The sequence below is a fragment of the Vidua macroura genome, chromosome 14, assembly GCF_024509145.1.
Source record: "Vidua macroura isolate BioBank_ID:100142 chromosome 14, ASM2450914v1, whole genome shotgun sequence".
Taxonomy (NCBI): Eukaryota; Metazoa; Chordata; class Aves; order Passeriformes; family Viduidae; genus Vidua; species Vidua macroura.
The window spans coordinates 10,088,705-10,232,485 of NC_071584.1; the positions used below are offsets into that span (position 1 = coordinate 10,088,705).

General features: G+C 42.6%; 2 protein-coding genes and 1 long non-coding RNA gene across 6 annotated transcripts; 2 read left to right on the plus strand and 1 right to left on the minus strand.

Moving 5' to 3' along the window:
• Positions 1–2,569: 2,569 nt before the first annotated feature.
• GAB3 (GRB2 associated binding protein 3) lies at positions 2,570–68,226 on the minus strand. 2 transcript variants are annotated; one of them, XM_053990369.1, is made up of 10 exons: positions 68,014–68,226; positions 23,274–23,577; positions 17,072–17,285; positions 16,177–16,655; positions 13,614–13,666; positions 12,273–12,528; positions 11,056–11,137; positions 9,357–9,459; positions 7,984–8,097; positions 2,570–6,985 (listed from the first exon to the last, which is right to left on the minus strand). In XM_053990369.1, the coding sequence occupies exons 1-10, from the start codon at positions 68,083–68,085 to the stop codon at positions 6,869–6,871; spliced, it is 1,794 nt and encodes a 597-aa protein (XP_053846344.1). In that variant the 5' UTR covers positions 68,086–68,226; the 3' UTR covers positions 2,570–6,868. The 2 variants fall into 2 exon arrangements, with proteins under 2 accessions (XP_053846344.1, XP_053846343.1); XM_053990368.1 differs by having other exon boundaries at positions 13,614–13,669.
• Positions 68,227–80,023: 11,797 nt separating this feature from the next.
• On the plus strand, positions 80,024–114,360 carry LOC128814359 (probable global transcription activator SNF2L1). Of its 3 annotated transcripts, none has more exons than XM_053990131.1 (24): positions 80,024–80,119; positions 83,930–84,016; positions 86,281–86,447; positions 87,406–87,506; positions 87,628–87,728; positions 88,017–88,196; positions 89,482–89,637; positions 89,883–90,014; positions 90,760–90,828; positions 91,557–91,666; positions 92,362–92,588; positions 93,139–93,260; positions 93,640–93,792; positions 95,141–95,273; positions 96,231–96,379; positions 96,923–97,042; positions 99,288–99,398; positions 99,584–99,697; positions 101,559–101,681; positions 103,215–103,347; positions 104,121–104,239; positions 104,444–104,656; positions 109,386–109,496; positions 110,184–114,360. In XM_053990131.1, the coding sequence occupies exons 1-24, from the start codon at positions 80,039–80,041 to the stop codon at positions 110,253–110,255; spliced, it is 3,084 nt and encodes a 1,027-aa protein (XP_053846106.1). In that variant the 5' UTR covers positions 80,024–80,038; the 3' UTR covers positions 110,256–114,360. The 3 variants fall into 3 exon arrangements, with proteins under 3 accessions (XP_053846106.1, XP_053846107.1, XP_053846108.1); XM_053990132.1 differs by lacking the exon at positions 80,024–80,119 and adding an exon at positions 80,433–80,675; XM_053990133.1 differs by lacking the exon at positions 80,024–80,119 and adding an exon at positions 83,279–83,296.
• Positions 114,361–123,525: 9,165 nt separating this feature from the next.
• On the plus strand, positions 123,526–133,886 carry LOC128814468 (uncharacterized). The gene is made up of 6 exons (XR_008439388.1): positions 123,526–123,853; positions 123,944–124,202; positions 127,430–127,568; positions 128,474–128,588; positions 129,210–129,306; positions 133,673–133,886. It is a non-coding gene; the product is annotated as an uncharacterized LOC128814468 (long non-coding RNA).
• The last annotated feature ends 9,895 nt before the right edge of the window (positions 133,887–143,781 follow it).

Here is a 143,781-nt window from a genome sequence, read left to right on the forward strand (position 1 = left end):
TAAATCGTTCATAGCCTAAATGAACATACCCTAAGATGTGACTGAGTCACCTGCTCCTATGGCCAAGGGCAAATCTCTCAGCCTCTGGCTTTCTGGGGCCCCAAGGGGCCTGGGCACAGCCCTGTGGGTGTGAGGCTGCTGGTCAGGGGAGGCAGCAGCAGCGGGAGGCAGGAGAGCATCAGTCTGTCCCTGTAGCCCTCCTGGGGCTGCCTGCACCTGGGCACAGCCCCTGCTCGGGCATGTCCTCAGGCACTTCAGGTGTGAAGGGGAACAGCTCAGTGTCTCATACTGGGGCTGTTGGCAGGGATCTCAGCTGGATGGATGCCACTGCAGTAGGGGCACCCAAGCCCCGCCAGGAGTCCTTCTGGAAACTTTGTCTCCCTTTGCCTGACGAGCCTGGCTGCTTCCTGAAAGCCATGTTAATGCTAAACAGAGACATGGAGGAGTTATGGTGACCTCAGGGATTTTATGAATTCCTGTGTTGCTCAATCCTCCATGTGTTTCTGTAGAGGAATTCTCACTTTCAGGCTGTATAAAAGGTTGCACTTAAAGCTTGTCCTGAATTTTGATCTGGAAATTTAAAGGAAAAGGCTGTATTTGCCTTCTGGCACCTTCTCAAGTGCTTGCAGTCACCTGCCAGCGCTGCCTCTATTTGATGTCTTGTCCTTTTCACTGTTGTGTAACTCTACAAAACACCCTGTGCCTTCCCAGAGAAAACCAAGATGCTGTCAGAGTGGCAGCCTCCTGGAGCAGGTGGCAGAAAGGATGCTTCATGGGAGGAGTCTGTGGTTTTTCCCTTCTGGGGGAAGATACAGAGCAGGTCTCCCCCATGCTGCTTGTGTGGGGAAGGATGCTAAGAAATGACAGCAGCAGTGGCAAACCAGCCATGTGAAGATAGAGGCAATTCCAAGAAGCTGAGCTCCTGGACAAAGAATGGAATTTTTCAACGAAGGAGCAAACTGAACTGCCACCACCACCACAAACACATGCCACAAAAACACCCCCTCATATGTCTCAAAGCTTTAAGGGCCCCAGTGTGAGCCCACCAGAGAGCAAGGCTTTTCAGACTCTTACACAGTGATGCCAATGCCAAGATCCCAAAGCTGTCAGAGCAGGATGTTGGGGCTGTTTAACAATGAGCTTATGCTAAAATTGGATGTGAAAGGAAAATCAAAGTAGAATAAAACAGGACAGTGAATGAAAGGTTGGGTGGCTCCCTGCTCACTCCTGCATTACAACAGGGGCTGGGATCAGCTCCCCAGGTGGGAATGCCAGTACATCCTTTGTTTGCAGGATGTGGTACCCCTGGCTCTCAGTGTGCTCCCATAAATATGTATAACCAGATAGCCGAGTCCCGAAGTATTTGATGTGGTTTGAAATTGCAGATGTAACTAGAGAGGCCAGCCTCTATAGAGCTAAGTGCTTACATAGCCAGACATTTTGCTGTCAGTTTTTTCACATTATTATTATTGTTGTTGTTATTATTATTATTATCCAATCAGTAAAGTACTTTGCACGGTGGTGTGAGAAATCTGAGAGCTTCCTGGCTCACTCCATGGTGGCAGGGCTGATGCAGCTGTTTCCCTCCGAGGCCGTGGGAGGAGGAGCAGTTGCGGGAGGTCTCTTTTCTGGGAAGTGCTCTCTGGTGAAAGGGCTGTTACCATTTCTGCTGGGCAGAGCACAGGGAAGAGCTGTGAACCACCGGTCAGACTTTATCTGACCTTTTATTTGTCTGACCTGCCCTCCCTTGAAGATCAAACACAAAATGTCACGGAGTTCCCTTCTATCAAGCCTGCAGGCAAAGGCTTATCTAAGTCACACGTGTCTGCGTGTCCCGAGCTGTGCAGCCAAGTTTCCATCAGTGGCTCCCTAAGCACTACACCTCCCTCAATCCACCACGGTGTGTCTCCAGCCAGGATTACAAAGCATGCAGGTCCAAAAGTGGCACTTGCCTGAAGCAATAAATAAACTATTTCCAAACTACCTGGCTTGTTAGCAGCAAGGCTTGCTCAGCTCTGCTCCCATGGACTGTCTTGTTTCATCTTCCAAATCCCAAGATGTGCACATTGAAAGGATCCCACATCCCTAGCTTGCTGCATGTGGAAATTATATTACCAGCAACTACACTCCTCAGCACAGAGCAATTAAAAGACCAGGTTAAATAACAATTAGCCTTTGTATCCAAGCCTGGAGCATGTGCTGAATAAATTTGTGTTTGTGCTTGTGCTCTACATGGTTGGTCAGGAGTTGTGACCCCTTCCTGCCCCTTGGCTGTGGCAGCAGGAGCTGGGACTGGCACTGGGGCACGGCAGCTCACCCTGTCCCAGGAGGACACAGACATGAATCCAAGTCACAACCTCATAGTTCTTTGTTATTCTGCAAATAATCTCCCTGATACACAGGCATATGACATTTGTTTGCAAATTTGTTTGAACTCGCATCCAAATATTTTATGTGAACAAGTCACTGCCTAATAAGAGAATTAAAAAATGGAAAAAGCATTAAATGATAGATGTGGGAGCTTATCCCATGAGCACCTTCACTTACCAAAATAATTAAAGATCACAGCTACCTTTTATATTAATTTATTAGAAAAAAGATACAGTTTAATGTGCAAATATATACACCAAACATTACAATGAAACATGAGGAAGGTGAGCCCCTTCCCTCTAGCAATGACTTGTCCCTTCGTAACAGAGATGACTGTTTAATGCTTCCCCACAGATTTACAAATACAAAAAAATGTATAATGCTTCATTTGCACAAGAAAAAGTTTATTTTTATTTGAAAACAAAACAAAAAAAAAAATATCCTGGCTTTGACATGGCAAATGTCTGCTATTTTGGTGGCTTTCATTTTTTTTTAAACCTGAGCAAGTTTTGTGGAACAGGGGGACAAAGGGAAGGCATTGCCCTGTACTTCATTCTCATCACAGCATCTGATGGTCTTTGAATTACTAAAGTTCTGAATTACTGCAAGTGAATGCAACTCCAAAATCTACATCGAGGATGTAGTTAGTGACAATGAAGAAAGCAAGTGCTACCACTGGCAAAGTGAGCTGGCTGAAAACACCTTGCTCCAGTTACATGGCTGCTGGCATTTCTCAGGTTAAGTGTTCATTTCTGCCAGTAAGGAAATTAATGCTGCCTCCTGTCATAAAGGAATTATAAATGTGAAATGTGGTTTAGTCCAAAAAGCAGATGAGTTGTGGACCTGCTGTGCCTCGGTCAAACGTGCAGTCATTGAAGGAGAGAGTAAGGCCATATTAAATGTTGGGGGAACCAGCTGATGGTCCCAACAATAACCACAGGACTCAAACCATTGAGCTTGGTTGTTTTCCACATCATCCTGCAACCAAGCTTCATCCAGCAACTCCACAAGGTGACATTTCCAATTAAACAAAAACTGTTCTGCTCATTTAGTGCTCTCCCTGTTTTTAACGAGAGGCCCCAGCAGTGCTGGAGAAGGCACTACAATACCTGGGCTGGGCAATGCCAATTCCCTCAGCAGAGTTTGCTAAGGGACCACTGGCCACTCTATGCTCATTTAGGTGCAGAGCATCTCTCTGCACCAGGTCTCACCACACTTCTGGAAAAAACACATGCAAGTGACAGACCCATGGCAAAAAGAGGACACCATCAGGAGTGTGCCTGGCTGGCCCCAGAGCCAGTACTAACCAAGGGCTCTGGCCTCAGCTATATTTTCAGACATGGCACTGTCAAAAGCTGACTCAGTTTTCATGTTTACTTTCCTTCTTGGCCAAGGGATTAGGATTTAAGAACAGACTTAATAAAACAGCAACTCCTTTTTGCTCTGTAACACTTCTCCACTCCCATCAGCTTGCTCTATGGGTACTGGCCCACAGGTTTGCCAGTCGTGGCTGCTGCAGGTCCCCTCACACCCAAATCCTTAGTGGTGAGGTGGCCACAGCAGATTGGCTTTGCAATCCTCCCACCATCCTGCTCCTCTTAACCCTCTTTGAAGCATTGTGGAATTTGACCAAAACAAAAGGGAAAAAAAAGCCTTTGAGAAGGACTGCTCTGCTTTTAATTTTTTTCCCCAGTATTTTTTAATTGCTCCTGTTTCATGTGTTTTACCTGCACAAGAATGTATGTCATGGGCCCTGAGGCAGCTGGTAAAAAAGGACATTACATGAAAAATCATAATAAACCCTCAAATTTAGCTCTAAGTTAAAAGTTAGAAACCAGTGAGCAGCATTTGATCAAGATAAGAGTGTTGTGAGGGCAAGCAGGGGACACAGGAAGTTGAAAGGGGCCATTTTCCTCCAAGGACAGTCCCTGCCAAACTATATGCTTATGTCCTTTTAGGGGAGTAAAAATCCAGATACAGCTCTTTGTTCTCTAAACTTCTGAATGATCCGTTAGCCAGGTTTGTTGAAGTTTAAATATTTTTACAATAAACTAGAATAACAAGTGAGTCAGTTGTCTCCAATAACTTGGTGTTTTTCCACTTCAGAAGATTTTCTGACAGCATGAAAGGAAACACTCCAGTCAAACACGAGCTGATCAGTATGTGATTCTGATCCGCATCAGAGGCTGCTCTGCCATGGCTCCACAATCTGGGATCTGCACTAGCAGAACATAACTTCACTCACCCTTTGTGGAGGTTGTCTGTCTGTAATTTAAAATGCCCTTTAGCTGGTCTTTTAACCCTTTCAGTGCATCAGCACATACCATGAGCTTTCAGCAACATGTATTATTTGCACACTTTGAAAGAAAGGCAATTCTTTTGAGCAGAAAGGCAAAGGTCTCTGTGTCCGTGGCCCTTCCATCTTCCCTCTCTTTGACACCTCTGTGCAGGTGCACATCTCCACTGCCTCTCCCCAAATGCCGTGCCCCTGTAACAGTATCACTCCCAAGGCATAGGTGCTCCCAGCTCTGCTAAGTCAGTTAGAGGACAAAACAGCTTTTTAATGAACTAAATTTCACACCAGACAGACAAGATGTACGTGGAAAAGTTGGAATTATTTTCAAAATTTTTATGAACATCAACTCTCATTTGTGAGCTTTGGTGAGGGAGGAAGGAGCAGGGCAGGAGGGAACAGCAGGTCAGCTATCTGCAGGACTAACCCCGGATTTCCAAGCAGCTCTAGTCCAGGACACTTCATGCCCACAGGCCTGGGTGCCCAGTTTGCCCCAGCCACTGAAGGCGCTGGTGAACCTTGTTCTTGCAGGGTAAACCTAGTGAGAGCCTGGTCATCACAGATCCCCAGGGGCTGGGCTAAAGAAGCAGTGAGACTTGCAAGCCCTTCAGCTCTCTTGAGGTAGGAGGAAAACTCTGTTTCTGTTAGCTATGCTGCCTCTCCCATGGGATGTGCAATGACCTCCCAGAGTGCCTGAACGACCAGAGCACACAGAGTGTAAGGAACAAGTTGAGTTGGAGCCTTGAAATGCCAGTGGTTTCTGCAATGGCATTTCTATGATCTCTGTTTGGTAGATTAGAATTTTTAGGATGTCGGGTTACAGCAATGCAATATGGTAACAACAGGCACATGAAGGGAGGCCAGTGAATTGGCACTGTCAGAGAAGAAATCTTTTGTAAGGGTCCTGTCTGTCCATGTTGACAGGATCAGACCTCTTATGGCTACTGGGACTCATCTACAGGAGCAAAGCCTGTGAGACCAAATCCAGTGTGGGTCACTCAGCATCACTGCCTACTTCCATGAGTCAAGTGGCTGTGTGCCACTGTAAAATAAAGACCACAGCCAAGTGTTTAAAGTTAAATATCTTATAAACTACACACATGTGTCATCCTGAGATAGTGCCTGTAACAAGTCCCAAGGTAGATAAGCTTCCTGAGCCCAGAGGTCCTCATGCTGCGTGAGCACATTGTTGTCCTGTTTTGGCAGGCTCCCGGCCTCTCAGAGCACGCTGCACTTCCTAATGCTCTTTTTTATTTTGGGGTGGGTCTAGGGAAACAATCAGATGGACGACTGCTACCAGCATTCCAATGGCATTCCTTCTGCTGTTCAGATGAAAGCAGTCTTGATCCTTTGCCAGTTCTCTCAAGGCTTGCAGAAACAGGCTCACAGCTTCCCTTTCTATTTTTTGGCCAGCCAAGAGCTGTGTGGCTGCAGCCTCCTACAAGAAGAGCAGCTGTGCTGTGCCAACGACACTTCCCAAGACAGGGGAGAAAGCATCAGTAGGAATCAGACAAAAAAAGTGACACGTATGAGCCACAATGGAGGGAAGAAGCTTAATACAATGACCATCATCCAGAGGGTCAGACCATGCATTCCAATTGCATGGGCACGTAGTCCTGTTTTGAGTTCTGACAGCATCAGCTCACAGCCAGACCTTTTAAACCCGGGGGAAAAATATTTTTCAAAATTTTCTTTGCTTAAGCACTGTATATTCAAAAAGTTTTATTATTGTTTCAGTATTTTAGCCCTTAGTTGGTTAGTCACCAAAACCTGTCAGATGCCTGTTGCCATAAAAGCACTCCAAGCACCTGCAGCATTTGTAGGAATATCAAAAAATAGCTTTAGCAACTAGGAATTATGCAACAGAAGGAGAAGGCAGGATGAACTAGATTAATACAACTTGTAGTGGATTTGTTAACGTTAAGTGTATGACTCGTTGCAGAATCATGCCAGAAAATGGTACCATGGAGCATACTGGTAAGGGCAGTAAAAAGGCTAATGCATTACTTCAGTCATCAGTGAACCAGTCTCAACATACTTTTTCCAGCTGAAATCAAAGGTTTCCAGTAAAAATGCCTCTAGAGACTGTAAGCATCTTACAACTCTTTCTGCCTTTGAGCTCTACTGTGATAGCTGCTTCATAACATTGTGGTTCCAGTGCAAAAAAAAAAAAAAAAAACCCTCCAGATTCCAAATCTTCTTCCTTTATACTTTTGATTGTCTTTCATCTGTCCATTCTTGCTTAGTGTTCTGTAAAGCTTGAGTCTTCTGTTCATCTACCTGGACATAGTCCACTCTCTGTTCCTCAGACAGAAAAGGTTTCTATAGGACAGAGAGGAAAAAAACAATGTTTTAATTCTCAGGTTGAAAAGGGGTGCTAGTGAAATTTAGCTTGATTTTCTGTTTTCCCTTTCCCTCATTCCTTGATTGCTTCACTTCACCTTGAAGCTCACAGTGACATCAGCTGACAAAAGCATTGCTTTACAGCCTGCTTTAGCTACAATTTTCCATCTGCCACCCTGTCACTCAGCCCAGCACAGCAAGTGAGGGAAACATGCTGTACTGGCTATTTCCATGCAGATAACCATTCTCTCCTCATCTGAGTGATCCTGCTGCAGGGATAACCTGATTTTAGGTATAGGGAGGGTTTAAATAAGAAAGCTTAGACTCTTGAGTTTTTTGCATCTGGGAGTGTTGACTGACGGGGAAAATGATACACAGGACATAAAATGATCCAAACTGACAAGAGTTCATTGCTTTGCAGTGGTACCTACCCACCACTTGGGCAGCTTAGAAGTTCTTTGGAACAAGGAATGTCTTTTCTCAGCATTGCGAAAGAAATTGAAATGGTTTTGGTGATGCAAGAATAAAGATGCACACTTTGCCAGATTATAAGAGATGGGACAGTTTTACCCCATGAATTTATCATGGGCTGCAAACTTGTTACTGCAAAGAGATTTTTGGGAAAACTAGCAGGAAAGGCTTTGTGGAGACTTGATGAAAATGAAGGAGCATGCAGAGATCCTGCAAGCATCAACCTGCTTGCCCACAAGCCCCCATGGCTGCACTTCCCCGCGCAGTCTCATACCCTGTGCTGAGCTCGTGTTAGCAGCAGCCCTATGAGTCACTAAGGACACCTTGTCAGCACCCTCATCATGCTTTTATCATATTAATCTTGGGCCTGGCACAAATACAGTCAGCTGGAAACACGACTGGCTTCATCATGGCACTTAGGGCACCTAGCAGAGTCCCTGGGTCTGGATTTCCTCCCAGCAGACAAAAAGGCAGGAGGCTTGCGGGGTTTTTCAGATGACTCGTACCTTCTGCACAGGGGATGGGGAAGCAGAGTTAAAATCCAGTGCTAAGTAATCAAGGTTAGATTTCCTTGTCCATGGAAAAGCACCACTGTATGGAGAGGTGGCCTGTCTGTGTTCCTGTCAGGAAAGAAGAAAAACTTTTAATGCTCTAAAAAACATGATCCTAGAAGGAAACAGGATCACAACTGGGAGCAGGGAGATTCACCTGGCAGAAAATGAATGAGAACAGTCAGGGCCCACATAATTTTCTAAGCCAAGGGTGCATTTGGTTACTAACCACAGCATAACACTGATAATTGTGGGACAGCATAAAGAAATCATGAGAACATTTTTCTTCTGATAATTCTGGAAAAACAAACAAAACAGGCTGATTTCCACTCAATTTTATCAAGAAGGACTTGTGCCCAGCTTCTCAATCCAAGCCCTTGGAACACTCAGATTTGCAGGGGTGCCCACTTAAACATCATCATTCAATGAATTTGAAGAAATGGTGAAAACTCAGTTCAAATCTAGAAACTGAAAATTATTCTCATAAAATCACAAATAACCAAATATATGTCAGGTTTTCCTAGACTAGAAAAACCAAATAGGGAATGGTTACAACTGGAACTGCCCTCTTGGGCAGATTTCAGTCTGGTAGAGATGTGGGTTAAAATTTGAAACTATGGTTTATGAAGACTGGGGTCAGTTTTGCAACATATTTTTATAGCTACTGGTATTGGGCTTTGGCTATGGAGCAGATCTGTAGACATTGGCTCAGATGAACAGATTTGAGATCCATTTCCACCTAAAATTCAAAGTAAAACAAGATTCTGGTCTTTTGCAAGATATGGCTAAAGAGTAAATGAAAAAAAGGAAGCCACAAAGCCAGATGTTCTTCTTTCATGGGATGGGAAGTGGGGTTAGTGCCACCAGCCAAAGCAGAAGCAATGAGACTCTAATGGGAGTTCTGTTTCTGCACAATATTTGGTGTGTTTCTTTAGGAAGTGCACTAACGGCTTTCTGTTATTTCCTAGGAGATTTTGCAAGGCACACTTTTAAAAGGTGAAAAGATTTAATTTTCTTTTGTCTTAGTGAGTTCTCATGTAAATATGGCTGATCCCTGTGATCTCTTGGAACTGTTCAGCAACATTCGTGGGTGAACAGCTGAGTTCTGCGGAGCAGGAAAAGGGCTCCCCTTATCTCTCTGTAAATTGGTCCCAGTGTCTTTGGTTTAAAACCATTTCATCATTTGGAAAAAAAAAAAAAAAAAAGAAACCAGAAGGCAAAGGACAAACCTCCTCAACGTTTTTTTCTTAGAAAACAAACTTCTGCATTCTCCATCAATGTGACAGAGCAGAATAAAGCAAAGGATGGCTGTGTGAAAATGACATTACCATATGAATGTAACTTTCTTCCTCTTCTCCGGAAACTGAATTGGCAAATATTCTTGCTGAATTAATACCGTCTCTTTCTGGTGAGATAAAGCTCATTCGATTGCTATGAAGAAAAACACAGGAGAGGTTAAGGAAGCATCTTACAGATGCACTGAAATGAAGCCAAAGCCTGACACAGTCCATATGGTGAATAAACTCACACTAAGGCTGTGGCCTTTATGGAGAGGATGTCCAAAGCCACTCCTTAGTTCTAGAAATAGTGTGCTATATTGCTGACTGATTTTGTTGATTTTTCCCTCTGGGATTTATGAAAGTTTGCTATCTGGTACAACAGACACTGTAAAACATTGAAGCAATTCTCTACTAAGGGGCACAGAACTATCATTCATTTGGGTAATAATGGGGGCAGTTACTTGGCTGTGCAGGTATCCACATTTGGGAGACTGATGTGAATTAATCAGCTGCTGGAGGTACATGCAAAGGAACTTGGTCTGGCTTTGCACACAGTGTCAACACCTGCCACCCTGTGCTGTGGAGATGGCTGAGACTCAGCTCTTGCACAAGGAAATCTCTCCCATGAACACAACTCTCAGAGGTGCATGGTGAATAAATTACCACAAGCAAGTGCAATGGGCTTGGTTAATAGGAAATTAGATGGCCTCTCTGTGCATGAACAGCATAATTCCTTTTGTTGTATTAGTTTCGGGCATAACTTTTTAATTTTTGTTAGTGTAAAACATGCAAACTCACTCTAAGCTCATTATCCTTCAGGACTCTGCACTGTGTCAGCACTGATTAACCTTAGTGCACTGGCGGGGGTGCTTGGGAGGCAGGGTATTGGCTTTCCCCAACAGGCAGTGCCAAGGGGCTTAACCAGCCTTGGACTGGATGTGAGAGAGGGCTCTGCAACTGAGAAACTGCTCACCTTGTGTCTCCTTTGCCCTTCACACGACAACCTGAAATGGGGGAGTGGAAATGCCCTGTCTGGCACTCATGCCAGCAAAACCCCACATTTTCTGGAGTGCCCGGGGTGTGCAGAGGAGGTTGATGGGAATATCTGGCTTTTGCACACACACTTCAGCACAGCTGCTTTTTTTTTTTTTTTTGTGCCAACACCCCTCCAGCCAAGGCTGAAGGCTGAAGTCCTCCCCTGCTCACAAGTTTCCTGAAGATGAGTCTTCTGCTGCCCTTGGAGCCCAACAGTATCAACTGCTCATACTACCTGGGCTGTGGGATCAAAAGCATTTGTTTTACCAACAACTAATTTCTACTGACAAAAGGTCATGACAAAAGTTCAAGTCTGGACTGCTGTGTGGCAGTGCAGAATTCTACACCCAGTCTACAATTCAGGCAGATCTTTATCTGCTCTGGTTCTCCTTTGCTATATTAAGGAGCAAAAATGGCTCTATCATAGTTTAGGCATGCCAAGCTTTTAGCCACACCAGACTGCAGACCACCTCCAGGGTGTTTAAAAGGAACCTTCAAATCACGATGCTGAATTCTCTGGAGCTGCCCATCATGAAAGGGAACCCCACTTTTCAGAGACAGCAAAAACCTGGGGGATACTGAAAGGAACCTTAGGGAACTTCTGTTTGTGGACTTTGCCAGGAATATTCTTGTGGGATGGGATAAGTTATTTTTAACTCTATTCCACGCTAATGCTCCGAAGATTGGAACAGCAGGTTTCTTGTTGACTTACTAAGGCACAGTCCACATCCTGGTCACAGCAGCATGCTCCCGGATTGTGGAGAGGTTCCTCAAGTCCAGAGGAGGTGGTCGTGCTGTAAGTAAGTACAAAAGGAACTATGTTTTCAATGAAAAGTACAGACTGTTTAGAAAAAATGCAGTTTTGTATTAACAGAAAGAAACTAACAGAGTATTTCACAGAATATAACCAAGAAGGAAATCAGTAACAAATAACCTCTTCAGTCAGTGCTGGAAAGCAAAGTCCTCCAATCACCCTAAAATAACAGAATAAATATAGTGGGCATAAAGAGACCAAATGGCACACAAGATACATACACTTGCCCCAAATATGCTCTGTATATGCTGCCTTGGAGAGGTTAGTTCAGCCTACTGGTTATAACAGGTTTTGGATTCTGTTCTAAACAAAAAGGTCCTATACATGGGGATCAGGACCATTCCTGTCACCACTCAATGTACATGTGCCCACCATTCTCAAGACACTTTAAGAAAGGATTCGAGTTTGCTTTTCTTCATGGCAATGGTCTAAATGTCTGTCCCCACTTTACAGTAGCACTGCCTGAACCAATTTCTGAGTAACCCTGTGGCTTTGCAACCCTAAGAGCTTTATTATAGGCTAGCTTTAGGCAATTTCTCCACTTCAAAGCTGAATTTTTTCCCCATTATATTCTCTAGAAGTGCAACCCAGATTTTGAACGTGCCATGAAAACCAGGAGTGGAAAATTCCCATCAGCAAAAGCATCTGCAGAAAATTCCTGATTAAACTACGACAGCTGTGCCTACCCAACAGAGGTTTAAGCAACAGCCAACACATCAATTTTGAGTACTTGAGTGTTTGGATGTCCCATTCCTGGCAGGTCAGAGAGCTGGTGAGACAGGAGTACATGTACCTCAGAGTGGCAGGATTTAGTCTGCTGTCTCTCCCAGACTAGGTCCCTTTGGCTGTTTGCAGTCACAGTGAAAGCCAGGCACTGTGCTTATGCAGCCACCTGGGCTTTGACTGCAGAAGCAGCCGTGGAAGCTTTTCCTCCTCTCACAAACCACCCTGCAAGCACATCCTAGGCCACAGTGCTCTAAGTCACCCACGCAGCATTTCAACCCATCCTCTAGAGGGAGAATTGCTTCAAGACATGCCAAGGACACTATCAAAGGAGGTCACCCATGTCCCCACCATCAGGACCCCCAGGCTTTGCACTGTAGGTCTGGGCTTACACTTCCTACGAGGCTTGAGGTCCCGGTTCACTGGAGGGGGCTCCACGTCGGAGGGAAGCTCAGGCAAGGGGCTGGCGAGTTTTTCAGTGCTGACGACGGGGAAGGTGAAGGTGGCCGAGCTGGGGCTCATGGGGATGTATCCGTCGGGGGAGCAGTCGGAGCCGGGCGCGGAGGGAGAGGTGCTGGGGCGCATGGGCACGTAGCTGTCCTCCGCGCTGTCCGCGGCCGGCGAGTACAGCGGGGAGAAGCGGCACGGCTGCACGGGCAGAGCAGGAGCAGAGAGAGAAAGGGCTCCATTAATGCACAGCCAGCCCCTCCCAGCCGGGAGCTGCCGTGAGCTGGGAACACACCTGAGCTGAGCCCAGGCCAGGATTGCTCTGATGGGGCCTCACAGAGGCACAGGATGGAGTGACAAGAGACAAACGCATGAGTTCAGATGAACACTCCAGCTCTGGAGCAGTCCACGCTGAGCTTCACAAGTCACTGCTGGAAACTAGAACCAAACTGACTGGTGACTTTATTGGTTAAATCCTTCAACTTCAGCGAGGCTGCACTGACCTCTCACAGCAGTTAATTCTGACCTCTAAAATGTGGGAAGATCCTGAATACAAAAAAAAGTCTGAAAGGAGAACACCTGATGAACTAGACAAATGTGGCAAATGTGGAACCTCACAACTCACTTCTGATCACTGAGAATTAGCATTAGAAAACCACTTCATGCAGGTTAGTGCTGGCTGAGTGGTGAGAGGGAGTGATTGCAATTCTTGCAAGCTTTCAATAAGGAGAAAAAAAGTTTCCCACCACCAGCAAAGGATCTCCCACAGAAGACAGCATCCAGCCTCAGGCAGAAGACTGGCTATGTGATGTGAGATGGTGCTGCTTAGATCTGTGTCTGTCAAAGGCTGAGGCAGGAAGCTGTGGACTGACAGAGCCTTCAATCACAGGCACTGTCAGAGCAGACATTTTCCAATGTCCTAAAGAAGAGATATCCCTCAGGACCATGAAGTGATAGGCTTCTTTAGACCCCTTTTTCAAGTAGTAAGCCATTTGCTCTGGCGCTCTTGGTCAACAGTTTAATTAGTGAGGTTACTGTAACCTTTTTCATAACAGACCCAGCTTCATCTATTTTAAAACCAGGGTGCTCAGTACTGAAGCCTCTCCCTCCCTCTCCTCTCAAAGGCTGACTGAGGCCACAAAGCAGCCAGCAAAGCAGCCAGCACCAAAGTTGCCCAAAGTTGCCCAAAGCCAAAATGCACCTTTTGCATTTTTAAAATTCTTCTGCTGAACAGAGGAGAAGAATGATTGAATATCAGGATGTGAAATTTTGTGCAGAGTACTTACCAAATTCAAGCTAAGCCTCTTATCTCGACTTCTTAGGGAACTGCCTTCCATGTCTGCTGCAAGGAAAAAAAAGTGATTAAAAATGGGATAAGGCAGTGCAACCGTACAGAGATAATTCTGGAGTAAAACATATGGCTCTAAAATAATGAAAGTTTTATATAGATTCCATAACTCCTAAATGAGGAAATACAATGACACTTAAGACCAGATCCAACTCAGCAGCATTTCCAGAGTGATGACATCTATTTTAAGTATGATGAAACCAAGGAACCTGTTCATGTACAATCCAGCTGCAACTTAGGCTTCCTGTAACACAAGCAGTTGGAGAAAAAGACTGGTGTGGGAGCAAACAAGCAAGCATTTAAATGCAGCTCCTGCTCTAGTTGTTCTCTGTTTTCCCAGCTGTCAAACTGGGGAAATTATATGAAAAGGGGCTATTATAGATAATATTATTTCTTGGATATTTATTTAGGAGCCTTTTAAGGTGCCAGGGAAGCAATTGTTATTGTGCAGAAAGTGGTGCGTGGGGGAACTTATTGGTAGGAGAAAAATTCTTTGCCTTGTCATCCAGAAGTGCTGATGTGGTGCAAGGGGCTCAAGGTGATGGGAAATGAACATCCAAATCATGGAGACAATCACCAGTCTCCTTGTGCAGGTGGGCCTTGGTCTTGGTATAGGTCAATTTTATTTTCCAAGCAAAAGGCAAAAAACCCTAAAATCCAGCATTCAGCACATAGAAGATCAGTTGTGGAAGAGGCTTACAACCACCATCCTTTTCTGAAAAGGGATTTTTTGTGCAGAAAATGACTTTTCTGTGGCAATGCCTCAAATCCCCACAACCATGTTAATCTATTCCCTGCTCTTATGGTAGAGATGTCAGTACTGCAACTGGGGGCTTTTTTGGTGGTACCAACCAAAAAGGTACCACAAAAACAAAGCAATTCTGTTAGTGCAGATACGTATTCAGATAGACACAGTCACTGTCCTGGGACAGCTACATTTATTTATTATGGCAAAAAACATTGAGGTACAAGGCTGTGGCAGGTGCCAGGATACAGGCACCTCACAGCTCATCCTCCTTCATGGCACTTCCACTAGCTCATGCTGCTTTCACCCTGGGCTAATTACATCTGGGCACCTTTTGTAAGTTAGCAGGGCAAAAAAATTAAGTTATTAACTTGAGTGCACTCACTGGGGAAGCTGGTGAGGAACTGCTGCTTTCTCCTTTGTTTTTCTGATCTTTCTTGTTAAACATTTTAATTCAGAGTTTAACCCTTCAAATAGTTTCAGCTACACTTAGGGTAAGAAAAAGTGGCAGTACTTACTAATTCATTGCTGCCCCCATCAGGCAGAGACAACCCTGCAGCACAGCAGCACAACATGACATTTGGCCACTTAATCCTCTTAGAGACATTTTGGTGTAAATTGGGTTGGAAGATCATGAACCAGCTGCGTTGGAGCAGCACACGTGCAGAAGAAGAGTAGCACCTCTCAGGGAGCAACCAAATGTAGCTGATAATTAAGAACACCAATTCCATTGATGGGTGTTTCTCCAGAAACCTTCCAAGAATTGTCTGTACACTGACAAACAGACTGAGCAGAGATCTCCTTGCTTTAGCTTCTGAACTTTAAGAGCAAGATCTAACAGCCCCACACATTGTCTGGTCATTCAAACTGCAGGAGTCTAAAGGATGCTTGCCCTTAAAAACCTGCTCTATTTTCCTCATCAAAAATGAAGGTTTTCACATGACTACAATATACTTAATGATTTCCAGCCAGGTATTCCAGCTGCCTCCCTCTGTTCTGTGGCTCCATGTAATGAAGTTCTCTCATACTCCGTAGGCTGTTTTTGACACCATGATGTTCTGGGTTTTGACTGCTCTTGTTTGTGATGATAGTGTTTCAGGAGCAAGTGGAAAACCAGCTCAGCTTAGAGTAGAGTTTGCTTTGCAGCCTTGCCTTGATCTGTAGCAGCAGGTTTTCAGACTGCCCTGACAGAAGTGCAAGGACAGAGTGGGATTTGTTCAAGGACATGCAGAGTCCCTGGTTCAACCAGGATTACATCCCATCCCCAGTGTCTCCCTTACTTCCTGGTCTTTAAGCTGTGAAAAGACACGCAGCTCTCGCAGAACAGACTGAGTGTAGCAAAGCAGCACAGCTCCAGAGGCATTTCCCACATGCAAGCCGACACTTTGACCTGTATAAACAGAGTTTGGCATTGCCTAATTCAATGGCTGACTTCTCATTTTGGTTTTTCTACTGCTTTCTCTTCTGAGGAGGAAGGGGAAAAATAGCAAGGCATGAGGCACCCTGAAGGGATCAGAGCCAAATTGCTGCCCATCTGTACACATACTGAGAGGCTTCTACACAGCGGGAGCAAACCTAAGGGACTGAATCCTGCTTGCTAATTTGAAAGTAGCACTTGGTGTTACATTGGGTGTTGTAAGATTTCACAGAGGGGAGGACAGAGAGGTACAACAGGAAGTCAAAACTGCTCTCTGAATGTGGCCAGCTCCACACCTCACATTGGTGCTGCTTTGCTGGCTCTTGGAAGTGCACTCACCTTTCCAGTTCCTCATGTTGTCCAGGCTGGACAAGGAGATCCTTCTGGGCACCAGAGCGACCTGAGGCCGGCAGATCCCCGCGTGCCCATTCTGCAGGGCCCCGCTGCCCAGCTCCTCTCCCCTCCTGTCTGAGAAGTGCGTTGGCTTGGGCGGCCGCGGCGGGGGCGTGTTGGACAGCACGTCCAGCTGTGTTACCCCGTAGGGCAGCCCCTTCTGGCTCTTGTCAATCTGGAATGTCGGTGTCAGTGGTGTCCCCAGCAGTGGGGAAGAGGAGGAAAAGTCACTGGATGGCCCACTAATGTCTGTGCTCCTGGACACCATGCTGGGATTTGCCACTGGGGCTCCGACCTGGTGCACAGCGCCAGCGCTGGTTGGCTGTACAAGGTATGAGGAGGGCTGGGATTGCAAGGAGTCAACAAAAACATCGTCTGATGATGTTTGCTCCAGAGATCTGTCTGAATTTGACCAGCTGTCACACCTGCAAGGAGACAGAGGTCAGGACCTGAACTTTCCTCTTCTCCTGGCTGGAAGAACACAGCAAACAGAAAAGCTAACCACACAGTTTGGGACAAGATCTGCCCCTTCCCTCTGAGCTGGACTGGAGGCTGGGGCACTTTATGGAGCACCTTGGGCAAGAGCAGGTGTCTGGAGGGAGGTTGTGTGTCAGATCCTCAGCCACCCACCTTGGAAAGGGACAGGACCAACATATGATGCTTAACCACTAATCTGTGCTATGAAAAGCACCCTGTAAATTGGATTAGGCTGATGGTCCCCTGTTGTGTTTGGGAGCCAGCCCTGAGTGGCAGGGCTTCCTGGGGCTGTGTGCCCCAGTTTCATGCCCAAACAGACAGAGGGGGGCTCCGGTCTGACACATCTGGCAGAGCCCAGACTCACCTGTTGTGGCTGAGCTTGCCCGACTCGCAGTTGGACAGGAAGAGGTAGTCAGGGAGGAAGACTGACCCAGACTCGCTGGGCGTCTCCTCGGCGGCAGCATCAGCAGCAGCGTGCTCGACTGAGAAGGAGGGGTCGGCGATGCGGGAGGCGTGGGTGGAGGCGGCCGGCGAGGGCTGTGGGGACGAGGTCGTGTGAGACAGGCTCTCCACAGAACCTGCAATGGCAACGGATGGCCCGGCTGAGGGACAGCTCTGACTCGCCCTGGCCCGCTGACTGTCCTGGCTGTCACCCCCCTGCTTTTGCACCAGGGATGTGCACCAGAGCAGCAGTGAGTCAAGGCAAACACTGGTTCTGGGTAAAGGGGAGCCTGATTTTGCTACCCCTGCCCGGGCTGTCAAAGTCCTTCAGGCTGTAGGAAGTGCAGACCCCTTGCTCTGGGGTCCCCCTCTCCCTCCTGCAGCCAGCAATGAAGAACAGATTCTGCTGAAGAAAGAGCTGAAGCACAGCAGCCTGTTTTATCAAGTATTTTTTTAGTATCTAATGCAAATAATTAATTATTCATCTCCAACACTTCAAATTAATGGCGATAAGGAAAGGGATTGATTTCTTGCCACTTTTTAGATTTTAGTAGACAAAACTGAGCTTTCCGGCTCATGGAATAGCCAGACAAGCTCTGAACTTGTCTACAAGCTTTTTATGCCTCTCTTAGCTGGACACCAAACCGCAAGAGTAGTGCTGTGGCTGTAACTGCCCAGCTGGAGGCTTCTTGGCTCTGCTGAGAAAAGTGACACTACTTTTCTGGAGGTCACAAGGCACAGGGAGCCTGAGCTCACTGACACTTTCTCTGGGCATAACACTCCAATGTCCCCAGCACATGGTGGTCTGGGCTGCAGGGAGTGGGGCTGGCCCAGAGCTGGCTGCCTGCTCACACCACCAAAGCCACCCTTCAGTGGCAGCCTGTGGCTGAGACACTCAGACCCATCTGGCCTGAGCACTGCCTGGCAACAGAGAAGTCTGGTTCTGTTCCTCTCCCAACCTCTGTCCCTGCTAGAGAGCTGGGCAGAAGGGAAGAAGGAGTGATGGCTGAGCCACACAGAGTCAAGCTTAACAACGCTTTTGGGACATTCCAACTCAAAAAATCAAGTGCAATCCAGACCTTCCACAAGGGGCAGCTGTGGAATGGGAAGGGTGTCTTTACAGAGCAGCTCCCCAAAAGCATCTGCTCCTGGCAGCAAGCTCAAACAGTGGCACCAAGAGCACAAGTCCTCAGTTAGGGAATATGATTTTTCTAAACAAGTTCCAGGATGCTGCATGGCAGTTCCTTCACCAGAGCTGTGCAGGGATGGGGCAGTGCTCACTGGGTCCCTGACACCTGCAGGGCTTTGCAGTGGATGCCCATCTCTCTGGCTCAGACACTGCCTGAGTCAAAGCTGCCAAACTCTTCTCCACAATGAAAAACCCCACAGAAGAAACAAACACAAGAAACCAGCAACTGCTGATAAAACCATACTGAGAATTAACAGGCCTTCAATGTGCAGCAAGATGGCAGATTTCTCTAATGCTGATATCCAGACCTTGATGGAAATTCTGGGAACCAGCCCCTGACCAGCTGCATGAGTCCTCCACCCCACATCCTGCACTGTGTGCTGAGGTCCTGAGACCCTCCAGCAGGTACAATCTAGTCCAAACTTGAACAGAGCCACAAACCTTGGCACTGTACCAGGTAGCTGTAGCCACTTCTCAACCCTGGGAGGTGCTGGGTATACATGCAAGCAGACCAGGAGGGATGGAGAGGACTGCCAAGGCTTCAGTGGTTAGACAGAAACATGATTAAACACAAATGAAACCCTCTCAGACACATAGTGTAACTCTTGGGGCCATCCTGTACAGGGCCAGGAGTTTGGCTTGGTGATCCTTACAGGTCCCTTCCAACTGAGGATAGTCTATGATTCCAGTGATCCAGGATCCCACACCAGCCACAGCAGGCTTCAACCCTCATCTTTCTGATAGCAAAAGAAGAATGAAACAGCTGATCTTCCCTCCCTGCACTATCCTACATCTCATCCCTTTCAACTTGGGAGGGAGCTGCCTCTTTCCTTCCCATCTACCACTGTTGACTCCCTGCTGCTTCCTCCAGTTCGCTTCAGAGATCTGGGCAGTGGTGGGCCTCAGGTCAGCAAAGCATATAAGAACATGCTTAAATTCAAGTGTAAGCAAAGGATTTGCTTTAATTTTGAGCAGGTGCTTATAGCAGCAGGGTTTCATCAGTGATCATCTGGAAGGAATGGCTTTTACAGGGTTTCACATTTGCAAAGCAGAGCTGAGGGCTGCAGCCTTCCCATCTGAAAAATAACTTTTGTTCATCATGCTGGCGCAGACAGTAACTCTGCTTTTAAATCCAGGACTCAGAGCTGTCTTGCAAGCTGACAATGATCAAACATACACTGGGCTAACTCCCATGGGATCTCAGAAAAGCATGTTCACCATCTGACTACATTTAAAAACCTCCAACAAACCAACAACTAAAACTGCCACAATGCATAAGAAAGAAATTAATGACATTCTGAGTTATTAACACAGAACGAACAGGCCTGAACTCCATCTGGTACTCACAGGGTTTAGCCATGGATTATCCCATCAGGAAAGGCTGTGAGCTGCAGACCACATGGCAACGGTTATGAGCAGGAGGGAGGGGTGGGGACAGCACAGACCTGCCCTTTTCTGACCTTCAGGGGCTCAGGGACCTGCAGCCAGCTCCTCACAGACTGTTCCTGTCCCTGCCAGCTCTGCTGGTAACCAAACTGTGTGCATTAAAACTACCATGACAGCAGCTGGGCAGAATAAATTATGCATGGCTACTTTCAACAGTGAGAAGGCAGAGAATAGGTTTGGTGCCTGCCATCTCCTTTGCCAGAGAGACAGCAAGAGGCGCCAGATGCCAAAATAACTGCTATGGTGGGTACTAACACCAAACATTTCTGCCCTGCAATTATGGAGAAAGCCACCACAGAGGTTGCACAGCATCTTCCACAGTGACCTCTCCCATCAATGAAGGGCCATTGCTTGGAGAAACAGAGGGCTTTCCCCTTCTGCTACAGACCCCAGCCCCTCCCCAAGAATTGCTATGGTGCAGGGGCATGGTGGAATAGGGGTGTTCTTCTCACATCAACCACCCCCAAGGCTGCACTGACATACCAAGGAGGTAGAAATAATAACAGTAAGGCCTAATGAAACTGGTTAAACAACCTTCCCACTAGTTTCTCCAGTGAAAAGCTGTTACATTGGATTGTGTCAATTAGTCATGGTTTCAGCTTGCACATGGGATAAACTGTGCCCCTGGTGTCCCACAGCCACTTCATTGCATCCCCTCCCCTGCCCCAGACACTTGGGCCAAGCATCCTCTCAATCCCCTGCATGGCCATGGATCCTGTGGGGCTGGGGAATGATGGCTCTATTGGGAGGTTTCTCCAAAGACAGAAGCAGGATTTTGCTCAGATAGGGCAGGAAAACCAGGAGCAAGGCCTCTTCCTCTCTCCTCCAGCTGACTCCCCAAAGGTGCCAACTCCCCTGTCATTTCCATCACAGCCAGCAGCACTTTCTGGTGGCAGCAGTGTGTGAGTGCTGCTGGCAAGTCCTTCCTGACAGCCGCCCTCCCAGGTGCTTCCTGACATCTGCCTGGAGCTGCCGTGTCATCTCTGCCTCTCAGCTGTCCCCTCTCTTGTTGACTACAGAGCTGTGCTCACAGGAGCCACGGCTTTTGTAACTTTGCTCCGCATCTGGCTGCCAACACCACTGGCGTGGGGACCTGGCTGTCCATCCTTCTTTGCTGCTGGAAGGGACTAACTGGGAACAACAGGACAGCACTTACAGCTGAGTCACTGCATAAACCTGTGGCTACACTTTGGGCATTAAGCAGAGAAAGCAGCAGATTGTATTTTGGCTTCAGTCACAGCAAATTTTCAGCAATGCACAGATTAAGAGTGATATGACTCATAGCAGGGACTAGTATTTTTTTAAAGCAGTAGCATTCAAGTTAAAAAAGCATGTGGCACTTAATAGGGCTTTTCTCTTCTAATGTTAATTTTAAAGGGTAATTTGTTTAAACCTACGGGCTTTTGGAGAATTTAGGAGATCCTGAAAAGCTGAAGCAATTAGCAACTGTTTGAAATGTGATGTGCAACTTGTGGAGCTGTGCAGATTTAAATCAGAGGATCTGGATGTGCTTGGCAGCCTGACCTGGATACACCCCAGACCTGAGCTCACTGGCAGGAGCTGCAGGATAAATAGAAGCTCTTAGAAGCTATTTGGCATTAGAGACAGAGAAGTGCATGTCTGGAGGCTTAGCTCACACCATCCTTGATGAGGGCTGCAAGTTCATGTGCCAGACTTTGTACTGAACCAAGGCAAATGCTCAGCAGTGTTGAACTTCTTGGGGGGTAACATCTGCCTTGGAAAGCTGGAGTGTCAGCTTTCCCAACTGCTGCTGCAAGAGTTGTCATTTCTCATCCATCGGTGCCCATGCTGACCATCTTTGCTCAGAGAGAAACACCAATGTGTAATACTCTCAGTGTTGTCCATGTGCAAGTCTTACAAGCAATAGTGCAGTGCACCAGCAAAACAGAGAAGGCATTTCCCAGTATAAATGCATCTGTCTGGGACTGTCTTAAGCCACTATCTTAGCTCCTCTGCCTCAGATCACATCCCCCATTAACATCCTCACACAGTGCCAGGAGAAAGCTGCCTACACATTTGAGAGACAAAAATTATTTTTCTCTTTTCCATAGAAGGGTTTACCTTAATTTCAGAGTAACTGGTAAAACTAGATCTCAAATAAACCTGCACCAGAAATAACAATCCAAAGACAACAACTCAGCATGAACAAAGGCAGAACAGTAGGAAGGTGGTTACTGAACATCCCTAATTCCATCCAACCTCCAAAGAGCAGCAGACTCCAATCCCTACCAGACCTACTTTGATATTTGTATTCATGGGCAGCTTGTACTGACACATAATCTGTCAGCAAGTTTTCATGGTGGTTTCTGAAGCGAATGGGAAAAGAACATCACATTTGTAACAGGACCACTGCAGTGTTCTTGCCACTCCCATTTTCCTCAGAAGACACTACTCAAAAGGCAGCTAAGCAATGTCAGGAACCATGATAGATTAAAATAAAACCTTTCCCATAGCCTTTTCTTTCTTATCAAGTTGCTTGGTAATGGTGTGGCCATGCAGCACTTGCAGACACCAGCAGCACTCTGAGTGCAGCAGCACAAAGACCACGGGAGGATAAACTGCCTGGCCACACGATACCCCCAAACACATTACTGCCCTAGGGCTTGTGTCTCTTCATGGCCCCCTCCTCTACTCCTGCACTGCCTTTTATCGCATGGAAGGCTTAGTTCTGATTCACTTCCTCTGAAACTCTCAAATTGCTGCTGTATCTGCCCCTTGGAATTGTCAAGGGAAAGACAGATTGCTGTTATCTGAGCCTGATTGTCTCATTTAAAAGGTAAGTTAATGATGGTACAGGTCCCCACTTTAATTACTGGCTACATCCATCTTGGAGTGGTTAATTCTTGGCAGTTTTTCAAGAAATTCACTCTGTTGAGTATGTACAGGTGTAGCCCAGCAAAAGAGTTGCCTTGATGCCTCACTGGCAGGACCATCTCTTAAGTCTATACATACACTTCTAACACTCCTATCCTCTGCCTTTTCTTTGTTTTCTCTTATTAAAAGACTGAGACAGCTTAGTACTTCTGTCATTGATTTATGTACATGCATATATACCCAAGTCCGTGCACATTCCACATTCAGCAAAGCCTGAGAAAATGGGAGTTGTGCAGGATGCTTTCCTGGAACAGGTGTCTTACATTAAGCCTAACTAAATAAATACAGGACATGTAATGAAATAAATGGCCCCACAAGATAACAGTCAGCTTTTCACATAAACAGCACATTTTCTTATTAAGGACCTGCTGTTTGCTCCAGCAGGAATTGCTTCATCAAAGTGTGACCAAGCAGTCAGTGAGTATTGCCACCCAGCAGCAGTGAGGTCCCTGAGAACTTTCAGATCAGGGTTTAGCAGCATCTCAGTCTGTATGGAGCTATAGGAACCACAGTCCTCTTACACTTGCCCAGCCCAGTCCATGCCTCCTGTCACCCCATGGCATTCTCCCAGCCTCCAAGATGAGCGTGATCCTACCTGTGCCATCTTCCAGATGTCCAAAGTTACAGATCTGGCTGATATTGCGCACCCAGATCTGCATCTCCTCCTCAGTCTTGGCTACCAGGTAGAAGGTGCGGTAGGTGGTTCTCACGATGAAGACAAAGTTGTTCTGAAATTCCTTCTTGATGAAGTTGGGCCCCGAGTGCTTCAGCACTTCGCACTCATTGAGGTCTATGATGCGGATGGGCTTTTTGGAGTGGTTGTTCCTGTAGTATTCCAGCACATCGGGGTTCCCGCTCATGCGGCCCCTGCGCAGCACGAACCAGCGCTTCCGCCAGGCCTGCAAGGGACACAAACACCCTTAGTGCCAAACACCCACTGCAGCAACCAGCCCACACACAGCATCAGCAGGGCTTGAAAAGACCCCTCAGCTCACTGAATCCAGTCATCGACCCAGAACTGCCAAGCTCATCACTAAACCATGTCCCTAAACATCACATCTACATGTGTTTTCAGGAATTTCAGGTGACTCTACCAATTCCCTGGGCAGCCTGTTCTAATGCTTAACCACCTTTTCAGTGAGGAAATTTTTCCTAATGTCCAAACTAAACCTCCCCATAACCAATCTGAGGCTGCTTTGTCTTGTCTTGTTGCTCATTACCTGGGAGAAGAGCCTGAGCTCACCTGGGCACAACCTTCTTCCAGGTAGTTATAAAGTAATAAGGTCCTCCCTCAGGCCTCTCTTTACCATGCTGAACAACCCGAGTTCCTTTAGCTGCTCCTCACAGGACTTGTGCTCCATGCTTATTTTCTTTCAGGTTTTATAGTTGTTTTGATAAGCTGGCCAAATGGTGGTTTTTATTTGATGCACTTGCTATCAGCTTGCATTGGAGATTGGAAAGCAGGCAGAGGGTTGTCCCTGGGAGGTCAAGATGAACATTCTCCCTTCCCCTCACCCTGCCAACATGATGCAATCAAAATGATCCAATACACCACCACCTCATCCGTAGAAGAGAAAACTATTTTTTTTTGTAAAACGAAAATACCAAGAACTGCACATACTTGGAAACAAGTGCCTTTTGCCCAGCAAAGCCCAGAGCTCCAGACACCCTGTGCAGCTTCCCTCCTATGGTTTTCAGTGCTATTACAAAGCTGTTTCTGAGCTGCCAATTACTTTTGAAAGCCCAGAACAAACCCCTGAGTTTAGTTTTAGTGCTAAAACTTCAGCATCTTACAAAAGGACAATTGTTTACACAGGCACTGTCAACCTGAAGCAAACCCGGCAAGCACTGATGTTTTCTGACCCTTGTGACTGAAGGTATGGGTCCCATACAGGCTTAAATGAAGTCCTGGCAGCATCACTCTATAAAGTTGCATGCCTGTTTCTAGGCACAAAATAATATACTTCCCCCCCCCCCTTTTTTTTTTCCCAGCAGCTGCTTTTGTTCATCAACAGTATAAGCACCTCTGTGTTGATTATAGCTATCACCAACACCTACTCTGGGCCAGAAGAAATCCATCCTAATCTCTGTCCCACAGAAAAAAGCCAAAATAAGACATCATTTGCCCTTGCCAAACTCCATAAAAACTGTGGGATATGTCATGCCCAAACCAGCCAGGCCAGGGAGCAGCCAAAGCTAAGGCTGCAGCTGCCTCAGCTCTGATGGAAACCTGGGAAAGGTGCAGGGGCTCATACACTGCCCAGGGACCTCCAACAACTGCACAGACAGTGGCTGCTTCACCTGCCTTCACTGGCGTTAAAAGCTCATGGAAAGGAACGTCTGAACAACCACTGCCACAACCTCCCTACCTGAATCTTACCCGAGAACGCTTGGCAAAAGGACTTTGTTGCAATGATGTAAATCTGGGTGGTAGCTTGTGTCTGAGTTAAAAATCACACTTATTTGCAAAGAGTGGATCTGTCAGTTTAAAGACAGGCAACCATTCCATTTTAAGACAAAATAACTGAGTTCAGGCTGCTTTCAGTAAGATGTAAGAGTCCTTACTGGCACAGTTTAAGATAATCTAGGTACTACAGATTTTGCTGATGCTGAGTTCCCATAGGCATGGTGATAGTAAAAATGAGCAACAAAAGAATATTAACAATTGTTATGTCAGAAAAATGCTTTTCTTTTTGTGCTCCAAATAATTTTTTTGGTTTTTTTTTGCAGTGCAGCCAGCTTTTCACAGGCTGTCAATATTCACCCAAAAATTTATCGAAGTAGTAAGTCTGTTCAGCCTGGCAGTACTTCAATCTCTTTTGAAAACAAATGCTTCTTCAAATACAGAGAATGAAATATCATGGAAAAAGCTCTTGCAAGGCTTAGCAAGCCTGTGTACGGGAGGAGCTTACAGACTGGGGCATCACATCAGGAATAAACAGGAAGAAGAGATGAGGTGCAAAGTGTATTACACAAAGAAAATTAAGTCTTGCCCCCACTGACCTATTAAAGTTTGAAAGTGATTTGTTCTCTGCTGGAAGTAGCTAGAGATAACAGATAACTGACATATCTTAGACAAGCATAATTTTGTGGAAGACAGGGAAAAGGAGAAACATGAAACAGAAAGAGAAGAAAAATGTTTAATGGAGAAGGGACTTTCTAGACCAGCCAGATACAACACTGCAACATGGGCCAGCAGGTACCTCATGTATAGTACCAAAAAGAGCCCAAATCTCTGTCACCTGCAATCCAAGTTCTGCACAATGCACTCCCCACAGACAGACAGGACAGAAAGGTCACATCTCCTAATGCATCCTCACCTCTAGACAACCAAAGAGAAATGTTTCAGAAGGTGTGAGACAAGAGCTGCTCCTTTGCCTCCCAGAGAAGAAGGCTGCTAAGGCAGTAAGGTGAAAATCCCCCACCACCAGCTTCACCACAAAACCACCCCATATTTTCCCCTCCTAAAGCTGCCAGCCTTGTGGCTTAAATACACCTGGCTCCTGCTGATGGAAACTGGATAGAAATCCCCTGCATCTAAGCAAGCTGAGGAGGGAGGGGATGGGGGAGCAGCTCTCTGCCTGCCACCCTAGCTGGCAGCTGGGGAAAAGTGGAAGCTCAGGGCTACCTGCTCCTGGTTGCTACAACACCCTGAGGCAGGACAGCCCAGTACCTGGCTTCATTTCCAAGCATTTTGGTTTTCATGATTCTAAAGGAGTGTGTAGGCTGTGTTTAGCACAGCCCAGGCAGCTGGTGAGAGAATAGAGAAAGCTGCTGCTGTGCTTTGGGGAAAAGCCCGTGGTGCCTCCATTAGGAGGCACGGCTGGCTGTGGTGTGTGTGAGGGGCCGTGGCTCGGCTGGCTTGGGTCTGTCCCTGAGAAGCTGCCTGCTAACCTGTGGATACACAGTCTGATCGGCTGGGTCATCGGGCTGGCGCTGCAAGGCTGGACATGGACAGGTGCCCGGTCAGAGGCTCGTGATGGGAGAGGAGAGCAGGGCTGGGTCTTTGGGAGCAAACACCGGCTATCATAGCTGAGCAGCCGTGAGAACAGGGCTGAGGGGAAGCAATGGCAGACAGCTGCCCGAATCTGCACGGCCCTCGGGCAGGGTGGGCCCCGCTCCCTCTCTCCCTCAGCACCTTCCCCAGGCTGGCGGTGGGGCCCAGGCAGCCAGGCCGGCCCGGTCAGCTGAAAAACAAGTAGATTTTTCTTGTGGGGGTTACACAGGGACTACAGAAACATGCAGGAAAGGAGGGGTGGAGTGAGGCAGAGGAACTGCCCTTTGGTGATATCATAAGCTCAGACAAGTCAACAGCCCTTGGCTGCCACCGTGGAGTGTCCCAAACATTAACGTGCTCCCAGCCTCATGGAGCTGCAGATAAATATCTGCAAAAAGCTGTCTGTGCTGCCAACCACTGCTGAGCCTGGAGCACAAGGCAGGGAGAGGCACAGAGGGATGGCAGCCTGAGCCAGCAGCACAGGTGAATCAACATTTGCACACTCAGATCTTCATAGACATTTAAGCACTCAAGCCCTCTTGAAATCAGGTGCCATGGCAGAGTGGCAGTGGCATGGGACAACAGGGAGTCTGCTGGAACCAGCTGGTGAGCTCACCTGCTGCCTTGTGCCAGGGATGTTCTATGCCTGACACCAAAGAGTCACCAGCCGTGGCTGGACACAGACACCCAGCACGAGGGAAGGCATAGAAGGGTGGGAGGAGATGGGACCACCTCTTCCCTGGGTGCTTGCTCTTAACATCAGCTTCACTGTACCATCAAACTGCATCTGCACACACCTCAACTCTCTGGGCTCCTTTTTCTGTCCTCCACTTTCTAAGGAAAAAGTGGCATCATCTGCTGACATGACACAGTTGCCTGCGTGGATGGGGTTGAAGGACCATCTTTTGCATATCCTCTCACACTTGACACATCCAGTCCCATCACTGTCTCCCCAGCCTAATTTCCATTCTGAAACTTTCGCCAATATGTGCCTTTACCCACAAAATGTTGGCTCCAAAACCCTTTTAATTATCCTACTGATAATGCTGAGTGACAATGCACAGAGTTTTTGGACAGGAGCAGGTTTGCCATTGCCAATAACAGGACTCACCCTGTTCCATGGCATAGGCAAAGCAGGGGTTTTGGTTCTGGCACACCTTGCAGCGGGAGGCTCTTATCTCTGAGTCAAATATCCTCTCCTCATTTTCCTGGCATTTGCCCGCAATCTGCTGTACACCTCCTTCCCCCAGGGTAAGGGGATGCAGCACACTGGGGTCGCTGGGAGCCCAGCAGTGACAAGCCCTGGCCAGACGAGTCAGCAGCAGCAGTTTTATCTCTCAGGGCCTCAGCAGCTCACACACCGTGGTGCAGAGGCTGCTTGGTCCCTCACAGTCCCTGTCCACAGGACAGGCACTTGTCCCTCCCTCCAGCGCCTGCCCCAGCCCCAGGGCAGAGCAGGGTGGGTTTTACACAGCTGTACATCCTCGGTAGTTTCTTTTTTACCATTTACCAGTCACAAGGCTGCCTCCTCCTTTCCCTGTTACGTGACCATCCCGGTGTCTGCTGAGGGTGTTGGTACCAGGCTAAGAGAAACCCTGGGAGCCCCTGCAGTGGCTTGAGGCCAGTGGGGACACCCAAGGAGGCAGCAGGGCCAGAGTGGCTGGGTTGTGGTGAGGAGAGATTTATTTCAGCTGGTCAGAGCCAGTAATATCTGCCAATATTTAGTCTAGAACTGCACACGTTGCCAAATTTATGAGAATGTGGATCAATTTAAGGGGGAAAGACTGCACTCCCATGGCTGAGATGAAGTATATACTTCAATAGGTACTAATTCCTGGCATTCAGCTTAGGCTCCTCAATCACACTATGAAAAGGTTCTATGCATCCAGGCTATTACATCCCAACTATTACATTTATTTTGGAGCCTCCTGAAATTATTATTTTTCTTGATGAAGGAGTGATAGGATGATTACAAGTTTATACGTCCTCCAAAGCCTTGTGGGCACTAGAGAGAAGGCTGTATCAGAGAAACAACTACCATCAGACAAGAGCAAACTAGAACAATTTTTATCTGCCCTTTGTAAGTGAAACAGTTCGATGCCAAAAGAAAGAAAGAATTTGCAGCAGCATTGGTTGGCTGCCAGCACGTTCCTCTGTGTAACACAAGCTATCAGTGTTTTCATCTTGCTCCTGAATTTTTGACTTTGGGAATTCCAGAGCCACATCTAAAAGAAAGAGGAACAGCTCTGTTTCCATTTCAGTAGGGTTTCCAAGAAAGACTGCTCCTTCCACAATCTGACGTTTCTGCTTCTGCTGAATGAGTGGTGTGAGGTTTAGAGGGCTGCTCTTACATGTGAGCACATGATCTACCTCGGCACATGAGCAAACTTATTCTGAGCCGAAAAACAGCTGGCTAGTGAACAGGGCAGAATGAAAGCTGAAAAGGTTTAGCCAAGGACCTTCATCACGTACCTTCTGCCCGAGGACCATGCTCTCATTTGTTTGTACAACATATCCAATATTTGAGATCTAAATAATTTATTAGAGCACATACAAGCTCAGTGAGGTAAATTGGCCTGAAATGTAATTTGCCCTGTGGGTTTTGATTTTCTTCTGGTTTTAACAACAAAATACAGAACAACCAATGAACCAACAAACGTGAAATTCTTGACCAGCTATATTAATGCTTACAACTCCCCCATGAGGATAATCTTCATTTTACAGAATGCAGCAAAGGGGATGGCAGGGTGAAGCAGAAAGAAAGGTGGCTGTGTGCTGGTTCCTTGCCTGCCTGGTGGCCTTGCAGCCAGGACAGGCTGCAAGGACGTGGCACAGTTCATGTCCTGGTCTCCAGGCCTGCTGCACGGCCTCTGACACTCAAAGGAGAGTTTGAGAGCTCACTGATAGGGATGACTTCAAAAGGCTTCACTTTTTGGAATTGCTCTCATCCTGCAAAATCCCTTGGAGAGGGGAAAGCAGCAAATCCCACCAGAGAAGGGTTTGCCATGGCTCCTTTCCCACAGCTGGTTGAGGGCTGGGAGCTTCAGTGCACAGTGCTCCTCTTGCCACTCACTGTGGGCCCACAGCTTAAGTCACCACCCTTGGGGCAAGAGAACTAGCAGAGCTGCAGGATGATAGTCCCACGGGAGTGCCAGCACTTGAGACAAATTTTCACAGCTTGTCTTTTTTAAAGAACAGTTTTTAAACATATTCCTGTGGAAAAAAGAAGTTAAACGGAACTTCATAGCATTTCCTATAAAAAGCACGAAAGAGGAAGTTAAAATTCATATGTAGTCAGGTTTGTAAGTAGCTGATTCTAAGCCCACTAAGACCATGTATGTTAACAGAAGTTCCCTGACTGCAGAGTGGGGCTGCAGAGCATGGTCCCTGCAAGAGGAATCTGTGCACTGGCAAGGAGTCAGGACCAGCTCCCAGCAAACATCCTCGTGTTCAAAGAGGAAGTTGGGATGTTGGGAGCTCTTTGTGCCACATTTTCCAGAGCAAAGGGCCAGTTCCATGCAGCACATGCTCATCAGAATGTGAGACCCTTGCAGAAGGGCTCACACCTTGGCAGCCTGCAGTGCTCAGTTGTAACACTTGATTTACTCACTCACAGAAATCAGATGAAAAAGATCTCTTAAACCACCCAGCCTGTCCCCCAGCTGGAGTTATGGTTTTGCTCTTTCAGTTGTGGCTATTGGTCTGCAGCACCTCTCAGCTCTGCATAATTAATCTCTCCCTGATGAGGCTGCCTGCTTGTCCCTTCCAGTTTGTCCCTGTGGAGCACTCCGGGAGCAGATGAGCTCACTGTCCATCACTTACTGGTTTAATGCTTCTCTTGGGTTTTGTCTCCCTTGTTTTCCACTCAGCTCTCACAAATGTCTTCAGTAGTGAGAGGCTGAAACTCATGGTTTATGACTGGGAAAGAAAAATCAATAAATACTCAATTTCAGAGAGGGATACGCTTCCCTTAGGCCCTTCCTTTGCCTCCACAGGCATGCAATTCTATTTAATCTAGAGAATAAAAAAGATTTTTTTGCAGTAATTTTTCTCCCTTTGCTTGGGTGCCTGGAAGTTGAGGGGCATTCTCGATTGTGCTGGAAAGGCATTGGCTCTCCCTCTCCCTGCCTGTTCATGCCCACTGCACCTCTGCTTTCTCAAGGCTGGGGTTCAGCTCTGGTGGGAAAAAGCTCTGAGCTAACCAGTGTTTCCATACAAAACAACTTTCCACACAGACTGGCACAAATGGTCTGGCTCACCCTGTGCAAAGGGCTGTCACACAACGAGCTCAGGACAGGCTACAGCCTCACAATGGATTTCCATCTGCCACGTTCTGACTGGTAGTTTCAGAATGACTCTGAATGAACCCTGTTTCAAGAAAGTCACCACTAAGGTGGTGGAGGAGGAGACGTGATGGGTATGTAGTGCAAGGGGAAATACCTTCTTCCTTTCAAGGTGATACAGCTACGTTAATTGACTAAAAACACCAGTCAGAAAATTTCCTGCACTTTAAGTGCAATGAGAGCTTTGTAATAAAGCACCTCAGAGGACATCCTGTAGAAGCAGAGACATGTCCTTTGTTTCTGTTTCTTTACATGAAGGAATCTGTGGTTTGTGAAGATGACACACATTTAAAAAAAAGTAGAAAAAAATCCCACAGTCATATGTTGCCTGCGAATCTATACACATTCCCATTGGCTGCTCTATGTTGCCTGCTAACCTACACACATTCCCACTGCCTGCTCTACATTCTAATCCACAATATTTATGGTGCTTTACATAAACAAACATCTGCATCTGAGTGAGACACTGCTATTAAATAAACATGAAGATTCTTTACCCTAATGGGTTTGTTTGGGCATGGAGGGTCAAAGTCATAGAGACCCAAAAACTTGAGAATTTTAAGTTCTTAAAATACTTGCAGCAGATAAGAAAACAAATTCTGAAGGTAAAATCAATAATGACACCACTTCATTTTGGGGAGGGAGAAAGGAGCCAGATACATGGATGAACAAATATAATTTCACTCATGTGCTCTGTCCTTTAATAAGAGCACTAAGGAACCGTGCTCCTCACAGTCATTTTGATGAGAGGTTTCCCCTGACGACACTGGCAAGGTGGCACAGCATCCCTTTGCTCCTCAAGCAGGTAGGAATTGCTCGCAGGACTCTGTGGGCTGCAGGGCAGCAGCAGTGCTGTGCCCTCCTCGCTTTCCCCATGGCTCCTGGCAGCTGAGTGTCAATTTCTTCTCCCACAGAAAAGAAATGTGGGTGCTGTGGTCATGCTGCCCAGATGGGACCCTGGAGTTTGCAGGCGAGGATGCTGATGGAGTATCTTATCTCACAAGATCTTCCTGTGGGGGAAAGCTCACTGACTGATCCCAGCTACAACAAACACTGCCACAGCGGAAAACCACCACAGCTCCACCACACCCAGGGGGCTGAAATATGTCAAATGGCTTCACAGGGTCCTGTCCTGAGGTCTGTAGGGCAGGCAGGACTTCACTGTCACCCCATCACTTGACAGAGCTCACTCCTCACCATCGTCCCGAGGCTACGGAGATGGCTCTAGGCTGATAATGCCTTCCCTGTGAAACACACAGCAGCAAAACTTCGAGAAGTGGTGGCAGGACGGCAAGTCCATTTTCAGTGTATTTCTTTAACAGTGACATCCTGCAACAGGCATGGAACCAGTGAGTGCCCTCCCCACTGCCAGCCCAGGGCATCACACCTCTATTCTTCCTCCTGTTTTGACGGTGGTGGTGTTGAAAGCTTGGAGCTTTACCTGTGAACAGCTGCCCTGCAAATATGTGCAGGCCTCTCTAAGCTCATGTACAGAAAGTATAAGGATCAATCAACATGAAATTAGTGCTGAAGCCCAGCTGTGTCCCGAGGGCTGCACCTCCCAGGGAGAGGCTTGTGGCCAAGGGGGGTTTGTCAGGAGCACCGAGGGACCAGGGCCAGCCGACAAACCTGACAGCACCTGTGGGGTGCCAGGAAGAGACACAGTCGGTATTAATAAAAAATGAAGTAACTCCCCAGCTGCACTTGGCTGTGGTTCATTGAGACTAACAAGATGGTAAAGACGATCTCACTCGCTTTCAGGAAACAACTGGAATTTTTGTGACTCAGCATCACTAAAGCTGTGCCCAAAGTGATCTGAGGAACTGATGTAAAATCAGGCTAAGGAAGAGAAAGCCAGCTGTGGTGTGGTATCTGCACAGGTCTGGGAACAGCCTTGGCCCCAGGATGGCCACCTTCCATCTGGGCTGCCAGCTCTTCTAGTGGACCGCCAGCTCTCATCAAGAGGATAACTGCAATGGGTGAGCAAAAGCCCTGGGAGGGAAGCTGATTTTGGCCAGCTGACCTTGCCTAGGCAGACAGGTGGAGCCTGTCCCACCTGTATCCCTGCATGCTGCAGTCTGTGACACCAGGCAGGGGGTACCAAAGTACTGGGCACCAGAGTTGGATTTGACTTACATCAAGAGCACCCTATGAGCATCCTCATACCCTCTGTCTCATTTTGTCTTCCTTTTTTCACTTTTAGTGGGGATGTAAAACAGATCACAGCTCAGAGCAGAGTTCCCAGCAGCAGAAGACAGAACTGCAGTGATTATTGCCATTCAAGGACCTTCTCCCACCCAGAGCCATCCACTCCTCCAGGACAATTTTCCTTCTCAAGTGCAGGCACTGTGAAACACTAATTCCTGTAAGCTGCCACTCAAACGACACCTTCTGACTGCTGCTACAATATTGCAAGCATTTAAGCTCCCCGACAGTAAAGACTTACAGGCAGGACTCTTTACTTGAGGATGTTTACAAACTCACCCGCTAGCCAAGAGTTTTAGTTCCATATTCCCTCACAGCATGTTTGTACGTAGCATTTAAAATGACATTGTTATCATCCCGAATGCAGTTTAAGTTTCTGGAGTGCTTTTTTTCACCTTTGAATCCTAAAGCACTTGACAACTGGTATATCATGGTTACAGCCCCCATATGTTGTGATTTGTTCACCTGTCACAGGCTACACCTGCCTCTGAAGTTATGCTGTGTTCCTGATACTTGGACTGCTCCTCCACACACCCACAGGGATGCAGTCCCATCTGCGTGTTCAGCCTCAGCCAATCTGCAGTGACACTTTTGCATCTGAAACCCTTTATTAGCTGCATAAGGTGGCAGAGGTTGGTGGACAGAGAACTGCTGGTCTGGCTTGGTGCCACTCCTCTTGTCAGTTAAAAACCAAAATTTGGATTTCTCAGGATGCAGGATTGGATGCAGGATCTTTTTACAGACACGATTTGAAAACAGAGAGAAAGGAGAAAATACACTGACAGGTCTTCTTGAATTTAACCATTAACTTTGTTTTCTGTAAGTAGAAAAAATGCTGCTGAAGCTTTAAATTGCCTGATAGGAATTCCTACTTTTACATAAAAAGTACTTGTGTAAAATTGTCTAGAAACTCCTAAGATCCCCCTGACTTCACAAAAAAAAAAAAATTTAATAGTAACTTCAGTAATAAGATGAAATCTTGAATAGAGGTAAATTTTGATTTGTTAGAATGGCTTTAATCCAAAAGTCTTACACAGTCTTAAAGGATTTTTGGAAGACTCTGCATGGATCTTTGAGATCTTAATGAAAAATAGGTTGCTCCCAGGTTGTTTAAGAAACAAGAGTTCTGAAATACAAATACCGGATATAAACATCTGCTGAATAACTGAATCTAGCTAAGTCACAGGAGTCTTCAGTCATTTTTGGAAACAAGTATAGGAAAATGTATATACCAAAGGGACTGAAGTTTGGACAAATTTTGAGCAAATTTGCTAAACTAATAGCTTTTATGGAAGGACTCCAAACCTGCTTCGCTAAGGAAGGGAGTAGGGGCTAATCCCCTTTCTTGTCACTTGCAAGCACAATGTGAATACAGATGTGCAAACCAGTTAAAGACTAGAAAAAACTGCCTGGAGATTGCACCCTGCCTCAGGCTATCGGGAGTCCCTCTCCCTCTGTTTTACTTGGAACTGGCAGTTTTCTCAGTATTCTTTACACAAACAGAGCAAATTTTGCTGTTTCACCTTGTTAACTGAACATGTGGTGTGAGGTCAGCAACAGTCGCCAGCCTATCTACAACTGTCTGTGCTCACATGATGCTGCAGCTCCAGCATAAACAGGAAATTGGGCAAAGTGACTCTTTTAGTAGGGGACTACAACACTACTTTTTTTTTTTTTTTAAGTGTTCAACAACACACTGTCAGACCTAATGAAGAAAAGCAGAGTAGCCAGCAGGAGCAGAATAAAAACTGCAAATGTTTAGGCTGTAGCACTTTTGCCTGATCATAACAATGAGGTTCAGGAAACGCCCCCACGCTCAGTGTCCTGCTCAGCTGATCTGGGTGCACATGGAGTAAAGAGCCGTATCCTCCACATCCCCTTCGGGCCAAATCTGGGCTGTTCTTTTTTACATCCTTATTGACTTCACGGCTACACGTCGCAAAGACTTTGACCTTTGCACTTCATTTCACTCCTGAAATTGCCTGGAGAAAGGAAGTGTGCGGGAGGCAGGCAGAAAAACAGGGAGGAGGTGCACATGTGTGGGAGGACTTGCCGTGGAGAACAGGTCACTTTTGTTGAAAATAAGAATCAACCTTTCTGCACATACGGACAAAGATAGAAAGGAAAATAGAAATAGGTCCAATCTCACAAGAGCAGCTATATAGTATCCAGATGAGCTCAGGTTTTAGGCATGAGGAGGGGGGCACTGATTTAATTGCAAGCTCCAAGGTATACTGACTCAGAGATCTCCTCTGGGATCTACGTATTGGCTTGAAATCAGTCCCATGGGAACCACCCGGCCTTTGTGGTGACATTTAAACTCCACTGATGTAAATGGCAAAGCTCCCATTTGCTCTGAGGGGGCCAGGTCCTCCTCTTGACAGGAAGCTTTGAGAAATTCAGAGATTCCAAAAATGGAAACATGATATGAAAAAAATTATCTGAATAAAGGAAATCTGCCTCTGGACTTAAGAGGAGCATTTCTACCAACCACATCAGAAGATGAACTCTCCCTTCATGGGTCTAGCCTGGGTTTTGCGGGTTGCACACAGGCTGCCCTCAACTGATTTTTCTCCAGCCAAACAGCAAATATCTGCTGGTGACTTCAAGCATGGTAAAAGCCCCTTTTAGGGGGAAGGCAGGCTGCCCCCATAAGTCTTACCCTGGCCATACCTGGTCAGGGCAGGCTTTGTGCAGCACAAACACCCAGCTCTTACGGCTGCATGGGCACAGTGGCAAAGCCAGGTACCACAATGAGCTGCCAGGGCTCCTGTAGGAGCAGAGAGTGTCTGGTGCATGGGGAGAGCTGTTGGAATGCAACCAGAAAACAAACGAATTATGATGAAATAAAGTGAACTTTAGAAAGGTCTGTATTTGTCCCAGAAATGCGGTTTGAGCAATCAGGTCTCTGCAGCCTCCAACTGGAAGCACTGCTGTGTGATTCAGATGCTCAGCCAAAGCCAGTCATCACTGGCCAGATTCCCTTGGTGGATATTTACAGAAAACAAACCAGATTATAAACGAAGAGTTATTTGTCAGACCTATTTAGTAAATATTATTATTGTATTTAAGAGCATACCAAGTGTGTAGGCAAGGCACAAACCAAAACAGACGGTGGAATGTGCTGGATGAAGTCTCTACATTGCATATATGCAAGTACTGATGTTTTTTAAAGGGGGTATATTTAGGTGGCCCATGTTTCCTTTAAAGCGGGTTGAGTTGAACCTCAGCAACACTGAAGGTGGCTGAAAGTGCTCAATAGCTGTTTTTGCACCTATTTGTTCATTTCAAAGTACACTATTAGAAAACCAGCTACGTTATGGAATTTATAATTATGTTTTGATTGCACTTCTGTAGTTTTCACCTGTCTTCTCATCAACTAAATTGTGATGCTTAACCTTTAATTATTCTCTAGGCAGTGTTACATCTCCGGATCTGGATTTACTTCTTTAAAGGCTGTTTTAAAATAGTCTCTGCTTTATACTTGACAGGAGGCAGAGCTAGTTTTAAAATATTTTTAGACTTATTTTTTTGTTCTCCTTAGTTTGTGTAAAAGTGGTCATCACTCACATGGCTCATAATATACAGCATTCACTAGCTGTCATTTTTTATTTTAAAATACATAAATGTTAAGAAACATATAAACAATGCTCCTTTTGCCAGGTTTTCTTTTTTTTGTTTAAGAATTCTCTCTGAGTTGTCAGTACTTCTGTTGATGTTGGACCCCATGTGTCATCCAAGGAAAGAGGGTTTCAGGATGAAGGGTTTGAGGATATAGCACCCTGTGAGCTCCGCTTTCCTTTATGTTTTAGGTGTGTTTCACAAAGTCAGCTGGTTAAAGTCAGCTCGAGCATGCAAACACTGCTTGTGTAAACTTCCCATGCTCAGGAGATAACTGCGTTCCTCGCTCACTCTGGGAAGGCAGTGCTGCCTGTGAAATTCTGCAGGCCTGCGCTGTTTTCCTCAAGGCTCTGCCTTCTTCACAGCAGCCCGTGGAGCAGAGTGCTCCAGTGGAGCTGGGAATGAGCAGCAGGGCACAAACCTGGGGCTGTGCCTGGGTCCTGAGCACAGAACAGAAGCACAGAACACCCTGCGCTGCAGGGGACCCACAAGGATCATCGAGTCTGGCTCCTGGCCCTGCACAGCACCATCCCCAAGAGTCACCGTGTGCCTGAGAGCATTGTCCGAAGATTTCCTGAATTCTGTCAGCCTTGGTGCTGTGACCACTTCCCTAGGGAGCCTGTTACAGTGCCCAGCCACCCTCTGGGTACAGAAGGTTTTCCTGCTATCCAACTTAAACCTACCCTGACACAGCTTCCTGTTGTTCTTCGGTCCTCTTACTGGTCACCAGACAGGAGATCAGTGTCTGCATCTCTTTTTCCCTGCATGAAGAAGCATCCTCCTCATCAGTCCTTTCTCTTCTCACCTCCTGAGACTACTTCTTCCCATTGCAAATCATATGTAGGTTAAGCTTTTTTCAGCCCCCTGTTACTGCTGCAACTTTTGCCTAGATGTGGAGACATGAATGTGGCCAGGGCTGGCATGTGCTGTATAGCACTGCTATTATAAAAACTCAGCATGGCAAATAAGAGCATATGTAAAGTTTATCTTCATTTCCATAACTTCTCAAACTTCCCTTGCTGAACCAAATGATGAAATCACAACATGTTCAGAAATATTAAATCATTTCCTCAACATCTGAATACAACAGGCTGCAGAAGGAAAACAATTACTTCTGGCATGCTGCACTCTTTAACACTCTGAATTCTGGTATCCCAGCATATTTACAGGCTTGCACTCTGATCACAGCACCATTAAAACAACTATGGACCATGATTTATTTCATAGGAAATGCCTAGACTTGCTGAACCAGCTTTGCCTGGACATTGAGGATTTTAGACCACACAGTGCACACACAGGCAGTAACTTCAGGATGCCCCAAACCAGCTTCCTCCTGCTGGCCTGTGGGCAGCAGATTGGTGCCACTCAGGAATGTGTCTAACCCAGTACTGGGTAGTGTCCTGCTGTCTCTGTGGTGTGGAAGGCTCAAATTCTTTATGGCACTGAAAGGATGAGGTGTAATGCAAGGACTGCCCTGCCTGGCTGTGCACCCACCTGTGCATCCCCACTGCCTGCTCTACCCTGTGTGAGCACCTGAGCTTCCCCACGTTGGCCATGGGAAAGGGGAAGGGCAGGAGTGGGGCTGCTCCTCACCAGCTAGCCGTGGTCCTCCCTGTGCTGTGAAAGGCCAGGTCCCACATGTGAAATCCTGGGAGGGCTACTGATGCCAGGGAGAGCAACAGGGCCTCCCCAAACAGAAAGGAGAGAAAGAGTGAAAAATAAAAGTGCTCATTTCTGCAGAACACCATGGATTTCACACCCAGAAGGGTTCATTGCTGCAAGCTGATGAAGATGCAGCTTGCAAGAGGACAGGCCAGCTTTCCTGAGCAGGTGCCTTCTCTTTGGGGTTATGTTCAGCCAGTTGACAGGGATTTGTAATGCAGATTTTTTTCTTTCTGAGTACAGCAGGAGTAAAACTCACTGCCAAACTCCACAAATAGTGGAACAGTTTGGGAGCAAAGACAGATTTCAGAAATGAAAGTTCAGCTTGATGTATTGGGAACAACGTGCAATTAATGTGCTCAGCAATGTCTTAAATATGAGCAATGTGGGAGAAGGGTAATAGCTCCTTTTCTATCATTTTTCAACCTGTCATCACACTAATCTATGAAACACCAGAATCCAGATTCTTAGTAATGTAAACTGGTAAACGTGGTTGAAGGCAGTGATATTGTGCAGCCTATCTGGATCTACGTCTTTTTAAACAGTAAAGCTATCAGAAGAGTATGTGCTTGTGGGATGGTGAAATAGGATCAATGTTACTGTTACAAAAGTGAGGACAATGAGCCAGCTGGGTTTTTCCACAGGCGTTTTTAAAACTACAGCGTTTATTTCTGCTTTTCTGCAACTTCTTCTCAATCTCTTCTCCTCCCTTCCCTATCCTTTTTTTTTTTTTTTTTTTTTTTTTTTTTTGTGGTTTATACACTTCGAGCTACACCCAGAAAATGAGGTCACCAGGGAGCAGTAAGGATGTGGATGCAGACTGTGACTGCATCATTTGCTCTGTGCATACTGCTGGCTGCCTTCTCTCACCAGGGCTCCCTGGAAGCAGCCAGAGAAAGGAGCAGGAAGGAGGAGAAGGCATTGAGACTGGACTGCTTCTGTGTGATGATGTGCCACTGCCTCTGCTGCTGGTGCTGTTTGAACAGGCACTGGGGAAAAACAGAGACAGATGGGATGTGCTTCAGGCAGAGCTTTCTTGTGCCCTCCTGGTGTCTGCAGCTAAAGAATGAGGGATCCTTCACACGCGGGCTGCTGTGTCCCATGAAGGGTAAGGGCTGTAAAGGTCTGTCATGCCTCCACCCAGCCACCCTCTCCTATGCCAAGGCTGCAGGCAAATGGGGAATATGAAGAACTGCACAAGCTCCTTGGCCATCCCCCCTCCTGCCCGTTCCCCTGGCTCACCTTAGTGTGACCTGTGCCCTCCCAGCCAGTCATGACAGGTCAGTGCCACCACCTTTGTGCATGGTCACCTACACACCTTCTGCCCTGAGGGAAATACCTGTACACTTGTTGCCCCTGCATCCTGATGTCCGGGGAGAACCTGAAGCACATCTAGGGCATCTGAACCACATCTGACTCTAGCCAACCCACTGAGGGTTGCCCAGGATGATGCAATCCCAACCAGCTGGCGAGGCCATGCTGCTATGTTGGGATGAAAGGCCCCCACATGACCTTGGTAATGACCAAGGTGTGTTCTGCTTTTCTCTGATGGGAAGAGCTGCTCAATTGGCTTTAAAACCATAACTCAGCCAGCCCAAATTCTATAGATCTTCAAACCCAAAAGTGTACTGTCATCTGCATAGTCTGCAGTGCTTGCATATGCTTCTGAAGGGAGCAAATGTAAGCGTGGCTGATGTTAATACCTGAACTGCTTGAATGCTGTCAACTTGAATTGCAAAACAGGAGTTGAAGTGAAATTCCAGCTGCCTTGGAGTTCCTCTGCTGAATTTTGAAATAATTTTCAGTTTTGAAGTGGGTTTTATTGCTTCTAATCCTATAGGAAAGATTAATGAAGACAGAGAAACTAGCAGCAGAAATGCCAAGACAGCTGTACATACTAAGATCTGCTCCAACCAAAATGCAGACACATAAAAATTCAAAACTCTCCACAGATATGACCATTTCCTGATCAGCTGAATGTGCAAACAGAGTTGATCCACAGGGCTCTCATCCCGTGTTGAGGACACTGCATTCCCTTCCCAGTCACTGCTGAGTTCTCGTCTTCTTCTCACCAATGATGCCCCAGTCACAGAATGGTTAAATAACTGAATGTTTGTGCCCAACCATGTTCTTTCAGCTTGTTTCAAAGAGTGCAAATCCTGGACAGTCAGTGCCTTCACATTGGCTAAGAAAGCCCTGCTCAGAGCATTTATCTTAGGGAGGGTGTGGAAACAGACACATCACAACAAAGAAACTGTACGCAACATCCTCGGCTCTGCACTGAAGCTACAGTGCTCAGTCTGTTAGAGAAAAGCAAAGCAGACTTTCCCTGTGGCTGCCTTCAGCTGAAATGTGGTGCTTGGGAGCCATGCAGATCATTCTTTTTATAAAAGGTCTCAAATCCACTTCTGTTTTAGCCGGCAATGTTTTGCTCCCTGGCTCTGCCATTTAGGCTCCTGCCTGATGTTATTTTAGGAGCAACAGCATGTGGGTATCAACAGGCCTGTTGGTGCTTGTAGGTAGTGATGGGAGAAGGGATGCAGGCTTTGTTTAGAGAGGTCATCTCAAGGGTGTTTATGTTCTAGGAGCAAAGCAAGACTACAGAATAATAAGTGTTTTCAAAGGCAGAGTTAAAGTACAAGCTAAAAGCGGAGTCCCAAATGGGCAAGAATATCGGAAAGACAGGAATGGGAGGAGCAGGAAAGCTGAAGGAAGAAGGACAAATTAAAAAAGAACTGTGGGGACCATACAGAGAATGGACCGGGCGCTGCAGCTCTGCAGAGAGGATGTCACAGAGGAGCAGCTTCATCCCCAGCAGCTCACACACAGCACAACCAGCAGAAGGCTGATAGCAAAGCCCTGGTGCCAGCATGAGGAAGCTCCTCCAGCAAGGGCTTCTCAAAATTAGACCTAGTTTTTACTAGGGGTGGAGTAGCCCCATCACATTCTGAATCATCAGGCTGTGGGCTGGCCATTGTATGCATTGCTATGAGGTATCTCCTTAGCTAAAGGCAAGCAGAAAAGCCAGCAAAGCAACAGGAGGGAAGAGGCCGTTACTGGAATCCTATGAGAACAGTGAGGAATGATGATAGACAATGCCTCAATCCCTGCTTCCATCGCAGGAGCTGCCAGTGCAACAGCACAGTGTCCAAAGCATGGTGTGATGGGCATGGCTGGCCAGGGCAGCTCAGAACTGGCACCTCTGGCTGCTACTAAAGAATTGCACAGAGACCTAGAAAACTCCTGTTTTGCTAGTACACTGCAAGCAGAGGGCAAGAGCTCGTCAAGAGTTGTGCTAATTAAGCTGCCTACTGCTGGGAGAGGATGGGGATGTGGCTGGATGCCAACAGTAATATGGTAGGCGGGACCAGAGGGCTCTGCTGACTCCCAGGGAAAGTCTGCTTTGGTAACCTGGTCCTTATGCATTCTTTCTTCCCTCTCCTGGGGTTGCTTGTGGAATGACACAGCCCGTGGAGCCTTTTCGGAGCCCCACGCAGCTCCTGGAGGCACACGGGCAGGAGCCACTGGTCCTGGCAGGAGGGCAGAGCTCGGGTGGGAGCAGCCGCTGGGCTCGCGTCCCCTCTGCTCAGCCCTGCCGTGGGCTGTGACGGCTGGGGCTGCTGCTGCTGGCAGAGCTACAGCCTCGTGTTTTTTGACCTTTTACTCTTCCAGAGATAGAAATGGGATTTGTCTGAGGCTTGGAATAACTTCCTGTGATTGTGCTGGAGAGGGCTAGTCTGGCTTGCTAGATAGCTGTGTCTGTCGGGCTGGCTCAGGAATGGAGAAAGCCTCTGCTCCGTGACTAAGCTGGAGACAGATTTAAAGGAGCCCAAAGACACAGCTGTGCCTTAGAGAAAAATAAGCTGAGAGCACTATACATTGTCCTCAGTAGGACAACTGGGCTGGGGCTGTTTCTGGGTTTGGGCATTAGCCATTACTGGAGAACCACAAACAACCCTAAAGCAAATGGTGTGTCTGTGTTTTGATAGTGATTCCTCAGATGGTAACTTATAAATCCTCTCTGGATCAGTGACGTATGTGTGTCTGCGTGTGTGGGAAAGTAGGTAATGGTCTGAAAATTGATCCTTTGGGATGATGAGAGCAAGCAATAGTTGTGCAAGCCTCCCCCTCCTCCTCCACCATTTCTCTGCCTCTGCTGCCAGCACAGCCAGTGACACTGGGCAGGCACTGAGGTTGAGGTGCATCTTTCTTTTCCTGCATCTTTTGATGCCCTTCTGCATCTCTTTCATTCCATCTTAAATTGACTGGTGACATTGACGGGTTAGATGTTTTCAGCACAACATTCAGCAGATCTGTTGGAATCTCCCAAAGAATTAAGGACTTGTACTTCAAACAAAGCCTTTTCTAAGTAAGCTTTCAGTTGTTTCTTGTATTTTACTCATCAGTACTCAAAATCACTATGTACAAGATGTGTGCTAGTGTATTCCTGTGTGACTCACTCACAGCCTGGCTGCCTCTGACTGTCCTTTCTTGAAGTTTGGAGTAGGAACGATCTTGGCCATTTACTGATATTCCTTCAAACAACTGAACATAGAGCACCTGGTGGGCAGGATTCTTGAGTGAAAATGGTCATTTTGTACTCTTCTGGCCACCAGCAGTGCCAGCTGGAGATCCCCTGGCATATACCAAGGCATACTCAGGCTATATCCAGCCCAGCCCAACTATAATCCCCTTTCCCTCCCAGGCTGGGTCTCCGCAGGCACTTGCTGGAGGCGTCAGCCCTCGCTCCTTGGCACTGCCTGGACAGGACAGGGAAAACAGCTCTCCCCAGTGCTGCAGCTGGAGTTGGATCTGTGCTGTTCCCGAGCACGAGTGTGTTTCATAATGGGTAAAAAAATAAAAATTTGGATCTTCCTGCCCAGCAAAAGCAGAGCTGTCCCAAAGCCAAGTCACGTTTCTGTTGCAAACAAGTCCTAAAGCAAAAGTTCAGCATACTTAACACTTCTGTGCAAAGACACCATTCACAGGTTTTCAGCCTCAGGGGAATTCAGGGTGTTAGTGATATGTATCAGCAAATGTGATTTATAATGTAATTGTATAATACAGTAAGAGGGTAACACTTGAGCCTTTGAGCCTCAGTGCACAGCAGGCAGCAGAAGGAAGCAGTGCTGGACTGCACTGTTTCTGTTTGCATCAAGTTCTGGCTCCAGCATATATTTCACTTACTGCTTTCTAAATAGGAAGCGTCAAACAAACTGGAATTTTGAACAATTTTTTATGAAAAAAATCTGCAACCCAAACAGTGAAAAATTAACAAAGAAAACCCACCTAGTTTATTTGTAGGTAATTTAATACAATTCATTAATTTAAAATCCTTTTAAAAAGTGTTTAAATGTTTTTGTATATATTTCCAATTCTATTCAAATACAACTTGTTTTAAATCACATAAAATAATCCTTGCTGGGGGAAACCCAGCTTTTCACAGTGATACCTCTTTAACATAAAAAATATTCTGTATGTTACCATTAAGTATATTAAGCTACAGCAATGCTTTGATATTTATGGATGGAGATAAAATATGCCTGTTAGTAGAAATAAGCACTACATTTATCCTAAAATCTTCACTTAGTGGTAAATCATAGCACATCAGCTAATGAAACTGTATTTCAAGGAAATAAAAGTTAAAGTACCTGTGGCAAAAAATGAGACTAAGAAATCACAATTAAATTCAAAGATTTATACCTTCTCATTTAATATTATAAAAATCTGTGTTAACCCTACTCTATGTGAATTAATGCTCTTTATAAGGAAATTTCCTCAGGATGACTGGACTAGATTGGGGAAGTATCATGAGGGGGAGCTGTTGAAATTAAAAATAAAACTACTAGTGCTCCCAGACCGAACAAAACTTGCAGCCTGTAACCAATGGTGTTGCATGAGGGTTTTTCAACCCTCAGTCATGTATGTCAAAAAGACAGTGATGGACTCTTACAACACAGGGCATCTGTTAACCCACAGATTAAAAGGTATCCGAGGGCTAAGTAATTAATCTTTCCCACCACACCTTATTTCCAAAAATTGAACTCAGTTATTTTACTTGTGGTACAGCAGGCAGCTACCACATGTTTTCACAAAGACTCTGAGAATAATGCACATTAACAGAGCCTTTGGAGCTTCTCATGCACATGGGTTTTCCCTGGGCTCTCAGTGTTCACAGGCTGAGCTGGGGGCTACAGCCATAATTCAGACACAGCTAGAGTTTCATCTGAGAGCAACCATGCAGATATGCCTGATACCCCTTCATCATTAAAAAGACCAGGTCATGGTATATATGCTCACACTTTGGTGAGCACGTGTGAAGTAGGTCAGCACTGAGGGTGTCTTCCAGGCACAACCTAATGGAGTGTGTAGGTGTGAGAGCAGTCTTACCATAACAAAAAATCCCCCACATGAACACCGCCACAAAAAGATGTAAAACACTGCAGCTCTGTAAGCTTAGGCTTTTCTCTACTACACCAGGAAAACAGAACCCAGAAGACAATACCTGTTACTCAGACTCCTTCAGACTGCAGATCTTTTTCTTTACAGTTTCACAACCCATCACAAAGCATCCCAGTGTTTCTCCACCCACTGTTCTTGGGCCACTGACAGCAATCCTGATACGCACTGTGCCCTGCAACACAAACCCAGGTAGGCATCCCATACCACGGCCCTGCATGGTTCTTCTAAATCGAGAGGCTCTCTCATAGCAACAAACAACAATTTCACATCAGCAAAGATGTTACATCATCCTGAAAGTCTGTGTACATTCTCATAAAGTTTCTGAAATTCTCTGCAAAAAGCAGGTTGGCTACAGAGCCGAGAACTTCCTGCCCCATTCTTGAAGGCTGGTGAAGGTTCATTCTTTACCAACCCCTTGACCCAGTTCCAGGAGCAGGAAGCTGTGCTCTGTATTGTCACCCAACAACCAAACTCCACACGATCTGCCCTGCCTGCAGAGCAGGGGTGCTGGCAGGAGCTGTAAGCAGAAGCGTGAAGTTCACAGTGGCTGGTTTTGCTAACCGAATCCCATAAAAAGTGATGTGAGATAAAGGCTGTTTGAGCACAGAGCAAACAAACACTCTACAACATCCTGACACTCCAGCAAGCTTAGCACAGTTAGAGCAGTCTCTATCTCTCACATCCAAAAGATAACTTCTGAAATTCAGCCTGACAGAACCTCTTCTGTCAATGGCTGTTTCTTGAGGGTACCAAAAAATGTCCAGTCATTCATGACCAAATAACTTGCCCTTCAAGCTTAGGTCTCAGTTCCAGAAAGAACTTAAGCACATGCTTCACAGCAAGCTCAGGAATAGTCTTTGACCACATTTAAACTAAAATTTAAGGAATTGAGCCTGCTTATTTTTTTGCCATTGACTAGTTTTCCCTGAGATTTTCACTGCTCAAAGTGTGACCTGGCAAGATTAAAGGAGAATTTTGACTCTGACTAAGTGAAGTGCTCCTATTTAACCATCTTCTTGCTTCAGAGACAGTGAAGATTTTCTTACAGAAAAATGCTATTTCAGAGTATGTATTTAACACATACACATTTGTATGGTACGAAACTGAAGGGACACTTCCTCTTCTAAAGCAAAGCCATGCACCAAGAGGCAAGCAAGCACCATACATGAACATGTGCATGACAGGGACACAGAAATCTTTTTGGATGTTGAATGTTTGACATCTAATAATTTTGATTTGCAAATGGGCCATATAAAACCAGCAGCAGAATTAACTTCTCTCTATCTGGGAGCTGCATGGCAAGAAGTCTTCCCCTGGTTCAGCAGGGAGAGTGAGGCAGAGTTTGCCTCTTCAAGCCTTGCAATGACTCCTTAATTATTTGGAAGTAGTGGAGTCACCATCCCTGGAGGTATTTAAAAGACATGTAGATATGGTACTTGGAGACATGGTTTAGCGGTGGGCTTAGCAGTGCTGGGTTAACTGGTTGGACTCCATGATTTTGAAGGTTTTTGTCCAACCTAAATGATTCTGTGATAAGGGATCTTGGCCTATGGGAGCTCAAACTGTGTAAATGGAAGAGCTGTTTGTGCTCTTGAGTAAGGAAGTTTAAATTTCACCTGCAATGAGTGCATAAGGTTGCAGAGAGGAAGGGCCTTCTCTACTGCTGCTACTCAGAGCAATCTCTCCTTTGTCTAAAGGCCACTGTGACTCACACACAGCCATCAGAATTAACACTTTTATTCCAACTAGTTATTTCTGGCTTTTGGCAGTCAAAATACCTGAATTCCCCGAGTGCTTCCAGGGTAACTATAGTAATTACAAAAACAAACAACAGCAGTTCGACCCATGGATCAGCTGAAGCCAAACTCTGAATCACACACTTATTTTTCACCTATAGTTATGAAAAGGAATTTAAGCTGGACAACAGGGCAGTTCACTTCCTAGCCACTCAGGGATGCTCGGCCAAACAAGCTCAGCACAGATGCTGTGACTGCTCACCCCCTCCATGGGAGATGCAGGAAAGTGGGTGCTGCACAGCTCCCCTGAGAACAGGCAGCCCCAAACAGAACTTCATCAGACACGCTTTGTGAATCCACTGGAGGCTGATGGACTGTTTGAATGATCCTTCTTTTTCTGGGTATTCATAATCTATATGTTTCAGAGAGCTCCGAAGATCTGAGCTCTGAAGTTAGGAGAAAGACTGTTCAAGCTCTGCACCTCCTTTACACTTTCAGTTCTTCCTATTCCTGCAACAGTGGTCAGTTCACTCTCAGCTGTGTCAGTTATTAGCAACTTCATGTTGGAAGGGGTACAGCCTTCTAGAAGAAGCCATAATTTAGTTAAATTAATTACCTTGCATCTCAAAAATGTCACATTTAATTTTTAACCAAAATATATTTGCTGGTGCAAGGCTACATTGTGTTGCTGCTTGACCACAATGGGTTCTTCAGCTCCTCTACCTCTCTAAAACAAGTCAAAATTTACTTTCTATTTTGATTATTTAGGATATTGTAAAGACAGATGGCTCAGTAGCCAAACACTTTTCAAGTACATAATCCAAAAGCTGAAATGCAATATGAGAAACCAAATCAATCACAAATAACAAGCAAATGTATTATAGCAGATAGTACATATTTTAAAGATAGACAATGGTCATTGATCCTTCAGTTATGCATCTATTTATTTTCTATAAAATCAATTTTGCTAAACTAGAGGGCCATGAGGTGTGTATAATCAGTAAATGAAAAAGAGCAGAATACAGTGGAGCAAGACCTTTATGATTCACTAGTAAACCACGAGAAAGAAACCACCAGTCTGGAAGCATCAAACCTTCCAGCAGAACAAGATGCAATAAAATGTGTAACAGGAACAGCCAAGCTAGCTTGCAGACAGCTCCCAGTTCTTTAAAGCTGTGTGCCTCATCTTAACTGAACAAGATCTAAATTAAACTAAATCCAAAATCTCAAGGTTGGAAAAAAACCCGTAATACACTAAAGAGGAAAAGGCAAAATATATTGAATTTTTGTTTCTTCTTCTGGATTTCATTAAAATACACAAGTGCAAAATACTGTCTACAAACACGAAGCCAGAGTTGCACAGAGGAGAGAAATTCTGCGTAGGCTGAGATAATTCTTGCACATGATACCCCAAAAGGGTGGCTCTGAATGAGAAAAGAGATTTTCTTTTAAGGTGTTGCCCTTGTTGCCTGGGTGCTGCTCACAGCAACAGTGCAGGCAACAGTACACAGAAAGGACGCTGTCAAACCATGGGGGCTGTCAGGAGCATTCAGGGATGGGCACTGTGGAACCTTTACAGCTTTCTACTGTGATTAAGTGACATTTTGAATAACAAATCTTTTCAAATCTATAGGGAAAGACAAGGTTTACTCTTGTGCCATTCCCCATGTCCTTGCTGGTTTCCAGGGCAGGAATACTGCAGGAGTTCCCTTCAAGGAGAAAACCAAGCTAGTAAAATCCCTTCCCCTGATCCCTCCTACCCCAACAATGCAGAATATTGTTGAGTAAAAATGGAGTCACATACTCACAGACAGCAGATATAAAAGAGACTTCTGAAAGCACTGGTTGTACACAGAAAGCAGCAACTGCTTTCCTTTTTTTAGACTTCATGCTTATTTGTTTAAACCACTAAGAGACATTTGCATGTTACCTTTTTTCTGGTCAGACATGAAAAAAAAAACTTAGAAATAAATGCAAGAGCAAGTAACACCTCCTGCTAACTTTCAAGTTTAATTTTAACTCATGAAACACTTCAGCTAAGATCACTTGATTTTATGTTTCTAAAGAAGCAAAGAGTAGGATCAAAAATGACTTTACTAAGAGGTGGAAAGAAACAACAGAACCCCAACTATTATCTTTTCTTATTTTAAACCTCATCCCACACTTAACACAAATTTAGAGCTGAATGCGGAATTACTCCTACTCTTCTCCTTCACTTATGACTCTTTCTTACCATGTTTTCCAGATTGTAAATGTTCCTTGTGAGGGTCCAGTGCAACAAGCAACGTGCATGGTGTGTGCTGCAGGCAGCAGCCCCACCAGGCTGCCTCTTGCTGACGTGCTGACTGAGAGTTAAGACTAATTGCTGGATTTAAATTAAGCCTGCTGGGAGGTAAAATGCCACCTGGTCAGGACAAAGATCTGTGTTACACTAACAGAGGTGCTAAACCTGCCAGAAGTGAGTGGATTCTGCAGCCTAACATTGCAGAGGTTTTTCAACCACAGAGTTAAGAGTGGCTGTAGCACAGATGGGCCCATTCAGAGGGCACTGGCCCGGAACTGGTGGTTTTAGTAGGCTTTAAAAAGCAGGCTGAAAGAGATGGCAAAAGACAAGCATAAATGTGAACTTGTGAGGGTTTAATGATTGATCTAGTCCTTCTGGAGATAGAAAAGCCTTTTCTCAGCAGAAAATACCTTTTTTTTTATTACTTTACAATGCCCAGTAAGAATCATATGGTGATGCTATCTTGATGTTTGTGTTAAAAGTCACTGCAGAATCCCAGGAAGCTGTTTGCCAGGGACATGCCAAGGGAAGTGCCTCTTCTATTCGTAAAGACTCTGATTTAGAGGGAAGATCATAGAGAGAGAAAACAGTATCACACAGGGAAATTAAGAATGGCATATTGGTCTTAAGAGAAACAAGGAGAAAAATTTGTTTTCTGACTTCATCAGGTCACAAGAATAATCAGACACACACAAAGGCATGTGTCCTATGCATGGTAAAGATAAGCAATACAATGTGATGTCTCAAACCAGGGAGATTTGTTGAAAAGCAATCCAGCCCCAGAGAGCTGATGGGTGGATTGTAAGATGTAGAGGAATACTGAAAAAACTTCCAAAGAAGGCAAGGAAGATTTTGATGACACTACTCCTTGCCCAGCAAACCATATTTTCTTGGGGAAATTTCAAGGATTGCAACAGACAGAAAGATTTCAGACAGTGGCCACTTTCTGAATTCACACTCAACACTGTCTGAAATTGGTGGTTTCTGAGGGGTATGGTCGGTGCTAAGTACAACCCAAACAATTTTGCTCTGACTTTGGCCCTCCCTGTGGTGCTGCCATAGCTATTTTTGTGTGCAATCAGAGGAGAAGATGGACAGATGAAGACTTGAGGAGAAACACAAAGCATTACTTTTCCCAGGCAGCTCCAAACTTACAGTATTTGCTCAGCTGGGTTCCAGGAGATTTTCAAGAAAAATCAACCATACTGGCTTTTATGGAACTCCAATGTGCTTCTTCAGATGAAACAGTGCTAGTGCTACTATTTAATGTTCATACCAATGAAAGACTGTGTGATGCTGATTCTCTTCCACCCTCTCAGCATGGATACTCAGACTATCTTTGATACTCCTACTACCTTTTTATTGTGGATCGAACCACCATCAAAGAACCCACACAGGAAACAAGATGGATTTAGATGCTTCAATAACTTACACAATCTGGCCTGGGAGCAATGGGATGTTTGTGCCTGTATTACTCAAAAGGGCCCCTCTAAACCAATAATGCAGCAAGTCATGATGCTATGCTATTTTGCACCCTTCACCCTGCTTTTGCAAAAGTAAGAATTTGCATTATCCTTTTCACTTCTGAAAAAAAGTTTGATCTGTCTTCCAATGATTTATTCATGTGGTGTAATTAAGCACAGAATCTGACCCAGCTTAGCAGAGGCACGATTTCCAGCTCTGTGGTTTTTCACCTCTGAGACTATTTGCTATTTGCTTGCCAGTAATTACCACAACCATCTCCTGCTTTGAATTCTGTGACTGAAGATGGTTTCCAATTAGTTTCCTTAAACTTAAAGGGAACTTAATTTTAAAACTCAGCTGAATGGAGAACTTCCGTGAATCAGGTAATAAAATAATTTACAAGTTTTTCCTTCTTGCTTGTTCACCAGATTAGGCCTTATTTGTTTCTGTCTAAAATGCCCTGGCCAGCATTTCTTTTCAGTCCCTGAAGTATTTTTTGTTGTTGTTTTTTAATATAACCTGTGCCTAAAGGGACAAATGCTTGGAAGTGTTTACATTTTTCACTTGTTTCTTGGAAATGATGACCCATAGATAAAAAGAATACTTCTGCAATGATAATTTGGCACTTAAAGAGCTTCTAGTCTTACTGACTGTTTGAATTAATTTTTAAACCCATCACAGATGTCCATCTTTTATTCTGTGAGTTCCTTATTACTTAAAATAAGTTTAGAATGATGGTGCTTACTAATATTATTGCATTGCTATTGTAATGAGATTATAATATACATAATTTAAACAATGATTTATTGAAAAAAAAAAGGAAAATGGAATTTTAACCTATCTAGGAATTTGGGGTATTTGAGTAGTCATCTTTCAATAAATCCAAAATAAATATTTTAAATATGCCATAGAACATTCTTGTCTATCTCTTTGAATACTAAGATTGGTCCTGTAACCTCAGTCTCCTCTCCACAACGGTTTATTTCAATTTTTACAAAAATTAGACAGAATAATCCAATTGCCTTTAGTCCAGCTGGATTAGGACTTTGTGTTTGTTTAATCTAAGGTTCCTTCTCCATGTCTGATTTTGTGTTTGTTCCTATTTAACAATTAAAAGGAAAACTAAAGCTTTTCTTGGGTACAAAATCATGTGCAAAATCAGGCCCATAATGTACAGCTAAAGCTGAAGATGAATGAAGCACTAAAATCATCCCATGCCCCTTCCCTGTACCACTTCTTGCATCCAGTTTGAAAAATTGGTATTTTTGCAGGCCATAGCACTTTTTATTGTTTTTCAGGATATTTTCACTTTCATTCTTTTGCTGCAAAGAACCAATGTCTCTAGAGACAGACGGTTGCTTGCATGCTTTCTAATCCACATTTAAATCAGAACCCATGCCATATACCTATGATTAATTTCACACATGGCTTCAGCTCTGAGGTAGAAACGTTTTTCTCACAGCATTATGTGACAGATGTCACGTGCTCTGTGTGTCAGAAAACCTTCTGAGACAGACAGCTCAGCTCCTCCTGAGCTCCAGGACCACAGCTCTACTCCCAGGAATACCAATGTGCTCCAAGACCCTCTTAACAGCCCCTGCTTAAAGAAGCTGCCATTCAGGGGACAGAAGCAGCAAGGAGGATAATTTTTGCTTGTTTGCCATTTCCTAAGCCTGTGGCTACTTCACTTTTATGTGGGATAGCATGGGCCACAGCCACCCAAGGGGGCCAGGGAGGCATCTGCATGGATGCTGAGGGTTAGCCATGAAAACCACCAAAGGAGGAATGTGGGAGAGGTGGAGGTGGCTGCATAGAGTCAAAAGCAGGAGAGCCAAAGGCCTCTGAAGAGACATTCAAGTCCTGGGCTGCATTGAGTGTCAGACTCTTTTGGGTTTCTTTTTTTTTTTTTTTTTGCATGTGTGTGTCTTGCATCACAAAGCTGCTGCCTCCATCCTGACAGCTCCAGAGTTCTCTGTGCCAGACACAGCTGAGCATGGATTGTGCCTCAGCATAGATTGGTGGCTCTGCCTTGCCTTTGCACAGGCAAAAAGTACCAGCTCTGCATTTCCAGCCATGGGAGGGTGTAACTGGAAGGGAAGTCCCCCAACTGCAGCTGGGCACTCTTTCCACAGAGATTTACTACCAGAGACTTCCCATGCCTAACAATCTTCTCCAGAGTTCTCTGCTTCTGGCTTGGTCCTTGATTAATTAAGGGCTTGACACTCTGAAACTGAGAATTTTTCCCAACAGCATTCTATACAGGAAAGAGCAATTACAGGCTCAGGACTGAAATCACTGAATGCACTACACACACACTGTTGCTCTCATTCCACTGAACTACATTAGTAATTAATGGTATTTTCACCAAAAAGCTGAGCAAATACAGTAATAATAGTAAGTCAAATGTATAACATTGTGAGATACGGGTTTCAAAAGAACAGGGACCAAAGTTGCCAAGGCCTCCTGTATTTAGGTAACTACCTGAGCTCTTTCCACTCAGCTGAGATCTCCCCAGCATTTACCACAGTTATACCCTGACCTTAGAAGCTGAGTGTTATTATCAGCATGTCAGAGTTCCCCTCTGACATAACAGGTGTTTGGTTAGAAGTTTGTCAAGTCAATGTTTATTTTTAAAAGCTGGATTACCAACAGGCACTGGACATGTCCCCGTTTCTCTGCTCCCAGATGTGGAGTCCCTGCCCTGGGGCTCTGGTATTTGCTGACTAACAAGAGTGCCTGTAGCCTGTCCCAGAGCCACAGCTCAAACTTGTTACTGGGAACAGAAGAGGCAACATTCTGCACCAGCAGAGTGATAACTGGTGGTTTGAGACAAAGTTTTTCAGGTAAGTTGCTGCCAGCAGAAAGGGTAACTGCATTGGCAGAGCCTTTGCCACAAGCAGTTTGTGCTTCCTACAAGATCCTTCCACAAAAGGCTGAGTTTTTTTCCAGCACTTGGGCATTTCCCTTTGCTGCTCTGGAAACTGCTCCAATGTCTTCAGCAGAACATGTCAGGCCTCCTTCCACCATTCCTATTTGAAGACAGCCCCTGGACAAGATAGGCAGTTCTGGACTGGATCTCAGAGAATATAAGTAACACAGTTTTCCAGACAGCCACTGATGTTCAAGCATGGAAGAAATATGGTTTGATTATTGCATTCTGACTTCTCCATTGCACAAGCATGTTATGAACAAAAAAGTTATGTAAAACTCATAGTGGATTCCACTTTTTCTTATTCAACTGTTCTAATGAAAGCATGTACAATGCCCCCAAAACCATTTTTTGTTGAAAAAAAAGAGCCAGCATAACACAGTTTTTAACATCATTCTGCTTCTTTACAATAAGACAGATGATCATGACGTTTAGGTTTTCCCTTTACTAGTTTAAAACTTTCCACTTGGTCTCAGAGTCCTGATGCTGAGAGATACTTCAGAGAGTTCAATTGTACAAGCAGTGAATAGAGACCTGGATTTTTTGTTGTTGGTTTGCTTCTGTATACAGAGTATTTAATTATGGAAAATCAGAATGAAAATCATTCTCCTTGCTAAACACTCTCTGCAGGTCCAGTAGTAGGAAATATCCTCAACCATGCAACCTAGTCCATGACCTGGTCCAAAGAATTTTCACAGGGGACTCACAAAATTACTGTCCCAATGATGGGCCAACAGTACCCTTGGATGAGCTTAGTAAATGGGAAGTCTTAGTGCAGGCTCCAGGGGACCATAGTAAAAATAGGAGGGATTAAATTTGTTTGAAATTTGAGTAAATACACTGAGGGCAGAGACACAATACCTGAACTATGCTCTGAAGACTTGGAGATAGCAAAAGGAATCTGACAGGACAGTGTGTGGGTAAGGAGGGATTGCCACTGCTTGTGTTGCTGCTGCTTGAATCAAAGGGCTGTCTGCATTTTTACTGGCATAGCTAAGCTGCCCTGTATCTGCTGGCACGAGTATGCCATGGGAACACTTTGATATTGATAAAAAGAACACTGTTCCCAGTTTAATTTATATTGCTCCAGAAACAGTTAAAGGAAAAATATGTCCTCACCCCAAGAATATCCGAGATGTTTATCAGCCTCATTATGGTGATTTGAATTTATGCATCACAATACATCTCTGTGGGTTTCCTGCAGATTACACTGGAAATGGAGCTTCTTGGAACAAGCCAGTGGCAATCATTTTATCAGTGTTACACATAAACTGGTTACTGAAGCAGATTTTTGCTGTATCACTAAACATAGATTATTGGAATTTCCCACAGGAATATATTGCTCTGAATTAACAGCCTGTAAAAAAAAAGAAGCTTCTAACACTGGTGTGCTGAGTGGCATCACAATGTGACTGTGAGGTGTCAGTGGCCATTCTAAGCTATTAAGGGTAAAGATGCTTTTTCCTGGATCTAGCCATGAGTGCTTCGGTTATTTGAAAACAGAGCCCTAAGGACTCAAACAGCAAGTAGCAAAACAGATCCTCTGGAGAAACTCAATTGCAAACTGCCCAGTTCTTAAACAAAGAGATTTAGAGATTTTTCAAGATTTTCTGAAGTTTCTTAAAACTCCCAAAGAGTTGAAGTTGTTAGGGAAGGTGCAAGCCACATAGGATGCACATGAAATATCTCTGGCCACTAGACTTCACTGCTGGAAGACCTGGAATTGTAGGAAATAACCCCAAAACATGCCAGCAAGGCTGTTCTGTGGCCCAAAGCACGAGGTTTTCCTCCCCCAGAGGTGCCAGCTCAGCCAGAGAGCTGCTGCCTCAGGCAGGAGAAGTCAGTAATGTGACTTTGGTGTCACTGTGACTGGCAAGGACCTCCACTGCTGGAGATGGGCTCTGCTCCGTTTGGAGAGGGAAGACAAAGCATGGTGGAGGAAATGGCTGTAATGCAGAACAGCAAAATTAAATGCTGTTATGGGAAGCTCAGTGTGCAAGCCAGGAAAGCACCCTGATGGGAGATGCAGGGCACAGCTGGGGTAAGGAATGTGGCACCTGATGGTACCCAGTACCAGGCACAGGGCAGGGCTCTGTGCCTGCCGGGGCCTCACCACCACTCTCATGTTATGATCAGATGTTAGGAAGAAGTTCTTTACTCAAAGGGTGGTGAGGCACTGGAACAGAGAGCTCAGAGAGCTGTGGCTGCCTCTTCTCTGGAAGTGTTCAAGGCCATGTTGGATGGGCCCTGAGCAACCTGATCTAGTGGGTGGCATCTTGGCTGGGGACTGGAATGAGATGATCTTTAAGGTCCCTTCCAACCCAAGCCATTCTGTGATTCTGTGTTCTCACACATGCCGTGATGCATAGCAACTCATCTGCTGGGCCATCTGCTGAGCTGCCTGTACTCAAATTAGGACTGCAACTCCTCCTTCCTATGTGCAGCCTTTCAAATCTTACACCCTCCTCACTGCAAACCTTTTCCTGCTTCATCCATTACATCATCCATCCTCATCAGCTGGGACTGGCTGCTAGGACAGGATGTATTTGGCAGCCTTTGCATTGTCTTTCACCCTCAGACAATCCCCTCACCTGGGGAGAAGCATTACATGCACTTGCCTGCACTCTGTGTGCTGCTCCATCAAACAGGGTCATCATTTCAGAGATGATGCAGGAATCCCCCAGCCAGCAGTCAGCATCTGCTTTTGCATTCTGTATTTCTAGGTCCCCAGCTGGGGATGGTAGCTTGGTGTACTGTTGGCCATGACTCATGTAAACCTTATACCAGGCAAAGCAAAAATGGCTGCGCCATGCATAGATTTAATCTCTCAAATAGAAAGTGAGATTTTTCAGTGAGTTCAGTCTTTTTAAGAAGTTACCAATTTCTCTGCAACTCTGCTTTTATTTCTCACCATAATTCTATCTGGCTGAAATATCTTTTTGTGGAAAATTGTGTGAGTGAGATGTTACACAAAATGAACTGAAACTGTGCATTTGAACATATTCATATCCATTCATTGCCTCCAGTTTCCAATCACAAGCTGGTAAATGCTGCAGTTCCCATACCACATACCATCTTCTACCAGCTACCAGAGGCTCTGATAATAATGCCAGATTTGGGGGGGGTTTCACTGGGATGCAAAATCTTCCTACCTGCTTTTCTCTTCCCAATCCCTTGCTGCTGAGGACCACGGCTCTGTTCTTGCTCTGCATTCGGCCAATTCGTAGAACAGCTAAAGACAAAAGCCTTGAGCTCAACCTGACATTCAAGTTCAGTGTTTAGAGGTGATGAGACATCACCAGTCACAAGGTACTGTTGTTACTAGTAAGGAATATGTAGGAAAACAGTTCCAATCATTTAAATGTTCCCCATAAATATAGTCATAATGGATTAGAATTTGAGACTACATTTTCTAGTTTCTGTTTTCTCTCTAAGCTTCTGTTTTGCTGAGGAACATGAGGTACCATTTCTATTTCAAGGGGTTTTTTTCTGATGAGTCTAAGTACTTTGTACATGAAACCTTTTCATAGAGGACAAAGAGGTATTCCAAGCGCATTTGTGCAAATTCATAAAGGCAAATGAAAGCTTCACATCAACCCTCCAGTCTGACTCTGCACCTGCCTGATTCCAGCAGCTTATTAAAGCCAGTATTTACTTGGCCTTTCTGTTCTTTATGGGTGTACTTGACTCTGGATGGAAAAAGTTTTGTGCTAGATGGTAGAGACTCAGTTATGCTACAACACCATATTTCATTGCTGCTGTTGCTGTGCAGGCTCACGTGCCTTTTCTTGTTATCCTAGCAAGGAGCCACGAAGATTGTGCACCATGAGCTAAATCTGGAGTGATTCTGCACAACCATGTTTCCACTCAAAAAGGTACTCCGACTGCAGCAACCCAAACTGGAAGTCAGAAGTGACCAGCTGCCCTACAACAAACTGACCTTAGGCTTTATGCCCATTAACAGTATAAGGTCTTACATCTGAGTGCTTTCCTCTGCTCCTTATCTTTTATTCATATGCATAGATGACACATAAAATATCTGCTTTCTTTAAAAAAAACCCCAATCTCTGAACTAAAATCTGTAACAATATGGTCACACAGAGATCCTAGCTCCATTTCCAAATCCAGTAAACCCCAGAAACAAGTCAAACTGAAACCTGTCTATGGGTGCACGGTGAGTTCTGAGGAGATCAGAATTAGAGCAACCACTGCTGATGTCTTCACATAGCTGAGGCTGCTAAACTACAGCCTCATCATTCCTTAGACTGGGGAGCATTTCTTAGGACTACCCCTCTCCATCACTGTGTTCTGGGAAGGACTGCACAGCTACAGCTTCATACAAGCTCCCCTTGACTCTTCACCTCCCAAACTTGTGCTGCCAATTCTCTAATGGCAAGTTTCACTAAAGCATCTCTGAGCCCATGACAAGGTAAGTGCCACAGTCAGGGGAGCTTGTACTGACTGAGAGCAGCAATGCAAACATGCTCAATCTTCATCCAGCTAACTACAGCTTATCTGAAAGCTGGCCATGTCTGCCAGCTTCTGCCTTGGCACAATTTCTTCCAGTTTAACAATCAAGCTGTTTGCCCCAACAAAGAGCACAGGCAAACATCCCTGCAGCCCATCTGGAATACTCTAATGGGTAAACTGCTTTAATCTACCAACCAGCAAAACAAGTTTACTTACGAGTTTTAGAAAATAATTTCAAGGACCTGGAAATACAATGAAAGGCAAATAGCTCCCTTAGGAGGACAACATAACAGAACTGCAGAGGGCATAATTCATCCTTCATTCCACTCAGCAATGCTGCTCTTGCTGGTTAAAACTGGGCGGTTTGCTGAGCATATGCAACACAGCTCTGGAAAGGACAGGCTGTAGGTTGCTCTTCTCCCAGCTGCAGACTTCTTTGGAGAAAATGCCTGGTAAAATCTTATTCACTCCAAAGAGAGATAAATCACAGTAATTGCACTTTAGGGTTCGAGATAAATGCAGTCTCTGGCAAGGGTAAAGGATTTGACAGAGTCCAAATGAGGGTTTGAACTCCACAGGGGACAAGAAAGCCTCCAATACCCTCTCCTTCAGAGTGAGGCTGAATACTGGTTGTGGTAGAAAACAACCAATTGCAGCAGCAAACTTGTGATGAAAGTGAATAAACAACTCTGATGGATCCTAAACTCTTGTTGTTTTCTGACACAGAAAGTCAGACACACCCCGAGGTCTAAGGCAGTAGGGATTGGCTTGGGGCTGAAGATAGGAAAGTATCTTATTAAACCAGCTATTCACATCCATCATATTAGGAAATGCTCCTAGTCATTCAAGTTCCATCCCTTCATTCAAGGAGCATCAACAAAGAAAATTTTAAGACTTGTGCAATTTAGGATCAAGACTTGTTGCATCTTTGGCTCTCGTTGTACCTCTAATTCAATCCTCTTCTATAAATTTTATGCTAAATGTGGGATTTTCTGGAATGCTTCAAATCCAAAGGTCTCTTCCATAGGGGGAACTTGTTTGTTTGCAGAAAAGTAACAGATTGGTGGAACTACAAAAATAGCACCACAAAATCTCTAATAGGACTGCATGCACTGGACTGGTTAAGGCTGTTACTGTGGACCTCTTCCCTAACACACAAAGAAATTAGAGGCCTCATACTGTGTCACGTGAATAACTTGTTTATAAGTAAACATATATATTTAAAGAGAAGATCTTCCAGATTAATTACAAATCTGCTAAATTAACTCCTGGCTCAGCGCGGTTCCATGTCCCACCTCCTGCCAGGAAGGTCTGGCAGCTTCCAGCCATGGGCTCAGAGCTACTGATGCTCCCAGGAGCAGTGGGGCCAAGGATTTGGTGCTCAAGGAACAGAGCCCTGAGCTTCCAGCAGCTGCCATAACATCTTGGAAATAAAGTCAGAGGCCTCCCTCTGCAAGTAAGGAGGCTGCTGGGCTCATTCCTGGTCTAAGGGTGCCTCTGCCTCAGCCCACGAGGCTGGAGGGAGGGCTGGGCTCTACTCTTCACCCAAGTGGCTGCAGTGCCCCCATTCACTGAATCAGCCCTGGGGCCTGAACAACAGCTCGTGGTGCCCAGCTACAGCAGGAGCACACAGAGGCAGCAGAGCAGCATGAAATGACCCTGCTCTTGTGCAGGTTCACAAGCCAGGCTCACAAAGATGTTCAGGCAGCCGGAGGTGCAGGCAGGCACCTGGGGCTACTCACAAAGAGCCCGAGCACATTTTGTGTATCTGGTCTTTGGGAGCCTGCCAGACTACCCCAAAAAGGACAATGGACTCACATTTCCTGCGGTTTTTTTTCCCTCAAAGCTTGCTCCCTCTGGCAGGTTTTCCCTTCTGCACGCCTTTGCAGAGTGAATTTTCAGCAGTCCCTGAGTCCTTTGATACCTCCAAGTACCTGCTCAATTCACAGCAGCATGAGGTGCCACTGTTTTACTGTGCAAACTTGATCTTGCAAAGAACAAAGCCAAAAGACTTACAACTCCCATGGTGTCATTTTTTTATACTGTGACATGCTCAGAAATTCTGTTGTAATTTCCTTCTAAGTAGTCTAGGGTTAATGAGACTGAAGAGAATAATAGGAAGGAAATAAATAATTATATATTCTCTCTCCTTTTTTTTTTTTCCCAACATGTCCCAAATGTCACCTTTGACCTGGCTTTCTATTTCTGGCATGGACTAAACTCCCTCTATTTATTTAGCAGCCTACACACCATTACAGTAACATAGCAACAGTACTTTCAGTTGTGAATTTGAAAAAAAAGCAAAGCAAAAAAAAAAAACATATGAACATATTAAAACTGTTAAAGCATTGCAGTCTAGTAACACTTCAATAAATACTTTTTTTTCTCCTTTAAATACCAGAATTATTAGGCTTCCAGTCTGCAAACCCAAAGGAGAGGGAGGCACAGGGGAACCAAAGCAGTGTCACCACCACGAAGCCTGCTGTTCCTATGCCAATCTGATTGTCCCCTAACTTTTCTGTTTGTTTGTCTTAATGATGTTTCAGCTTGACTATTTATCAGGCTCAGAGCAGATGAAAGCAGGAGTTTGGGGAAGATTCTGAAATAATGATGGGGCTTAGCTGGTGGTTTTCCATCACTTTTCAGAAACAGTTCACCATTTATAATCCATAGCTCAAGGCTGGTGTGACACCAAGTTATCTGTCAAAAAGGAATATTTGGAAAAGTATAAAGTGTAACAGTAACAAGAGTAATGGGAGTACTAGTCCCATTTTCAGTTGACAGTCCAAATCTCACTGTTTTACCAGGAAAGTTAACCAGTGAAGAGCTGTAAAAGCAGCCCTGGAGTCAGGGGAGGACCCAGTCAAAACATGTTGCAAACCTTTTTCCAGTGGGAGCAAAGCACTTGAAAATCCAAAAAACCCAATTCCCTGAGCTACTTGAGTGCTTCTTATTTTTAAACCTAAGGCCTCAGTGAGAATGCAATTATTTTCTTAGGATGGGTTCAAAATGTTGAACTTATTAAAAATAAAACTTCTTAAGCTTGCAAAGTTTCCACTATAAATATTAGTAAACAATCCAGATGATGTAGCTGGAACAGCAGTGAACACTTGGCCAAGGAGCATTATCACTTCTCCTGAAACTGTTTCTTCACTGCTACTGTAAACTCAGCTGGCATCTCTTGGGACGTTTCCTCTCCTCCCACAGTGGTCTGATCAGCTCTCAGTCACCTCGGAGTGCTGGGGGCTTTTCCGTGGAACCAGCAACAGCCCTGGAAGTGCAGCTCCACAGCAGGCACACAAAGCTGGCTTTCCCAGCGCTCCCAAACCCAGGAAAAACTTTGGTAAAGCTCGTGGCTTTACAGCTCCATTTGTGAAGTCTGCAAGTAAAACATAGCTCATGCTTGCTCTGAACTATTGGCTTCTCCTTGGCACGACCAGTTCGTGTCAGCTTGAAAAAATGGCTCCACAACTGTAAAATCCTTGAACTTCTACAAACAGTTTGCAAGTCTGGTATGCAAAAACAGACTGTTCACAAACTCTGTGCTCTGCTGACATTACAACAGTTGCAAAGTTAGAAAGGGTCCCCTTATGGCCATTATTCTGTCCAACAGAAATATGAATACATAACCCACGGTCTCAAGACTTGGGAGTCACAGGGTGAATATTTATCACTAACAGGCCTCACAGAAAGTACTGTCTTTTAAAAAAGACATTGTCAAAAATGAGCCAAAAACTTTCATATGACAATCTAAGTTCAGTTTAAATTAACACTCTCATTTAAGTAATTTCAAATTCATGCTAATAACATTTTACTGCCTTTCTGTAAAATGCTCTATGAAAAGGGATCCTGGATAACTGAAATGTGCTGTTCAGGGCTTTTGTGGAAAGCTACAATGCAGTTTTGACTGCAGGGGTCAGGTGGGGTTTTTGGCATTAGGAGGGAAGGGAATAACAAAATCTCTAAGAACAGTTGTCTCATTCTAACAATTACAAAGCTATGAATGAATTAGCCTCAGAAAGGGAGTATTTTTCTGGCACAAAGACTAGGCATCAGTTTTGGTATTTTGAACAAATACTAAGCTGCAGCAGATTTTAGAATTGAGTTTTGCATGGCTATGTGTTTGTTGGCTTGTTTGTTTATTTTCTTGATGCAACACAAACTGAAGCAAGTCAAGGATATTACTGTAAAGCAGAAAAAAATTGAAAAGTTAAAGTATTGCATTTTATTTAACAATTAAATGAGAGAGAAGAAATGTGTTTTATCTGGCTGCATGTCATGTTTTGACATGCAAATTTTATTTCAAAACCAGCATTTTTTCCTTGTCTTATCACATTACTAATTCATTTCCAAATCAAATGAAAAGGACAAAAAAGCAAATAAAATGACTGTTTTTCCAACGAGTAACATTTTAGGAATAAACTTGTCCCTTTCCCTTAAAACCTATCACATTTTCATAACAAATATTCATAGTATTTTAATGCATCATTGGCAGAAGTAATGTGTTTATTCGTATTTCCACAGATTTCATGCTACAACAAAGACTTCACCAAAGTACAACTTGTAATGCATCTTCCTTTGAGCCATTTGACTGCATCACTCGTTTATTTACCACTTGAATTAACAGTTCTTTCTCTATTTCAAACCAGCATGTTTTTTTAAGGCTCTATTTTTGAATGCAAAGACCTGATAACTTATGGGTTTCTGTTTTGAATAGAAACCAATAGCTGGACATTCCTGTGCACTGAAAACATGTAGTCAAAGATTAAACTGGGGCTTCAGGACTATTATTGCTCCACCCAAATAAATAGTTCAAGGGAAATTATTCTGATACACAGGTTGCCAAGAACAGCAGTGTTTTTTAGAAATTATTTCTTTCTTAGAAGTTAACCTATCTCATTAAGCATTACATTTAAACTATCAAAACATAATTAAAATGGAAGAAAACGGTCTAGAATAAACATCACATTTAGCCTACCAAAACAAGGTTTGATTTGCACGTAGCTAATTACAAATGTTTAATTCCAGTGATGGAAACTCCTCCCTAACATAAATATTCTGCTGTTATTTTACCAGTGAGATCAATTTGTACTGGATTTCACAGAGAGGGAACATATAGACTGCCACACAGGAGCTTCTGTTTGAAAGCCTTAATTTTCTCAAAATTTAGTTCTTTTTTAATACACAAACCAGACAGACAGCATATACACTGGATTTTAAAATGAAGTAACAACAGAAAAAAGCACAGGCACAAAACTTACAACTGGAATGAGCTAAAGGGCTCTGACAACTTTCTGCACCCCACGTGACTCCTACTTCCACCCAGCCTGTGAACCACAGTTACAAAACCCGCGCAAATCGGTTAAAGAAACTCAGGGAGCTGGGGATATTTATTCCAGGAAAGTATGAAAGGTGGTCAGAATTCTCTGTTCAAAAGGGACAGCACTCAAGAGGTAAGGCTTTGTAAGAAGCACCTGTAAATAAAAAGACTTAAGGATAAAAATTAAATTTAGGTTTCTTCTTGTTAATATTTTTCAGAAACTTCCCCCAAACCCCAAACCAGGAGAAGTATTTGACCTCACAAAGCACTTGGGGATTTCTTTCAGGGGAGGGTGGCAGTGTCCTCTGGTGACAGCAGCCCAATGCTGGACCAGAGAGCAGATGCTCTCCATCCCACCCGCCCTTCACTGTGCTCTGCCACTCTGTTCCTATTACTTGAGCAAACTCTTCCATAATTCTACTTTACTTTTTCTTCTTAGTAACTTCCTGTTTGTTCTCCTGATAAATACCAGAACTTCAGCTAAAAATGGAGAAGTTGCCTAGATTCTCTTATCTTCTAAACCCCCAGCCTTGGTGTGCTGCGGTTGGGTCCTGGCAGATCCCCCAACGGTCAGAGATGCTGGGCTGGGCTCTGCTCTGTCATTCTGGCAGCACTTACTGCCCCACACACAGACACAGCAGCAAAGAGCTCTGCCCCACCAGCTTTTGCCACAGGATTCATTAATTTACACTTCTATTTGTCTTCCAAGACCAGACACTCCATGAAGAAGTATAGTAGGAAGCAAGGCTGCATTTTCTAATATGGAGTCCATTTGGGACTCTTGTTCTAGAGATGCTGACAAGGAATTTTGATTTTCAACAATGTTTGAAGAAATCAGTCACTCAAGTAAAGCGGGAAACTTGTCCTTTTTTGAGCAAGTGGTCTTCCCTCATCAATTTGTATAGTACTGAAGATTAAAAATAGCTCTTCAGCTGGGGTACAGCTGCACAGCGTTAACTTAAATGGAGCTGCAGTGACTCAGAGCAAGCAAACATCTGTATATGGCCCTTTGCTACTGCAAACCACATAACGCTAACAGCAAGTAAACACTGGCAGGGCACTCAGAGGAGCTACTGCTGCTGTTCCACACTGGTGTGACAAACAATGGGACAGCGATTTGAGGAGAAGTTGCAATTAGCTGTGTGTTAAAATTCCCATCTCCTCCTTCTTGTCAGCATGTGAGCAATGTGTCTTCTCATTATTTCAGTAGACATTCTCTGGGCCTTCTGCTATGTTGTTTTTCCTTTCATTGTGACTTTTTGCACTGGCTGTGTTAAGTCCTTTGTTTTCAAGGCCATGAAACCATTCCTTCCTTCCACCTCCCCCAACAAATAAACAACAAATAATAACAGTCGGGGATCAGATATATTTCCCCATGAAAACTACCACGGAGCCAGCTACTCAGTGCTGACATTACAGAATTGGGATGGATGTACTCAGCACCAATATAAAGAACTGTGAAACCCATCAAATTTGAAGCAGATTCCCCCATTACATCCAATTTCCTACAGAGGCTGGTATTCACTGATCCACTAACATCAACAGCAAAAATCTTCAGCGGGTTTTCCTCCTGTGGGGCTGAATGTCAAGCTATGACTGATACTTAAGATTTTTGGTCTAGAGCAGGATGGACTTTACCTCCATCACCACCACTTCTTAGTTTTTGTGAGCAGCTTCTTCCTCTCTGTCTCCTGCCCCATACCCAGCTTCCCCCCAGCTTTGGCTGTTCCCTGGCACCCCTCAGGCCCACGCAGACCTGGTCGGTGAGAAAAGCTGGAACCAAGTGGGGAAATGAAAGCAGCCCAGCTTTCGGGTCACACTTAGAGGACAAAGTACTGCAACACACACCAAATACTCTCCTGGGAGACTCCTTGCACAACAGCCTCTTTAGATAGGCTGACGTGGTGGTTTCATGGTTCAAGTATCAGACTGAGAGAAAAGCATTGTCCATGCCATTAAATCACTATTAGAGTATTTGCCTGATGTAGCAAAGCTCCTTGTGCTTTCTAACGAATTCTTTGTGTTTAGCATTAAGCTCTCTGTTTTTACAGAAAGTTACACTAGGGTAATTAATCTCATGTTCGTTTCCTGCACATGCAAGACAGCAGCCTTTGTTAGGGAATGATAAGACACTTCTAAGAATAGTGTTACTAAGAGCATCGGCTTTGTAAGACATTACAGGAAAAATATAGACTCTTAACACCTGCTTTTCACTTTCAAAGTTTTGAAAATAATGTTCTGCTTACCTAGAGGCAAATTCTGTCTTGATAATGTGTAGAAAACCTAATTGCTTTCACCAGAGAACAAATATAAATGAAGGTATACTTTGGTATTTAGGCTCCAGTCTTGGAAAGAATAATTTGTTTAATTTTATAAACACTGCAGATATTCCCAGTGGCTTCAGCGGGACTATTGCAGTTCCCAGTCTCACAACCGGAATTCATTACTTTTTCTGATCTTTTAATCACATATTCCACTGAAATTAAATGGATTTTCTTAGTGAGAGATGTAATAGATTAAGGATTAAGAATTTATCTGTGTGTAAAACACTGGACCCTCAGGTCAGACCTTACAAAGGCCGGATGCTAAACTCAGGAAAATGTAAACTGGGAGACAACCCCATGAAAGCAAATGAGGCTGGGCAGCGTACGAGAGGTCCCATGAGCAGCTGGCCAAGCTGGCACTTGAAGCGTCGGCCCAGACCATGGGCTTTTCCAGCTGAACACAAAGGGTGGTGTTGAACTCGGGGATTTATGTATGTTGTCAGTTCAGAACCAGAGCCAACACCATTCTCCTGTAGGCGGTTGACACTTGACACCTACTGAAGTCAGTTTAAACAGGCATTGTTTTAAAGTTCTGTTGTTTTTAAGCAGTCACTGTGGTTCAGCCTGAGCTATCTGCTACCCCAGTGCAAGATGCACGAGCTGCCATGCTGGTGAAACTCTACGAAAAATAGGGAAGAAGTAGTTTACAGCAGGTAAGAGACAATTTCCATTTGGTTTCTAGCATCCACTGTGTAACCAGTCATATGAGAAAGGACATTAAGCTTTGCTGTACTTGCACCAGGTTTCTTTCTGCTTTATTATGGACAAATAATAAATCTTTATCCTTATCCTCCTAACCAGAAAACAAAGCTTAATCTGCAGAGATCTGGCTAATCTAATGGTGTGTGGAGAATAACATAGACCAAATTTCCCCTGGTTTTGTAGTGCAAAATCTGAGCAGAGCAGACTGCAAGTAGCCTTGTGAGCTGATCAGAGCCCCTGTTGTGACTATTATCTTGACTGTATAATGGGGGCTTTCAAATCCCAGCTTTATCACATTCTGTTTTCTCTACTTTGCCCTTTTATGAATATTGAGTCATCAAAAATAGCTTCACTGACAGAGTTACTAATGATACCAGCTGGGTGAATCAGTGGCTCTTACACTGTGCCTGCCATACAGTGCTATTAGTACACTCGTTACAAAATATAGCAAAAATGAGATGCCCATAATGTATTTGCAGCTCCCGTGAGACACATCATAGTGGTTATTTTAGAATTGGAAAATGCTAACTGAACAAAGCAAATATTCAGCCACTTCAGTGCAATACTGTGGTCTACAGGAAGAAACTCTGGCTAGGAATAAGTTAAAAATAATTCCAACATCAGTAAATTATCCTTTCTGCTAGTTTTTAGCCAAAGAAGAAAATACACTACCAAACGATATCCACCATATTCTTCCACAAGACAGTTATGCCTCATATTACCGGGAAAAGCTAACATCAGCACTCCAGAGAAAATGCTGATAAACAGAAGTGAACACGACAAATGATGTAAGCTGTGCATACGGCTCGGAACGCCAGAGACACGGCCAGCGGCATCCTTCGAGTACGGTGCAGAGCTCCAGGGGAAGTCAGGTTAGAAGGGCATGACTCAAACGGGTATTACTGATTCCAAAAGTGTCACAGCAGAACATAACAACATGCCTGATGAAGAACCACCACAAATGAGTATGCAAAATGGCCCATGAGGGGCTTGTACTGTTGATGCTGTCCCAAGCAAATTTTTAAGGGCCATTTATTCCTACCCGGAGTGCTTTCCTCGCACCCCTGCAATGAGACAGTTTCCTATGTTTGCCACACACATCCTTTTTTTTTTTTTTTTCAGACAAACAGGCAAGCAGATAGAGAATGAAACAAGGGGCCCATAGTGCAGTTGCAGATCTCCATGCAGGGCTCGCTTCTTCTCCCCAGCCCTCTTCACCTTTCATCTATCAGGAACTTTACAGCACAGCATCTTCCAGCACCTCTTTATCACAAACCAAAAAGCTTTCTGAAGCTTTCTGTTAACAACAGCATCTGGCATTGGTAAATAAAACTATTGCATATGTTGCCTTTAGCAAGTGTCACAGAAATTACAGAGCATCTTAACAAAGCCAAGCCTCAGAATTTAAATTACTAGAATTTTGGCTGTTTGGGTTTTTTTTTTTTTTTTTTTTTTCCCTTTCCTTTTAGGATGTTCTTGTCCGTCCCTGGAAAAGTGACATCTGCAATTCTATTACAACAATTCTGTTAGTTACGGCAACGTTAACTGAAACCGAAATGTGGTTTTTAACCTAAAATATGTTGCATAACAGCTGAAGTACTATAATCTTACAAGCCGGGAAAGGTTAATTCCAGAGGGCACAAGAATATCGGTGGAAACTAAAATACTCCATAAGCGCATGGACTTGGAATTCTTTTTGTTTTGGTCCAAGGCGAAGCCGAAACGGGCGAGAGATTTCAAAGGAAGAGTCAGACAGCGAGCACATGCCGAAATCCCTCTAGCGAGAAAAAAATATCAGCAAAACCTCTGCACTTACGTATCTCTTGAGTTTCTTCTCGGGGGGTGATTTGATGAGCCATCCAGTGCAAACCACGTCCCCCGAGCTCATCTTCCCCCCGGGCGCGGAGCGGCGGAGCGGGAGCCAGGGTGCGGGCTGCCAGTGCGTGTGTACTTGTTACGTGCGGCTGTGTGTGCGCTGTGTGTCCGTCCGTGCGTGCCTGCGTGTGCGCTGGGATGTGAGAGTGTGTGTGTGCGGGATTTGAGTGTGTGTGTGCGGGGATGGGAGTGTGTGTGTGCGGGATTTGAGTGTGTGTGAGTGTGCGCGGGGATGTGAGCGTGTGTGTGTGTGCGGGGACGCGTGTGCCTGGCCGTGCGTGTGTGCGTGCCGTGTCCGCCCGAGTGCGCGCCGGTGCGTGCGGCCGTGTGTCCGCCCGTGCGGGTGCGCGGCTGTGTCTGTGTGTGTGTGTGTGTGTGTGTATTGTTCCCAGCCAGTTCGCACCGCGGCAATCAGCTTCCTTCAGCTGCGCTCTGCTGCGGCTCCAGCCCGCGGAAGAAGTCATGACATTGATCACTGACACGGCCAGCCCTCCCTCCGCCGCCAGCACAATGCAACACACCGAGCACGTGATGGGCGGCCGGGGCTCGGCGCCGCCGGCTGCGACACCGCCGGCAGCGGCAGCGGCTCCCGAGCATCGCCCCGGACGGCCCGGCCCTGCGCCCCGGGCATGCCGGCTGTCCCTGCCCGGAGCCCCGCGGATGCTGGCAGCCCCTGCCCGGCGGAGCGGGGTGGGCGAGCCCCGCGGCTGAGCCGTGGGAGCGGCGGAGGCAGCGGTGACCGCGGAGGTCCCGGTGGGGACCCGGCACGAGAAGGGCTCTGGCCGCAGCGGGAGGCAAAACCAGGGCCGGCGGGGCTAGTCCCCACTGAAACCTCCACTACAGCTTCCAACGTCTAACAAGCTTCGTTAGATTGTGGATTTAGTGCTTTTTCCTGGAGCATTTAGCCCCCTGTACGAATTTAATAGGAATAAACTTGATTTTTCTGCTCTCATCATCACAGATTTTTTAGAAACGTCCTTTTTCAGAAAGTGACTTCAAGGAGACTGCCACTCCCATGTCACAACTAAAAATACACCCACAGAGTGCATAATATTGCTGATATCCTTGTAGTTTGTGCCTCTTTCCAGGGTGGGAAACTCTTGCCTTTTCAAGGACAGGGCAATCTCTGTTCATTTTTCAGAAGACTTTTTAAACTCTGACTTATTTAAAGTGGACGCAGTGGTTCTTCACTGATTTAATGAGTCTGTTACTTCAGAGGAGTCTCTCGTGCCCCTGGCCAGGCACAGCCCTCGCAGGGCAGCCGGACTCTGCGTGGTGTGCTCAGCACCAGCAGGCCCACGGCAGAGTTTAATGTTTTCACAGAATTATTCAGGTCTCTGCCGGGGATCTTTGGCAGGACAGGCTGACAACAGCTTGCAGTGTCACTTCTTGAATCACACAAGCTAGAAACGTGTTTTTCAAGTTTTTAAGCAAAACGGTGATTGGAATACGTATTTATTATATTTAATATAATATGTACTATAAATGACATAACTGTATAAATATAGGCCCTGTGTAAATACACATAAAAATAAAAATAAATCTGTACAAAACTCATAGATTCCTGTTGCTAATGCTTTACATTATCACTGGTCTCAAAAGAATCTTATAATAAATGAAAACTGTCACAAATAAACTATAAGCATATTTCAAATGTGCTCTGACTTTTTTAGGTATGTTTCTGTTTGAGAATGGCTTTCAAGCAGTCTTACAGTATTATTTAATTCCCAACCTTCTATTCTACTACCACCTTCACTCAGCTCCATTTATTCATTACCCACAGTGATGTTTTAACAACTTCACATGTTTAATAGCAGGTTTGTGAACAAGGCTTTGCAACACTTCTTCCTGTAGAGATATATCCAGCCATGGAACTTATTTAGGGAAAGAAAGTCACACTTTCCTTGACACCCTGACAGATACAGTAGCCTTAAGCGAAAGGCTTTAAAACGTCCAAATGTCAAAATAAAATGAGTTGGGATAACACTTCATGTGTTATCCCTGCACTGTCCTAACAATATCCATTTTTTACTGGATCATGCTTCAGACAGATGGCTTCCCTTGTGCAGCTGCATAACCACTTGCAGAAAGGCAGCAGAGGGAATGGGGAGGGGACAGGACAGGGGAAAAAGGAGCCTGGGCTACCAAATGAATTTAAACATTGAATAGCAGAACACAGCAGAACAGGGAGAGCTCTGGCTCTGTCTTTGCTGTGCTCGGTGATAATGATGCTTAAATCACCAGCAGTCCCCATCCTTGTCCCTGCACTTCTGACATCAGCTCAATGTGCAGACATGGTGTATTTGTGAGTCTACATGAGGAACTGAATCACAAACCTGACTGTTTGGAAAAGAATGAGTCAAAAAAGGAGAGAGATTATTTTCCAGCTGTATCAGGACTAGTTTCCTGATCTGATAAATGCTGTGGCCTGCAATAGCACATCAAGGGAGGGGGTGATGCAGGGGCAATAAGAAGAAATCAGCAGTTGCTTAAATTGGCACTTCTGCCCAAAACCCGCCTGCTGAGTGGTAGCCATGGTGACAGGGAGGGGTGCAGTGATTCTGTTCCCTGCTCGATGTGTCACTCCTCTGTCAGAGGCTCCTGTCCTCTGGAACTGCTGGAATGGCTCCGCTGCCTGTGAAGCACCTGCCCGGCCACTTGCACTCAGCACATTCAGAATAAATAAAATCTGTGCCAGCTTACTTGTGGTGCCAGTAGCCTGAGGAGAAATACAGGAAGCCATAATTAAGCAGAGCATGTGGGGGTTAACGTGTTTGTTATGAAAGCTGCTGTTGCCTTCTTGGTATTTGTGCTCCAAACATTAAAAGAGCAAATAAAGTTATTTTCTTACACTGACAACTTTCACTGTGCTGATAATGTAGCACTCATGCATGTTTGACAATAACAGGCTTAAAAATTAATGGTTTCTCATCCTGATGGAAGAAGTGGGATTTCACTTTTGTCCTGATCCATACACAAATTTTTCAGCCACATTTAAATAATGAAATTATTTTCTTAAATCCATCATCATGATGGTGAATGACAGGGTCTTTGTTTTAAAAATCTTACAGTTGAAGACATATGTCGAGGGTGAACTGATGTTGGAAATAGAATGGAAAGTTCTCAATCCTCTCTTCTACTGCTGAACAGGTTTTTTTCCCCTTCCTAAGTACATTATCCCAGAGGTGCTACCACTGTCATGGAGCAGCTTGGCCTTGGCCAGTGGCATGTCTGTCTTGGAGCCAGCTGGTCTTGGCTGTGTTGGACATGGAGGAAGCATCTGCCAGCTTCTCACAGATGCCACCCCTGCAGCCCCTCTGCTGTCAAAACCTTGCCACACAAACCAACACCGCCCTCACCAGACTAACCTCATATGTGCCTCTAGCAAAGATCAGAACTTTTTCAGATCATTTCCTAACTTAGGCTACTGGTGTTTCAGAGGAAAACTACACTAATAAAGCAGAAGAGAACACAATGGCTACTTGCATTGATGGGAAACTCCTTCATGACTTGACAGACCACTGACAGAAGTTAAGTCTGCAATTTAAGCTTATCCATTTCTATGTTGCACAGCAACTGGTGCTGTCATAATTAATATTGAGAGTAGTGAAAGTTCTTATTTCCTTGTGCACAAATGGATAATCAGGATGGAGAGGATGGAAAAAATCAGAAGGATTTATTTCATTCACAAATTTATAGGTATAAAAGGAGAAGAGATGCCAGAGTTTATCTCAACTGACATTTCCACAAGCAGATAGTTTTCTGAGAATCTAGCCTCACATTTAATTTACAACACCACGCAGGCGTTGAGAAGGTTGAGGTGCATGCAAGAGGCAGCCATAGCCCTGGGAGAACAGCCTTTTTCTCTCATCTAGCAACTGATCCCTGTTTACATATGGAACTCGCACCACACTTACTCAGCAGAATGCTAACATGCCTCTGCAGCATTCTCTCAGCAAGCAGAAAAGCCCAGTGCCACAAAAAGACATGACACAGTATATATGTTCCAGCTGTTCCTGACAGTTACCACTTTGCTCCCCCCTGCAGACAAGTATTTCACTCTCTCTCTCTCCATTCACAAGGACAAATTTAGCAACGTCACGGGATAATTCAGCCCCTGCTCTTCCTTTCAACAGCCTGTCCTCACCATACAAATCAGGTCTAAAGGAGGAATGCACTCAGATCCACAGTCACAATTTATTGCTGTTGTTTAAACAATTAACTACCAAAACTGGAGCCTGACCATGGGCCCAGGGTGATGCTGACCCATCTGCACTGTGCTGCTTGATTGATGAATATATTCTGCCTGGTTCGTGCTCTGTCACCCCCAGGACCTTGGTGGCAGTGACACGCCATGGGCAGACACCTGATTTCAGAGCAGGAGCCATTGTGAAAAGAAAAAAAAGACAACAGATGAACGTTGCTGTGGTTTTGCTCCAGGAAGCTATGAACTATGTAAGCTGCATGTGGGGACGGCCTTTATTGTTGTGGACAGGGCAGAATCTAATTTTACCAAAAGCTCTCATGACACATAGGGAGAACTCTGTCAATCCCTTTCAGAAAACAGACCAACGCCCTCTGGCACCAACCTCCTCTGTGAAACAGCAGCAGACATCCAGCATCACACAGGAAAATCTCCTGTTTAGGAAAGTAGCTGGTGGAAGACTGGAGTTCTGCTGAATAGTACATTTATTTGCAAATGTAAAACTGTCTTTTTCTGAAGTGGGAGTGGCAACAAACAGGTTCACTTTGGTTCAAACCTCTTCCCTGGCTCTTTTGCCAGATTAGAGGTTTCTCTCTTCTCTGTTATCCACAAAAGCACACACTAAAAATTGTGGATTTTCCAATTTTCAGCTTCTGTTTGCAGACTAGTAAACAATTTTATGATGTCTACACAGGTGATGAAGTAAGTCATGGCTGTTCCTTTCCACATGTGGATCAGTAGCAAACATTTTGTGAGGATTTCCTCATGGGGTAATGTTATTACTGGCCCCTCAAGGTCAGCAAATAATCCTTGCAGTTGAGGGAGGAGATACAAAGACTTTCTTAAAGATCCAAAATTTCTATTATAATTGTCCTAATTACTTTTATGAGTTAAGAAAAACCTACTTCATTTTTCATGATCGGTACTCAGCTCACACATGAGGTCTACATTATCGGGCAATTTGAAGGAGTTTACCTTTTTTACTTTATTAAAGGAATCCAAAATAATCTATTTGACATCAAGATTATGATATGTCTCTTCCAGATCAGAAATAACAAATCATTATTTGAATTTCAATATCCTGAAAGTGAGGATTTGCTGAGACCAGTTTACTCCAGACTATCTGGAGCAGCCTGAATTTGGATGGGAAGCTTAAAGAAGGGTCGCAGGTAGGCCTGAAGAAACAGATGGAAAAAGAAGTCTCTAGTTTTATGTTTAGATGAAAAAATATCTGTCTAGCTATTTTCAGATTCATAAATGTGGAAGACCCACCATGAGCTGGAGGATGGGTCTCAGCTTCCCACAAATTGTCCTGCTGAGACCAGAGAACACTCTGGAGTGATAAGAAAATGAACCCAGGAGAATTACAGAGGACACTGCCTGCTTCTGTTCTCTAGATTGCCCAAAAATACCTGAAAATAAATAGGAACTCAACCTGTTACACTTGGGAGAAATTTTCATGCTGATGGCAGAACTGTGGATGAGAGACCTTCTCTAGGCAATTAACTGTGTTTAATTATGATTGAATTGAGCAAAATACAGCAAATAGAGCATAAAGCAACACATCAAAATACAGCAAAGAGACCAGATTTCTGTGTGTAAAAGGTTGCTCTGTGTGAAGAATGCAAATGCAGGAAAGGAGGGATTGTTTTGATGGCAGCTGTGTGTTTGAGACTGTTACAAAAAAGGAAGAATCAGTACAGGATGAGGAAGAAAGAAGGCCCAGGCAGTCAGGGAAGCAAAATAGCAGAAAAAAAAAAAAAAAAATAAAAAAGGACAGCAAGGGGAAAAGCAGACACATATCCTATGTGGACTAGGATAAACTACTTTTGTCTAACAGACCCCTCAGCAGAAATGGATAGTACTCTGGAAAATATAATAGCTTCAGTGAAGTTTTTCACAGTGTGTAGATGTTTGCAAGTAAAAATAGATATAAAGGAGAAGATTACAAGTATTTTCACAGCAGGGTAAAGCCTGTGGTAACTGAAGTGATGGCTTTTGGCTTATGGAATGCATCTGCCATGTTTGCAAGGCTAAGGCAGGCAGTACTTTGCAGCATCCTTTTGTGCATTTCCTGTGTTCAAAGGAAATCCTGGTGCATGCTAAAACCTTTAAACAAGAATTGTTATGTTTACAAATAATCTGTGATCAGTGTGAAATCAAACCCACAGGCTTTTGGTTAAGAGATAATTTGTTCTGGGCAAAGAAGTAAGACAATTCTTTGTGAAGAAACATTTAAGAGAGTTAAAGGTTGTACTGCATCAGCCTGCTCACTGGATTCTCACAGACATTCCAAAATTTATAATACTCTGTCAGGAACAGTTTTTTTATAGGTTTTCAATATTGCAAAATGACTGCATAGGTTAGGGGAGAAAAAGATGCCATTGAAGGGAGTGGCAAATTATGCTTCAGTTTTATTTCAGTTGGAAGAAACTTTTGACAGCTTTTGCTTGGATCTAAAATATCTTTTAAAGTGCTCTTCTGGTTGGGGACTTCTTGAGACAGTGCTCAGATTTTGGCAAAGTAGTAGCTTATTACAGCAGAAAATATGATCTCCAAAGGAATCACCAATCATTGTTATATCTGGATGACATCATTGTTTGGAGGTGGGCAAAACCTGGCATTCAGGACAGAATACACAGTTGTAAAACTGTTTATTAAAGCCTGGTTGTGGTAGCTTAAACTGATACAAATTAGTGTGGCTGCAATCCCACCCTTCATCTTGCTGTAGATCTGTTTTGCTGCTGTATTGGCACTGGCCCCTGTGTGCGTGGGCAGTTGAGTTGTTTTGCTGGGCTGATTTGAGGAAAAAATAGCAACTCTCTTTGTTAGGATCAATTTTGTTTTTTAGAATCTAGAACTAACCCATTGCTCACCTGCAGAAACACCAGTAACAATGCAAGGGGTCAGGAACACAAACTGTGAGAGCTCCTGGTGCTCTCAGTGCAAAAATGAACACACAGCCAAAAAAAAAAAAAAAAAAAAAAAAAAAAAAAAAAAAAAAAAAAAAAAGCAAAAAACTGTGTAGTTGTGAAATACAGGGATATTAGAAGACTTTCCAGTACCACAACAAAGCTCTGGCTACTAAAGCCTGGATTAAAAATGCAATAATGGGATAAAGTTGTAAAAACAAAGAGTATTTGTACAGCTATCAACACTTTGAACCAGATATAAAGGACACATTAGCTATTTTGTTATAGTTCCCAATGCTGAGTGTGGTCTTGCATTTGCAAACCCTATTGGCAACGCCAGAGACTCTCCATTGGGTGAAATGGAAACTTGATACAGAAAACTGATGTATGGATATGAAACCTGCACCACAAAAAAAAAAAAAAAACCAAAAAAAAACCCCAAACCAAAACAAAAAAAAAAACCCAAAAAACCCACAAAAAAAAAACCCCCACAAAAAAACAAACAAACAAACAAAAAAAAAACACCCCTCACAAAACCCCCAAGCAACAACAACAAAAAAAACCCAAACCCTTTTCTACAAGAATACTCAATGTCAAGTCTACTGTTGCCTGTTACTGATGCAGAATCAGAGAGCATTTGTTTGTAGCCATGAACTGGGCTGCCCTCATCTCTCGGCTGCTGCAAAGCCCTGCAGCCATGGACATCCTCAGAAATGGCTCTTCAGCAAAACCTGGCTTACAAATGAATGGCACATAAACCAAGAGCACATTTGAGAAGTACCTTCTTTATTGTAAGCTCTAGAGGAGGAGTCCTAGGCTTCTTTCTAATCCTATGAACAAGAAAATAATTTGGAACCCTGAAGTTAGTAAACTTGGAAGGGAACCTGTAAAATAAAGAGCTGAATGAAACAGGTAAGTGCAAGAATGCATAGAATTGTGCTACTGGACATAGCCAAGGTTACTTGTAGAGAAATAACCTCTTACTAACAGCAATATTAAAATAGCAACACTTGATATAAGCATTTTAAGCAAGATGGTAGCACTGCTGCAGTCAGGGTAACATGTGGTTACTGTGGTTGATCACACTTGGAGGCTGATGTAGGCATGGAGATAAAGGTGGCAACTATTCAAGTCAACTTGCAAATACTCCAGAGACAGCTGTGTTACTTCCAGATCCTGCTGGTTTCTGAATTATAAAGCTGTTCATTGCTTACAGTTAACATGTATTACACAGTTGTGGTTAAAGTTAATTGCTGGTACAATTAAGCTAGAAATGACCAGTGTCCTACAAGTGGATTTTGGAGAACCTCCTGAATGTGCATGTGGGAGTGAACAGATCCCAGAGTAACAGGATACAACCTTCCCAAAGCCCTTCTTAAGAAAACCCTTTTGCCATTCTAAGGGAAAGTGCTATATGTACATGATACAGTTAAAGAGGTAATTAAACAACAACAAATAAAAGTTTTATTTATTTAAAAAATTTTATTATTATAATTTTTATTATTATTTATGATTATGTATTATTTATTATGTATTATTTATTATTACAAAGTAATTTTTTTTCCTATTCCTGATCAAATTGGTTTCAAGACTGAGCAGCATTCACATCAGATAGTCCTCAGGCTGCCGGATCCCCTTGTCAGCACTCCCGCAGCTCAGTACAGGTCGGTGTTGCCACCTGGTGGAACGTGACAGCGGCACTGCCGCTTGGAAATCGGATTCTCGAGTCTGCAAAGACACACATCACAGCTCATACCCAACACATATTTTATTATTCAAGCTGTTCACCAGAAGATCACCATCCTCACGGTGCATTCACATGGTTCCATTTCACCAACACTGAGTTTCTTGGTTAGTGTGACAGCTGCGAGGACAACCCCGCCTGCTTAGCAAGGGGCTCAGAAGGTCTCTGAAGACCACTCCTCTTTTTTCAGCAGGTGCCTACAGAATCCTCTCACTTCCTTTCTAGTTAGCAGCCACAGCCACTGCTCTTCAGCTGAGTTACAAACCTGTTGCTACCTTGGTGGCCTTGCACGGATTTGGCAGATTCTTGGCGTGTTGAGTTTATTTGTTCTCGTGAATTCAGCCCTGCTGGGGTACAGGTCCAGTGCTTATCAACTCACACAAAGGGGCTTGCATAGCAACTTGGCCTAGAAATCAATTCCACAGAATACTAAGAAGTTACCCAAACCCAGTTATATCTGTGCTGGAGAAATGAAAACTGCTACAGTTTGGAAAAGTTTGAGTAATCACTGTCCAAAATTTTAAAATCTTATGGAATTAGCTGGACAGTATATAAAATGTCACTGGATCTGTTATCTTATCAGCTCTTTAGATATTTCAGCAATGTTTAAAACATACAAGTGGGTAACAGTAAGCCTGCAATTTCTCTTTATAAATCTGACAAGAAAACATAATTCTCATCATACAGTATGTTAAGTGGCATCTTTCTGAGATGGGCAGAGGAGGCCTGCTAAATTGGGGTGTAGGAGGCCACACATTCAGCTCCGGTGATTATATCTGGCAGACTGTAAAATAGGGAGTAATAAACCTGGGAAAACAAGGAGCTAAGAGCTAAATCTACAATGTTAACAGGACAACTAGCACCTTCCCTCCCAACACATGAAAAAGAAAAGAGGATATATTTGGTAGAATTTTTCAAATATGATAACAAAATCTAGTATACAAAGTAAGTACAAAAAAGCACTTCCTACTTTTTAAAAATAATTAATTAGATTATCACATTATAATTCTGTTGTGTGACTAAGTGATTTTTTTTTCAGGCACTGCTGTAGACCCACAAGGAGTACACAGCATAGTCTAAGAGAAGAGCTAGGAACATCTCTGCAAAGTGTCAAATGCAAATGTGAAGCACACAAACAAAAAATAGCCAAAAGAGATCTTTCATGAAAGCAGCAGCTCGATTGTTTTGTACAGCATGCAATGTTCCTGTGAATTCCAAGGAAAAAACAAGCTGTGACAAACACTTGAGAGTGTTCTGCATAAACAGAAGCTTCAAGCATTTGAAAGTAGAGAAGGAAAGTCAGATATTAAAAGTGGTTAGTGCGCTATTTGCTCTGAAGGTTAAGAACAACCACGTTATGGACTGGAATTTTCCCACCTTAGAGACTTTCTCATAGCTAATGGTAAACTTCATTTTCTGCAGAGCGCTGCTTGGAAAAGCTATTTGGAGTACTCTTTCAAAACCAGTCACATCACTCTTCTTGACTGCTCTATGAAAAATATACTTCCCAAAGCTTTTAAAATAAATCACGTGGAAGGGCTTCTGCAGATGCTGTGGGCCTCGCCTTTTTGTGGACGATGCAGCATACACAGAAGGTGCTAAATAATTTGGAACAGCACTGTTAGTGCTTTGAAGCTGTTTCACAGCATGAAAAAGGGGAGTTTGGAGCTTAGAGCTTCTATGATGGGCCATAAAGTAGATACTGAATTTCAGAGTAATCAGGCAGTCATGGAAACAGTTCAGACATATGTTACTGGCACTTCACTGGAACCAATGTATAGATGGAATAGAGGTCTCAGAAGTTTTTCTAAATGCAGCGTATGAGATCTGCAATAACCCATTTGCTCAGCTTAGTTGTTGAGTTATGCAAAAAGATTCATACAGCTACTGAGCTTTTTACTGGACTGAAATAGCATTTTTTGCTCATTCTGCCCACTGGGCTAAGGTTTCATTGCTGCCACTGGACAAAACGCTCATGCTACTGCCTTTGTAAGTAATCACCAGGGAACATGGCTGATTTGGAGCTATGTTTTTTAACTCTACCAGCTCAAGGACTGTTTTGGGATTCTTTAGCAGTGTGAGCAAAATTACAGCTCAGCAGCTGAAAATCTGAGTATCTTGCATGGACAGTCATTAATACGTGCATGGCCAGCAACTAAACTGAGCAGCTTCATTATTGCAATTTTCAAAAGAAATATGCAAACACTGCTGAATTTAAAATCGCCCAGGAAAAAAAAAAAAAAAAGAAAAAAAAGAAATCCTGTAAGCTATTTTTGCTTTGTGAGCTCCACTGCTACCTCTTAGACCTGCAGACGTTAGCAGATGATTTTCTCTCTGGTGCCGCCTGGGGCGGTTTAGGAAAGCGCACACTTGCCATTTGCAGCAGGGCTTGCAACTGCTGGGATGAAGCCAAAGCACGGAGGCAGCAGGCCGAGGGACGGGATCCCGGCCCTCTGCCCTGCTCCGGTGTCACCTCCACCCCGGCATGACAGGGACACGGCGGAGCGATTCCAGGGGAGGCCACGGCGGAGGTCTGGAGGCTGGAGCGCCTCTGCTGAGGGACGGCTGAGACGGCGCTGCTCGGCCCCTGCTGGAGCCGCTGCGGGGCGCTCACTGAAGCCTGTCAGTTCTGGAAGGGGCTCACGACCGGGGGAGAGCAACTTTGTACAGGGGCAGAAAGGACAAGGGGGAACGGTTTTAAACTGAGAGGAGAGATTTGGATTAACAATTAGTAAGAAATTCTTTAATGCGAGGGTGGTGAGGCACTGGCACAGGTTTCCCAAAGAAGCTGTGGCTGCCCCTGGATCCCGGGAAGCGGCCAAGCCCAGCTTGGATGGAGCTTGAAGCAACCTGGGATAGCGTTAAGTGTCCCTGCCCATGGCGGGGAGGTGGAACAAGATGATCTTTCAAGTCCACTCGACCCCAACCCAACCCAGGCTGCGGCGTTGTGCAGCGCCCAGAGAGCCGCGGTGGCCCCGGCGCGCGCCGGCCCGGCTATCGCGAGAGCCGCGCGGCGCGGGCCGGGCGGAGGGGCGGGGCCGCGCGGCGCGAGGGGCGGTGGGGCCGCCCCCGCCCCCCCGCGGCTCCGGCGCCCGCCGAGCTCAACATGGACCCGGGCCCCGGCGAGGAGCCCCGCGCCTCCACGTCCTCCGCCACGGCCGCCGCGCAGGAGCCCGGCGCCGAGGAGGTACCGCTCCGCTCCGGGGGGACCCCTGCGGGTGGTGGAGCCCGGCCCGCTCGCCCCCTCCTGCAGCCCCTGCTCGGCCCGCGCCGCCCCGGCCCTGAGGCCGCCCGGGCCCCTCCGCCGCGGCCCGCGAGGGCCCCGCCCGGGCACGCCCCCGCCCCGTGCCTGCCCTTCGGCGTCGCCCTGACAGCGGCCGCCGCCCCCGCGGCACTGCGATGCCCCCGGCCCTGCAGCCCGGGCCCGGGGCCGTGGAGCCCGTGCGGAGCCCCTGCCAGCCCCGCGGCCTGCGCGCCCCGGCGGGGTCCGTCTTCCGGAGCCCCCCGCCCTGCTGTTTCCTTTCCTGTGCCCCGGGAAAGGCTGGCCCGGAGCCGGCAGCTCCGAGGGCTCGGGAGGGCGGCCCGGAGAGTTGGGCTGACAGGGGTCAGGGCCTCCCCCTGCCCAGCTCGAATTGTGCCCTGGTGCAGAACACAGCACTGGAGAGAGCACGTATGGCTGCCAGCCGCCTCTCCCTAGTTTTTTGGAAGAAAGACACCAGGCATGTAGAAAGTGACGTATTCAGGTATCCTTGGAAACAGAACGAGATTTAACCCGAAGAATGTATCTTAGAAAAAACTTAGTAGGAATGAGGAGCGTACATCCTGTATTTGTGATACTGGAGAAGATTGTGGAACTACTGATAACAGTACATTCAGGTGTTTTATGCCAGTTACTGACAGTCCATTTTGCCTGTAAAGAGTGTTTGAAGCTTTATTTTATTATGTATACAGTTATGGGACACAGTGAAGTGCGAGCCTGAACTTTACTTAGTTGCTCAAAAGAAAACGTTTAAGGGCTCTTTCTCTATTGTATTCAACTTGCTCTGCAAAATTTTATGTATGTCAACTGTACAGTCACAGCGTCTGCATAACAGTGGCAGTCATGCAACCTGTTGTGCTGCTCCCCTCTCAGTATTTTACTTCATAAATAGTTTTTGTTGTGCTACCAAAAGTGTCTTATTGGCTCTTTGGAAATGTATTTCGACCTCGTAAATGTGAGTTTAGCACAGAAGGAATTCTAATTATTCTTAGTGTATCTGTTCAGAGTTTTCAGTAGCACAAGTTGCAAGAGTAAAGTCAACAAAAGCAGCAGCAGTTCTTGTTCCCAGTTGTTTATTTAGGTGTTCATGAAGCTTCCTCACTTTGGGACTGTTAAACTTTCTGGATAGAAACCTCTCAGCCTGAATTTGGGAACTCTGTTTAGGGTAGTTTAATATTAGAGATTTTAAGGGGAATATTTTGTATCGTTGGAATACTCAGGATCTTTTGAAAGTGCTGTGTGGGTGGTGTAAGGTGTTTAAATGACACCAGTTTTCAGGGGACTGTTTAATCTATAATGGAAATAGGTTCTAGAGTAGAGACAAATTGTTACTGGCGAGTTTCCCAAGCTAAAAACGAAACTACTTCTGTGGTGGTGAATTGCACTGACTTCTGCTGTCCTGGTTCCTGACCAGTCAGCCCTCTACCTGATGAAACTTTACCTGTTGTGTAAAGTTTCTAGGGAAAAACTCTCAGACTTCATGACATATTTTATGTTCCTCTATTGTTTAAAGGTACATGGTCCAGTTGTTAGGGGGAAGTATTCTTACTCATACCAAAATCTAGTAATTGTCAAGGTGTAGATTTTGGTAATTCAGAGCACGCTGCAGAAGCAAGTTTGGGTATGATGCCTGTGCCTGCCTGCCTGGCACACTAGCACAGAGCAGTACTTCAGAGAGCCTGCAGCATAATCTGCCCGTGGTGAGGAAGAGAAGGGGCACAGGGAAGCATGATCATGCTTGTCTCTTTGACTGGCTTTGGATAATGTCCTGTTTGTTATTTCTGACACTACAGAGCCATCAGTATTCAACAGAAACACTGCAGTAATAGGCTGGGGGGGGTAAGGACAGTGTGTTTTGTTTTCTCTTGAAGGGTGAGGTGTACGCTGTGATTTTATTGTGCTGTGGCTGCAGGAATATGTCAGCTCATTTAATGTTTCAACTCAGAGTGTGTTATTTAGAAATACTTACTTCAGAATAAATTTGATTTGTATGCCACCATAAGTTTTATCCTTCTGGGATAATCTGAGTAAGAAGAGAGCTGGCATTGCAGCTGTCTGCCTTGGGGCTCAGAAAGATAATACTGCATTGCAATATACTTGGAAAACTTTCAGTTTTAAGAGATTCTCATAATATTGAGTTGTTCTGCTTGAAGAAACTTCATACTTACCTGAGGTAGACAGACAGCTTTTTTCCAGTAACACATATCTATCTAATTTATTTCTAGGGCAAGTGAGTAGGCCTGAAATGGCCTACTGTCAATTTGTTTTCATTTAAGGAATAATTTGATACTTCAGTTGAAGGACTGGACCTGATACTAGCAATGCCAGTCTGTCTCTTTGGAGTGTATGTTGTTCAGTAATGTAATGGAGGTGTGAATATACACATCTGTGTGAGCTCTCTGTGGCATGTTGGAGTAACTTTGCTTTCTGAGATGAGCTGATTACCTGTGTGATTGAAGAACATTTAAGTGAATAGAATATTTTTAATACTACCTCTTTGCAACATTTGGCCTTGCAAAGGTGAGCTGGAGCATTTATAAAAATCATTAAGCTGTCAAGCAGCTTCATTATACACTTAGTACTGTTCACCTCTGCAGAGAATTATGGCTTTGGGCCAAACTTGAAACAGTAATCTCTGACTTCAGAAAATATTCCTCCCATTTGCATGATTGTGGTTAAAGAAGAAGCTGGCATGTGTATTTATCAGTAACAGTTCTGAAATTTAAATTCAGCAATGTTGCTTGACAGATTTTAAAATATTTTGTACCATTTTGGCCTGGTTTTGCTACTGGACCCAGTTTAGAGTAATTATTATTTTAATGTATTTAATAGTAGTCTGATACTCAAAGCACTTAAAGCAGATTCATGCTCTGCACTGTTATATTTTATGCAGACATGCACTCTGGCAGCTCCTTCCAGTTTATTCAGAGCTTTTCAAAAGCATTTTTAGAATTTAAAGCATCTCAAAATAGGTTTATTTTTATTGGCATATTTCAAAGACCAATTAGGAAAGTTTTCCTTAATTAGGGGAAAAAAATCTACCATTTCATCATTTGACCAATATAGCTGCGGAAAACCTGCTTTGAGCTTCACAATTGAAGACAGGTATAAATCTCATAAACTGCAAAAGTTATATTTTAGTTACAATTCCTTAGATTTCTTTCATATATAGTAAATAAGGTGGTTCTTCACCTGTCTGAAAGTGTACCATGGAGTTGTTGCTGCATGGATTCAATTGGTTGGTTGTTTATTTTCCCAGGTTTCTGGTTAAGTGTAGTTAAGCTGTGTTTCCAATTGAACTTGTGACTATTCATCTAGAAGTGGAAACAGACAAAACCCAACTGAAGTGCAAGTGTCAGGGACTTACAAATGTCAGGAATCTGACATTTAGAAACCAAAACTTTTACATTTTTAAAAATACCTTTTCAAGATATTAAACTTAATTATGCATTTACAGTGAGATCTCTGTGAAAGATTAAACTTAGTGCTCTTTCAGTAATTTCTTTCAATTTGGATCCTGTGTGTAGATATAAATATGAGGATCTTTAGTTTCATCGTGGACATGGAGTTTTGCTTTAGGTGAAATGATATAATTAATGCACTCATTTCATTTTGAAATAATTATTTTTGAAAAGTAGCATGCTTGTTTTGCAGTTTGTAGGTTTGTTCAGTTTGATACATTTTGCTAAAAAAGTAAACAAACTGGTATTTATAAAATGTTTAACTTCTGAATTCCAGAAAAATGATCCCCCATTTCAACTCAAACTTCCTCCAAAGGCAGCTAGACCTGACAAAGAAGTTGACCCAGAATATGAAGAGAAGATGGTAAGTGCTTTCGTGAGAAAACATACTGCAGCTTTTTATGGCACTGGCTTGTTGGAGCAGGATCAGCACAGTTACAAGGAGTTATTGCAGCCTGGATGTGTCAGAAAAGAAAAACAAATCCAGATTCATTTAGATGCCTAGGCCCATGTCGTGTGTCTCACAGTGACAAACAGGTCAGGTAGTTCTGTTAAATACTTCCCATTCTTCCAAGTATTTTTGTCTGCATGGTGTTTGGAGTTGTAGACTGTGTTTTTTATACTCAGTAATTGTCAGTAGATTTTTAGTTTTGTGGTTTCTTTTGTAGTTATCCACACCCATCTGTGGTAAGGAGTTACTATTCAATGATATTTTTTTTATTTAGAACTCTCCCCATTTTGTTTTGAATTGATCTCTGCCAGTTTTATTTGATCACTCCTTGGGTCATGTCAGAGGCATCCTTAAGCTGCTTCTTACTTAATTGAATTACTGAAGCTGCTGCCAGTTTTTCTCATATAAAAACATGGTCTTAAATATTTAAATGCCCCATAATATGTGTGCCATAACAATGCAAAAGAGGATTTGTCCATGACACCAGTGCTGGGAGCTTGTAGTGCTGGAGAGGAGATGTAACAGGGTACATCTTTGTAACAGTGTTACAAAGAGGCAAAAGCCTGGAGGACCTTGTGAGACTCCTTGGATGACAGTTGTACTAAGTTCGTGGTTTAAGCTGGCACCTCTATCTTGTACCTTTTAAAAAAGCTTTAATGTTAAATGGATGCCTAATAATTACAGAAGAGTCTGAAAGGACTATATATCACAGAAGTCAGGGAAGAACATAACCGTTAGACATAGAAAAATTGATACCTACATGTATGAACACCTAATTTATAGCCAAAGAGAAGAGCCACAGTGAATCTGTTCTTTGAGAATGAATTGATTAAACAGCTAAACTTGTTTCACATGACTTTACAGCTTTCCTAAATTACAGTGTTAGTTCAGTTGTCCTAAGAGGCATAGGGATTAGATGCCAAAAAAACTACCTTTTATCAATTGTGCAGTTGTGAGCTAGACCTTTACTATTTTATCAAGACATACTGTTTATACTAAGCCTATAATATTGCAGGCAGAAAATTATATTGTCCTTACCAACAACGATCATTTTGCCAAAGTGATCGTGTATTATTTGTTAACTATGAATCCTCTGAATGGATTTGTTTTTATATTGATGATCATAAACATCAATGCCTCTACTTCCCCCTTCTGTAATTTTTTTTTCATAAAGGTTTTACTTGATGTTTACATTTTACTCGGTGGTCGGGTTATTTCCAGAAATGGTCCAATAATGATGCCGGGGGTAGAAGCAGTGATTTTTTTCCCCAGATCTCAGTGCAGCCGTTCCTTTGCTGGTGAGTGGTGCGCTGCTAGAGCAACGCAGTGCCCTCGTGTGGCGCCGTCGTGCATTGCACGCCAGGATGGCTCTGCTGCCCTCTTGGCCATTCTGCTGTTGGGGGAGACTTGCTGCCTGTAAGCGACCTGCACAAAGGCGTTCTGGGGGTCGAGTATTTCGTGGAAAGGTCACGGTGCAGAGCTACGGTTCACTTCTGTCCTTTTTATCGTGATATGTAAATGACATCACATGGATGTTGCCTTACATGGTGCTTAGATTTCTCATAGAGAAACTAATAACAGTTGCATTCTCTCAGATAGAATTTGCATTTTATCATATTTTTCTTTAAAATGATGTAACATGTTATCTTCTAAGTATAAGAAAAGCCATGTTTTGCTGTGTGACATAGTGAAGTGCACGTGCCCCGTTGAGATGGCAAAACTGACATGCTCGAAATTTGAAATCTGACAGCAAAATTCACAAACTTGAATGAAAGCAGTTCAACCATTACTTCAGAAATAGTTCTAAAAACAGAGCTACATTGTTAGCTTTGATCAAATCCTGATAGCCTTGAAGCTGATGAAACTTCTGCCACTGACGAGCAAGGTTAGGATTTCATTCCTTACTGTAAGTCATAACTTTAGTTTTGTCTTTATCTTTTTTAGACAAAGATTAAAACATCCCTTCACCACTGCTGTTGTGCCATGAAGCAGCTCTTATTTCACAATGCTTGTAGCCCTCTGAGTTGTCTAAAAGATGGTCTTGTCAGTCTTTCCTCTTCTGAGTTGTTCTCACGAGTTGCCTGAATTCTATTTCTTAACTTTTCTTCATAAAAACGTACTTTTGTTATCTATTTTTCTTTTTTTTTTTTTTTTATCTTCTCCACTTTGGAAACTAGAAAGCAGATCGAGCGAAAAGGTTTGAATTCCTCCTGAAGCAGACAGAACTTTTTGCACATTTTATTCAACCTGCAGCACAAAAATCACCAACGTCTCCACTGAAAGTCAAGCTGGGACGGCCACGGATGAAGAAAGATGAAAAACAGAGTTTGATTTCAGCTGGGGAGTATGTTTTATTTTTATTTCTGACTTCTTACATGTCCAAACAACTTAGACTTTTAACATAATCTGTTTAGAGATTGTACATAGAAATTGTACTTTCAGTAAATCCAGACAGTTAGTGGTGTATCAATTTCTTTAAAAGCTGATTGGTTTGAAAGCATCATCTGCTCCATCAACATAAGTGTGACCTTGGATCAGACATGCACTTTTAAAGCAAGTTGTCTGATTCTTGCCGTGTAAAATGTTTTTGTCTGTGTTGTGGGGTGACTTTGGAGCACACAAATTGAATTTCTTTTGCATAATGCTGAAGGGGCACTCCGGAAATCCACCTGATGTGACCCAGCTGGTAGTGGACCCATTGGTGGGACCAGGGTGGGGCTAGACCAGGTTGTGACAAGGCAGTGTCCATGTAGTGGGGATATTGGATCCTCAGCACCAACTGGCTCTTCCCACTGGTCTCACTGGTCTGTCTTAGTCTCTCTTACTGGTCTGTGTTAGTATTGCAGCAGAGCCTGCATGTAGTGCCTCTGAGAGGTCTTGAAATAACAAATAACTATTTTTTTTTGAATGTTTGCAAAATGGCATTCTATTTTAGAAATTTTAATTTTTTAAAAATTTGAATATGTGATTTTTCTGAACTTTGTAATTATCAAGTAATTGAGTCTAAGGCCACCACTGTGTCTTGTATTTCTATGTTGCTCATTAAAAAGTGCCTCAGAGAACTGATGATATTGTCAGATTATAGCTGTGGCTCTGAAAGAGAGGGCTTCAGATCAGCCTTTCTAATTAAAGCTGGAATGACTCCTAAGGAATTATGTGTTAACAGGATGAGAGTTTGGTCAGGATACCAGAGCATTCACACTGTGGGTCAGTGATTGCTTCTGTTGTAATTTGTCTTTGGAGTTTGTAGCAGTGTTTTGAAGTGGTTTTGTTCTCACATCAGTGTTGGGCTCTTTCTTTAGGTACCGCCACAGGCGCACGGAGCAGGAGGAGGATGAAGAGCTCTTGTCTGAGAGTCGGAAAACCTCCAATGTGTGTATTCGGTTTGAGGAGTCCCCTTCATGTAAGCATGGTGTTAACAGTTCTCTGAGTGATTTGATGTAATTAAGATCTGAGCAGATTGCAATTAAAGTTTTCTACTTAGAATTAGTATTTTTCTACTTAGAGGAATCTTACATTTACAGATGTGAAAGGAGGAACACTAAGAGATTATCAGGTTAGAGGTTTGAACTGGATGATCTCATTGTATGAAAATGGAGTTAATGGCATTCTGGCAGATGAAATGGTAAGCAGTAATCTTTTGGATCTTTTTGTGGTAATTACTGAGCAAAATACAGCATTGAAATGTTTACAGTGTTTCATGTACATGCAGTAGTATGCTTCATTCTACAGCAGTCTGTTTTTTTAAATCTGAAATTGTAATGAAAGAAATTCTATTGCAAACATTTTTTGTATAGTTTGCTTTAAACAAATGGCAGAATTACATAGTAAGGAAATGGTTTGAAAGTATTTCTCTATGGTATTTCACTTCAGCAAGTTTCTTCCCCCCCCCCCCCCCCCTTTGTCAATGCAGGGGCTCGGTAAGACTCTGCAAACAATAGCTTTATTAGGCTATCTGAAGCATTACCGGAACATTCCTGGGCCACACATGGTCCTGGTTCCAAAATCAACTTTGCATAACTGGATGAATGAATTCAAGCGCTGGGTTCCATCCTTACGTGCTGTTTGCCTTATTGGAGATAAAGATGCCAGAGTAAGTGTTTTGCATTTCAGAAATATATGTGTTATTTGGCAAAAATATCAGTTGGGTACATGGAATTCTCCCTGAGCTATTTCTTAATTACAGTATATTTTAGTAATCGTTAACTACATTAATGTTGAAAATGCAAAATGTTATGCTTGTGACTATGAGGAAAAACTGAAAATCAGTATATTAAATAATAGACTGGGATCAGCGTACAGCCCTTTGAGTTGTCTGCTTTTCTGTTGTCTTTCTCTTTGATTTTTGCACCTATTTTTTATCTCTCTTCCATATTTGTAATATGGCAGTGTGTACTCATTTTTCTTTATTGCACTCACTTTGTTACCTCTCTCTTCACCTTTTTTCAGGTGACTTTTCCCACTCTTGTGTTTTATAAACCTGCCTGGCCTTTTAACTAGGTTTCTGTTGTACAGCTTTTCATCTTTCATTGTGAAGGCCTTAAAATAGATATGGAATGTTTTCCTGACTGAAGGGGATGAATGAGCTGGATGTTTCTGTGAATTCTGTAGCTGCTCATATGGATTGCATGGCTGCCTGTTACTGCTTGAGGGTAGAAAGGCTCTAGAAAGGGAATAGGAGCTGGCAGTGTGGCCAGGAATGCCAGTGGCATCCTGGCTTGTACCAGCCATGGTGTGGCCAGCAGGACCAGAGCAATGACGGTACCCCTGTACTGGGCACTGGTGGCATTGAGGTGCTGGAGTGTGTTCAGAGAAGGGAACAGAGCTTAGGAGGAGCAGCTGAGGGAACTTGTTTTTGTAGGTGATGGGACAAGAGGATATGGCCTCAGGTGCACCAGGGGAGACCTGTCTGCGTGGCTTTCCTTGGGATGATCTTTCATGTGAAAGGATTTATATGCTTTGATGTGTGCCTTGCAAAACAGAGATGGGACAGAGGAGGGAGGTAGTTGGGAGTGGGCTATATAAGTTGTTTTGATACACTTTTGTGGACTGTATCTTTGGACAGGTTAATTCAGAAGGTTTTTTTCCCATTTGTTTGTAGGTACTCTATTTGAATTGAGAAATGATGCTGAAGAGAAAACAGCTAATTTAGAGTAGGAACTAATTTGTGTTTTGCTTAACTCCAGCTTTCTCTGTGCTTGAAGTACAAAGGATTGAAGGCTTTTATTACAGTAACTTTCAGTTACTGAGAAGATGTTTCAGAGTCTTTGGTGTGCTAGTTTAGTACATCAGTGATAGTGGTGGAGGCAGCTTTCCCTGAATGCCATAAAAATTCTTCATATTTATAAATGTTTACTAATCCAGTTCTACTCCTCTAGGCTGCATTTATCCGTGATGTTATGATGCCTGGTGAATGGGATGTTTGTGTTACATCATATGAAATGGTAATTAAAGAGAAATCAGTCTTCAAGAAATTTAACTGGAGGTACCTGGTAATTGATGAAGCCCACAGAATAAAGAATGAGAAGTCTAAGGTAAATTTGAAATTGTTTGATACTTGGAAGTTAGTTTGATACAAAAAGATGGATCTGATTTGAGCAGGTTTTAAGTGTTAGGTGTGGTGTTTTTTTAAAATGTAAGCAATAAGCTATTGGGTGGTAAATATGAATTTCATAGGTAGCTCACTGTCTCTAAGTTTAATTGACATTGTTTTAAGTTTCAAAAACTGATTCACTGTGCTTTGGTGTACATGGTGTTGATAACTATGTTGTGTTTCCAGCTGTCCGAGATTGTACGTGAGTTCAAGACAACGAATCGATTGCTGCTTACAGGAACTCCTTTACAGAATAACCTCCATGAGCTGTGGGCATTACTCAATTTCCTTTTACCTGATGTTTTCAATTCTGCAGATGTAAGTTGATGTGTGGAAGTACAGTGTTGTTATTTTGATTCCCAGGCTGCTGTCAGTACAAGACAGGAATGACCAGCCTAGTAGGAGATGGACGTTGTGCATGACCCAGGTTCAGGGAAAGATCTGTGCCTTACTGTAGGCTACTTTTCTTACTTTACCTAGTTAAAACAGTGTATTCTGCTGGTGTGGATGAGGCCTCAGACCATTAATAGCAAATGCAGTACTTTAAAAAGATCAAGAATTACGCAAAATTTGAGAAAGCAATGAAGTAGCAAGAATATGAAGCATCCAAATAGGCATAAGCCTTTTTTTTTTAATTTAGAACTTGAGTAATCTTTCTTTTTTACTGCTAATGTTTCTTTGTGCTTGTATTACTTGCTTATGTTATTTTTGCTCTGCTGTCCATCTAATTTTCTTAAGGATTGAAGTTGGTTTTTTTTAACTTTTTGCCCCATCATCACATAAGCACTGAAGGGAAGCACTTGGACACTGCAGTGATGAGCATGGAAAGTTGTCGTGTATTAAACAGAGTAGAATGGTATTTTGTCTGCAGTGATGCACTTGACTCAAATGTTCCAATGTGCCAGGGAGATGGCACAGAATTGCAGACTGATTTTTTTCTTTCGCAGAAGTCATTTGTCTCAAGATTTATGCCACTCAGTTGGAATGAAAGAGAGTCAATATGTGTCTGTTAAAATTACAGATGATAAACTGTTCATACCAATTGTGCTGTTTCTCACCGCAGGATTTTGACTCATGGTTTGACACTAAAAATTGTCTCGGTGATCAGAAACTTGTAGAACGACTTCATGCTGTAAGTAATTAAAGCTGTAATCACATGTCATCATTAGCATGCACACTGTAAAGAAGAAAACCAGATTATTTTCCCCTTCATCTCAAAGTTGAAAAGATGAACATGAAGGTCTTTAGTTACAGGAATGCCTAGCAGAATCTTAATGAATTAAGCTTCCTATCATAGGTACTACTTTTTGTGTGTTACTGTTTGAAGCAGACAAAATCTGAACATTAAATATGAAAATGAAGAATTTTGAGATGTTTTTGAAACCATTTATTATTGTGAAAAGTGCACTGATACACATCATGCTAGTCTGAATAAAGGCATTCCTTTACCTTTGTTTTACTGTGCATGAGATAAGACATTTTTTGCAAAAGAGGTCAGAGAAACTGCAACATGCATTGCTTATTCTTGAAATGCTGGTGTGTTTTGTCCCTGCTAGTGGAAATGAAATGGGGCTTAAGTTAAAAAGGATTAAATTTTATAAACTTAAAAGTTTTGCCCCTTCTTAAGATAACAACTGGGATGATTATGGCAATCTTTATATAGGGATACACATATTTATGTGTGAGTTTAGTCATTGCTGGACAACTTTGTTCTGCAGAATTTTTCTCATGGAGTTCCCATGACAGCAGTAGATACTGATTAGTTGTGAATAAATATCAGATAATTGAATCTGTTAGTTTTGTATTTGTGGCAGTCAATTTTATACATTTATCTATGTAAAACATCTTTAATTTGTGTAGGTTTTGAAGCCATTTCTCTTACGTCGCATAAAAGGTGAAGTAGAAAAGAGTTTGCCTCCGAAGAAGGAAGTAAAAATTTATCTTGGGCTCAGCAAAATGCAGAGAGAATGGTAAGTTATTTACATCAAAGTAAGATTCTTTTCTGATAAACACTATAGCTCTTCACACTGATACTTTTCCTCCTTACAATTGCATGTTGAGACAGATTGAGAAAATTGCTTATAGCTGTCTTAGGGCTTTTCTAAAAAATGCACAAGTTTCAGAGAGCTCAGGAAGGGTAATGAAAAGAACTGAGAGGATGAAAGCAGAAACTTTTTTCCTTCCTTAAGTCTATTTGAAAGACCAAATGCCTTCTAAGCTTCCTCCTTTGATCCAAGTATGTATGCACCAAAAAGTCTTACCTGAAATTAAAAAAAAAACAAAACTTGAGGAGCTACATACCCAGAAGAGATACGAGAAAAGGAGCCAGGTCAGTGTAGCAGTTTCTGTTAAATAAGTGATATTTTTAATCCACTTTGTACTACTAAAATGAAAGTGTAAAAGAATCCAGTGAATGGCAGATCACTGTCACTTGCAGAGAGATTCCCTTTCATATTTAGGTGTGAATTTAGAAATCCTTATTATCAGTCAGATGTTTCATGATAATATAGCTCATTGTTATATAAACAGAGCCAACTCCCACATCCAGAAATAAGAATGGTGATATTGCAGGGTTTCATTAATTAATTAATTAATTAATTAATTCATTCATTCATTCATTCATATAAAAACCAAAAGTTGTTCAAAACTGCCCTTAAAACCTCAGGTATACCAGGATTCTGATGAAAGATATTGATATCCTGAATTCAGCTGGCAAAATGGATAAGATGCGTCTGCTGAATATTCTGATGCAGCTGCGGAAGTGCTGTAACCATCCTTACCTGTTTGATGGTGCTGAGCCAGGCCCTCCTTACACCACTGACACTCATCTCATCACCAACAGTGGTAAAATGTTAGTTCTGGATAAGCTGCTGGCAAAACTCAGAGAGCAGGGTGAGTACTGTTTATGGACAGCAGTGGTTTGAATGCTCCTTCTAAGTTAAAGTATCTTTCAAAAACTGCACAGGTTTAGCCTTTCCTGTAGTGAGTGTATTCATCACTTTCTGTAAGGTTTTTGTTGAAAATTAATTTTCTGTAGATCTTAACACATGAAGGGAAAGAAATCTTATGGGAATCATGAGTAAGACTAAAAATATGGAGAAGCAGAAGGAAAGGAAGAGTAGAACCTCCCTTCTCCTTTCTCTAAGAACATTTCTGATGATAGGATTATTTCATCTATGTGCATCAGTTGGCACCAGATTTCCTTACAATGGCTTTAAGTGTTCTGCTTCTTTGGTTGTATATTTCTCCTCTATAGTTTATCAAGTAATACCCTTGATTGGTTAAATCACTACCAGAAAAATAACTTGAGAAGAAAGACTTATTAAGTTAGGCATAGTACAGAGTATTTCACATAAATTCTCAGTCATGCTCTGTAGTAGCTCTGTGATAAGATCCATGTGAAAACATAAAATGAATGTCAAAACCTTCTGTGTTCTGTCAGGTTCCCGAGTTCTGCTGTTCAGTCAGATGACTCGTTTGCTGGATATTTTGGAAGACTATTGCATGTGGCGTGGTTATGAGTACTGCAGACTTGATGGGCAGACACCACATGAGGAAAGAGAGGTGGGAAAGTTGTATGCAAACAAGAAAAGCCTTTGTGTTAATAAGTTATTATTTACATATAGGTATGTAGCCACATAATTGTTTAAAGTAAAGCAGAAATGCTACAGTTTTTCAAAGGCTATTAAGGGAATGTTTTTCCTAATCTAAGTCCACAGTATGTTTCATTTGATCCTCAGCTAAATGAGAAATACGGTATATTGTGGAGTCAGTACGGATTTTCTCACCTGTCCAGACATACAGTTTCTTACTTTGATAAAATTCTTTTTTATATGAAAACTGTGTAAATTTAAAAGAAATTTAATTGGAAAGCCACCAACATACTGGAAACTTGTTTGAAATATCTGATACTTCAGTGACACCTTTTTTTTTTTCCTTTCAGGAAGCAATTGACACATTTAATGCTCCCAACAGCAGTAAATTCATTTTCATGCTGAGTACCAGAGCTGGAGGTCTTGGAATTAATTTGGCAACTGCTGATGTGGTTATTCTCTATGATTCAGATTGGAACCCTCAAGTAGATCTACAAGCCATGGTGAGTTAACTCCCTAATACACATTTGTTTGTTTAAGTCGTCAGTGTTCTATTTTGTTTAACTGTTTTCAGAACTTGCACTTTTGTTATTTTTCTTTACTTTTTGTATATACAAGACAATACGAAGAAGCAAAAGAATTGAATAAAAGGGCATGAACAGAATTTGTGGAGGAAATTGTAGATTTTTGCCTGTAAATATTTGTCTTGATTAATTTCATAATGAGAGATTACTTCTATGAAAATACTGTATCAGTATTGTTAATAGAAGTATAGAATTATTCTTAATTCTGTCTTTTCAGAAGAGTACAGTCAATGAATAATAGAGGACTGTTTCCAAAATAATAACAGATAACTAAAAGCATGCAGCCTTATATTTCTCTCATTTTGGAAGTTTATGGTTTTACTTTTTGTTTTTGCACAAGCGTAAAGGCATTTGGTGGTGATGCTGGGTTGGGAAGTTACCCTTGAGTTAAACCTACTAAAATCTTCTCTTTCTGAGTGCTGAATGTAAAAAAAATAGACTCTGTAATTTATTTCATGTGGAATAAAACTCATGTGATCCTTCTTGCATGATTAGGAGGGTGGGTATTTGTTTAGTGGTTTGTAATTTTAAAATTTTTTTTAATGCACTTCAACACATCAAGTGTTTAATATCAATAGCTCACCCTTTAGACATGCATGTTGACTGCCAGTAGTTGACCAACTTCCTGGAGACTGTGTGATTTGTGAACTTCAGTAGGGTTTTCAGGAAGAAAGGAATATTATGCAGGAGAGTAAAGGGTTTAACAGCTCATGTTTAAAGAGAAAATCCTGGTACCCACAGCTTGAAGGACAGCTGTTTAACTTTTTGATTTAAAAGGACATATTTTCCAGAGAGGATAAACACAAGTTTTGTTACAAATGAGTATAGTGTGTCAGTGATAAACCTTGTTTGCTGGCTTGGGACAAGCACATTGTTGGAGCTGTGGCTGCAGGAACTCTGCACATGGAATTAATGTGCTCAAGCCAGAGATGCAGAGTATCACTTCCTCTGTCAAGTGAGAGAATTCATTTGAAAGCAATACAAATGTATGCATGTATGTACTGTTGTATGTCTACTTCCCAGCTGCAGTCTGGACAGACATTCAGTTATCTTCATTTACAATGAGGGAGATGCATTTATTGCTATGGAATGACTCAAAAGTGTAATAGCCAGGCATAAGTAAATATTATCACTGGTTTTACAGTGCTTTTGAATAGGCAAGGGACCAAGAAGTACAATGCTAGTTTGAGGCTGCTGTTTCTGCAAGCTAACTGTGTATTGCTTGTGAGTTCTTGTTGCTGAACACTCATTGATTTATGTTTGTTAGGATCGTGCGCATCGTATTGGTCAAAAGAAACCAGTACGGGTGTTTCGACTTATCACTGATAATACTGTTGAAGAGAGGATTGTAGAAAGAGCTGAAATAAAACTGAGACTGGACTCTATAGTTATACAACAAGGTATCAACTGCTATATATGTTTGTCTGCAACAGAATTGTTCAGTCCCTTAAAGTATGGTTAAATAACTGTACAAACGTACAGTGTTAGAGAAAGCAGGCCTTGTGTATAATAGCAGTGTACTAAATCAGCTTAATGTGCAAGGTATTCACTTGTTCAGCTGAATTATTTTTAAATTCTGTTTTCCTGATTAATGTAGACATAAAGTGAGTCTAAATGAGGAAAGTAAACTACAGCTGAATAGATGTTACTTAGTTTTGTGATGTGTTAAAAAGAAAAAAAAGAGAAAATCAGGTATGTTCCATGGCAGTTGAAATAATAATATACATATGCTTCTTACCACATAAGAGTTAACTGAACAATAAAACACTTCTGTGTATTTTTGTTTGGAAGCACTAAGAGGAATAGTTTGTCAAAACTAAGGTACTCAAGCTGAGTTTTTAGGGTTGTTCGTATTTACTGAAGGGTGGGCTACTGAAAGGATGATGGTCAAAATTTTGATAGCATGAGAAGAGATAGGATAAGTGAAATTTTGGGACAGCAGTTAAATTTTGGGAAGAATAATTAAAAAATCAGGTTGAAATTGGTGATGTGAATGTTGAAAATGTCAAGCACTTCTTAGTGGTTATTATAGAGTACTTTGTAATTTTTCGTCTTGAGATAAGATTGTGACCTTAAAAGTTCAGCTAACTTTGTAAGAATAAGATCTTACATGTAAAATTTGGATTATCTGAATATGAAGCCTTTTTTGTTATGGCTTGAGTCAAAGTTCTTTTTTTAATTTTCCCCAAAGTTTCTGACTTCTATTTATTCTCATCTTGAGTGAAATGTATTTTTTCTGTATGGTTGTTCTGTTTTTCCTTTCTTGTTCTGTCAGTGAAGTAAAAAAAATCCACTGCTTTCACGATCCTACTAGAACTGCCATATTGTAACTTTCAACATATTCCTTGTGATTGTAGGAAGGCTCATAGACCAGCAGTCCAACAAACTGGCAAAAGATGAAATGCTGCAGATGATCCGGCACGGAGCCACGCATGTGTTTGCTTCCAAAGATAGTGAGCTGACAGAAGAAGATATATCCACTATTTTAGAAAGAGGTGAAAAGAAGGTTAGAGAACTGTTTAATATGGAATTCAAAGTACCTATGCACAAAATGGAATGAGATCTGATTACGTAAATCTATTTTATTATTTGTGCAGATTTTAAATATTATGGAAGTTTTGAAGAAGTAGAATTAGTGATTGTAATTATTTTCAAGGTTCATGCTGTGTGCATCATAAGCACTGCCAATAATTTGGACAGACACAAAGTCTTTATGGTACTTCATTAGGTAATACATAGCTATATGAAAAAATGAACTGCCATTTCAGCTCCAAGGAGATGGGCATAAATTTAATTTAAAATTTAAAGTTACATTCTACAGTTGTAGGACTACATCCCAGCATAATAAATTCAGTTTAATGGAGAGTCTTGAAGTCAAATTGCTCTAAACTGAAAAGGACAATGGGTATCTCTCTTTAGAAGAAAGCGTAAGTAAAAGTTAAAATCAGAAAAAGATATTGAGAATGTTGTAGTAATGATAAAAGCTGGTTTTTTTCAGAAAAGATGAAATAGCTTGAGCGAGCCTAAAAATATCTTCCTCTCATTTTAGACAGCTGAAATGAATGAACGGTTGCAGAAAATGGGAGAGAGCTCCCTACGAAATTTCACTATGGACACGGAGATGAGCTTATACAACTTTGAAGGTGAAGATTATAGAGAAAAACAGAAGGTAATTTTTGGTAGCATTTAAGACTTCAGTTTAAAGGTGCAAGCATAGAAGCCATACTATAAATGTTATGACTATGAAGGTTTCTAGATTCTAGAGAAGTAAGGTACTCTTGAAAAATTCACTTGGCTCTGCCTGAGCATTAATATTCTGAATTTTTGTTAAACTACTTTCAGCCCCACTGTTTTTTTCATGGCAAAATCCAATAACATTGCTCAGATGTCATCCCTTCTATAACGAACCACTGTGTTGCACGTACTATACTGCTATATACTATAGCAGTACTATACTGCTGCAGTCAGTATTATTTTGCTGTTGCATAACTAAGGTGAAAAAACAGGCCTGATAATAATTTTTTATGTGGATCTTGGACTTGAGTCTATTTTTATAGTGAAGGTTTGTCTTAGTTTGAAAGACAAGCGTCTGCTGAGGAAGGCAGGAGCCTCCCTTGGAATAGAAAATGTAAACCTCTTCCCTCTGAATTACTATAATTTGAAATTAAGGAGCTCTCAGGCAAAGATATGAGATAGGAATAGCAGTTCTTTACTAGTAGGTGTAACAAGGCAAACCAACACCAGCAGCCGTGGTTAACAGCGAGCAGAACCAGGAGCCCAGGGACAGCCTCGGCTGCGGCGCTTCCCCTGCACTGCAGTTCCGGGCACGGCCAGCAGGGGCGCTGCTGGCTCCCGGCGGGCAGGGCAGGTGCGGTGATTCCCCCGCGGCTGCAGGGGGCGCTGTGGGGCCCGGGGAGCACGCGGCAATGGCGGCTCGGCCCGGGCGGGAAGGGATGGAGGAGAGGCTCTGCTCCACAAACCCTGGGGCAGCCGATCCCGGAGCCCAGCAGGACTCTGAGGAGCACCAAGCTGGAACGGCAGGATGTATCGGCAGGCAGGAGGTGCAGGGCTGCAGTGCAGCGAGAACTCGGAGCAGTGCTGAAGAGTCAGCAGGAGAGGGGCAGCGGCAGCCTGACCCCCAGCAGGGCAGGGAGAGCCGAGCTCAGGATCCCGGGCACCCGAGCAGATGGAGATAGGTCCCTATTTCAGTGAAGTAGGTGTCAATAAGGTCCCAGTTCAGTGGCTGCTCTCACAAGCAGAGGCTCACCCTGTGTCAGAAGAAGCAGCTCTGGGCTGGGCTCCAGCAGCAGCAGTGAATTCCCTCCCCCAAGCAGCAGCTCCAACCTCCAAAGCTGGGAGAGAGGGAGCCTGCAGCTGCCCCAGCCTCTTTTACCAGCCCAGTTCCCAAGGTATCTCTGCCCCTCAGAGAGAAACTCCCAGATAAGAGAAGTGCAACCAGATGCCCTCCTCCCCTGAGCTTGTCCACTTCTTTCGTTTTTCTTAAATATCCCGTTGTTAATGTTTCCTAGCAACATATGTCAAAAAAAAAATCCCTAAGTAAAAATAAACAAAAGGAAAGAAACCTAGCCCCCATCGAGGTTTTAGTTTGTACATTGATTTTACCTAATAATAGAAGGATCGTCCATACAAAGAGGTATTACTCAATCCCACAGTGTTTCCTTTGCATCCCTGTTTTGTACAAGATGTATATTGAAGATGTCCTTAAGGTCTTACCTGGAATCAGATTTGTGAATTTTTACTTGTTAACTACAAAACACCCTTCTAACTCTGGATTTTATTGATTTTGAAAAAACATTTAGAAAAGTAAATTGTTAGATGAGAATATAGTACATTGTGTGGGTATACACATAAAATTCTTTGTGTTGATAATTTCATTACATGAAGGGAGTTAAATGCTGCATAGTATGAAATAACATTAAGGATTTAGTTAAGATTATTTGATTGCTAATGGATTTTTTGTCTGTTGTAGCCTTTATAGAGGTTAGTCATTGTGATATTTAGAGGAGAAGCAATTTATTCATATCACAAGAAATTAGAGAATTCAGAGCCCAAGTCCTCAGCCCTTCCTTCCATTGTGTTTTGTTAGATGGAGTCCTAACCCTACTCAGGTGTCTGAAATACTTAGAATATTGTAAAAGAATCTGTTCTTGCCACTGCATTGCCTTACTTGTCTTGTGTATTGTCTTTTAAGTGCTTAAACATTTGCTATAATGAGCTATAATTTCTAGCTTATTTTTGAGCTCTATTGTAGTATCCAAATTATTGAGCACAATCATTAGATTTGCTGTGCAGAAATACATTCCTATTTTGCAGTGCCATATTAGTCATTATTCTTGTGACTTTAGGGAAGCAAACAGTTACTTAAGTAGCTTTTTATTCTGTTTTGTGTGCAGCTGAGCATGATGGAATGGATTGAGCCTCCAAAAAGAGAACGCAAAGCCAATTATGCAGTGGATGCTTATTTCAGAGAAGCCCTACGTGTCAGTGAACCAAAAGTTCCAAAGGTAAGAAGGTGGCAAGTATGGAAGGGTTTTATGTTGTTCTTTTGCTCCTTCTCTTCTATGCTGCATCCATGGCTCTACCCCTGTATATTTACAAAGTCATAAGTTGCCACTGCTGCTGAGTTATGGTAGTTTACTTGCAGAAAAATTAAGCTTTTAAATGTTGATTTATCTGTATATTTTTGAAGGCTCCACGACCTCCAAAACAACCAAATATTCAGGATTTTCAGTTTTTCCCACCACGGTTATTTGAACTTCTGGAAAAAGAAATTCTGTATTACCGTAAAACTATAGGATATAAGGTAATGCATATTTTTTCTTTTCAAATCAGTGAAATGTATTTGTCTTCCATTTTGTAAATTTGTTGCAACCTTGGCTTGTCAATTTATTGTGAAAGAAATGGTTTAAAGCCTCTATTCTGTTTCTGTTCCACTGAGGAGCAGAAAAAATAATCTGTTGTTCTTTCCTTCACTAAAAATTCTACATCTGTGTAGCTTTGTGTTTTGTGGTGGATTCCTAACAATAAAATAGAGTAGAATAAGGAAAGACAGTTCAAAACCAAAGGTGTGACATGTGGTCTAAGGTGAGGATAATTTGGCTAATATAAAGTCTATGTCCAGAGTATGATTTTTTTGTGAAAACTTTTGTATGTCTTATTTAGAAAATAACTTAAGATAATAATGACTTTGTATTGATATGAAGGTAATTAAAATTACATCAGTTTTCTTTGGATTTGAATAGGATATAAAAGGTTTAAAGGTGTGGAGAAGTCTGAATGTATTACTACTACAAAAAGGAAACAAGACAACAGATTTCTCGATTTTCCTTTTATTTTTTCTTCTTACTGTGCCTTAGCTGAATTTCTCCCTTTTCCCTGCTGACATTACTGGACAAGCAGTGAACAGATTGTGTTATCCCCACATGGGCCAGTATTGATTGAGTAAACCAAATAGATTCTTTACTTCTAGCCAGACATGCCTGTAACTTGCTTTAAAAAGCCTCAGGTTTTGTGACAGGTTGCAGCAAGAAAAAAAAAAATCACCTAAAAATGTGTTGGAGAACATAAAATTGTCATACAAAGCAACAGATAGAAAATTGGTGAGAGTAGAATTAATATTAGCAAAATGTGTTTTTAAGAAAAAGTAGAAGATTTTTTTAGAATCTTGTTTGCAGCCAAAATAAATTCATGGGGATGTCAGGATACAATTAAGATATGTATGCAATTAGTTTAGGGAAAGAATTTATTCAATTAATACTCAAAAAAAGAAGGATGAGAGAATTGCTAATGTTGACAATACGCATGTAAAAAGAGGTGTTTCTGACCTGTTATGGAAACCTGTCAGCCTGGAAAGGTTGAACATGAATAATTGTTATCTTAAAAGGTTAGTATGACAGTTTACTGGTGGGGAAAGTGATAAAGATAATGAAATCTGTTTAGCTTTGAAATGGAAGTATAACTTCCAATCTGAAGAGAGTTTATTATAAATACTAAAAACTGCCATAACTAATATCAGAAGGTAACCAATAGGCAGAGACCAAGCTTTATGCATCTCAACTTTACTGGTTTAAATTCTTATATATTGAAAACAGCCTAACAGTTCTTACCTTCCACTGCCTTTTGCTGCAGGAATAAGTAAGGTCTACTAAACCTTTACTGGACACTGGTTTCTGACTTGTTTGCTGTTGTGTGCAGTGGAATTGGAGTACAGTCAAAGGTCACAAATACTAAATTGGTCAGTGTGGAGAGGGACAGATAAAATGTTGCTTGTTCTTGTTTACATAATGTTGTGTCTGGTCCTTACTTGGGCAGCGTGCATGGCTTTACTGGCAGAACTTAGTGTTTCACTGCGGTTACAAAACATTGTAAACCAATGAATGTAGGAAAGCAGGGCCTTTGGTAGTGAAAAGTACCACTGAAATCAGTGAGCTGTGACAGCTCAGCCTCTCACAGTTTCCCGAGGTCATTGTGTGCAGGAGTGGTGGGTTCAGGGCATAACAAACTTAGAACTTAAAGCCAGTCCTATTTTTGGGAGGAGGGGTTTAGGCAATAAGATCTGAATCTAGGTAGAACACATTTGGTAACTTGTACAGATTAGTGCTTTTAAAATGATGTCTTTGAAATAACATTGCTGCATTACTGCTTTTTGATACCCCTGACTTTAGGTCCCCAGGAATCCTGACCTTCCAAATGCAGCTCAGGTACAAAAGGAGGAACAAAAGAAGATAGATGAGTCTATGCCTCTGAATACTGAGGAAAGTGAAGAGAAAGAAAAGCTTCTAACGCAGGTAAAATAAAGTCAGTTGAAGTATTTCATCATACGTTTTTGCTACTATGGAATATAAGTAATGGTAAATACACACAGGAAAGCTATGCTGATGTTATTGAAATAAGAAAGCACAGAACATGTAATGATACTGATTGGTTTTGCTTTGAGGAACCTTTCCTGTCCTTCAAGTTTACATTTTAGTCCTCTATGGTCTCCTTGAAAGTCCTTGAACATTTCTGAGGCAACAGCTTGTATAGTAGATGTACTACCCAGCAGTACATGCAGAAATCCAATCAGTGGCTTCCTTGTACATAAAGCTTGTGTGTTGATTTTAAATCAAAAAGGGTTTGAATCAGGACAAGCCGGAGTCAACATACATGGTGTTTATGCAGGTGTCTAAGGCATGTCACATCCATTAATTTTTGTCCCAGTCGAATTTTTAGGCATGTTCTTTTTATACTGGGACTGAATTTATGTCACTGACTTGTTTCTTGACCTTTTGGCTGATTATCCTGCTGAGTGGGCTTATTAAAAACTGGTTGTTAAGGAGAAAGGCGTGTTCAAAGTAACAGGACTTTTTGATTCAGAAAATTTTCTCTTGAAGAATTGGGGATGGTGTACCTTGGAAGAAAATTCCAAGGTCACAATTTCACCATTAATTTCACCTGTATATAGCAGAGGAAATATTTAAGCTGGTGCTGATATGCATATTAGTACTGCTGTTAATGATTAAAAAGAAATAGTTGTATTGTGTATGTTAGATACGTGAATGTTAGTTCACATATGTCTGAACATGCTAATTGTGGAGTGAGCTTATTCAGCTGGAGAGCTGACAGAGTTCCTTGTAAATACATTTCTGTGATGAAGGAGACTCAGTGCACTACAGATTATTGCCCAGGCATGTGATTGTCTTGTTTGTTGTCATTTTCTGCTTTCCCTGTCTTTGAATTGTAACATCTCTTTCTTGGATGATGTTTTTGTGCATTGCATCTCACTTGTTCAGTTTTGGATTTCTGTGTTACATAAAAAATTCTCTCTTTGACAGTGCTTTAGAGTTTCCATTTGATTGCATCTTTTTGGACTAGAGATCTTTTCTTGACATACTTATGCTTTTATCCAGCTGTTTGTCTGGTTCCAGGTTTGTAAATGTCTGAAGTAGGAGCTCTTGCTTTAGATACTTGCACTGCTCTAAGAACTTATGATTATCACAGGCATTGCTGCACCTTGTACTCCTCTGAAGTGTGATGCTTGTATCTGCAGAAGTGTGACTGTCACTGAGCTTGTTTCTTTGGAGAAGTATCACAAAAACTTTAAAAAGAAAGGATAAAAAGCTGTTACTAATGCATGTGGGGTCATGCTCAAAAGAAACTCTTTAGTTACAGATTCAGTAATAAGCCCTGGATAACACAAGTTTATGGAGATACTGAAAGGTCATTAGCCACTGTAATTATGTGATGTTGCAGAGGAGCAAATGATACATACATAAATCAGAATTTGGCAATGTGCTTCCCTTCGACCTGATAATGCCTTCTTGATCTTTTGTTGCTTACAGGGTTTTACAAACTGGAATAAAAGGGATTTTAACCAGTTTATTAAAGCTAATGAGAAATATGGTCGTGATGATATAGACAATATTGCCCGTGAGGTGGAAGGAAAGTCACCTGAGGAGGTCATTGAGTACTCAGGTTTGTGATACTTTGAAATGTATTTATTTCCTAATACCAGAGTATTACCATGATTTTTGCTACATGTTCTTTTAAAATTACAAGGTAGAGAATTTGGATGCATTAAGAATTTTTTTTTTTAAAGTATGCAATATTGGTTTTTTTTCAGGAGACTAAATTCTATTTAAAACATTGATTTTGTAGCATATAACTAACACCTACAGCTGCCTTTAGCCCTCCTTAGTCAAGATTTACAGTTTGATACAGTTAATTCTCACTGACAACATGGAGTTGTGAATTTGTGCATTTGCCTTATAGTGCCAGTGTGATTCTTTATGCTGTATCTCTGCTATTTTACCTAGTACACTGTATCTTTGTCTTTTGTATTTACACAGTGCTTTTGAGAGTTTTTCCTCTTTCAGCCTGGATGTAATTTTACTAAATACCTTCATAAAATCAACTTCGCAATGTTCTTCCTGTAGTTAAAAAGGAAGAGCTCCACAAAAGTTCCCTTCAGTGTCGAATTTATTTTACAATTAATTATGCTGCATGCAAATTGTGTTAGAAGTTTTACTAAGCCTTCACTTACAGTTAACTTTTAAAGATACTGAATCAAGAGTCAGTGCAGGCTTATGTTTTGGCTAGCACAGTAAGCTGGAGAGCATTAGCTCGCTGTTTAAGATTTAATGGAACCACAAGCTAAATTCTTTTTTGTTTTGCCAGAGGTTCTTAACAGTAAAGTCATAAGAGCAGAGAAAAAGATTATATTTAACAATTTTGTTCTGTGTTTTTAGCTGTTTTCTGGGAACGTTGTAATGAACTACAGGACATTGAGAGGATTATGGCTCAAATTGAACGAGGAGAAGCAAGAATTCAAAGGAGGATCAGTATCAAGAAAGCCCTTGATGCCAAAGTAATTATTCTAGTAATTATTTTTGTTTTCTGCAGCTGACTTCTTCCAAAAATTCCTTCAGAAAAGGAATAATTGGGGATGAGAGTTCTGTCTTTTTATGCACCATAGGAAGTACACCATCTCTCAGTGATCTACAGTATCATGTAATGATTCCTTGATGTAGCATTGTATGTTTATTAGTCCTTATTTTTGTTTTGCATTCAGATTGCAAGATACAAAGCACCTTTTCATCAGCTGCGTATTCAGTACGGAACAAACAAAGGGAAAAATTACACGGAAGAAGAAGACAGGTTTTTGATCTGTATGTTACACAAGATGGGCTTTGACAAGGAAAACGTGTACGAGGAGCTGAGGCAGTGCGTGCGCAACGCCCCTCAGTTCCGGTTCGACTGGTTTATCAAATCCAGAACGGCCATGGTAGGTACCACTTCCAGGGGCTAGGCATGACATGGCATGAGGTACCTTGTTCTTTGTTAAGCACCACCACATAAAATTCGTTTAGGAAACAAGTGCTGAAAGAATACCTTCGGGTTTTATTTTCATTTCTGTTTTTTTTTAAAGTAACCTTTTGCCTTAGTATAGAAAAAATGCAATACAGCTGGAACACAGATTAGAAAACCTGCCAGACTGAAAGTCCCGTGTTACCCAGAGGTATTAATGCAGAGGTAGACTAGACTTACAAATATCCTTGTTACTTTTATTGCAAACTGAGTGTTTTACTAAACAATGTCTTTTAAAATATGACTCTTTTAGAGTTATTCCATAATATTAAAGACTGAATACATCTGAATAATATACTTGGAGAAGGGAGCAGCTTTTCTAATGCAGTATTTAATTTCTAACAGCATGAGGAAAGTTAGTGATTCACATAGAAATTAATCATTGAAGCAATAGCTTTAAAATGCACTTTGTAGTTGTGAGTGTGGATTATCCCACGCAAATGCTTAAATTTCTTTAGGTATACTTCACTGAAAATTTTGTTTTTATTTAGAGAATATAATACAAGGTTAGTAGCAAGCAGACTAGTACTCAGAATTTTAGAGTAGAGCCTTTCATTTTTAATTTAGTCATTAAGCAGGAATTGATAACACTAACAGAAGCTTTAATGGTTGCAAATATTAAGGTATGTAGGTGCCAACATCAGAATATGGGACTCTTTCAGTGGTAAAAAGCTGTTGGATCTGCCCCAAAATTTTTGCTCGATTCTTTCCTTCTTGTTGTTTGTCTTTATTTCCTGACCTTGGGATTTGTTTGTCTGAAAGAATGTTCTTTCAGAGTTCTGGGTATGTACTAAGAAGAGATAATATATAAAATAAAATATTTAAAATGTGTATTTGAACAGGTGGGTATATTTGCTCTTCCCAATACTACTTATAATTATGCAATACACTTTTTACTTGCTATTTCTGCAGTTGAAGTGTTTCTGCATAGTGCAGCAGTTAGCCCTTAATTAAAAAGAATGACAAGTGTTTCTTACTAAAATGTGTGTTTGAAGAAATACTGGACTTTAAAATTATGTCCATAAAGAGAGAAGCCTGCAGTATTTAGCACATTAAGGAGTTTCTTTTAAGCTGTCTGTGCAGGAATCCATTTAAATAAATCATAGAAATGGGTACTAGAAATTAAAAATGTAGCTCAGTGTTTAATATTAGTTGATATATAGTTGTCAGGGGTAGAGTTAAATATTCAATTTAAGTCTTGCAGATCCTTATGTTCAGTATACTTTTTCTTTAAAGGGGATAGAAATCATTTGCTTAAGTGTAGAAATATGTTCTGTGGTGTCTTAATGCTGAAACTGAGACACTGGGAATATAGTGGAACTTTGGGGACTTTCTTTTAAAATTCTATCCATTAATAATTTTAGTTATTCTGCTACTACATAGTTGAAAAAGAATATAATGGAAATACAAATTTAAAACAATCTTTCACTTTCAATGTGTATTTAATTTTCTGAAATGTTCTGAATTGTCATGCTCTGTATGTTTTAGTAATATAGCTGATATATTTTAATGTTTTAATGTCCTGAGATGTGTGGAGGCATTAATTTCTATGAGTCCATTTTGTACCAGTTTGGTGATTTTTTTTTTTTTTTTAATTTAATTTTATTTTTTTTTTTTTCTTGGTGAAGAAATGTGCTGGAAAATCATGTGATAATAACAATGAATGAAGTGTAAATACAAAAGTGTAAATACAAATATTTATAGAGGAGTAAATAAGTGAAAGTGGAGAAGGCTTCCTAAAATGCTGAAATTCACATGTGATCATTTAAACTCATATGAAACAAGATAAAAAGGGCAGCGTAATTCAGAAAAGGGCTTAGCAGGCTCTTTGAGAAAGCTTTGTGTTCTAACCACTAGATGTCTCTTGAATTCCATATAAATAGCTAATTTATCTTCCATCTTACAATTTCTGTTTGTTCTCCTGAAGATTTCTCTTTGAAAAACAAATCCTGCTTCACTTAATTATTTCAAAATCAAATGGTTTACCCAAAATGTAAATTCTTAAAGATACCATGAGTGCCTAAGATCGTAATTTTTTTCTTTTTTTTTTTTTTTTTTTTTGCTTTTTATATTGAGCACAGGTTTGTTTGTTTTTTTTTTTAAATTTCTGTCCATGCAAAATATCATGGCAGTAGTGAAGCATGTATCGGTTCTCTGAAGTCATAAATTATGCATATTCTCTTTTAGCTTTCTGCAAACACTCCCCAGCATAAGAGAAATAGCTTCTTAGTAAATACAGGAATACCCAGGCCTGTGGACAGAGCTGAGGGCTGCCTTTGCTCCCAAGTCAGCATCTCTGCCTCCAGCCATGCAGAAGGCAATGGTTCAGTGCTCCCATCTTATTTATTGCAATCCAGGTCTTTATAGCTGTGAGGGGGTCAACAAAGTATATCTTCTCTCTTTCCATCCAAAAGAGAAAAGTATCAGGCCACACAGAATAAAAAGTCATCTCTGAAAGTGCAAGGCATTTTAAATAAGTGTATTTTTGTAGTACTAAAATGGAATGCAGTAATCCATATTGAAATTTCAGTAGCTTAGTGCAGGATTTATCACTCAGATTATTTTTCATGGTAGATGTAAAAGAAACCTGTGTGCATGTCACATCTTACTGTTAACTGATTCTGTGATTCTGAGAAAATGGTTCTTGAGTCCATCCTCTGTCCACAGCAGATGCTTTGGGGCAGTAGTCCATCTGGAAAGTCTAACCATGAACCTGAACACTTTATAAATATATGTATTTATGCAAGCATTTGTGGAAATTGGAGGATCTTTGAGTGCCTTAGGCAAGTGGATCAAGGTTATTTCTTAGTCCTTTCAGATTAGTTGCTTGTTTTAACACAATCCCATTTCTCATATGCTAGAAAAAGTCCAGGTTATGATGATGAAGCAGCTTGTCATCACTTTTTATCTCAGCTCCTAAGTCTGAGTGCAATATACACAAATTTAAATGATGTAAAATACTTCTGGCATGTTGACAATCATCATTCTATTTTGGTCTTTTTTCGTCTCTGTTCATCTGTAGAGTGTAGGTTTTTGGGACAGAGGCTCTCTTTTGTTCTGTGTTTGAGGTTGCAATATATATTGGGATGGCTTGAACTCAAGTTTGCTCAGAGTTGTTGCTTTTTTATCTAAACTATGTTGTTTGGGTGGAATTTGAGGGAGTTGATTGATTGAAGTGAGAGTATTTTAGCTCCAGGAGGACTGTCACATACCAGGGCACAAACATATCACCCTAATTGTGGTTTAACCTTTACTGGAGGGTGTGGGGTTATTGCTACGGGGATGTGATGAAAGTGACTTATTACAGTACTCTGGTGAAGCTACAAGCGTGACACTGGAACATTTCTGGAAGGGACTTGTAAAGAAAAATGTCCTCAGGATTTTTTTGTGTGTGTGTCTGATAAAGAATTCAAGTGGTGGTAGGATTGTCTGTGTCCATTCTGAAGACACAAGTTTTTGCCTAAGGCCATGGAGCATCTTTTGTAGAGCAATCTGTGGAAACTGTAGAACTTCAGAATGTGGTTAAGCTTGAGGCTTTGAATGTCTCAAAGATGAGTCACATGCCTGCCTATTTGAGGTTCGGATCAGGAAAGCAGAGGCTGTCTTATCCATGATGGACCATGATGGCTAGGGCAGTATCCAGCTTACAGATGCTGAGAAAATAGAGGCTAATTTCTGGGCAAAAAGGTCACCTGTTCACTTCATTGCAAATGGATCCATTGTAGGTTAAGATACCTGCTACTAGGTAATTCTAGTATAGCCTATATTTCAAAAATGGCTTCATTCAGTTTAGCAGAGATGAAACATATTTTTTGGGCTTTTTTTCTCAGAAGAGAGCTTCCCACTTCGAGTTGGAAAGAAAAACCCATTGAATCATGTTCTCTATAGTACATAGAATATACTGAATAATTATAACAAAAATAGGCAGTGTTAGGTGTTTTGTAAGAGATCTTTTTCTTTTAAATGGGGTACAAGAAACTGTCCTAGTCAAGTGAGTTCTATTAAGCAAGCCAGCCATTAGTAACTGCAATGCAGATATTTGGAGTTGTACTGGAAATACTTCTTAATGTGTAAACAACCTTATGGCATTTAGTCCTGATAGCTTGTAAGTCTTGATGCTAAAAGCATTATCTCTTGGGTCCTGTTTGAATGAAAATACAACAGTGAGTTTACAATTTAAGACTGAATAGATTTTTAGCCAATTTGCAGCTGTACTGTGTCTTTTCACAAAAAAAATCCTCCCTAGTCTGTTTGCCACAGAAAAGTATTGCTTAAGATAGCTTTGCTTCCTTTTCTGTCTGCTTTAAAGACATGCCTGAAGACCTCTTTCCTAAAATCTGGCATACTGTGCTGGTAGGCTGTAATTTGCTTCATTAACCAAGATGAAAGATCACATCAGTCTTTGGAATGTCAGTTTGGAAGACAGAATCCTGAAAACTCCTTGTCAGGAGGACAGTAAATCCTTTCCTGTTTCTAAAGGTTACACTGAGGGAAAGACAGATAATAGTAACTAAGCTAATGATTAGTGTGTTTGAATATTTTAGGAAAACGTAAGTGCTTTGAAATGAAAGGATTTTGAACATACTTATATAAGCAAGGGAAATTTTATAATTTACTTAAAAATTTGATGTGTTCTCTTTCCTTAGGAGTTTCAGAGACGTTGCAATACTCTCATATCATTAATAGAAAAAGAAAATATGGAAATTGAAGAAAAAGAAAGAGCTGAAAAGAAGAAAAGAGGAGCAAAAGTTACAGCAGTATGTTTAGCAGCACTTACTTTAATTCCAGTGGTGTTGAATTCAATTACATTTTTTTTTTTTTAATGTAAAAGATAATTGTGGGCACTGATTGCATTAGTAGAAACCATGAGGAGAGATTAAACCAAAATATTTGTCTATTCACAGCTCTCCTAGATTTTCTTAGGCAGGTATTCCCAATGCACAGTATTTGGGGGCTTTTTTTTTTTTGAGAATTCTTTTGTTTAAGTAGCAGAGGAAGACTCTTTTTAGAAAATTGCCCTGCCTAATTTCTGCCTACTTATATACATTGCATGTTGCTTCAGTTTCTTAGAGATTTTCTATTCCCCTACGTAGTAGTTGCTGGAAGAAGAAATGAAAGTGCTTCTTTTATTTGGAAGGCTTGTCATCTTTAGAACAGAATTGTGTATAAGTCAAGGTCCTGATCTTTTCATCCAATTCATGGTATGTGTGATGCCTGCACCACTGAGACCATGTAATGATTTTAAGGATATAAAAAGGGTAGGAGAATTAAGTGTCTATACCAGGGATTAATGTTTGCCTTTCCTTTATATCCGACAAAGGTGAACTGAAATCTAGAATGCATTGGGGTCGTACATTCCCTTCTGAATAGTCAGTTATGTATTTAAATGTTTTTTTTTGCAATGCCACCATCTTGTTAAATTTATACTTATTTTTTCTCTTTAGTCACAGAAGAGAAAAGCAGATTTGTCTGCTGAGAACTCTGGAAAAAAAGATGCTAAGAAAGTGAAGTCGTGAACCTGAAAACTGAATGCTAAATATGAAACTGCCACTTTCTTCGCTCCATCTATGTGTATTAATTGCCAACTTCTTTGTATTCATGGTACTCTTCCCCAAGTCCCATGCTTTAATTTTGCAAATTTTGTATCCTTTACAACGCCTTTCTTTACCTAAAATGTGTAGCTTTATATCTTACGCATTCCAGTATTCTGTGTACTGTATTTTGTGAGTTTCATGTCTTTGGCAAAATTCACTCAGTCCTTGGTTTTTTGAAGCTTGTGCTGAGGTTTTAGCTTTTATATGTTTTATATGCTGCTGCTTTGAAAGAAAACCTAGATTCTATAGCTGTATTATTGTTGTTTCATATTTTAAATTTATATGGCTGTTGGAAAATAAACTGACAATTATTTGGAGAGAAATATACTTCACCTTTGTTTTCCCTATTCTCTCTCCCTTTTTTGCATAGCTACATTTAGAGAGAATGTTAAGGTGTGTATAATTGTGCCTTCATCATCAATCAGATTGTTTTCAGAGGAGTACTTAGACAGAATCAGGAGCATGACAGTACAAAATCTAATTAGACTGACATCCTTGTTTGCTCTCGGCATTAAATGGACATTTTCTCTGAAATGTTCAGAAGGAAACCCATCAAATACCCACTTTTTTGTTTTTCTTTATCAGTGATTTCTGCTGGGCCACATGCTTAAACACAGAGTGAGGTGTTTCTCAGAATGGCCTCTAGATGAAAACTTCTCTATGCCTCATAAAAGGAATTAGTCAGCTCACAGCTTCTGGTTGTTTAAGTAGCAAACAAAATAGTTCACTCTCTGGTTGGTAGGCTCCTCAGCTCTGCTGCCTTCTGCTGAAAGATCTTTGTTGCTCTAATTATCTCTGCTAAAGTTCTTTTACCTTTTATTCAACATGTCAGTCAGAAGCAATGGGGATATGTTGTGGAGTGCTCCTTTTTAGTATTACTATTTTAATAAAGGGATGAAAGTGTTGGATGTATGATTTTTTGACTTTGCAAGAATGGCCTTTATTAAGCAGGTTCACAGTTCCTGCTCACTTTGGAGTCTGCCTTTCCCAGATCAGTAGAACAGTGGCTGTGACATCTGATGTTTTACTTTAATGTTCAGTCTCTGATCTGGTGTTTAGTACAGACCTTGCTACAGTGAGACATGCCCTCATAATGTCAGGTCTAGATTAATGCAGTGTGCTTTACATGGTACTTCCCTTGAAGACTACTTGTAAACTTCTTCTAGTGCAGTTTGCTTCCTTCAGTGGTTTGAGGTGTTTTTAGATAAAGAAACCTCTTTACTCTTTGTGTTTTGTGCTTTGCATTGGCTACCTTCTTCTGTGTTTGTAAAACATAGGACTTAAAGTTCTTGAGCTCTGCCCGTATTCTTCTATGTCATTTAAAATATATTGGTATGTCTTTGAAATTTTCTGGGACTAGTATCTCTAAGCTTGATGGGGAATTTCCAGCTTTTTTTGTAGTGTCTGTTAAAGGTTTGGGGCAAAATGGGTGTGGTGATTGGATGAGCATTTCAAAAGGATTAGATTCTGTATTTTGGAATGTAGCTTTTGTCCAGGGACCATGTTAATTATTTCACTGGGCTTATATTTGTAAGACTTAGTATTTGTCTGTTGAACTTCATCTGATGAGTTCAGAGGTACATCTGATAATGGTGGGGCACAACTTCAGGCAGGAGTTTGGTCAAAGGAGTCAGAGCATGCTCTTAAATGAGTGTGCAACCAGGTGGGATAGGTGTGCTCAGGAAAGAAGCATGTCTCCTCAGAATGTGGTTCTGCTTTTGGAGCAGTTAACATCCTGCTTTATCCTTGGGAGGAGGGCATCCCATGTAATTATGGAAAAAGGCTGTGCAGCTACATGCATATATAACCACAAATCCCAGGAGCATTGCTATTAATAGAGAGAGGAAGATGCCTTATTTACATTTGCATTTTGGCTCATGTGCCACTCACTAAGTTTATGGCCTGAAATGATGAAAACACGTTAAAAGAGATGGGAAAGAAAGACTGAAAGAGCCAATTGAAATGTTTATGGAATTACATGGCTAGGTCTAGAGCTTATTCTATTGCTCCTATTTAGCATTGGATGAATATTTTAATGTTTTAAGTCTTGAAATAAGTGTATTCTGGTTTTGTTTATTGTAGATTAGCTTTGTTTGACTTGCATGTTTTTGTGTATCCAGTTTCTCTGTGTTGCAAAGTGTATGGAAAGTCTTAAAATGGTAATATCTCAACATGTTGTTTTATGCAGTTTTTTTGGTTTGAGTTAGCACTTGAGTTAATGTTCATTCTTCTCAATGACATGATGCACAAACCGTATAGCAAAAGATCACGCAATTGTTCTTTCAGATATTATCCCTTGATCAGACAGCTTCTCTGAAGAATGATAGATTCTCTCAGGAACTATCTGTTACCTTTTGTAGTCTGTAGTCCCCAGTTAAACAGAATGTGCTGTTGAACAGCAGTCCTTGAGAGCATTTGGACACTATACACCAGTTCTAGCAGACTGAGCCTTCCCATCCATCATGTCCTACAGTGATAACTAAAGAAAATTGCTAACAGCTGCTGGTCAGGATTAAAGAAAAATGGATCTTTCTTTTCCCTCTTTCATTCTTCCAGTTGCCAATACCCATACAGTGTGTGCCTAGCAGTATCTTAAATTATGTGCTGCTGTGACTCAAAATTAGGTGACAGAAATGAAAGAATCTTTCTTCTTTTAACTACTATTTTTGGAGGCGAGGAATACTGTTTGTAAGAAATTAGTAAGTGCTGAATGTTGTGTGACAGAAAACTTCTGAAAAGTTTGAGCCTTTAGGCAATTTTAGAGTTGCCAAAAATGCTGCAAGATAAAACATTTTGAAAGCTAATTTAGTTCCTTTTCAGTGGTCAAGTAAAATTTGATTGTGTAAACATCAGGCTTGAAGAAAGTCACCTAGCACCTTTGACTCACCAGGCAATGCACGTAACATCCTGGGAGAGGTCACAACGATTGTGGTGGTTTCCTTTTCACATATTCAACATTTCCAACTTATTAGTCCTTTTATTTTTGAGTTATGTTAGTGATGACACCAAAAACCGAATGCTGCTAGCCACCTTCATTGTTTTTAATTTCAGTTTGCTATAATGACACAGAAGAAATGAACTTTCTTCTTTCTGGTAATATTAGACCATCTTTAGATGCTGGTTTGCACAAGTGGTGTTACTAAACTAAAATATTAAGTAAGATTTTTTTTTTCTTGTAGGTTAGCATTGCTGTTTGATTAGTGCTAATGCTGGTTAGGGTTTAAAAAAAACTGCAGCTATCACTCTTTGAGATGATGAGCAAGGAGTACAGTATACAGAAATTAATCAGAATCTTTCTAAGTGCCTGATGGTGTTGCCAAACTGATTTTTGCTTTTATATATTCTTCATATATATTTGTAGCTTTGTAGCTATATGAAGGATATATAAAAGCAAAAATGAGTTTGGCATCAATGGAAGTAGCTTTGTTGTGCAGTGCCTGCAGTTGCTGCTGTGTGCTGCTGTGTTACAGGCACTCTCTGTACATGCCTCCTGCCCACGTTCAGTAGGGGGACGAAGTACTTTCAGTGATGAGAAATAAATGCCAAAGCATTACCGGTTGAAGAAAGGTGGAGTTTTGCAGTCAATACCAGTTTATGTGAATGCAAAATGATGAGGTTGGTGCACACATTGGCACCTGTGATGCTGGAAGGGATTGATCACCAACTGTAGCTCTGATCTGACTAAAGAGAGGTTGACAATTGTTACATTTTACTTAATTTTACCTGGTCCACACATACTTCAAGCATGCATGTAAATACGTCCGTGGCTCATAGTTCTAATGTTTGATATGTTCTTTTCCTGAAAGACTTAAAGTTGAACTTAGTTTGCATATTTTGAAATGTAATGTACTCTTTAATTGCATTTGCATGGTATCCATCCTTTCATGAGAGCCTTAATAGGAGTAATATTTGCTGCCTCAAAGGTATGTCGATGTCGTGTTGTTCAAGATGACTTATGAACTTTTTCAATCTGGGATTTGTTTCTTAAGTTGTACATAAATGAAAATAAAAGTTAATATGAACCTGATGTCTTCTGGTCATTCTGGTACACAAGTCTGTTACTTGGATACTTCCAAGATAGTTTGATTTGCCTCCCATAACCTTCAGGCCATGGTGGCTGAATGTAAGGGGGTATGTGACTGTTCCACATCTGCTTTCAAATTACAGTTTCTTGTAATCTAAAACTATACTAGTAGTGCCTATGTTTTTGTGACAGCCTTGCCTGTGTTGTCTCTTAGTACAGTGTTACACAATGTATCTTGATCCTCTATTAAAGTGTATTGCTGGTTCCCTTTTATTTCATACCTTTGGTCTGTTCCTAAAATGAAATACTTTGGAGCTTTAAGTCCAGCTGACACAATGGTAGGAACCATGAATTTTGTTGCAGTTGTTGATCACTAGTAGCCTTGCTAGATACTGTGCTTGGAGAGGTGCATGCCCTAAATGAATGCTTTTTTCCTCAGGACAGCCTGAAAAAAAAAAAGGACAGACTGGAGGACCAGTTTCTGTGGTGTTGGCTGGTAGCAATTCTATCTGCTCCTCTTTTTCAGGATGGAGGAGCTGGTAAAAAACATGTGGTTCCACCTTACCTGGTCCTCAGTAGCAGCCAAAACAATTTTTGGGTTCACTCCAAGAGCTATAATTCTTCCCAGATAGCTTTGCTATTATTATTATGCTTATTATTATTATGCTTTGCTATCCGGAGGTAGCAAGACAAGAAGTTGCCAGCTGTTACTGTAACCTGCTTTAAGTCCTGACCGGTGTTGGGATGGAAGGGTGGTGAAGTCAGGAGCAGGAAAATGCACAGGTACGTGATGCGCTCTTAGCTGGGACTAAGCCTTTGCTTCTAGGCCTTATTTCAAATGCTGCTGGGTCAGTTAATATCAAGGGTATTTTCATGTTTTCATGGCTCCTTGGAAAGCTGTCCAGACTAACAGATGGGGTGCCTTGGCACAGTGCCCAGTCTCTGTGCAAGGCCTGCTCTCACAGCAGGCTCCCCATCCAACATTTGAAATGGGGAGCAAAAAGGCTGAATCCTGGAAAAAATTGCCTGTGCTAGGCAAGGGTGAGAGCTGGGCTGGGAAAATCTGTGTGTAATTAACTGGAGATTGATGGCTAAATCTATCTATTTTTATTGCTAGTGAATGGAAATTGAAGGTAAAGCACTGTAACTTGCTGCTGAGTGGAGATTGGAAGGCACTGGAGCTGTCCATGTGCCTCGTGTGGAGCACAGCTGGTGAGGGCACTGCTGGCTGGGCTTTGCTCCTCTCTGCCCTTCCTGCCTGCAGTGCTCCCATGTTACCTGTTCACACCCCAGGTGGTGGTGTTGGATCTGAACGGAGGAAATGTGGAGAAGGAGAAGCTCCATGCACTGTGAACGAGGCCAGTGGTGTGGCAATACTGAGGTGCTCTGTGCAATTCCTTCCTTTCTGTGTTGACAGGGCTGTAGTCCAGCTGTCTCCTCAGAGCTGCCATTCCTTTCCAAACACACTTGCAAACTGCCTGGCTGGCTGGTTAGTTGCCATGTAAGAGGTGATTTGAAAACTCGTCTTCCCATCCAGAATTTGCATCATGTTCAACTTAAAAGCCTCTATCAAAGTTTAAACTGAGCCATACCTAATGTGACACTCGATGTGATGCTCAGAGCCAGCCTGCAAGGTCTGTGTTGGCTTTGTTTTAGAGCATGTTCAATGACTGCTTGAAGGCAGGCATATCTGCACCACAAAAAGCAGGACTTTTCTTCAGGGGCTTACTATTAAAATTATGTTGCTGTAATTAAAAAAAAACAAACCAAAACCCCCTACCCTTTCTGTGTCAGCATTAATTTATGGCTTCTATACATACATATCTCTGAAATAATCTTACTTATTTATGTTACAAAGGGTTGATTAATATTACGTGACTGAACATGTGGAAGAGGTACAAGAAATTTCTTTTTCTTAAGTGTCAGCCTTGGAGACTCAGCATTTTCTTTCAATATTCAAAAGGAAATTTAATTTTAGCTTTCTGTGATACTCACTGGTAATTAACTGCTCCATGTACTGCATCTTATTATGCTACGGGCCTGAAGATTTTCTGTTGGAAACAAAAATCAATTTCAACAAATTCAGTTGTTGCCATCTTATTAGGTTATGGTACTCAATGTAAATTAAAGTTTTGAATTTGTCATCGATCAATAGATGCAATTATTGATTTGGGATGTATGAGGTAAAAAGTGAATAAATAAGTTTTTGTCTTTGTTTTTATAACATGAAAACATGTCAAAATTTATTGAGCTGCAAGTTACTTTGTTCAGTAGTGAACTTGAGGCAGAATCAGAAACTCAAGAGTAATGGTAGTGTATTTATTTCTTGGGTGCTGCAGAACTTTTTTAAAATGCTGGCTGTCAGGCATCCTGGTTTAAAAGTTTGTTTAGAAGCCTGGGGTGCAAGGATTGGTTGGCTGGCTGATGCCAGGTCCCAGTGCCCAGCCATGAATGTTGTACACAGGCAGACCCATCACCCTTCAGAAATGGATGCCTCTGCACAGAAGGCTCCTTGCAGTGGTCATTGGATCTAGAGGTGGGCAGAAAAAAAGTCTTCCTCACTGGAGGAAACTGAAAATAATATGGAGATAATAACACCCTATTGATGCACTCTGTGCAAATCAGCACAGTCTTCTGGATTGGAATGAAACCATTGATTGCCCTCTAACTTGTTCCCAGAATTTAGAGTGGATGTGCCATTCCTGACTTGCTCCCAGAGTTTGGAGTGGGTGTGCCATTCCTGACTTGCTCCTAGAGTTTGGAGTGGGTGTGCCATTCCTGACTTGCTCCCAGAGTTTGGAGTGGGTGTGCCATTCCTGACTTGCTCCCAGAGTTTGGAGTGGGTGGGTGTGCCATTCCTGACTTGCTCCCAGAGTTTGGAGTGGGTGTGCCATTCCTGACTTGCTCCCAGAGTGTGGATGTGGCATTCCTTGCTCAGAGCTGGCTGTTCTGGTGTGGGCCAGGTGAAGCAATGAGGCAAGGCTGTCACTGCCTGCCCATGTGCAGGGCAGCTGAGGGGGCTCCCCGCTGGTTAGTGCAGCAGCGTGAGTGTGCTCAACACAGCCTTGCTCAGACTCTGGTCCTGGGTGATGTACCTCAGTTTTCTGACTTGCTCTTGGTTAAACAAAGGTGCCTACAACCTGAGATCAGCAGCGTTGCCAGTTTCTCTGCATTAATAAATTATTCTTAATTTAAAGGGCTTTGAGGGCTTTGTTTAAGTGTTGCTATAGGAATATTTTTCTCATCGGGAATTAGCAATAGTAATAAAAGTTGAGAAAATGCAATATTTTTTACTGCTTTTATGGTCTTGGGCCATTGCATTTAAAAATAGAGAGGGAAAAAATCAAGATGGGTTGATTGAGGACATAGTTCACTTGATCAGATGGATACAGACCCCAGCTGGCAGGAAACCGATTAAAATAAAAGACAAAAGAGATAGTTTTGTCAGATGGAGACCGCATTCCTGTGAGACATGAGAGGATTTATATCAATCACAGCAGCAGTAACTGCAGGTTGTATGTAGCACGGCCTGTGCAAACACCATAGTTTGTATCTCTATCTTATATAGGTGGAAATAGATACAGATACTGTGTCAGAGTCAGTGGTATCAGAAGGAAGAGTGTATATGAACTGATGTGCTACAGCTTGGTAGATGTTTAAGGTGTTGAGGCAGATTTGAGGGGGGTATCTCTAAGGTTTGCTGTATTTTCCAAATAGAAAAATGAAGAGAACACTCTCTTCCAGTTCCCTAGTCACCTAGTAGCCATTCATCTCACTAGAACGACATAAAAATCAGTGTTTTGGAGTTGAAGTGATTCTTAAAACCCAAGACCCCCCGGGAAAGTCCTTGGCTGCTGTGTCAGGTCTTTATTATCCTGCTGCTGTCAGAGGTGGTTGTGTGCAGTTTCCTGATGCTGGAGAGACTCATTACTGGTGTGAGTATTGAGTAGAACTTCACAGTGAACCCAGGATTTTACTTTTAAATCTGGTGACACAGTCCAGCCCACTTTGTGCTCACTGCTGGTGGACTGATGCTTAGATTACCTGGACCTGTGGATACAGACATAGTTTCTTTGAGCAAATTCAGCAGGATTTCTCTGGTGTGGCTGTAGAGAATTGTGCTTCTGGTACCTAGATGTTATATCAACACTGGTGTAGGACTGACAGTTCCTTTTCCAAGTGTGAGGTCTCATGTTCACCTGAGCCGGGCAAAACCACCAAGAAGCAGCAGAGAACCTTTGTGCTCATAGACGATGGACTCATGCAGCCATGGCAATGGCAAGGGTAAGAATGAAATGGTGTCACTGCAGCTTGTTGGGGTCCCTGGCTGTGCCTGCAGGGTTTGTGCCAGGCCATGCAGGAGAGCAGCAGCCTGGGGCTCTGAACTGGGACACTGCCATGCTGTGCTGTGTCTCCTCTGGGACTGCAGCAAGCTCCTTTCTCTGCAGACTCTGTTGTTTCCTCTGCTAAGGTCTGTTCATGCTGTGTATTTCCTTTAGGGGTAGGATGGAGATTTATCTCTGGGTTATGGCAGCACTAAGTGATGTGGGCTATGATGCTGGGTGGGGTCTCAAGGTGCTGCTGTAATATTAATAAGAGCCTTGTAATAAGATTCAGTGTCTACAGCTCTTTCCAATTCATGGCTGTTCTGAGTAGTTCACAGTATTAGGACCTTAGCTATATATAAAAATAAGTAATTTATTTGCTTTCTATTGCATAAGTGACATGCTGGTGGAATGATTAATGAATAAGAAATCACAAGTGTCACTGGCACACAAATGGAAATCATCATTCTCTTAACAAATTTTTTTCTAGTTGGGTTTAAGTTTCCGTTGGGAATTAGAGTTTCACTAATTCAACAAAACCACCTGATAAATAACTCATAATTTTTTATAGATGTCCATTAAATAAATCTATATTGAAGTACCAAGAAATGACACTTGTAGAAGAAACATTGCTGCAAATAATGAGAAAATTGCAGACGTATTTTATACCTCTTCTGAAAATCAAAAGGTCTCATAAATACAGTCTGTAAAAATGTCTGTGGAAGAGTTAACATAACTGTACAAGCAATAAGCCTGACCTTTCAGTGCAATTTATTTTAGATTTGCTCAATCCTTTTTTATTAAAACTAGCACATCTGAAGCAGAATTAAATCCTATTATAGCAGCTCTGTGATTGTATCAATTTTTCTCTGCCATGGCACACTTTATTAAAAATTACTTTGTTTCATGTTGGTTAACACAATCAGGGGAGTAAATGAAGTTTTGTGGTTTCTGGTAAAGAAAGAAGTGTGTGGTTTCTATCCTTGGTAGCAGTGTAAATTGCTGTGAGGATCAGCTGAGTTCCAGCCCTGCAAAAATCAGTTCAGGTATTTCCTCTGTGGTGGTAACACCCAAGCTCCCATCCTGTGCCAGTGTCTGCACTGGTCCAGGGACCAGGTTACACAGGACCAGCTGCATCAGATGTTTTTGTCTTAGCAAAAATATTCCTGTAAACTAGGTACCACATCTTGTTTCTGCCTCCTCCACAGTTCTGTGTTTGAGTGCAAAATCACCAGTTACCACCAGAGCAGCCTGTTCTGGCTCCTGTTGCCTGAGATGGCTCAGATGCACCTTTGATCTGAACAAGGATGTGAGCTCACAGGCATCCCCTGCCCGTGTTTCACCCCTCTCTTTCAGAGGAGTGGTTGTCATGCTGGTGTTGGTGTTTGCTCCAGCAGCCAGCAGCTGTGAAAGTGCTCCTGTATTTTCTGCCCTTGTGTAGGTTTTGCCTGCTTGCTTTGTTCCCCTCAATTTCCTGCAGTGCAGCATTGGGTTGGATTGCAAGAAGGGGATTTAGATGGAGCCAAGTATCTTTTTGTGTTTCAAAGTCTGTCTAGTGCTTTCTTTTAACTGACCAAGATCTACAGCACTTTGGAGTATTTACTGCTCCTATTTAATGGGCTGTTTACAATTTCAGCCCCGGCCTCAGTAGCCTTGTGGAGCGTATTTCCATGCTGATGACATGTTTACAGTGAATAATAAGAACTGACACATTTTGTGTGCACAGGTTAATGCCCCCAAATCAGGTACTGTAAATTGCTGTGGGTGGGTAGCTGGTGCAAGAACCTGTTTTTCTTTTATAGAGCATCATAGCAAGATCTGGAAAACACATTAGTTAATTTCTTGCTTCCTCTGCTCATTGCAGGCAAAGTGCAAAGTTGCCTTTTTCTTCCCCTCTCCTGTCTCATGTGCATAGACTGGGGGAAGAGGTGTGGCTAGAGCTACCCTGAAAGGATGCTCTCTGGGGAGAAGGTGACCAGAGCAGCCTTGGGGATCACAGGGGTGTCTGCAGTGTGGCTCAGGAGGCTCTGAGGCTGGCGGGGTGCAGCAGCCTCCCTCCCTGATCCCCTCTCCGTGTGTCCCCTTCCCTCCCAGCCCCGCTCAGCAGCTGCTCCCAGTGCCCGCTGTGCTTTCACTGCCCTGGGGCTCTGCGGGCTCTGCTGAGAGAGCAGGAGTGCTCTCCCTGAAACAAAGTGTCTCAAGTTCTGGCCTTTAAAACGGTGTTTCAATTTGGGAAATCTCAGGTAGCCTTTTGCTTTTAAGGCACATTAAGTGTGTTATGTCACAGGAGTAAAAGTAACTCAATTCAGATCAGGAAGGGAATAAGACCTCTGGGCAGTTTTATTGGTGGTGTGGGATTACATCAAGGAAAACTGGCTTATTGCTTATTTCCATCTGCCCACAGCAGACCTTTCTAGGTACAATGTGTTTCATGTGGTGCTTCTGGAAATGCTCCAAAACTGCAGTTTCCTAGGCTTTGGGACTGTATCTATTTCTTTTAGAGAAAGCCACATATCTGCAAATAGGAAGAAAAGGAGAAACTTCTAGAGGAGAGCAGCCTATTCATCTCTGCATCAGATCTGAGTTATAACTGGTTCTTTTGGGTTATAAATGCTGCCCTCAGCATTCACTTGGAACAATTTTAATTCTGGTGACAAGCAATGAACTAATAAGCCTCAGTCAAGAAATCCTTTGTTTTGTTACTGAAGAACTGCATTACAGCCAGCTCAAGAGCAGACTTTCCTTCATGGAAATCATCATGGAAAGGAAACTCAGGGTGCAGGAGGGTTTGCTGCTCACTGCACTTGCCTCACCACTGAGACAGTCAGTAGTGTTAACTTGAAGTGAAGGCACAACAACAAAACTCATTTCACATAGACCTTTGAACATTAGACATTAAAAAAATCTTCTGTCCCCACCTCCAGATGGAACTTGAACCAGTGACCTGGAGGTGAAATGCTCTCCTGCAGTCCTCTGGAGCCTGCAGTGTTTGTGTTCATCCCACAGAGCACATTTTCTGTATCAAAAAGCAAATTAATCTGTCACTGAGACTAATCCTACTTGTCTCAAGAGTAAACACAATTTTTAAATGTGGGGCTATTTGAGATGATTTTTACATTCTGAGTCAGAATGTCAGAAAAAATGTTTGCATCTGTTTTGTTATAGTTTTTTCTGTGAAAGTCAAGTGACTACTTTTGACCTAGGTGATTTTTATATGAGGAAAAAAGGTGGACAACATTAATAATATAAATAATGATCTAGAAGCCTTTCACTTCCAACGGGCAATTTTTTTTGTTTTCTGATTTGGAAGTGGGGCAGACAGAAAATGTGATTTATGCCAGCAGGTGAATCCATCTGTCATCCCAATCACTGTGGACTTTGCTTCTCTTTCACAACTGAGTAATCCCTTCCAGGCCAGGGAAGACTTGGAGAAGTGGACAACTAGAGAGGCAGCTGCAAAACTGCAGAAGTCTTTATTTTATGCAAAAAAACCCAACAGTTTTCAGCTTTTCTTGAACTCTTGGCTCTCCAGTAATTCAAATGAAGAGGCACTGGTCTAGTACATCAGTTAACCTGGTCTTGTACTGATAAGACTCCACAACTGATCTGCTGGGACACCTTGTCTGGTACGGGGTCTGTGAGTGAGGAAGATTTTGTGAACACAGCTCAGTTTCAGTGCAGTTCCTGAGCAGACTATTAGACAGTGGCTCACTGCTGAGGGAGCCCATCTTCTGATGTCTCTGGACAACACAGGAGGGTTTATATTCCTGTTTATATACAGGAACACAGGAGCTGTTTATATTCCTGTAGTTTCTATCAAATTCCAGTGACATGCATAAAAATAATTAGTGAAATAAATACTCAGGTGTCGATGCTCTGGCAGGAGGTAGCCAAGGGAATCGTCTGTGTGCAAAAGGATGATTTAAGTTGAGAGCATCTACAGGAATAATTGATGCCAAATCTACCATTACCATGGATTTGGGCATAATTAGTTTGGATGAAAATAAAATACTGTCATCAAAAATAATAAATTGAAGCATAGTAGGTAATTCAAGAGTCAGAAGCCTTTATCAAAGACGTTTGAGGAAGGTGTTTTGATCCTTATATGCTGATTATGTGACTTGATGCACTTGCTCTGTTTGGTTTGCACTACAGCTAGGGACAGACGCTGTACTACAAGAAAATTATCCTGACTCTCTCAGCATTAGCAAGCTTGTTTGTTGTGTTGTATTTGGAGAGCTCTACAGTGAAACAGCCTTTCTGACCTGTTACTGTGTTGGGGATTTCATGTGTCTCCTTTACAACTCACTTTAAGATTGGTTTTTATTTCTGGATCTGCTACTAGTTTTTAAAGGCTCATGTAGCCACTCTTTGTTCTGAGCTTTTGTAACTGGCTCTGAACTAACCTCAATTTCTTGGTATTGCCCTTTCATTGGTACATATTTTGAACCTCTTTCCTTTTACCCAATGGACCAGGCTTTTCTTTGACTCTGTTCCCTGCTTGCCCTGCAGGTTTTTTGTCTTCTATAAAGGGAAACCCATTGCAGTCATGTGGTCCCCTAATCCCCTGGAGAACATGTGGTTCACCCAGGGTGTGTGTTGTAGACTCACTACAGTGAAATTACAGACTTTATTCTTTCTCATGTGTTTAGTAATGGAGATCTTCAGTTCATATTTCTGCATCAGCCACAGTGCTGGTTACCACTGGTTACCCCACCAATGTTTTGGATGTCTGGTGAGCATCCTGGGAAGGTACCCCATGGCAGCTGGCTCTGTAGGATGCAAAGCAACCTTACAGCTGCTAAATTAACACCTACTCTTTTATTTTGCAGGCTGGAGGGGGATAAAATGACTGTGGTTAAAGTGTAGGAGAGTTGACAATGAATGGACTGATGTGTGAGGAGGAGACAGCCTTCCCAGTTCACTGCAGAAATGGCTGAGGTGAATTGAAGCCAGCAGCATGGCATCCTCATCCCTCTCCTGATGGCCACTGATGCAAACTGAGCAGTCCAGGGAAGCAATGGAAAGGAGCTGCCCCTATAGGAAACTTGTGTGCAAGATGCTTGTTCACAGGGGAGTAAGAAACTAAAAATATACTGGAAAAATGAGTGGGACAAAAAAGAATTTGAGAATTGGAAGGAAGAAGCAATTGAAAACAAATCTGTTCCAAGGTAAGTGTGATCTTCACTCCAACCATCTTCACTCTGCTTGAGGCTGTGTTTTCACCTGAGTTTACCAGCATTCTCTATGTTTTTCTGCAGTGAGCTGATGGCCTTTCACTTGATAGCAAACACGCTGAGCAAATGGCCCAATGCCTTCTGCTGAGCTGTGCCAGCCTCTCCTGGTCCAAGGCCTGCCTGTGTGCTGGGTTCAGGGGCCAGGCTGACTCCCTGCCAGCTGGCTGACTTGGGAGGCTCCAGAGCCCTGTTCTAGGGGCACATCCAGCATTGCAGCAATATGGGAATCAGATGCACTGGGTGGGTGATCCTCACTTTCACCATCAGCCTATAAATATATCAGGTGAGTAACAGTGTGTTACAAAAGTGTGTCCTTGAATACACTGGCAGGATGACTTTCTGCTAGAGTCCTCCAGGAGCAGGCTGAAAACACCCCTGGCACTGTGGGAAATAGTAAATGCGGATGGAAAGTGGCCAAGGGAGTAAGAGTCCCATCCAACTGGACAGCCTCAGTTCTCCAAACAATCCAGCTCTGTGCATGAATGAAGCAAGCAGTGTCCACCCCTTCTACTGAGGCTTCTCCTCATTAGCAGGTCACCAATTATTTCTGACTGATCAACAGAATTTCTTCCAGGCTGCATAAATTTAATGTGGCCTTTTGTTCTGCTGTGTGGCTACTTCTTCCAAGGGGCATCTCTTTATTGCTGGAGCAGATCATGGAGGCAGCACTGCTCCAAGGAGAGGGGGGAAGGAGGAGGTCTTGCACAGATAGTCTGCCTGGGATTCAGATAGTGAGAGGCCAAAAGAAATTGTTTAAAGTCTGGCCTAGTAAATGACTTTATATAAACTCTTGATTAGGAGCTGGTTCCTCAGACACTAAGGGTCAGAGTGATTGCCTGGTACCAGGTTCTATTTATGCTGATAGAGGAGGTGGCTCAGATATATTTCTTTTTAATTTATATTTTGCTGTTTTCTATTTCTGAGAAATGAATTAAGCAGAACTAAGGCCACTTAGGGAATGTGTCTGTGTGAGGCTGGAGGAAAATCTAGCTGGACAAATCTGCTAGTTCAAATTCATAGCTGTACTGAATTTGAATTAGGCCTTTCAAATATCTTGGTTTAAGCAAGCTGAAAAGGTAGGCTGGAGGAGCAGGACAGGGGGAAACTGGCTTTGTTCTCTCTGCTGACATCCTCTTTTGTACTGTGCACATGGTCAGGCACTGGGTGATAGACCTGGATTTACTGAGAAATCATCGATCCCAGAGAAAAGGAAATTTAGGGTTAACGCTGTCCTCACTCTTGTGGGTCAAGGATTTTTAGATCAGTATTAAAAGAAGACCAGTGGTGTGAACACATGAGTGTGAATTTGCTTCCCAAGGCCTGGAAGGCATTTTTCTTCCTGCTGAGAAAGAACTTTGAGGAGGGCTGTGCACAGTGCTGCTGCCTGGTCCTTATGTACTGCAGCAGGGCCCACAGTCCCACAAAGCCATTACTTCACAGGGGTACCAGGAGGTGAAGATTTAAAATGAAAAGATTCTCTGAAATGCAAACAATGTGCTTTATAATAAGAAAGTATAAATTAACTAAGGAGAAGAAACTAGCATCTGTTGAAAACAGATTAGTGAGGAGTGTGCCTGTGGATGCCTGGGTAGTTTTACCAAGGAGTCAATTAGAGTCAATTATCATCCTCAAACTCCTCACCCTGGGTTTTGTATGCTTGCAGTGTGTCCAATTCAGCTTGTGCTGTTTCATGGGTTCACAATTTTCTCTCTGTGTCTGAAATGATCTAGCTGGAGACACCAGGAAAGTGCCAAGCTTTAAGTATATGACAATTGTAATTCTTTTGACTGAAACCTGATTTGATTCAGTTGAAAATGACTTCAGTGTATTGGATTTACGGTTCATTTACCAAGTGCTGTAGATGTCAATACATTAGTGTAAACCTGATGCAGGTAGTAATTTGGTTTCTAATGAGGTTCCCCAGCAGTATCCAACTATGAAAAATGGGGCATTCTTCATTGGAGCACAAAGTGCACCTGCCTGATGGCAGATGTTGTCTGAGGCCCTGCTACTTTCACTTTCTGGGAAGAGTGTGGTGTTATATCTTGCTGTGGGCTTTAAAAGTGCCTTAAACTGATAAAATGTTAAAAGAACAGATTGGAAAGAATAAAAGATTGCTCTTTAGAAGTTCTGTTTTAATTATAGGTTTAAATTACAACTTTATCTCTTGCAGTCTTAATTGTGCAGTTGTTGCAGATGCAAAATTTCAGGCAGATTTAATGGGACTTTAAAGAGAAACCTTTTATTTTTATGGGACTGTGTGATCAGGTGTTCTCCTTACCTCCCCACTGCCTTCAAACCATTTCACTGAATGATCCTCCTGGTGTAGTATGGAAATAGGTGTAGTACAGAGAGGCCAGCACAGAGAAGGCAGTGATGTCTCCCTGTCCCCTGACCCTCCTCTTCCCTCTCTGGACATGAGATAAGTTTCAGAAAAGCAGCTGTAAAAAATATTGCCCCCTTTCAAGGCAAAGTGTGTGGCCAAAAGCATGTCAGGTCTCACAGTAGCTCTAAGTAGCCTTTTCCCTTTGGGAGAGACCCTTCTATGCTGGGCAGCCCACAGGCACATCTTCCTTCAGCACCTGTGCTCAAAAAATGCTTTTAAATTTTTTATGTGCTGCCAGGTAGCTTTTGTTTCGGCCTTTAGCTGATTTCTGCAGGTTGAGACATTACTGATCAATATGAGGTATTTGAGAGCCTGACCCCAGCAGACTGTGTTGGTGTGAGTAAGGGTACAGAAGATATGTTCAGTCCTACACAAAGCAGCCTTTCACCATCTCTCAATTCCCTCCACATCTCAGCTGGAAATACAACTCCTTTTGCTCCTCTACTTAATTTCCCTCCTTTGCTGTTATTTAGCTGCTAAGTGCTACGTGCTGCAGTAGATAATGGAAGAAGCTATTCAGAATGAAATGGCGTGGCATTTTCTGCCCTTTTGTAAACTATACAAAATAAAGATGAACTTTTCTGCCCATTTCAGCCAAGGCACAGCTTGCTGTAGGGTGTTGGCTCTTTACTTTCCCCTGGATCATGACTGACTCCAGCCAGCTGTGTGTTAGGAGCACTGTTCACAGCCTCTGTGTAAAAACCAGGGTCTGGGGGACTGCTTGCCCATGGTCACAGTTAAAAGTGTCTGTTTGGGGTGTGTCATCTCCAGAGAAGGAAGAACCATAAACTGAATTCATTAGCTGCAGAGAGGTGGCTCTGAGGTGGTGTGAGTGCTCAGTGCTGCAGTGTCTGAAAAGTGTCTGAAAAGACACGGCAGTCTGCAAATGCTGCTCTAGATGGGAGCCCTTAGGAAAATTATTCCAAGGTACCTTTTAAACCAAATGATCAAATTCTCAGTAGACTTGTTTCTTCAGAATTTAAGTGACAAAAAATCATAATAAGCTTTGTTTTCCCTTGGGAATTAGTACGCTTCAATTGAATCAGGGGTACTTTTTAATTCTGAGTGAGAGTGTCCAAAGACTTAATGCAGTTTCACTGAGCCTTTCAATCTGTGTTTTTCAGATCTGCTTAGTTTCCTTAACAGTGCACTGGTCTAGGCAAATCTCAAGTTTTGTGCTCCTCTGCTTCCGAGAGAATTTCTCTTCTGAGGTGCTGACTTGGTGGCAGACAACAGCTGCCAAGCAGAATTTGCAGGCAGGTTGTGTGTGTCAGTTTTATTGTCTCATTTTCTATATTCATGTTTAATGAATCCAGATATGATTAATAGTATGGGCATACCCAACTGCTAATCTAAAATCAGAAAAACTTACCTGATGGAGCCTCAAAAGGTGGAGTTCACACCTCAGCACCTTTCTCAGCTCACCTCTTCTGCCCGGGAGGGAGGAGACACAGCCCTGTGGCAGAAGAAGGCGCTGCCTGCCGGGTCACGTTTCCTGCAGGATTTGCAGCAAACAGCATCTTTCTACCACCACTGTAGATATTTGTGTGGCCACCAGGTAGCAGTAACACCCGCACAATATTTTGCAGCAGCCAGGACCTCAGCCTTTGGTTATTTTGTGTCCTCATTCGTTTGTTCCTAGGTCTGAACTTGTAGCACTGTGAAGATATGAGAGGGCAGAAGTACCAGCTCTGCCATCTCCTAATGGTCTAAAGTCCAAATCAAGGTCAAAACAGTCACAGAGTTATAACACATAAACTCGTGTGAAGGTATTTTTCTTCTCTTCCACTTTCTGCTTCCATAATTCCTGTTTTCTAGGTTTTTAGGAAGCTACACACAAGTTGGTGGGTTTTCAGTCAGGCTGCTTTAATAATGGTGTGAGTCTGACACAACCTCAGGTTTCCAAGCTCTGGAAATTTAGAATAAAGAGCCTTGTTGTTCATGTCTGAGATCTGGCAATGCTGCTTATTCCCTTCTGGTCCCTTTTATCATGCAGCTTGACAGAAATATTTTGTTTGTTATTTTAAAAAATGTGTTTGTTAAAAGTTAATATTTTTTTCTTGTAAAGACTCATCCATCCTGGTATTACATTAGCAATTCTACTTTGTTCTTCTGTGAATCAAGTTTCAGTTTACAGGTACATCTGCTTTCCATTCCACAACTTAAAGAAAGTCGTCAAAAAAATCTTAAAACCTACTTAATGAAGCCTTTTAAATGCTCATCCTGCACTTTTGAGTGAAGAGCAATTTATATTTCATAAAAGTAGAAGCTGAGCTGCAAGCTGTAAGTAATTATCATATAATTAAATGTCTACTATGAAAGAAATGAAAACTCAGGCTTCTTGGGAGGCTTCCGTGACTGGTTTATGCAATCACAAATTAAATTACATTTCTTTACCTTATGAATGTTCTGGAGGTACATTAATCTAGTTTGGAGGTGCACCTTAGAGACTGCTAAGCTGTGTTAAAAGGGGAAGGGAGTTTATCAAACCAGTGAGTTCCATGGGCCAAGAAGAAGAACGCATAAATATCTGTGATGAGTTCTGCAAATGTGATTGTGCTTTTCTTGTCTGGAAATGTTTGCAGCTGATAATGAAGAAAACCCCTATGTGAGCAGCAGTTTAAGTGAACTGCTGTGGTGTTGGAGTGCTGAGTTCAGTGCACGTGGTCTTTCTCTGCAGGAGAGAAACATATTGTCCATTCTTTGAAAGTGAGGTGGGGGGTGTTGGGTATCAGGAAATTTGGACAGAGGATTAACGCTTCATGTGTTTAAACCTCCTGTATGCTTAGCTGGGAAACCCCTTCCACCACCCAAAGGGCAGTGAATTTGTGGGAGGCACATCTGCTGGAATGCTGAAGGAAGGAGCCTCAGTTCTGTCTGTGAACACTTCCTGTCGTTTCACAGGGACCAGCTCTGCTTCTGTCACTGCTCATGGGAATGACAGATGCACTGAAGAAAATGTCATGGTGAGAAAAGTGATGAAGGAGTAGCACATCAACAGGTGCACTTTGTATTCTTGTATATAGTTGGCATTTTAGATGATACATGGTTCACTTTCACCTGAATGTGGGAAAAGCTGAATTATTTAAAGACAGGAAGCCCTGAGTTGGAGCTGCTCTAATTTAAGGAGCTGCTGCCAAAACAGTCTGTCATGGCTTTTTGCAAAAGTGAGGGAAGAATTTTCCTGAACTGATAGAATTAAATAGCAGTTTCTGTATGACTTGGCTTAAAGAACTGGAAGAGTGAATGTTGCATCATATTTTTGCAATGTATTTGACTTGCACAAAACTCTACAACAAAAAGCACTGTTGTAGTCATGGCTGTCTGAGAAGCTCTGGTACCGTGCTGCTAAAGGGGCTTCTCTGAAATCAAGTGTCTCTACACCACAGGAATGTAATTTTTATCTCTTTGAATGAAGATAAATTTCATGGTGCCCTCAGTGTACAGTACAGTGATGGTTAATAATCTCAATTCACAACTATATGCTGCAGGGTGATGACAATGTAATGGTATTCTTTATGGTGTGTCAAGGGGACGTATAATTGGTGTTGGCTTTTCTTTTCCCTCTTTTTCCTAAGGTTAACTACTTTAACCTTGATTTCAGGCTGTATTTTTTTCTCACTGCATTTCTCCATTATACATTATTTGGTTTGGTTACAGTCACTAGACTTTAACTGCTCTGACATATTAATTTTTAAGGGCACAAATGACTTCATTAAAATAATGTCCTTCAGATAAGTGCACTTGGCATTGTGATTGGAAGTGGACTAAAGGAAATACGAAGCATCAACTCCTCTAAACTAAGAATTTATTATGGGAACCAGACCCAGTAGAATATGTATTTGAAATGCTTCTTCATTAACTTTTAGAAGCTCAGTGTGTAGCCTGCATCCATTAATTGGTTAGGAGTTTCTTTTCTAATATGCATTTAGTCAAAGATTTGTTTAATGTTTACAGTCTCAATTATATGGAACACTGCTTTCTTAATATCACAGAGTCATAGAATGGTTTGGTTTGGAAGGGACCTTGAAGATCCCCTGGTCCCACCCCTGCCATGGGCAGGGACACCTTCCACCAGACCAGGCTGCTCCAAGCCCCATCCAGCCTGGCCTTGAACACTCCCAGGGATGGGGTGACCAGAGCTTCTCTGGACAGCCTGGGCCTCACCTCCCCCACAGTCCAGAACATCTTCCTAGTTTCTAATTTAAACCCACTCTCTCTCTGCTTTCCCTTCTGCCAGATGCTTCTCTTCTCTCTGTGCTGGCTGTGAGTGCTGCCAGAGCCCTGTGTCCCCTCGCTTGTGCCTGGAGGGGATCCTGCAAAGCTGCCCCAGGGACTGCAGCTCACCTGGGGCTCCCAGGGCATCCTGCCAGCTCCTTTTGAGGTGCCCTGAACTGAACAACTCATCCCAGGTGTCTACTAATGCAACTGAAAGCTTTTAGCTGAGTGACAATTTCTGCTTACCCTTCTCCAGGGCTGTCCTTAGCTCTTGGAAGGGCTTTTAGAATTCTTCATTAATCAGCAAGTTTGTAGAAGTGCAGTGCTTTGAGATAGTAATGGTCCCGTGAGCACAGAGCACGTCCTGACATCCAGCACCACCCAGCAGTGATTTCACCTCGTGCTGGAGGCCAGGGAGGGCCTGAGCCAGAATTACAGCCTATTTTTCCTGTCTCCCCCAGAGTCTCACAGCACATTTGATGAACACAGTGCACTGCTTTGGGGTGATGAGGCCCTGGCCACTTCCTTCATTTCTTCCAGAGCAGCAGTGTAAAATGAGGTATATAAATGCTGAGCTGCTGCAGATTAAAAAACATTTCCTAAAAAATAAAGTTAAAATTGAAGCTGACCCAAGTTAAAAAGCAATTTTCTGAGAATGCAAAGGCATAAAGGAAAGTGCCTTAGCATGATTTTAAGTGGGTCTCTGAATGTGGAAGATAGACAGCAGGAATAAAAGGACGCTCGCCTTGGTGGGGTGCTGCAGATGGAGAGAGCCCTAGAGTAACATGCTAGGAGCAAATTTCAATTAAATGAGCATACTTCTTGCAACTATTAAATTCTGCCTAGATAAATGGATTTTAGAAGAATATATGTATTTTTTGAAGCCATGAAGTCACTTGATAAGGTAGTAATAAATCTGTCAGAATTTCTGCTTTGACCAAAGCTTAGCTGTAATACAGGATTCATTTCAATACCTAAAGCCATTTTGGGGTGGGAAGAGACTTTCCCAGCTTTGGAATTAGATTTCTCTGTAATGGGTATTATGTTCTTGACCCCATATCACTGCCTTTGAGGAGCAGCAGTATTTAAAATCCTCTGTAATGCAATGAGCTGAGCTCCGTGTGTGCTGCGCTGTTTTAAGGCAGCACCGATGGTGGCCCTTGTTAAGGCACTGAACATGTTCGAGGTAAACACAGGGCTTTCTGCAGGATAATTAATAATTTAATCTCTGTGAAGGAGAGGCTACTCTTCATTTATCCCAGCTAGTCTTTGATTTTTCTCTTCAGCCCATTTTAGCTGGCTTTCTCCCCTCCTCACCCACACAGGTTGCCTTTTATAAAACTTTAAGCTCTTTCAGCAAAGACCAGATTTTATTTCTTTCAGATTACAGTAAGCTTTTATTTCTTGTAAAAATAATTTATTTATTTTTTATTTCTTGTAAAAAATAATTGCAACTTATTGTAAAAGACATTCTCTGGTTGAACAGACCACCTTTTAAGAAAATGGCATGACAGAAGGCTGCCTGTGGCTGGTATGAAGTGGCTCCTGCTTTGCTGTGACCACCGTGGCCAGGGCTCTGGAGTCCCTGACTAACCTGTCAGTCCTGCTGTGAGTGTGCAAAGCTCCAGGAAATCCTGTGACAGAAACTCTGCATAACCCGGGGAGTCAGGGCAGGGAAATATTTCCCTACTTTATGTTTATCCTGTAACATGCAAGGGATTCAACAGTTTTAGCAGGTGCGGATTGCAAAGTGACTGACAAATATTTTGAATATATATTTTCAAAGTATTTCCCTTGACAAATTTAAATTGAGCTAACAATTCTTTTATCACACCAAACTTAATTGGCTATGGCACTGTTAGTTGGCTTTAAGTATTGCCCTTACTGTTCCTGGTAGTTGGAACAGTTGTGCTTTTGTTTTACAATTAATATTTCAATGAAAACTTGTAAGGTACTAGAGGCATAAATATTTAATATCTTCTCTCCATGTTTCTTTATTGCTAAGCTTGATGACAAGTTAGTGATTCAGACTGAAATGCAGATAAAACAGTAATGTGAACAGTTTAAATCTGCATTTTTCCAAAGCTCCTGTGGTCAAGATGACTGCATTCTAGCAAGAATATTGCTATTTAAGATTGTTTACCTCTACACTTCAGCTGAATGCTGCTGTATATGATAAATGAGGTAAATAAAGGTGCCTTTCGGGCCCCAATAACTGCACAAGAAACCTAATCATTCTCACTAACATAAAAATAATTTAACAAATGGAACAGTGGCATAGCAGCCTAGAAAGAAATTTCTGAATATGGCACCACATATGGCCAAGGTCTCTTCAGGCATAATTCAAACTTTTTTTTAAACTTCCCTGGTTTTAGTAGGTTTGTTTCATATTTAAGGTGGAATAAAACTTTGTGTTTCCAGGGTTTACTGTTGCTTTCCCAGAGTTTACCTAATTTTTGGTCTGGACGTGAAACATTCTGATTTATTTTTCTCCCATGATAACTGCTACCACTTCCCCAGATGATGTTGAAATTTGTGGTGTTGTTCCTCAGACGAAGGCAGACTGTTGATATTAGACTCAGATTTTCATCTCTTTAGAAACACAGCTGTGTCACTTTTACAAATGGAACAATGTCTTTAAAGGCAGGGGTTAGTTAACCCCTCTGTCCCACTCTCAGTTCCTCCTCCTCCTTTCCTTCCTTCTCTGTCCCTCAGATGATGGATATTCTGAGCAGATAGAGATTTTCCTATTTAATAAGAGTCATCTTTGCACAAAACTGATGGGCTTTTTCTAACCAGGCCACTGGCACTTGGCTTTGTGTTTTTAACAGCATTACCATCTGAGGGAAAAAAAAGTTAATCCATTGCTTTGTTAGCATAATCTGAGTTATCTGCTGTGGAAATGTGCTTTGGTCTGAGAGAATTGGTATGAAATTTAACTACCTTTACTGCTTGTTCAAGCAGGATAAAAGTCTTGGGTGTCTGTCTTGAGTACACAGTCAGAGAGCACCAAACAGTTTTAATAAAATTTAAAATTCCTCTTCAAAGCACAGTTTAGTTGCAGGTTTTGTCTGTTTGTCTGAGGAGTCAACTTGTGCCCTAATCCACACTTTGATCCACTTTGTAAGCCTTTCTGTCTTGTCTTGCAGATGCCAAGGTACCTCTTGTAGCAATGCAAATGAAAATAGAGCTGATGGCAAATGCAACTTTATTAGAGCCTTGGGATCCTGAAGACACAGTTATCCCAAAGTCTACTGGCTGAACCACAACAACAGCAAACATAAGAACCATCTGTGAGAGTGTGCCTCAATTCCAGCTGTTTGAATCCCATCAGTACTTGAAATACACGGCTGCTAAAATCTCCTTGGCCTCATTTTGTCTGAATTGCGAAGGAGGCTGGATGTTGCTGGTGGGTTTTTCACAACCTTCTTCAGACAGCTCCTGGCAGCTCGGGGGATGAGCTGTTCCAGGTGGAAAGGTGGATGTGCCATTACCAGAGCTACTTACAGCTGCAACTTCTGGTCCAGGTTCCCGCCTACCCGTGCACTTAAAATCACTTTCTGCCCTAAAAGAACCAGGAGCCAGGTTTCATTAGCACATCGTGGTGCAAGCACAGATGGTGCATTTCAAAAGCAAACCAGGAAACACTTTAAAATAAATGAGGAGCTGTTAATCTCTCCTTTGGCGGCTCTTTTAACCACATGTTAATGGGGTTGGGCAGAGGCTGTGTATGGGCCAGATATTTCTGTCTTTGCTGTGATGGAGCAAATGAAGACAAAGCGGGGGTTAATGTAATTGTATCTATCCATCCAAGCAACAATATCCCTGTCTTTGAAGAGAAGGACTCGGAGCTTTCCTGATGAGCACCTCTGGTAGGAAGGCAGAGTGAGGCAGCAGCAAAAAATCCTGATGAAGCAGCATCAGCTCTGACCAGGCTGGGGAAAAGCTGTTTGGGAATGCCTGGGTGGTGGGGCACTGAGAGATGTTTTCAGGTGGCCACATTAGGAATCTGTCTCATTAGGGGGCACACGGCTCAGAATGGAGTTGTGGGTATGTTTCATGCTGACATTTTTCTGTCTAAGTCAAGCCTGTTTATGGGAAAATGGTTAGTTTTAGTGAATACCCCATTTTGAAAAGGTTTTTTAAAAAATGTATTTTCAGTTCAAAGTGCATTTATAATTTGACATTTAAGTTAAAATATAAAACAAACCTCCAGATTTACTGAAAGTAATAAGGCCAAAGCCACTCTTAAGTAGTTTTAAAGCTACTGAAGCATTTTTTGTCAATAAGACCGTTTTGTTTATTGGTTCAGTCTTTTAATTCAGTAACATTTTCTAGGGTTTGGCCTTCTTGTCTAATTGATGTGTATTTATTTAATTTTTGATTCTCAACATTTCTTTTAGGATGGCAGAGCAGGTTGTTTGAATGCAGCTGCTCTCAACCTGTCAGGGCCTGAAGGATGTCATGCCAGCCCACTGGCACTGGGTGGATCGAGGACACTGCTGAATTCTGGAGGGGTGACACTGTGCAGGAGGGGGACAGCACAGAAATCTGGCCTGGTCACTCTGCTCTGAAAAGGAGCTTCAGGATAGGCACTCTTCCTCTGCAGGGGGAGCACAGTGAAGCTTCCCTGCACTGACAAAACCCATCTGCACATTGAGAGCCCATCAATACTGCCTCACAGGAAACCTTTGTGGTTTAACTGGGCAGCTCATAGCAACAAGAACAAGTGTGCCTATGGGAAGTTTTGGGTTTGTATTTTTTGCAATTAGCAGATGAAATGGTGCTTGGAAGCAGCGTGAACCTGAGTCTGGCTCTGTGTGCAGTTGTGGACATGTGCTGTGTGAATGTGGAACAAGTGTGGGTCCAGGAGAGTTCCTGATGTCTCACTTGGCAAATGCAGGTGATTAGACATCCAGGACGAGCCTGTGCTCTTCAAAGGGCTCGGGGAACGAGTCTGAGTTCAGGAGTTCAGGTGTGAGTGGAAGAGAGAAGGTGGGGAGCTTGGTTTGGGTGGTGGCCCATGAGCACTGACTGCATGAGAACATCCTTTCCTCATCACAGCCAGTGTGTGAGTGCTCTAACAAACGTGGCAGCATGCCTGTTAATGAGACATCATTTTCTCATGGCTACTTTTATTGCTGTACTATTTTTTCTGTCCTTCTACACAAGATCTTTTAGAGGTATTTGCTTTGCATGTGGATTTTTTGCTGTTCTTTGGTGCATTGGCATCATACCTTCTGTGTGCTTTCCCCTAGAAATCCCATCTAACCAGCTCGTGGGATTTCCCCTGGACTGTAAACAGTTTCTTTTGCTCCTATTAGTTTGTTTGGAAACTTGGGAAGCTGGAGTAATAATCATTGGTGTCAAACTATTAGGGATTATTAAAAGGAGCACAGCAACGGGAGCTACAGATAATTCCTCATTCTGAAAATGAGCACGTCTTATGTTATTGCTGCAGTAATTACCTAAAAATACTGAATACTTAATTACTTCCAAGGTGTCAATCTTCATAACAGTTTATTAAAAGATTCTAATGGGTGCAGCAGCTGCTGCCACAAGCAAATCTATTTGTGGCTGAACCTGACATTCTGCTCTAAATATTATTCCACCTTGATCAACACTATTTCCCCATGTATATCTTGTTACAGCTGTAACAGATTGGGAAGGGAGGGTTAATCCAACCACAGTGGGAATTGCTCTGCTCACTCATGACTTCCAACCTCATGCTGCTAGAGCCAGTAGAAATGTTTGCAAACAATATCACAAAAAAGAACTTGGAATGGTTGTTTATGACCCTGGTATTGACTTATTGCTATTTCAGCTGTGCAAATGGCTGGTTGATTATTCAAATGTTCCTCTTTTGGGAATTTTCAGCTGGATGAGACTTGGTGGGAGGGAACAATATTCACCTGTGTGATGCAGAGAGGGAGCCTTAGGGAAAAGGCTGTGGACAGGGGCCTGTGTCGTGGTGCCACCCACGGCAGGGCTGTTCCCTGGGGCCCCAGGCAGCAGGATGTGAGTTAGAGCACATAATGTCTGTGAGTTACCAAGGCAGAATTCCTGCCTGTGCATTTTTATTGGTCTTCATTGCCAAAATGCCTGCTTGGCATTTTAATCAGGCAGCTTCACTCTGGAGCTCTGTGGAAATAGTGAAGTAGGACAGAGCATAATTCAGAAATCTAAAATCAATCTCTTTTTTTTTTTTTTTTTTTTCTGTACAGAAAATCTGTAAAAATACCCAAATTAATAAATATATGAACAGAAGCAACTTGAAGGCAATAGTCTCTAATAACAAGCTCTACCTTAACTTGATTAATATTGAAATCTGTTAATCTGTGTCTTCAAACCCTGTCGTGTTCCTGCCTTGCTCTTTTCTTTGCTTTTCTGTCTCTTTGAAAAAATTGCTACATCAGGTATTACTAAGAACTGCAGGACTGTCCTTTCTCCATTTCAGCAGCAGGAGTTTCTTGCTTTTAAAGCACAAGGGTGTGAGTTCAACCCTCCTACTTCTGCAATTTTTTAGAGGCCAAGACTGCATTACAATTTACTTCTTTAGACCTTGCACTGTCCTTAGTGTCACATCAGTGACTGAGACAATGTCCTTTATCACCTTCTGGGCTGTCCTCCAAACATCCCTACACCTTGACCAAGTTAAGATTGGTTCCAGGTTTTGCTGTCTGCTTGGCTTTCTCCCACTGACTGAATTTGGGACAGCAATAGTTTTGGCCCAACCAGAAAGATCTGGTTGGCTGACAGTGCAGAACAGAGTAAAAAATTCTGAGCAGCCTAATGAGAACACCTATTCTGATTTCTGGTAGTTTTCCATTCATTCTCTGAGCAAGTAACAGGTGTCTTGAGACATAAAGCTTGTATTTTGAAAACCTGCGTTTTTCATTTATCACTATGGATGCCTCTCTGTACAGCCTCACTAAATCTTCAGAGCTGCCACACTGCATTATGCATGTGTGGCACTGTAGTTTGCAGATACTAATTTAACCAAATGTTCTTCTAAAAAATGCACTGCAAATCTCGTTAGAGGAGGTGCCTGCTATGAGCAACACCTGAGTGGTGTCAGCAAACTGAGCTGACTTTGCACAGGTTTTTCTGGGTTAGCTGGCCCTTGTCCTTGCAGAAAATGACTAACACAGCACAGGGGTGTCTCACTGGAGGGGAGCTGGGTTTTTGTTACATATGGGTATTGAGGTTAAAGTGGGTCACCCGAGGAGAGAAGCTGATATCAATGAGTGGTAGGCAATGGGCTTTAATTCAGCAGTAGAGGGTGAGCATTAGGAGTTCTGCTGACTTCCATGAGGGGAGTGGTATCACTCATACGTGCAAATACTCAGGCTATGGATAGATGTGTATGGAAAATGAGAATAGTCATCAGCGTTGATGTCCATGAAGCAGAGGGGTGGGCAAAACTTCCCTTCACCTATAGACCACTAAGTTGTTTTGGTTTTTTTGCCCTTGAATGACTTTGGCTGAACTATGCTGAATTAAAACTGCTGTCAGAATTACATTTTTGACCTTCTTGTGGATTTTTCAGCACCTCAGATGTTACACAGACTGTGGCTGCTCTTCAGAGCATTCCAGGCAGGAGGAAAAATATCTCACTAGAAAATACTCCTTCTTAGACTGTAAAAATGATTAAAAATGGAGATATGACTTTTAAAATGTGTTTGTGTTTTCAGGGATAAATCTACTACTGAATTATTTCCTGGCATCCTCATCTGCATGGAAAAGGCTTGACTTTGGTGAGGGCTTTTTTTTTTTTAATTTAGAAAATGTTAAAATAAGGCAGAGAATGAATTCAAAGCCAAGGAATAGAAACAGAGAAGCTTATAGCTTAGTTACAGCTTCCTAAAAGTTAAATAAAGAAAATGTGTTGTGATGGCTCACTGGCTTGTATCTTATCATGCAAAGAGTAGCTACTATGAGCAGGGTAGTATATTCTGCAGTTTATTCTCTCTGTTACCCTGAATAATGAATCTTCTTCAGGAGAGAATGCAAATGTTTATTCTTATTCCTGTCTCTAAAATTGGGACAGAGAGTTTGTTTAAAAGCTAACAAAAAGATTAAAATGGGATGGAAAGCCTGAAATTATCTGTGATAAACAATGCATTATGTTTTGATTTGTGGACTGCAAGGCTGTCACTGAAATGTTCCTCATCTCATGTAATATTTTGTGTTACTGCATTGCTTTTCAATTATACAGCTCAAAAGAAAATTTCCACTGACAAAAGCAGTGAAAGCACATTGCTTTTAGTATTGGATTTTGGGTTTTTTCCCTTTCTTTTATAGGTCTCAAGTGTCTCTTCATATATAAGTCCAAATGACAGGAGTCCAGGAATTTGAAAGTTATTAGAGAGATATGGATATATGCAACTAACAAAATATGCTGCTTACAATATATCAGGACATGCAGAACATTGAGGAAAACTTAGTGATCTCAATATTTAATATAAGCTGGAGTTAAAGTATTTTTTTTTGCAAATGCAGCATATGTTAATCTATTGCTGAGCATTTGTCTAGCAGATTCAATTTCCACTCATAATTTTTCATTTATTAGTTTTTCTTTCTCATAAACACAGCTGTGTATTCTGATCTATGCTGTTGAGATCTGATGTGCTGCAGTATATGGGGAGCCCAAGTGATTTATTATGGAGAGCTGGGGAGTAGATGAAATGGACTGAGGAACAATCTTGGAATAAATATTGGTTCTGACTTAAACTCATCTTTGCAGAGTTTTTACCCCAAACTTTTCATGAGTTGTTCATATTGGAGATGGACCAATAAATAGAGTTCATGGACAGAGGTAAATGGATAAAGGGATGTTTTTGAGCCATGTTACAGCTCAGGAATAATGAGCAGTTTTGCTTTATTTGGCCCCAAATATCTCTGGTATGCAAATTCATTTGTAGTGTGGCTGTGTTGGTGAGGATCATATAAAGCTGATAACAATCCTGGCTGCCAGCACCATACCTCTTAATCTGAGGTTTTCTGAGAAAGGTGTTTGTAATCAAGAAGCTTATAATTTTGAAGGCACAATGAGAAACAAATGAGTTTTTTATTTAAAAGGTAATATTGACTCTGCCATTTCATATATGGCAGCTTGTTTTGAAGTGGTATTATTGCAAAATTGTTTCAAAACAAAACCAAAAGCCAAAAAACAAGGAAGACTCTCCATCATCTCCAGGGTTTCCTTGCTGTAACATGTGTCTGAAAACTGTAATGTATTTTATTTAGAATTTCACACAAGGCTACCTTCTTCAGGTGCAACAGCTGACTTGCACACAGCTACTGCCCAGCTGAGTTGGAGGGGCTTTTGGAGCTTACACCAAAACCTGTCTGAAGTTATTGAATAACTTTTCTTTGACTTGAGCACCCTGCAGATCATCCCCCTGCGGATGGCTGTGCTATCAGGAATGTGAAGCACAGAATAAAAGTGTCTGTGTAGGTCTGAGGGAAATGAGTTCAGCCATATCCCTTTGGTTTTATTCCTGTCTCCCTGGTGCTCGATTCTCATCTCGCTGCTGATTCCACCTAATGTCATCACTGCTGTTTCCACTCTATTTTCTGAAGAGTGCTGAGAAACAGAGTCATTTAATAGATTCCACTGTAACCTGACCCCTTCTTTTCCTGCCAAGGGAATATTTTTCCCATTGCTGATAAATGAACTTTAATTCCCAGGTCTTGCTTGGCGTGTGAGGCCCATCCTTTCTGTGGCTGCTGCAGGGTGGGGAGCAGGGCAGTGGCACCAAGCTGACCTGCTCCCTGCTGTTCCTGCCCCCAGCACTGCTCAGTCAAGGCAGATCTCTGGGGACAGATGATACAGTTTAATAGGAGAGCTGATAGAACTGAGAAGAGGACTTGTGTCTTGATAAGCTTGTCTTCATTTTTAATCTCTGCTGGTTGGTTTTAATGAAATCTAATGCTTATCTACAAACCTTCTCCTGATTGCATCCTCTGGTTATCATGGCCACATGCTGCAGTGACAGTATTTTTTAAAGCTATGGGAAATCATTAGCCTGTAGTAGATGCATTACCTGCTGTTGTCTCACTTGTGAGCCCTTTTTTTCAGCAAAGTAACACTCAGCACTTGGCTAAAGGAGTGCTCTAGTCCTGTGATACCTTGAGCTCATGCAGTGATGCTGAGAGAATTGTGTCTCAAATAAGTAAAGAAATAGTGCTACATGCAGAACTTGCCTGTACCCTCTGGGCTTGGCCTTTGAGGCACAGGCAGAGATGTTCTGCAGAGCACAAGGAGTTTGTGGGTGCTGCTGGGTGCCAGCTGCTCAGGTGCACAGCCCTGGCAGCCCTTTGGCTGCTCAGGTGCACAGCCCTGGTGGGCTTTGGCTCAGGAAATTTCTCAGCTGTGAGCCACTGGAGGTTGGGAAGGATGTTCAGGGAAAGCTTTGCTTGGTGCCTAGCTTGCCCTTGCAAATGTATTTCCAGGCATTTGCTGCTGACAGTTGCTGAAAACGGGACAGTGGGTTAGTTAAATCTTTGGGCTGATCCCATACGTCACTTCTGTATTCATAAATATGGCATGCTAACCACTGCTGTTAATTACAATGGAACTTGCAATGATTAATTCAAATTACTATTCATTATTTCTCTAGCGTGTCAAATGCACTAGAAACAAAATCTGGTAGGTGCTGAGCATTAAGATCTGTCTGCAGTGAGAGAACTCCTGATTTTTGTCTGTTCTCTGCTGTGCAGGGCAGCTGGGCTGTTTGCCTGTGCAACATGGTGCAAAGCTTGCTGGGTGCAGAGGTTAGGTCCCCAACTGCTTGTAAATCACTGTATTTTCTGACTGGTGGAGTTTTGCTGGTTTAATATCAGTTTAAATCTGACCTCTGGGTTTGGGGTGGCTGCTCACAGCACTGTTATTACCTGGCTTGATGACAAGTTACCTTTGTTTTGTAGCAGCAGGTGAGGTAGGGATCTCGGAGAGATGGTTAGTCCTTGGAAGAAGTTCTGCATTTTCCTCTGTGGCTCAGAGGTGTGTTTTTGGCTAAATGGACAGGCTCTTCATTCTTTTTCAATTCTCCTGCAATCATTTGCTGGGGAAACAGAGGAATTCTACATTGAGATGCTTGGTAAATTTTGCCTATTACAGGAACACTTAGTTCACCTTTTTTACAGCCAAGAGAGCTGGAAGGATGAGATGTGGGGTTTTGAACAAGCCATGGCAGGGAAAGCATGGCTGTATCAGCTGCTTACAGTAAACATGGGCTAAATTACTGCTTCATTGCTTAGAATTACTTGCAGTTTACTCCAGGATTAGCATATGCATGACAACTCCTGCAGAGAAGCTGATGTGCTGGAAGCATGTGGTTTTTTTTGCAGTAGTGAACACTTACTTGTGTACCCATTCTTGATTGCTTTCTTTTGTAAAGATCATTTTTAATGAGTCTCTGATGACCCATGTAGGGGGTCCTGAGTTGCTCCCAAGGTGTGCAGGGATTGGAGAATGAAGTTTCCTGGGGCATTGCAGGTGGTTTCTGGGTCAGCACCTGTATTTAGCACAGCCACAGGCTGAGGGTGGGTTGTTGCAGCAGAATAAACAGGAAAGCAGTTGATTAGGCAGAAACAACTTTCAGGCAGCTTATTTCAGCTGATAATTTTAAGACCTTTAACAAGCAATCCATATGCAAAATTTTAGTCGTCACAGAGATGTTTTATTTCTCATTTTGCTTCCTCTGGCAATCTTGTCTGAATTAATATACAGCTGAATAGCTACTGACTGTGGCCACATAGGCATTGCTTACAATGTAATACTTGGCCTTTGGTTAGACTTGCAGCAAGTTTTAAAGATTAATTTGGTGATGGGTTAGTGATACACACAGCTACACTCACAGGAAACATCTGATCTAAGCAGAATTAAAAGGGTGGATGGGGTAAGGAATGTTTTCCAATCCAGTCTTGCTGAACAGACAATTAGCAAGATCATTAAACTGCCTCATTATAACCATGATAATTACAGGATTAACACACTTCACTTCAATATCTCTAATTTGTTTTGTAATACAAGCAAGATGGGGAGATGATTCCTCTACATGTGAGACTTTGGACAGCTACTATCAGAAATTAGGGATTCTTGGTAGTTAAAGAGCAAGCAAGGGTGAGACAGCTGGAGGAGGAGGGTGTGGGAGGCAGCAAGGGTATGCCAGCCCCCAGGGTATGCCATAGGAAGTGTTGGGTTTTGGATTAAATCTAGCTACTGTGCTGGGTGCTGGTTTGGGTCTGGGAAAAAATTTCAAATGAGTTCCCTGTGGGTAAATAATTGCATCTAGGAAAAACCCTGTGAGCAGGTTTTGATAGCTCCAGTGACAAAGCTGAGGAAATGCACATTCTGGAGTAACTTAGTGAAACTCTGTCCCGGTCAGGTCACTGAATGCACCAGGAAATCAGTAGTTACAGCTCTTCCAGTGCCTGTGGGAGCAGGCATCTTCTCCAGTGCCCCACTTGCCTGGGCTGTTGTGGAGAGACAGGGGCTGCAGGGCTGGTGCCTTTTGGCACTGTGCTCATTAAATAAACCAGGCCACCTTTCCTTACATCTGCAGCAGTAATAATGGGAGATTGACAACAAAACTTCTCTTTTATGTTCTGCACGATAGATAGAAAGTCTGTTCATAGTGTGCAGTGGGATGCACAGCAGCTTGTCAGGGTGAGTGCAGGCATCCTGGAGAGGGAACGAAGGTTCTTATACCTGGGGCTACCCGTGGCACCTGCTGGAATTGCTAACACCCGTGGGGCAGGGTTTGCTGTCAGTGTTTTTGTTGAAGAACTCCCTTCATGTGCTCCATCAGAAACCTGCTGCAGGCTGGTGCAGGCAGGTTCCCAGCCAGATGTTTGCAGCTGGGGCAGTGCATGCTTCAGTCTCCACACTGCAGCGTTCAGTGAGATTGTGGGGCCAGACAGGTGTAATTTCAAACTGCAAGGAAGTTCATGTGGCTCACAGGGAGTCTGGGGTAAAAATCTCAAAGGTAGGAGCCTTCTGAGGTCTTTCAGGAGTCTGGTACTTCTCATGCTGCACTGGAGACGTGAACTGGGGATAAAACACAGGGTTTGGGAGGAGATTGTACACCATCATAACCATGTTGGTACCCACTGGGAAACCATTTTTAAGAGAGCGAAGTCAGCCCGAGGCTTATGAGAGAAAGGTATCCAAATATAACAGCTTGCTGTAGTGTGTGGAGGAACTGCTAATGAATTTGAAGGAAAATTTCCATGTTATATGTTCAATAGT

Coding starts and splice junctions, on each gene's coding strand:
- GAB3 (XM_053990368.1), bottom strand. CDS start 68,085: ATGAGCTCGGGGGACGTGGTTTGCACTGGATGGCTCATCAAATCACCC. Junction 17,286..23,273: donor ACATCTGGAAGATGGCACAG/GTAGGATCACGC, acceptor TTGCCATTGCAG/GTTCTGTGGAGAGCCTGTCT. Junction 13,670..16,176: donor CAACATGAGGAACTGGAAAG/GTGAGTGCACTT, acceptor TTTTCCTTGCAG/CAGACATGGAAGGCAGTTCC.
- LOC128814359 (XM_053990131.1), top strand. CDS start 80,039: ATGGACCCGGGCCCCGGCGAGGAGCCCCGCGCCTCCACGTCCTCCGCC. Junction 92,589..93,138: donor GGCAAAACTCAGAGAGCAGG/GTGAGTACTGTT, acceptor GTGTTCTGTCAG/GTTCCCGAGTTCTGCTGTTC. Junction 99,399..99,583: donor GTGAACCAAAAGTTCCAAAG/GTAAGAAGGTGG, acceptor ATATTTTTGAAG/GCTCCACGACCTCCAAAACA.